At 38.1% G+C, this 135,392-nt stretch overlaps 3 protein-coding genes across 4 annotated transcripts; 2 read left to right on the top strand and 1 right to left on the bottom strand.

Annotated features, from left to right (window-relative positions):
• The first annotated feature begins 53,234 nt into the window (after nucleotides 1-53,234).
• LOC139726939 (pachytene checkpoint protein 2 homolog) lies at nucleotides 53,235-79,651 on the top strand. The gene is made up of 12 exons (XM_071637925.1): nucleotides 53,235-53,450; nucleotides 55,057-55,225; nucleotides 56,218-56,341; nucleotides 59,967-60,113; nucleotides 62,140-62,212; nucleotides 67,703-67,766; nucleotides 68,482-68,568; nucleotides 69,911-70,017; nucleotides 71,520-71,673; nucleotides 73,002-73,111; nucleotides 74,245-74,314; nucleotides 79,111-79,651. The coding sequence occupies exons 1-12, from the start codon at nucleotides 53,254-53,256 to the stop codon at nucleotides 79,213-79,215; spliced, it is 1,407 nt and encodes a 468-aa protein (XP_071494026.1). The 5' UTR covers nucleotides 53,235-53,253; the 3' UTR covers nucleotides 79,216-79,651.
• A 5,882-nt stretch (nucleotides 79,652-85,533) lies between these two features.
• On the bottom strand, nucleotides 85,534-95,773 carry LOC139726937 (ubiquitin-like protein NEDD8). The gene is made up of 5 exons (XM_071637924.1): nucleotides 95,661-95,773; nucleotides 91,527-91,544; nucleotides 90,946-90,975; nucleotides 89,083-89,165; nucleotides 85,534-85,773 (listed from the first exon to the last, which is right to left on the bottom strand). The coding sequence occupies exons 1-5, from the start codon at nucleotides 95,676-95,678 to the stop codon at nucleotides 85,686-85,688; spliced, it is 237 nt and encodes a 78-aa protein (XP_071494025.1). The 5' UTR covers nucleotides 95,679-95,773; the 3' UTR covers nucleotides 85,534-85,685.
• A 3,712-nt stretch (nucleotides 95,774-99,485) lies between these two features.
• Nucleotides 99,486-118,591, top strand: LOC139726936 (GMP reductase 1-like). Of its 2 annotated transcripts, none has more exons than XM_071637923.1 (9): nucleotides 99,486-99,705; nucleotides 106,239-106,358; nucleotides 106,991-107,074; nucleotides 108,733-108,906; nucleotides 110,661-110,742; nucleotides 113,572-113,678; nucleotides 114,422-114,464; nucleotides 116,718-116,877; nucleotides 118,074-118,591. In XM_071637923.1, exons 1-9 carry the CDS (start codon nucleotides 99,619-99,621, stop codon nucleotides 118,261-118,263), a joined length of 1,047 nt encoding a protein of 348 aa, XP_071494024.1. In that variant the 5' UTR covers nucleotides 99,486-99,618; the 3' UTR covers nucleotides 118,264-118,591. The 2 variants fall into 2 exon arrangements, with proteins under 2 accessions (XP_071494024.1, XP_071494023.1); XM_071637922.1 differs by having other exon boundaries at nucleotides 99,486-99,723.
• The last annotated feature ends 16,801 nt before the right edge of the window (nucleotides 118,592-135,392 follow it).

Below are 135,392 nucleotides of genomic sequence, written 5' to 3'. Positions count from 1 at the left end.
ACGCGAACGATTTGCGAAGGACGCGAATGACAAAATCCAACATTCGGAAAAGTTTTTCTCCGAATGTTTTCCGACAATGAAGCCGAAAACTATTCTTGCGCAATTTGTGCGAAGTTCCCACGACGTATGTGCGATTGTCGTGTGTATCATTGCTAAAGTACAGCATGTTACGTACACGAAGAACACGCGACGGAAATGCGAACAACGAAACATTTTCAATAATCATGGGAGAAAATGTAGCAAGGAGAGGTGGAAGCAAGAAAAAAATCAACTCAAAAAGCTTTCTTGAGTTGATTTTTTTTTCTTTCCTGTATTTCTCCTTTCTTTTTCTCTCATTTCTCTATCGTGTGTTTGCCTACATTTTTCCCCCCTAGGACGTATCTCCACTAGTAAAGCATTTGTTCCTTTTTTTTTGCAGTTCCTCCAACACATAATCTCTATAGTTCAAATGAAATTTACATACTTAAAGGGAAGGTAAACCCAAAGAACAATGTGGAGTGAGTGAAAGCAGCAACATTAGTAGAACACATCAGTGAAAGTTTGAGGAAAATCGGACAATCGATGCAAAAGTTATGAATTTTTAAAGTTTTGGTGTTGGAACCGCTGGATGAGGAGACTACTAGAGGATATGACGTATGAGTGGACAACAATACAAAGAAAATATAAAGGAAATTCAACAAAAATTCACTTTTCTAGAATTATGAAAGAGCAATGGACTAACCGCTTTCAGAAAGCAGGAAGAATAATTGCTACCCTTAACATATGTCAATATCAAGTTGATGGAATTTGTAATTTTCATGAAAAATGGATTTTTGCAGAATTTTCTTTATATTTTCTTGGTATTGTTGTCCACTCATACGTCATAACCTCTAGTAGTCTCCTCATCCAGCAGTTCCAACATCAAAACTTTAAAAATTCATAACTTTTGCATTGATTGTCCGATTTTCCTCAAACTTTCACTGATGTGTTCTACTAATGCTGCTGCTTTCACTCACTCCACATTGCTCTTGGGGTTTACCTTCCCTTTAAGATTGATTTTAAGTGTATTCTGCGATTTTTTTTTTTTGTATATCAAATATTATTTCTCTTTGCTAGTCTTTAATTTCTTTCGTTACTATAGTTGTTAATATTTAATTGTTTGATGTTTAGATGTATACTACGATTTTTATTTGTAGAAAACGTACAGGGCATACATCCCTCAAACGTGCGCTAAACGTTCGCGAGAATGTCTCAAAAGGTACGCGAACAGTTCGCGATTACGTCGTAAAATGATCGGAAAAACTTCGCAGATTTCGCGTAACATACGCGAGACATTCTCCGAAGTTTCGGAGTCTGTTTGGGGTTTCACGAACATTTTGCGAACATCGCGCGTGTCTTGCGAAGGTCTTGCGCATATGACGAAGCTTTAAAGACACTTTCGAGAACAATTCACGAGCAAATCCCGACTAAGTGTGCGGAAAAGGTTCGCAAAAAATTTCAAACTTTTTTGAAATTATCGCCGAAGTAAAAACGACATTCGCGAACAATTGACGACGCTTCCGAACCCTCACGTTTGTTTGGCGATCTTTTGCAGACTAAAATGCGAATGCTGGATTTTGCCATTCGCGTCATTCGCAAATCGTTCGCGTGCTCCGTGAAATCCCACCCTTAACAAGCAAGCTCAGGCGAGGGGCCGCTGCTAATCTAAAATGCTTTAAATTTACATCCAGCAAGAAAATTACATACTTTTCAAGCTCATCTTTCTCATAGATTATTTGGCTAATATTAATATTTTATACACCCCCGTTAAAAATTTGATTGTCTGTCAACCTAGTAGGTCAATAAGGGAAACTTTGCGCATGAGTGAACACATTCGTTTTTCTCTTCCAAGACACAAAAGTAAAAAATTGCACACATACAGAAAAAAAAATGGACAAGATTGTTCTTCAAGCTTATCTTCCATATACATGTCTATACAAAAGACAAATTCAACACAATAAGAAATGCAAATAAATCTGCAAAAATATACATATGATCTCTTCAATGTCTCTGTAACAATCCCGAAAGATAAAGGGGAAAAAAATGGAGGAAAACGAAGATTCTTCTGTCACATCCATATTCTACGGAAGCTTAAAAGTGCCAACCAGATGACGAGATAAGAAGACGAGAAGACAAGTTAAATACCGAGAAGCCGAGTTTCTGGGACTCGGCAAGTCGACTTATTTAGGTCAAGAAGACATGATAATGAGTTGTTGGAACTCGGCAAGTCGACTTATTCGGGACAAGAAGTCAAAATGACAAGTTCTTGAATCTCGGCAAATCGACTTGTTTAGAACAAGAAAACAAGATGCCGAGTTGTTGAAACTCGGCAAGTCAACTTATTTTGGACAAGAAGACAAGATATTGACTTTTAGGAACTTGGAAAGTTGACTTGTTTGGGACAAGAAGGCATGATGATGAGTTTTTGAAACTCGGCAAGCCGACTTGTTTGGGACAAGAAGTCAAGATGACAAGTTGTTAAAACTCGGCAAGTCGCTTTGTTTAGACCAAGAAAATGAGATGCCGAGTTGTTGAAACTCGGCAAGTCAACTTATTTTGGACAAGAAGACAAGATGTGGAGTTGCTGGAACTTGGCAAGTGGACTTGTTTTGGGATAAGAAGACATGATAATAAGTTGTTGAAACTGAGATAGTCAACTTGTTTGGGACGAGAAGTCAAGATGACAATTTGTTGTTGAAACTCGGCAAGTCGACTTGTTCAGAACAAGATGAAGAGTTGTTAGAACTCGATCAGAGAGTCGGCTTGTTTGGCTGGAAAGTTGACTTGTTTGGGACAAGAAGACAAAGATTTCGATTTCTTTGAACTCGGCAAGTGGTCTTGGTTGGTACGGAAGCTTTAAAGTGCCATTCGACTTGGAGACTTGGCGAGATAATTTATCTTGTTAAGTCAACATAATAGCTCTATCATGTCGACTTATCAACTTTATAAGTTGACATGATGGAGACCAAAATTATCATGTCAAGTCGATTTCTAAAAATTTAAATGTCGTCATGGCAACATAACATATCTTGCCAAGTCACATCTAAAAAGTTACATGTCGTCGTGGTGAGATAAGGTATCTTGCCAAGTCGACATCTAAAAAGTTACATGTCGTCATGGTGTGATAATGTATCTTGCCAAGTCGACATCTAAAAAGTTACATGTCATCATGGTGACATAATGTATCTTGCCAAGTCGACATCTAAAAAGTTACATGTCGTCATGGTGAGATAAGGTATCTTGCCAAGTCAACATCGAAAAAAGTTACTTGTCGTCATGGTGACATAATGTTATATCTTGCCAAGTCGACATCTAAAAAGTTACATGTCATCATGGTGACATAAGGTATCTTGCCAAGCCGACATCTGAAAAAGTTACATGTCGTCATGCCTACATAACGTATCTTGCCAAGTCGACATCTGAAAAGTTAGATGTCATCATGATGGTGACATAAGTTATCTATCCAAGCTGAATAATTTGCATGAATTAGCATAATTAATGAATTTCACTATTTCGTGTAGAAGTTTGGAAGCCCTCATCAAGCCCTATCAGATAAAACAATCAAAATCAAAATCGGCCATGAAATGACGGAGAAATAGCATTTTCTAACATTTGAGCACACACGGACAGACGCACGGACGCATGGACGAACACACACACACGCATTCACTTGTTATATTTGATGGCTTTGATTTAATTTTTTGGTAAAATATACACCATGGTATTAATTTTGATCATCTTCCTCCTCATCTTCTCTCACCCTTTTTATAGGTCCTGATCAAGCAAGAATCACAAGGATTGTGTGGGATATAATGCTGTGATAGAAAGAAAGACAGCTTTTTCATTCCATGTGGGCACACACTCTGCCTTCCATGCAGCACATTCTTTGAAGAGAATGAAGGAAGAGATTGCCCATTTTGCAAGCAGAAAATACAGTCTGTTCGCAGTTTGTATTATTAGCTACCTTAGACCCTTAGTTTGTGTCTGAAAGGGGTGCATTAATGCATAATGATCTCCCAATTCATGCCTATGTGGCAGTCCTCGATAAAAAGGGGAATTCCACCCAAGTCAGCCCAGTGTTTCTGCAGTGTGTTCCTAAAAAAGGGAAACCAAACCTCAAAGGTAAATTATATCACAAATGCATAGTTTGTTTGTTTGTTTTTTGTAATTTGTGTGCTGGATTAAAAAGTAGCTCATTAAGTTAAATTTGACACCTTGCTTGCGTCAACATTGCCATGGGTTTTGTTACAGATCGAGTAAGGTTTCTTTGAAGGAAAATGATACATCTACTTTTTTCCAAGTTTCAAAGAACCCTAACTCTCTAACTCATGTAAACGTTGACGCAAGCAAGGTGTCAAATTAAAGCTGGAGAGCTACTTTTTATTCCATTATACAAATTACAAGAAAAAAAAAACTATGTATTGTTCAGTTGACTTTTGAACTTGCCTTTCCTTTTTAGGAACACACTGTATGGAAGACGATGAATTAAAAAAAATAATTGATCCAATCATGAGTGAATAAGGAAACTACAATCATTAACATTATCTAGTACTTCATTGTCAGTTATGCAAAATGGCAATGCTGATGAAATCACAGAATTTTTAGGAGTAGTTCTCCATTCACATTTTACACAAAATTTCTCATTTTCCAGAGTATGTATTTTCACATCTTAAACTCTGAGTATATTTAGAACAGTTGTCACTCTTTGTCAAACAACTCCTTAGAGTATAGGGTAGAAAAAATGTAGCTTTCAAGAAAATTTAGAAAATGGGAAATTCTTATGTACAGAGAATGCAATGGAGACTTGACCCATGCACCATGACGACATGTAATTTTTTGTATGTCAACTTGGCAAGATACCTTATGTCACCATGACGACATGTAACTTTTTAGATGTCGACTTGGCAAGATACCTTATGTCATCATGACGACATGTAACTTTTTAGATATCAGCTTGGATAGATAACTTATGTCGCCATGATGACATGTAACTTTTCAGATGTCGACTTGGCAAGATACCTTATGCACCATGATGACATGTAACTTTTTAGATGTCGACTTGGCAAGATACATTATGTCACTATGACGACATGTAACTTTTTTCGATGTTGACCTGGTAAGATACCTTATCTCACCATGACGACATGTAACTTTTTAGATGTCGACTTGACATGATAATTTTTGTCTCCATGTCAACTTATAAAGTCGATAAGTCGACATGATAGAGCTATTATGTTGACTTGACAAGATAAATTATCTCGCCAAGTCTCCAAGTCGAATGGCACTTTAAAGCTTCCGTAGGTTGGAACAAGAAGTCAAGATGATGAGTTGTTGGAACGTGGCAAGTCGACTTGTTAAGTTCCAACAACTCATCATTTTGTCTTCTTGTCCCATACAAGTCGACTTGTCGAGTTCCAACAACTTGTTATCATGTCTTCTTGTCCCAAACAAGTCGACTTGCCGAGTTTCAACAACTCGTTATCATGTCTTCTTGTCCCAAACAAATCGACTTCCCGAGTTTCAACAACTCGTTATCATGTCTTTTTGTCCCAAACAAGTCGACTTCCTGAATTTCAACAACCTGTCATCTTGTCTTCTTGTCCCAAGCAAGTCGATATTCCGAGTTTCAACAACTCGATATCATGTCTTCTTGTCCCAAACAAGTCGACTTGCAGAGCTACAAGAAATCGGCTTCTTGTCTTCTTGTCCCAAACAAGTCGACTTACCGAGTTTCAACAACTCGTTATCATGTCTTCTTGTCCCAAACAAATCGACTTCCCGAGTTTCAACAACTCGTTATCATGTCTTTTTGTCCCAAACAAGTCGACTTCCTGAATTTCAACAACCTGTCATCTTGACTTTTTGTCCCAAGCAAGTCGATATTCCGAGTTTCAACAACACGTTATCATGTCTTCTTGTCCCAAACAAGTCGACTTTCCGAGCTCCAAGAACTCGTCATCTTGTATTTTTGTCCAAAGCAAGTCGACTTGCCGAGTTTCGGCAGCTCATCATCTCGTCTTCTCGTCCAAAACAAATCCACTCAACAACTCGGCTTCTTGTCTTCTTGACCTAAACAAGTCGACTTGCCGAGTTCCAATAACTCGGCTTCTCGGTATTTAGCCTGTCTTCTCATCTTCTTATCTCGTCATCTGGTTGGCACTTTTAAGCTTCCGTAATATTCAAAAGACATAAGGGAAGAAGAAATGGTAACAAAATGGGTAGAAATTTGAAATGTTATTCCAAATTAAGGAAACTTTGAATTATGTTTAGTTCTTGAATATATCTCATGAATTCTTAATTTCCTCATTCAAAATATGAGATAAAGAAATTCTGTCCATTTTATCACCTTTTCGGTTACTCCCCATCTTTTACAATTTGAGCAGACATAAAATTTTCATGTCCCCCTTCAGTTTCCCCACTATTTTGTTGTTTGAGAATATAAAGAGAAACCGTAGGGAACGAAAACTTATTTCTGCTATTTCATTCATGTCCCTCATTGCGCGTTAGGTCTTCAAGCTGTAATATCTTGGAGGGCATATGCAAATGAATTTCGATGACAATCTCTGCAATTTTTACTTTAGTTTTGTGCCTTGGAGGACAAAAATTAACGTGTTCCCTCATGCGTACAATTTCCTTTTGTATAAGTCTACTGCAGCTGATAGCCAATTAAATAACATTTAGTATTTAAATTTCAATTCTATTTCAATTCAATTCACTTTATTGATAATCATAAAAATAAAAATATATACAGAGTTCACAAAGAAAGCCAAAGGCTTAACCGAGACAAGTGATCCCCTTTGTAGAGTTGGATACAAGAATATACATGCAAATGCAGATTCAGTGTTATGCTATTACATTACACAAATAAAACAAACAGACAGAACAAAACTAACAAAGAAGGACTGATATACCAGATATTCAAAAGATATTTTTATACCTATATAAGACTTAAAAGCATTTTGAGTGGATACATTCTTAAAAATTGAATCTAAATCATTCCAGAACTTTAGCACATTTGTATAAAATAGAATATTTTGTTTTTTACTCAAACGACATAATGGCAACACAATATTATCCCTATTTCGAGTTTCAATGTTGTGTAATGTTATACGATTCAGTGTAACGATAAAACAACCATCAGAAACATCAGGTAAAATTGCATTCGAATATTTATACATAAAAATACCAAGTTTGACTGAGACAGTAGGCGTTTTCACATTAGCCCGATAAAAATCCAAGCTCGAGATATTTTTTAATTTCCCAAGTCAGAAAATAGCGCGCTATTTCGAAACATCGGGCTGATGTGAAAACGCCTAATGTCAGACAGTGTGAGAGTATTCATTTTTTTTTTTTATGAAGCGGTGTGGTCAAGAGGGTTGGCTTCTGAACAAATTCAAATTGCTTTTTTTCTGTAAAACAAATAAACGACGCAAATTAGTTAAGCTGGTTCCAGACCATAAAAGACTATAATCAATATTAGGCAAGATAAATTTAAGGCATTATATGACATAAAAAGAGTATATGTAACGGCAGTATTGAACGGAGCTTATGCATTATACCGATAGAGATACTAATCTTCCCATGAATACGATTCACATGTCTAGTCCAAGTCAATTAATCATCTATAATAACTCCGAGATAATTAATACTATCAACTTGATCAATAATTCTATTATAGATCTATCTTATTTCTGAATACGAAATGAATGAAACATCGTGTCGAAAACTTCTGTTGGGGCGAAATATCATATATTTTGTCTTATCAATATTCATTTGTATAGCTTATTGACTCGGAGCCAGTCAAAAACGTACATCTTCAGTGTTAACAGTAGAGTATTTATATCTCTATGTGAAAACATATTTGTGACACAATGATTTTACCAAAATCTTCTATGAAAATATGAACTGGAAAAAGTGTTTACTTTTTTTTTTTGCTGAGCGTATCTTATGACAGATAACTGCTGATAATCATTGCTGATAATCAAGAACTTTTAAATTTCCATTTCACACCGATATAATAATGCGACTTGAAGGTGGTTCCCGAGAACTGGTTACAAGAAGATAATTTACTCCCTAAATCCCGTGCATATCAGGTTGGTATAGGAACAAACACAGAAAGAAGATTTTCTCTGTGTGTTTCGACTACCAAAGGCTGTCCAACATAATCAATGACAATAAGGGTTATGAGTTCCGGGAGGAACTCACCTGCGATGTCCATATACTCTCCTCACACCATGTGCATGAATTAAAGACTCTTGTTTTTACATGGCATCTCTTATGGTTTAAGATTTTGTGATCCCATTTTGTTTCTTTTTTTTTCAAAGAACTTTGGAAGGAGGAGCTAACTAGGGCAGAGAGGTCATGAGGGGGAGAGTTAGGAAAACGAGGGAAGTACGCCTACTGTCAGGTCGAGCGAAGGGTACAATATAGGCCGGCAGGAAGGATCATAGATCGAGGGCGAAAAGGGCAGTTTGTCAAAGATTGTAAAAATGATACAAACTAGAGGTTTTTGCATCCCGATTAAACTTTTTTTTTAATTACTATTATTATCATTATTTGGTACTCAACAACCAGCTCACAAAAAACATAGTATATACACGTTTATATAAATCCATATAGCACCATAGGCCTAACAAAATAATATAGGCCTACAAATTTTTGAAAATGCATGTTGTCTATAAGTGTTATCATGCTTTTAATATATAGCAGGAATAACGAATTCATACTTCACTTTAAAAAGAAATAAGAGATCGAAAATTGGGCTTCTATTTTCTAAACTTACAGCGATGAATGTAAAAGTTGTTAAACAAAAGAAAAGCATTTACAAAGATATAGTTGTGATGGTCTTTGCTACAACCAAATAGTTGAAAAGATGACAAAAGTTATACTCCTCTCTTAAGTTTTGAGCTCAAGTATATAGGTCACCTATATACTTATCTAAACATTAACTCCGGCCATAAAGGGATAACGGCACACTCAACCAAAATAATGATGTTCAATGGAATCCGACATCTGATTGCATTTTATAAGCAATAGGTCATTGTCTGATCTCTTTATCTTGGACACACACACAGACACACAGACACACAGACACTTTTTTTTTTGTTTTTCAACGATGTTTATTCTGTTCCATTCAAAGTAATAGAAAAAAAAATAACAATTTTCATTTGCTACAATTGAAATGACGAAAATATACATTTGTGATCATAATAGCAAATTTGCTATTGCTGTACATAATGACATAACAAAAATTACATTTTCATGAACAATTATCAATTTACATACAGTCACTTCCCCTATGCTCTCAAAAAAAATTGCTTGTAACAGTGTTAATTCAATTCTTCTAGCATTAATCTTAATAATCATCCAAATGAATTATGCAGCAAAATTATACAGTAATAAATAATGGAACCATATTGTTCATCAACCAATACCCGCCCACCTACTAACTCATATCCCTTCCTGAGTCCCTATGACCACCCCCACCAGTTCCCTCCCTTCCTGTTTCCTCCCCCACCCCTATCTGTACACATGCAACACACAAACACACACAAACACACCCATACACACACATACACATGCACCTAATTTGGTTAACTGCTCTTGCCTACACATCACAATATAGTAAATATAGTTATATAATCAGCCCGCCAACAGGCTGACATGAACGCATGGGAAAGGAGGGGGAGAAAATACAAAACAACACAAGAGAAAAAGAAGAAGAAGAAGAGGAGGAGGAGGAGGAGGAATGAAGGAAAGGAAAAAATGAAGAAAAGAAAGAGTGGAATACTATGGAAACATTACTATTTTCATAAAAGTCACAGACGTTGCACGTAGCTTCAGACTGGTTTATTCAACGAAGTCTCAAAATATTCCCATTTTTGTAAATGTACATGTAGCTTCCCAGCCTTGGTCGCAAGGATTTTTTCCTCATTTATTAATTCAACAATAATCTTTTGCATCTTTTCTCCAGTGGGTAACTTATTTTCCGTTCTAGATTTAAAAATGATGTATTTTATTAAGATAATCAAAGTATTTACACATTTTGATCTATTTGAATAACCCGAAATTCCCCCAAATATATCTCTCCAATCCATATTCCTTAACTCATTTATATCAAAATAATTAATTATGAATTCCCATAACGGTTTCACTTTAACACAGTGTAAAAATAAGTGCAGATAAGTTTCAGGCTCATGTTGGCAGAAGGAACAAAGGCTGTCTGTTACAAAACCAAACTTCATTAAACGCTCCTCAGTGTAAACTACGCCATGTAACATCATAAATTGAAATTCTCTATATTTTCTTATCAATGTACACTTACTCGGTTTCATAAAAAGATCTTTTATTTCTTTATTTGTATAATCATAGCTACTGTGGTCATCTTTAATTTGTAAAACATAAGATGACTGTAAATCTTCCACCATAGCCTCATATATTTTTCTCGATTTTAAAACTTGCAAATTTACTCTCTGACCAAAAAAAAAAAAAAAAAAATCAATTTTAAGTCAAAGTTTGTGGAATCAACTTGCTGAAGTGTACCTGGTCTCATAGAGTCCTTCCATTTCTTGGGTATAGCATTAAATATATCATTCAGTTTAAGCAATTCTTCTACCTTAAAACCAAGACCCAAGCTTTGAAAATGTGACTGAGATCTCAAATGACCGTTATCTAATATATCTTGTATTGCAATTATTCCTGCATCAAATAAATCTCTATGAAAAAACATCCTACCTGCTATGCGTACACTCCTATTATTAAATATTATTGGATTTACAACCTCATTTTCCAATTGTCTATATTTATAGATATCGAGCCAAACCTTCAATATTTCCGAATAAAAAGGTGGTACATTATCTGTCATAATAGATGAATCAAAGTCACACATAAACAGGAATCTACCTCCTACTGTACTAAAACAGAAGTCAAAAAATAATTTCCACCCAACTTCTTTTTCTCCATATAGAAGGCGTTTTAGCCACATAATACGTTGTGCCTTAACAAATAACCGAAAGTTTGTCATTCTTAAACCCCCAAACTCATAATCTTGATACATAATATTTCTCTTTATACGGTCTTTGCCATGCCATAAGAAATCAAAGGTAATTTTTTCGACTTCTGAAAATACCCACTGAGGAACAACAATAAGTGATGCTACATAATTTAATTTTGACAAGGCGAATGTTTTCATAAGATGTATTTTTCCCATAAGTGTTAAATCTCTTTATTTCCACCATCCTAAAAGACTTTTTATCTTACTTAATATTTCTTTAAAATTTAAATTCTCTTTTGCCTTAACATCTAAGGAAAAATAAATTCCTAATATTTTGATTTCATGGAGAAAATTCCCAAACAAATGAATATTTGGCCTATCTTTTTCCTCCCCAAGCCATAAGAAATTAGTCTTCCCTTTATTTATTTTGAGACCACTTATTTTCCCAAATTCATCAAATAAAAATTGTAACCTTTTAATTGAACCCTCATCTTTGACAAACAGAGAAATATCATCCGCGTATAAAATTTGTTTTATTTCATTTTGACCAAATTTAATTCCATTAATATCCTTATCTTTTCTAATAGCTCCAGCTAAAGTTTCCATAGCTAATAAAAATATATATGGAGACAGAGGATCACCCTGCCTCACACCCCGTTTGATATTAAAGTACCCCGTTGAGTTTCCACCGTTCATAACACAGCTACTGATATCCGTGTACAAGTCTTTAACCCAAAATTGAAATGAATTCCCGAAACCAAATAATTGCAGAATTTTAAATAAAAAGATATGCGCTACCGAATCAAATGCTTTCTCAAAATCCACCGCAACTAGATAACCGCAAGGATGTTCCAATGCATGAAAAAGAATGTCATCTATTATTCTTACAGCTGCTCCGATATTTCTGTTTTTCATATAGCCTACTTGATCATGATGAATAATTTCCGGTAACACCTTTTGAATCCTTTTGGCTAATATTTTTGATAAAATCTTATAGTCAACATTTAACAAAGTAATAGGTCTATAATTTTGAACATACATACCATCTTTACCTTCCTTCTCTATAAGTGTAATTACTCCTTGCTTTTGAGATGTAGACAGTTCCCCCCTATTATATGCCTCATTTAGCGTTTCAACTAAAATATCTCCTAAAACTGGCCAAAAAGTATTATAGAACTCCACAGTAAATCCATCATTTCCCGGAGACTTATTAACTTTCATTTCCTTCAAAACTTCATAACATTCATTTTTAGTTACTTCACCTTCACATAAATTTCTACTTTCTTCATTTAATTTGGGAATACCAGATAGAAACATCAACTTTTCATCTTCACGAGTACCACAAGCAGAATACAATTTTTCATAAAATGTTCTAATAATTTTCAAAATCTCATTTTTATCTGACACTATTTCTTTCTTTTCATTGTATACTTCTTTGATAACACTTTTCCTTTTCTTAGATTTCAACAACTGTTCAAAATACTGTGTTTTCTGTTCTCCCTGTTCATACCACTCTGCTCTTGACCTGATTCTCAGACCTTGGCGAGAATAATCATACAAATTGTTTAGTGCTGTTTTTTTCTCTTCAATTTCATCCGTTATGAATTTTGCAGGTAAAGTCAATAATTGAGTTTGTAAATGACTTATTTCTGATTCTAACTTTTCTATATCCTTTCTCCTTTGTTTTGCCTTCTCCTTCGAATAATTGATTATAATATTTCTCATTTTCATCTTTAAAAAATCCCAAAAAAGTAATTTATCCTGGATTTCTGGAATCAATTGTTCCCTTAATTGATAAATTTTCTCATTCAACATATTAACAAACTCAAGATCTGCACATAAACTATTATTAAATTTCCAATAAGATTTACCAAATGAAAATTTATCTGCTAGATTCTTAAGTTGTAACAAAATACAAGAATGATCAGGTGTAATTGACGTAATGATATCGCACTTATTAACCAAATTAATTAAGTGCATTAGAGGAAAAAAACCAATAGTCTAAACGACTTTGAACGATTGGCCACTTTTGCCTAAAAGTAAATTCCCTTTTATCCGGGTTTCTTTTTCGCCACACATCTTCTAGCTCATACCTTCTCAAAAATTCTTCCAATTTCTCATTAAACTTAGTTTTTATGATATTCTTTTGCCCCATATAATCTAATTTTCCATTCATAAGTATATTGAAATCTCCCCCTAAAACTACGAGCTGAGAAGGATCATACAATTCCGCTATCTTAGTATTTAGCTTATCCAAAAATTCAAACTGTGTTTTTTTCTTTATCTCTAGTTGGGAAATATCAATTACCTACTAATATTTTCACGCTTCTCAGTTCTCCCTCCAGTAATATATAACGCCCATCTTTATCTAATAAAACATTCTCAAATTTAAACTTTAAATTTGGGGATAACAAAACTAAAGTTCCCCTACTATGGTTTGATCCATGGCTGAAAAACATTGAGCCATCCCACTCTGAGCTCCACCTTTCCTCTACATCAACAGTACTATAAATTTCTTGAAGAAAAACAATGTCACTTCCTTTGCTTTTACACCATGCAAAAATGTTATTCCTCTTAGCCCTATTCCTTATTCCCCGAACATTCAAAGAAATTAACGTAAGATGCTCATTTGTTTCCATTATATAACAAGATTCTCATTATGAATGATAAAGCGTGCATTGGCACAAGACATGAATAATACAAAGACCTCTCCCATGCGTTCCCGTTCAGGCCTCTTCAAGAATTTCCAACGAGTTGTGAGTACAAAGAGAGCACAGCTGATTTGTATAAACATGTAATTAGTTTGAGTGCGAGCAAATAGCAGAACCATCACAGAAAAGGAACCCATGTCTCCTTCCAACTGAACATGTGGTACAAACATTCCAAACACACAACATCTAACATACCTCAACCACGCCCTATCCATATCCCTAGATACCGATCCCTAACCCAGCCAATAAATTGAGGAAAAAAACAAAAGTGAAAAAAACTATATGTAGCTGGCGAGTGGCGATATATGCAGACTTGCATTGACATTCAGCCTAGACGCCCCAACAAAATTTTCATTTTTATGAGTATCTTGCCTATAGCCTAGATAGCTTATGACAGTTGCAAAACTAAACCTCATAAAATCTTAGATAATAGAAAGAAAGTCGAAACCCGCATAGTAGTGAAGGACATGGTAATGACATAGTTTATATACCGCAATGAAGTAAATCTCATTATGATATTCAAGTACGTCATCCCTTTCCAATAGCAAATATTTTTAAAAACAATACATGTATTTCAACCAGCAGAACAAAGGAGAAACTAATTATTTTATAATGTCCTTCCAATCGAAATAAATCGCAATAAATAAAATATGTGACCCTGCACCTCAAAACAAAAACAAAAAGTCGCGAACATGAATTTCCACATATAAAGACCCCACTCTGAAAGAGCAGACCCTAAGCCTTAAAGATGTACAACTCAAATCAAATGGACTTTGTTCTGTTATGTTAGATGTTAAATGAAAAAGGGATTCCAAAAACACACCCAATCACATCACTCTACCAAAAATGTTCGAGACAAACCGCTAAAAAACACACCCTCCTGCCCTTCCCACGATACCAAATTTTAGCATATCAATGCAAAAGAAGACCCGCTCCCTCATGAAAAAATCAAGTCCGGCCAAGCCGACCCACCCCACTCACTTTCAGTCCCCACGCAAAATCAGCGTGTGCGACCCCACGTTCACCCCGAGGTGCACGGTCACATATATACCAGATGCACTACAAATTCCGCCCAGTACCGCACTGAGTAAACGGGGGTATGAGTATTATACAGAAAGGGGCAAACAACTGCAGAGTCAACCATTGGGTGTGTGCCGCTTTGAAATGCAAAATGTAAAATTCATTAAATATCTGCCCTCTATAAAAAAGAAAACCAACATGCAATACAAAATCATAATTACACAAACACACTCTCATCGGTGAGGTACACCCAGTGAGCTTGTGTTTTATACATAACCTGGGTTATCAAGAATGACACCCAGCCGCACTGTCATTACCATTTTCTTTTTAAAATCTAAACAATAGCTACATTTTTATGGTTGCCCATTATACATCAGTTCAATATTAATGTATAATACACTTTCAGGCACAAGTTGGTTGAATACAAACAAAAAAAAAAAGAAGAAAAGAAAAAAAAAAAAAGGTAAAAAATTCACCCGCCATCCCTGTGCCAAGAATTACAGTTGCAATACCTTTGCACACATACACTGATGTAGTTCATGATGCATCAATCTTTTCATGCACATTTTCACCCAAAGGATGCACACTAATAAAAGGTTGACAGAGATATGTGCGTTTCCAGGGTCTCAAATTTACCAATTGAACCTTTCTAGTCGGGCTGGAGTCATTCGACCGACCCATCTCCCAAATACATTCAGGCATGCACCTGGGACCTACATTGTAACCAGCACGTATTAGTTGTACCTACTAAATAGGACCAAATCACTTTGCTCCTACACATATAACAACTTATAACTTTTGTTATGTTAAACATGATTTCATTTGAATATCAATTGTCCTGATGGGTAACCATTCCACTTCCAAGAATGTGCACTTACATAAACATGCAAAGTATATTATAGTCGCTTTCTTTGGCCAAACAGCTTCTGTCTATAGGTCCTTCAAATACATGCCACTATGGTCTAAAGTGCCAATTTGAATCAAAAGCATTATACAAAGTATCAGATTCTATACAATTTTGTCAAAAAAGCACATATTTTATCAAGGTCCTGGAAAAAAAATGATAAGGAACGTAGAGATTATGTCTCAGTATTCTAACGAAATTTGGTATTATAAACAGATATCTATAAAAGTGTTTCAGGACAAGCATTTAGAATGCAGTTAAAGTAAGGATGCAGATTGGAGCGCCAGAGCATGGCAACAATGCTTTCAACAATGCTATCAACATTCCAATGCAAAGTCCTGCATCGCTCGCATCCCAATATGGATCCCAAATGATCGACCTATTGAAATAAAGACCAGTCAAGTATGAGTCAAACCTGAATTTTCCCGAGGCGAAGTGTGAATCAAAGAAAAAAAAAAGAAGAAGAAAAAACCCAGAAAGGTTTTTTTTTTTCTTTTCTTTTGAAATAGACATATTGACACAGTCTAGCTACCAATATCATTATTTGGCCATTTTGGTGACAGTTCAGAGTATAATAAAGACCTCATGCAGGATGCATGTTATGCAGCCCAATTTAATACAGAAAAGTGATCATATAATTATCAACATATTTCTTCGCCTTCTCTCAAGAGGAAGAATAATCAGCATACGCACTTAGTTGCTTGCTATACACACAAATAAAATCAGTCGAAGATGGTTATGTCAAAAAGGTACTCCATGAAACTGTGTGTTTTCAAAGCTTCCACAAAGCAAAAACTATAATTCAATGACCTAATTTACTTTGGAGATCCATTTTTGTATTCATATATTCATGAACTCATTCAAAATAGCTCCTTGGGTACAAAAATTGGAGATTTACCAACAAAATATACTTAATAACGGTTATGCCCGCAAACCAACTGCTCGTCTATCAAAAAAAATATATCTCATTACATCCTATCAGAATATTTACGGTCTTGATCCTCGCTCAAATCCAGACTTCTCTATTCCACACCTTTTATAATAGTTATAGATTTAATTAAGGCATAACCAGGTTTGTAGAATAAGTCGGCCTAAATTACAGAACTCATTGTTGGTAGTAGAAATAAGGATACATACATGCAGACCAGGCGCGCCGGAAGCAGTTTTGGATTGGGGGGGGGGGGGGGCAAACATTGGAGGGGGCTCAGGATTAGACCATGCATATGTGACACAATATACACATACACACACACACACACACACACACGCACACACATCTATTATATATATATATATATATATATATATATATATATATATATATATGTAAAGCGGCGTACGGTGGGTCGAAACATGGGGGGAACCATAAAGTAATTTTGACGGTCTGTATGCTTGTGCGTGTGCGCGAGAGCAATAATGGGACTACAATACATTACGGAATGTGATACATTCAACAACGCAGTCATTGAGGAACATTGTAAGTTTTCCTTACATGGATTATGGAATGACGGTGTGAAACGATCGACAAATTATATACTGTCAGCAACATAAGGTAAATGGCATAACAATAAAATGCGAGCGAGTGAAACGAGCGAGCTTGAAAATTTTGATATTCTATAGTTCCAAAACTGGAGTTTTAATTGTAGCTATATATATTTCGCTTTGGAAATAAATGGGGGCGCATCGGGCGCAACTGCTGGCAATTATTGTCAGCAACATTAGGAGAATGGCATAATGATTCAATGCGAGCGAGCGAAGCGAGAGAGCTTGAAAATTTTTACATTCTAGAGTCCAACAACTGCCGTCGTAGCTATGTTTTTTCGCTTTAGAAATTAAGGGGAGGCGCACCGGGCTCAACTGCTGGATGCGAGCGAGCGAAGCGAGCGAGCTTGAAAATTTTGACATTTTACAGTCCAAAAGCTGCCGTTTGTAGCCATATTTTTCCCTTTTATTCATATATATACATATTTATTTTATTTTCTTTGTTTATTCATTTGTTCTTATTATTATTATCATTTTTTTTGGGGGGGGCTTTTTGGGGGGGGCAAAAATGCGTTTTGGCCCCCCCCCCCCCCCCCCCCCCCCCACTTTTTGGATTTGGGGGGGGGGGGCGGCCGCCCCCCCCCCCCCCCCCCCCCCCACTTCCGGCGCCTATGATGCAGACCACAGAACTCTTACACATAGAAGAATCACTCGCCACCCGTTTTGTCGCCGTCGCTCGACTCATTGTCACGTGACGTCCGCCATTTTGCTTAGCGGAACTTTTTTGCGTGCAAATCCCAGCAGACGCCATCCACATACAGTGACTGCATGTTGCACCGTGTTTTTCTGACGTTCCGAGACCCTGAGCGAGGCATTAAAATGCCGTGTTGTGCGGCTGTAAACTGCACAAATCACTTGACAAAAGGATTTGGAAACAGGTAAGTTTGACACCAAGCCATGATGAGAATAACAAGTAATTAATTTCCCAAGTAACGTTACAATTAGGCGGATCGGTCGTATGTTGGCTTTCTTGTGAGCGCAGTAGCAAAGGTAGTCCCAGACACTGGATTTTGTGTTTGCGGTCGACATATCTGTTTACCACCAACTACCAAAATATGCAAAATAAAAAAGATCAAGTAGGCCTATTTATGTAAATTTGAGCTTGGGTGTAAACTTTACACGTAGATTTATTCTTGTCTAGCTAGAGTCACAGTACTAGTGGTGGGTCAGTGTCAGTGACAACACTCTACAGTCGTTTAGATACTAGATTGTCTAGACTGACTGTGTACTCTAGTATTATCAGGAGCTTTCCATGGACCATGTCCATGCATGCAATCATCATCATGCTTGCCATAGTTGTATTGTAGGTACACATGTTTTATGATTATGAATATGAGGTCTATACAAATCTGATATGGTAATAATTTTCACATAAATAATGTATCATATGTTCTCTGTGTGTTAAAAATCCTAGATTTCCAAGAAGGGGTGTTGCTCTTCGCCAAAGATGGATTGTGAACATGAGAAGAGACCGCTTGATTCCCAAACCATACTCTACCTTGTGTTCTGACCACTTTGAAGAGAAGTACTTCGATCACACCGGCCAGATAACAAGGCTGCGGGCAGATGCTGTACCAACTTTATTCAACTTTCCACAACATCTCATGAGGGTACATGCAGAAGAACAAATTTTAATTTTGCATGTTAGGTGTTTGAAATTTGAGTTTTAGTCCGACCAGGAGCAGACATATACCCTTCTGTGTATGTCTGCTTCAGAAACGGATTTTAATCTACCATCACATGGCATCCTGGTCGCTGATGAAGAATTCGATGACTAACCTGTTTGGTGTCTTGTTTCTAAATAATGCGCTTTCCTTGCCAGGATAAAGCGTTTTGAGGTCTATTGCCATTTTAGGTTTTTATCACATTCACTTCTGTTCTTTCAAACTATATTGCAGGATTTCATTTTAAATGGTGCTTAACCTAACAAGAGCAAGTGCAATTTTGCACTACATGTGTATATGAATGTATTGCCTTTGTTATCATTGCCAAGAATGCCTTTCATATTCTTGCCAGACAGTGTCCATTATTCATGGATTTATTTTTATGTTGTTGCCACATTGCCAATTTAAAGGACAAGTTCACCTTCATAAACATAAGGATTGAGAAAATGCAACAATATTAGTAGAACACACCAGTGAAAGTTTGAGGAAAATTGGACAATCGATGCAGAAGTTATGAATTTTTTAAATTTTTGTGTTGGAACCGCTCAATGAGGAGACTACTACAGCTTGTGAGTCATATGCGTACAACAGTATAAAGAAAATATAAAAGAAAATTCAACATATTTTCACTTTTTTCGCATAATAAAAGAGCAATTGACTTGCCTCTTTCTAAAGGCAGGGGGAATAATATTACCCATAACATTTATCGGTAACGAGTCAGGGGAATGTGTACTTTTTTCAAAAGATGGAATTTTGTGAAATTCTCTTTATATTTTCCTTATATTGTTGTACGCATGTGACATCTAAGTTATTCATACACTGCAGTAGTCTTCTCATCCAGCGGGTACTGCACAAAAACTTCAAAAATTCATAACTTTTGAACGGATTGTCTGATTTTCCTCAAACTTTCAATGATGTGTTCTACTAATATTGCTACATTCTCTCAATCCTTATGTTTATGAAGGTGAACTTGTCCTTTAATGCATGTTCATGAAATATTGCTTTCGCAATATGCAATATTTTTCATACATGTATTTGCGAGACTTGTCTTGCCTACATATTGTTGTCACGTTAACATTTCGTACTATACCATAGTATGTTTTCACACTCATAAGGATTTCATTTTGAATTGCGCTTGAAGCGAACAAGTGCAAGTGAAATCATGGATTATACAGTATTGCCTATGATATTTTTTTTTATATTCTTGCCAGTGTCCATTATTCATGGTTTTATTTTGCTACCATATTGTATGCTAAGTGATTGTACATGCATTTGCTTTTATGATATACAAGATATGTAGTTGTCATATTTGTGACACTTGTTTTGCCTACATGTACATACTTTGAGATACAGTGTAGTATGTTTTCACACTCTTTAGATTTCACTTTGAATTTCGTTTGAAGCAAACGGGTGTGTGTGAAATCTTGCATTATGCAGATGTTCATGTATTGCCTTTAGTTGATATTGTTATGCCAAGAATGCATTTGATATTCTTGCCCGACAGTGTTCATTATTTATGGATTTTATGTTGTTGCTATATTGCATGATAGTTGATTATACAGGCATTTGCTTTCGTGATACATTTGTTGTATATATCTGTGATACTTGTTTTGCTGACATGTTGTTACCAAATTATATTTTCATACTATACAGTGTATGGGGTAGTTTTTGTTAAACTCATTACTAAGGATTTAATTTTGAATCATGCTGAGCTAACAAGTACAAGTGAAATCTTACATTTACAAATGTATTGCCTTTAATACTGTTACCGGGAATGCCTTTGGTGTTCTTTTCAGTGTCCACAATTCGTAGATTTATATTGCCATAGTGCATGCGGATCAACACAATATGTTTTCATACTATACCATAGTGCGTTTTTACACTCATTAGGATTTTCTTTTTGAATCACGCTTGAAGCTATCAAGGGCAAGTGAAATTTTGCACTATATTGATGTATTGCCTTAGATAATCTTGCCAGACAGTGTTCATTATTCATGAATTTTATGTTGTTGCCGTAGTGCATGTCCATTATAGATATATATATGCATTTGCTTTTGTGATTACAATAGTTGTCACAAATTTGGGACACTGGTGGTCTTGCCTATCATTTGCATAACATGTTCCTGACGCATGTACTGCCTATGATTATAGCCGCCGTATTAGGTATGATAATGGTACGTGTACTTCAAGCAAATGGTATATCACTGTACTGTGGTTGATTCTCAGCAATCAACTTTGACCTTGATAAATGTCAAATAAATTGTAAAAAATCAGGAAAATTAACTCTGTCCAACTTAACTTCCTGTTTGTTTGTTTTTCTTGAAAGGAGTTCATGTTTGTAATGTGTGTGTGTGTGTGAGTGTGTGAATACATATATATATATATATATGTATACATAGATAATTATATATATATATATATATATATACAAAGATAATTATATATATATATATATATATATATATATACATAGATAATTATATATATATATATATATATATATATATATATATATATATTGAGTACCGGGTAGTCTACATGTTGGTGCAGCAATATCATGATATCGAAAGTAAAACAGGAACCAAGTTCATGTTGATCACCAACAATTTATTTACAGCACACAAATATTTGAGCGATTCGCTCTTTCTCAAGTGTTGTTGCAAATCGCTCAAAAATTGGTGTGGTGAAATAAATCGTCGGTGATTAGCATGAACTCGATTTCTGTTTTATTTCATGTATACAGATATACAGTGTATATATGCCTATAGGCCTATTGCTTCCTATACCAATATGTGCAATAGTGATAACTACATTGTACTACACACTACTAATGATAATGATAACAGCAGGAATAGGTGATGTTGTCTTCCAAATTTCTAATATGTTGAACGAGTATATGTCAGATGGGGAAGATGTATTACATGATCATATCCACAAATCATTGATTTTTACAACTGGACTGACTGGAAATTTAATTTGACCTGTTTAATGGGAGAAAAATCAAAACACGAACACACATCTTCTTACAATATCATTGGAGGGGGGAAAATGCAAGACATAGGGTTGAGAGGGGTATCAGAAAAATGGCAGGACACAGACAAGGACAGGCGCGCGTCTTAGATTATTTTATACCAAAGCAGATCACGTCCCCGAAGTCAAATAGATCTATCCAAAAGGGGAAAAACCACCTGTTTATATACAGACAACTTTCAGGGAAGAGTGTGAAATAAATAAAATAAATGAGTACATGAATCTGTGGTCAACGCTGGATTGAGAAGTACCAGTTTGACAGTTTACAAGTTCAAGTAAATATCAAGGGCTATAGCGGCTGTCATACTGCCCGATCAGGGAGTTGACCGTACCATACTCGCGAGGAGCTGCGGAGGTTCCGCTAAGCAACATGGCGGCGTGTGCACTGAGGCGTCACATCCGGGGCGCGCGGTGGCGACACCGAGCTCAGCGGGTTGTGAATGGGTGTGATTCTTCTATGTGTAAGAGTTCTGTGATGCAGACTCTCAAAGTGAGTCTGTGGCAGTGGGGTTTACCAGTCTGGCGCTGTCATGACTCGGCAAATTGTAGTTAAACTTTGTGTCAAAATTAAATAAAATAAAGCAACACCATAATATATCTGAAAAAAAAAATGCAAATTTCGACAGGCACCTATTCAATAGTAGATGGTGACTCCCAACTTGGTTTCTATGTATAGTCTTTTTTTTTAATCTCTGCATATATCCACATCAAATTCACTGCCATTTTAATCCAATTAATAAAAATCAATTTTTAGTCATATTCATGATGAAATTTTCAGATCATACTAACTACTATTCATAGGGATTAAGCCTCACTTGCAATGCCTTATTCCTTCCAAGTGTAAAGTTTGCTTTCAAGTTTCAGTAATTCAGTTACAACGCAATAATATGAACTATGGAAAGCTGCATGAAAATGAATGTTCCAATTGGTGCTAAAGATGTTATCTACTCACACATTGATGTAATTAATCCGTAAAATCATACCATCTGGTTGTTCCTCTTTCCTTCCACTGCAGGATGACACTTACTCCCTTCACAAAAATCTTGGTTGCGAGGCCTTTTTCCTTACGGAGCTTGTACGCTTCTTTGGCGAGCATTGCGCGACGGGCTTTCATACTGGGCGGCAGGTCCGTCCGAACGGTGACCCGCGGTTGGGGGTTGGGGGCTGGGGGTTGGGGTTTAGCGGACGTTCCAGGCTGGGCGGTATCCCTCGTGCGCCTCCTCTGCTTGTCTTCAAAGGCCGCTAAGATTCGGTTTCTGTCGTGCATAAAAGCGAATCGGGCGATGATAGGAACGGGCGCCTGCCGGGCAGCTTGGGAACCATCCTCCCTCCTCGGCAGCCTATGGGCGTTGGCTAACGCTATTCCGGAAGCCGCTGAGGCATCAACTCCAAGGGCCACGAAAGCCTTTTGAAGCACGTCAAACACATTTTCTCCTTCCGTTTGTTCTAATCCATAAAATAGCAGGTTAGATTTCCTATTATGGATTTCCATTAAGATGATTTTCTCCTCTAATGACGCAATCTTTGTCTGAAGCGATTTTTCTAACTCCGGCAACTTTTTCTTCTCAATGTCTGAGATTTGGTTTGAGTTAAAATCCACAGTGGTTTTAAGTTCTTCAAACTTCTGATTGATGGCTACCACATCAGCCGAAATCTTGTCTAATTTCGTGGTAAGAAAGTTCTTGAAATCCACGATACTCTGATGCAGGTCTCTTACACACACAGACACACACACACACATACACACACACAAATCGTTCGTGGCTATATAGCCTTGTGAAAAGTCTTGAAATAAAAGGATTTTATCGTACACTTAAAATCATTCTTGTGGATAAGGGACCATTCTAAAATTTTCATTGTACAGTCCACATCTTTATAAGTTATTACAGGGTAAAAGAAATGTAATAAACACTGAATAGAAGAATATTGAAAGGTTATTAGAACGTAAGTCATATGGGTCTCTCTCATCGTTCGACCACAAATCCAGTCCAAATATAAGTTAGTCTGATAAGAAAGAGTATTACGAGTTCAAAGGTATAAATTTGATCGAAATCGGATCAAAAACAAGGAAGTTATGACATTTTGAAGTTTCGCTATTTTTTTTTGGGGGGGGGGGGAACAGTTCTTGGACAGTAAAATGAACACGCAAATGGCAAAGTGAGCATGTCATTCCCTCACAACTTACCATATAGTTTGTACATAAAATTCTGAAATTTCCTATTTTTCATTCAAACGCAATCATGCCCGAGGCTCGAATCCTCGTATATCTAACTGATCACTATTGTGAAGTTATTCAACCAGCAATAACGTCACGTTACAGACTTCAATGACAGAAACAATGAATTTTCGTCTTTTTTTTTTTTTGTGTACACGATCAATGCAAAATTGTGAGGGGTATCACATGGTTAGCTCACTCATTTGCATATTCATACCCACTGTACAAGAACTGTTTTGGAGAAATTATGGAAACTTCAAATTTTCATGACTTCCTTATTTTTCTTCCAATTTCAGTCAAATTTTTACCGTTGAACTCGTAAAATTATACTCTTTTTTATCAGACTAACTTACATTTGGACTGGATTTCCTCTTTAAGGATTGCCTTTATTAAAGAAGTGTAGGCCTACTTCTTATTAGGCTTATAGACAATCCTATGGAGGAACTTTTGTAAGTGAAAGATCTGTTGCACACTTTTTGATGAAAATTAAAAAAAAATATTAAGAACAATTTGCAGATGGTCCCAGTCGCGCGCGTCATATAGCATGTATACATGTCGGCCTATATTATTTCACGTTTTCAACATCTGAACCATGCCTTATGTCGATATTACTATTTTCGCGAGCAAATTATGTTTACATCCATATATATGTATCCTAAAAGATAGAATACTGTTAAGCTCTCTTTAGCTCTCTGAAGGCGGGCGTAAGAATAATAATAATAATAATGAAATTTTTATAGCGCCCTATGCGCTTTACAATCTCATCACAAAACATACATGTACTGCAAGTAACAATTTACTTTCAATACACACACACACATGTACAAAAAAATATCAATTCACAAATAAATAAGTCTTTAAAGAAGATTTGAATGAGACCAATGCAGACGACTGACGGATGTGGTATAATGAATTCCACAATCTTGGGGCAACAACTGAAAAAGACCTGTCACCATAAAACTTTTTATCAACTTTAGGAATGCGGAGAAGGGATTGATGTTGTGATCTACGACTACGTGTGGGGACAGGTGAGGTAATCAATTCCTTGAGATATTGTGGACTGATATTATTCTGAACTTTATAAACTAACAGGAAAATCTTAAATATGAGACGCTTTTCAATGGGGAGCCAGTGAAGTTGAGTAAAAGTATGAGAGATTTCACTTTACTTGGGGAGCTTTTCAATGATGCGGGCAGCAGTGTTCTGAATCCTTTGAAGATGATAACAATCCGATTGGAGAATATTAATCAACAGACTATTACAATTATCTCCCTAGTATACTAATAACAAAAGAGTGAACTAAAGTGTGAGTGATCTTCTTCGTGAGGTAGTGTCTTAGTTTGCCAAGACATCGAAGAGCAGCTGTAAATAGCAGACTTGCAGACCTGCCTGATGTGTTCCTTCATGGTGAGATGTCTGTCAAGAAGGACGCCAAGACTTCAAACACAGGACGTCATGCAATATGTCGAAATGAATATAAATAATCACATTTTCTGCTTCTTCAATTTTTTTTCTCCATATTTCAGGGGGATGACTGCACAGGCCTTCCCCTTACCATTTCTTGGGGGGGGGGATGCATCCCCCCGCATCCCCCCCCCCCCCGGATTTACGCCCATGTTGTGAGGGCATCATCATCTTCCCATTTGCATTTTTGTAGTTTTGCGAGATGAGATGGGATCAGTGGTATCCGTGGCATAGAAGGCTCAGCAGAGCCTCGAGAAGGCTCTGATCCGAGCAGGGAGGTGAGACAAAACACCTCCCCGGTCCTACTAATTGACGCAAACTAATGCAAACTAATGCAAACTGATGCAAACTAATGCAAACTGATGCAAACTGACGCAAACTAATGCAAACTCAATGTAATCTCCATGCAAACTCAATGCAAACTACTAATTAATGCAAACTAACGCAAATTACCAATTAATGCAAACTAATACAAACTGCTAGCGGTGAAAATTAGGGTGAATTACAACACCTGGACCTGGCTCTTCCCAGGCCACTCTAGCCCTCTCGAAACAGATATCGATCAAGTAAATCCATCCTATCGAAGAATGACTAACGTCACGTTTACTTCAGTATATCACACATCTCACCTCAACAGTCAACAAAAACTCGAAAAAAAGCCATTTTATTGAAAAATCATCAAATTCATATTTTTGACCAAACAGATGTCGATTAGATTTTAGTTTGCTTTCAAAATTCAGAAAATGTAAAACAGAATGAAGCGCAGAAATACGGACTGTAATGATCGATCATTGATGGCCGACCTACTAATTAATGCAAACTCAACGCAAACTCCAAGCAGGAAGGTCTCACCCATAGCTCCCTGCTAGGATGCTCCAAGACACAACGCTATCCTAGGGTCTATCCTATGTGAAAACCAAGTAATGTCGATTACAAAATGACATCCCGAAATACTGATTAATGCAAACTCGACGCAAACTGCAAGACACAGCGCTATCAGCTGGCTATCCTATGAGAAAACCGCATAAATCGATTATAAATTTCGGAAAATGACACCCCGAAATACTAGCGTAATTCAAACCCCAACACCCAACGTTATCTTCCCACCAACTGACCTAAATCGATTACAAATATCGGAAAATGACACCCTGAAATCTTAATTAGTGCAAACTCAAAGACAAAACGTTACCCTATGTAAAAACGACCTAATTTGATTACAAATACACATATCAGAAAATAACACCCAAAAATATAAAACAAATGTAGATTATTAACAACCTAGGTCTCACGGAAAGTTGGAACAATCAAGCATCAAAGCTCAATCTAGCAGAAGCAAATGTTTAGTTAGCGGCAGATTAAATTACATTTATAAGGAAGAGTGGCGCATAGATGTAGAAAAAATTTTAATCCCCTATGTTTGCACTATCGAATTTTCAACGGCCAGGAGCTTCATTTTAAGAAATACCTCAAGCACTTGAATGTTTCGCAAGGAAATTTTCATGCAAATTCCTGCGTGCTAATCACCAATCCCAACTGTTTCTTGAAGATACAATCAATTCACTTCAATTCAATTCATTTCATTTTAATCGTTCAATAATAATGATAAAAAAGAATTACAGTAAATTCAGCGATACGAAGCATAACAAATACAATATGTATATATATATATATATATATATATATATATATATATATATATATGTATATACAGAGAGAGAGAGAGAGAGAGAGAGAGAGAGAAACACGAAATAGTACATGATAAATAATAGATAATTGAACATGCATGCAAAGTCAAACTGAAAAGAACAATAATATAAAAACGTGGCATAAAACCGACTCAATTGGCATGATGTTCAAAACTCCAGAAACCTTCCCTGTTGCTATGTTCCCAGTCTCACCTCCCCCCCCCCCCATTTCAGCCCGTGATAAACTGAAACAACTCAAACCAACTCGCCCTAAAATACGACACAACAAGCAAATTAACACATACAAAAACAATAACAGTGATCGATTATATCATCATCTACATTTCTTTCTACATTCCACCATTTGTATTGCACATAATCACTTTACAATACTGAGATATACAAGATAACAAATATACTGTAATTGTACGTCAATTTGCCAGAAAAAAAAATATGAAGGGAGGAGTAACGGTAGAGAAAAGTAAGAAAAATAAGAATGGAAAAGGAAGCGGAGGTATAACAGCTCATTTAATAACATAATCTATATCAAACATCATCAGCTATTACATCATAAATCCAAAAACTGTAAAATCCCAAGATGGTGATCCCAGGTGATGATGATAATGACCCGTCTGTGGCAATGACTGTAAAAATGACAATGATTATGATGGTGAAGCTGATAATGAAGGTGGCGATAATGTTGTCGTTGAGATGATAATGATGGTGATTAAAAACAAGCAAACGTGGGATCTTCAGTGCAGTTTCACTGTTTTACAATACCGTCAAAACCCGACAACTTTCCAAACCATAAATCATCGCAAATTTGTCCCCTATCTATCACAATTCGTCCATTTGAAAGCCCAAGACTCCACTAAAACACCCGCTCATCACAGAAACAATTCCGACAAACTCCTGCTGACCCCTAACCTCCCTCAAATTACTCAATGACAGTAGTATTCCACGTGAAAACAGTGGAAACAAAATTATCAGATAACGGACAGGCAGGCCTCTGGTAGCCCATTAAAGGGGCAACCTCACGGGCGGCCTCGGGTAGTTCAGCTACTAATTAGTTAACGGGTACTATTAAAAAGTCTAATTGCAAATGGAATGAAAGAATTCAGATATCGGTTTGTCTTGCATTTTGCAGAATGCCGTCGTTTGCCAGATCTCAACCAACAAAAACATTGATGAAGGGGGTGTTAGGGTCCCTCAATACCGGGTGTCCCAAAAAAAGCGGAACGGTGGATTTTCAGTACCTTGCGTTCTAAAAGTGATATATTTTTTGACACCATAAGAAAGAGCATCTTCCGCAAAAGACCATGATACCAAAATCATTAAATTTGGTTCAGTACTTTTTATTCTACGCCAATTTCTGTAAATGCAGTCATTTTCAATTTTTTGCGACTTATGAGGTAATAATTTGGATGCGACACGCGTTCCATACGGCGAATTGTATAAGCTCGTTGATTCATGTCAACAAAAGATAACGCTTTCATATTGGGTGCGCGCACACACAGACACAGACACAGACACACACACACACACACACCGCTTTTTCCTGGTCAGTGCCCAATGTGAAAGCTGTATCTTTTGTTGACATGGATCACCGAGCTTACACAATATTCACCGTATGGATCGCGTGTCGCACTCAAATTATTATCTCATAAGTCGCAAAAATCCGGCGAAATTTGAAAATGACTGCATTTCAGAAATTAGCGTAGAATAAAAAGTACTGAACCAAATTTAACGATTTTGGTATCATTGTCTTCTGCGGAAGATGCTCTTTCTAATGATGTCAAAAAATATATCACTTTTAGAACGCAAAGTACTGAAAATTCACCGTTCCGCTTTTTTTGGGACACCCGGTATATTCACATACTTTCCTAAGAATTTTTCCTTTAATTTCTAGGAATCAAATTCCTATAGAAATTAAAGATTTTTTCCCATTGCGATGAGAATAAAAGTGGCGAATTTCAATACCTTTTCATTGCAGCCTCCTATAGTGAACATCGAAAGAAATACTGAATAAGATGTCACAGGAAATACCCGAAATGAAGGTGGATCAATTATTTATTGTGCAAAGAGGGTAGTCATTTCTAGTTAAACCAAGTTTTGTAGTTATATAATGACACATGTTTAGATGATTATTGTCCCTTTCTTAGTTACTGCATAAGCCTTTTCCAGGCCGTGACTTCTTTATCTGTAACGTGTCTTTTCACTCTCCCTCTCTGGCTCTTCATTTCTCCTCCTCTCGCTCTCATCTCCATTTTCCTTCATTCTTTGTTCACTTATCATATACATATTTCCGCACGTCTTTGTTTTTTTTTTTTAATTTTCGCGTTGTTTTTCTCAACTATAATATGTGACTCGTATTTCTTTCATTCTAAATTTGTACAGCTGTGCTCATGTCATCAGTTTTGGGTCCTTCTCACTATCCCCCTCCCTTATATTTCTCCCCCCCCCCCCCCCGTCATATTTTCCTCGTGTATTAATAGTTCTGCATTTTTTTATATTTCTGTACATTTTCTTTGTTCTTTTCATCAATCGTATTTCACTCTCATTTATTTATTATAGTTATTTTGTATAATTATTTTCAAAGTTACTTGCAACTCTGTTTGCATTATTGAATTGATAACGTGAAATATGACTTGACATTGGACTCCAATACCCAGAATATGGGCTGTTGAGTGAAGTAAAATTTCAACTTTCCACTAATCGCAGCACTGCAAACACGTGAAAGGAAGGTGTCGTTCGATTAACAGGTTCTGAAATGCAAACTCCTGAGCGCAGTTGGTCGTAAAATATGTCTCCCACAAAATAACTGACAATTGCTGTACCGAAACAATCAAAATCACATTAGCTATATTAATAGTTGCCTTTGTATATTAGTACTTCCATTAATGTTTCTTCATAACAGATAAAACTAAACAAATTTATATGCAACTTATTTGACACATCGACAGTCTATCATTTGATTTAAGAGACAATTTAGGAATAGAATATCACAACAATGACATGTTTGAAATGTTAAAGGACAAGTTCACCTTCATAAACATAAGGATTGAGAAAATGCAACAATATTAGTAGAACACATCAGTGAAAGTTTGAGGAAAATTGGACAATCGATGCAGAAGTTATGAATTTTTTAAATTTTTGTGTTGGAACCGCTGGATGAGGAGACTACTACAGCTTGTGAGTCATATGCGTACAACAGTATAAAGAAAATGTAAAAGAAAATTCAACATATTTTCACTTTTTTCGCATAATAAAAGAGCACTTGACTTGCCTCTTTCTAAAGGCAGGGGGAATAATATTACCCATAACATTTTGTCGGTAACGAGTCAGGGGAATGTGTACTTTTTTCAAAAGATGGAATTTTGTGAAATTCTCTTTATATTTTCCTTATATTGTTGTACGCATGTGACATCTAAGTTATTCACACACTGCAGTAGTCTTCTCATCCAGCGGGTACTGCACAAAAACTTCAAAAATTCATAACTTTTGAACGGATTGTCTGATTTTCCTCAAACTTTCAATTATGTGTTCTACTAATATTGCTACATTCTCTCAATCCTTATGTTTATGAAGGTGAACTTGTCCTTTAAATCCTTCTGTTCGATATCCGCTCCCCTCTTCATCTCTTCTTTTCCTTCTAATCTCAATTTGTGTCATTTATTCCTTCTCTTTCTTATGCTTCCATCACATTTTCTGTTATCAAGCGGGGCTTTAGTTTTAGTTGTTATTGCTATTGGCTTTTTAAAAATACCATTGTGGTATCAATACTTTGTTGTAGTTGTTATACACGTAATAGATATTCTTTTATTTCCATATATAATGTAGTAGATATAGTGTTTCTCAATATTCTTGATTTCAGTCAATTAAAGCAATGATCCCAGGGACATCGATCCGTTTCAATGATGAGTATTGTTCAGGACAATATAGAATATGGAATATGAATATGAAAATGATAGATGAGTTACGTAACATGAATATAGGATACATAAAAAAGAAATTACAAAAATGAATGACGAATGAAATAAAAAACAATGTAATAGGACGTATTGATGAGTGAAAGGGGTAATAAATGACGTCACTAATTTTGATATTCACAATGACGTCAGGAGCTTAACTCATTTCACATAAATGACGTCATAGGTTCCATTAATGTAATATCGGGGCGTGGCACACTCTAGCTCTGCACCCCACTCTATGGCCCGAATTCACGAAGGTGGTACAAATGAAACCATGGTTTAAACCATGTACAAAAACCATGGAACGCCAAGTGTCGCACGGAATATTTAATTACGAAATTGGTCATCTCGTCGACAAAAAGACCATTTCGTTAACAAAATCATTTTTACGTGAACGAAATGTTCATTTAGTTACAAAATGTTGTCATTTCGTTACAAAATAATCATTTCATTGACGAAATGATTGATTTCGTAACGAAATATTCCATGCGACACTTGGCGCTCCATGGTTTTTGTCCATGGTTTAAACCATGGTTTCATTTGTACCACCTTCGTGAATTCGGGCCTATGGGTCCTTCGCAAGTGCAAGAAAAAGTGCCCCAACCCCCCCCCCCCCCCCCCCAAAAAAAAAAAAAAAAAAATTGGAACCCCTGTGTGCTCTTGCTCTGAACCCCACCCCCTGGGTCTGTGTGCTCTTGCTCTGAACCCCACCCCCTGGGTCTGTGTGCTCTTGCTCTGAACCCCACCCCCTGGGTCTGTGTGCTCTTGCTCTGAACCCCACCCCCTGGGTCTGTGTGCTCTTGCTCTGAACCCCACCCCCTGGGTCTGTGTGCTCTTGCTCTGATGTGCAAAATGATATAGAAAATATTTAATTTCTTAAAAGAGACAAACACAGACCCCAGGGGGTGTGCTGTCACAGTGCTGACTGGATAGGCACTGTGACAACACACCCCCTGGGGTCTGTACACTCTGCACTTTTGACGTATTTGATCTTATATACTCTGCATACAAAATGAGATGGATGTCACATCTCAATCTGGGCACTCTGAAAATAAAGACAAACAGGTTCTGAAAATATTCTTTTAAATTTTCATTTCGTAACGTTATTTCATCTTTATTGCAATGAACTGTACAAGATATCTACAAGATGTCCATGAAGCAATCTGCATTTCCACTAAAGATATTTTGCTTGAGCAGGTCTTTGAGATTGAGCGATTTTCAAGTCTTAAGGTGAAGCTGTCGTTATTAGAGGGTAAGTCGTGTTATTCAGCCAAATGTCTCGAGGCAATGGTGAATACCGTTATAGGACATGCATCACAAAGCACGTCGCCAGCTATTTTGTTGGTTTCTTGGGAAGAGAATTAAAACCAAAAGAATAGGGTCTAAATTCGTTTATTGGAGAGCCTCCATTCAGTCTTATGGTTTAAGATATTAGTAGATTTATATCGTCTGTCAGGAAATGCCAAAATGGATTGTGGATCTGATCTAAATATCATCTAACCTTGCTCGATGTACAAATGGTTTTAACAGCAGTTCCACCCGAAAGTATATAAAATTACAATTAAAAGCGAAACTTATTCGCAGTCATTTGCCTTCTAAGATCATTCAGATTCTATCATAAAGGAATAAAGTTATCTGGGATGAAGCAAAGAAACAGCCAGTCCCCAAAAAGACAGCAAAGTCACTTACTAAAAACTTTAGATGCATTACCCGGGATCGTAAAAGTCGTCCCCACCGTGCTGACCAATGCGAAGTGGGAGGGGAGGCCCCGGCCGTCGAAGATGGCTCTATGGTCAGCTCTAGTGTAATGGGTTGTTTGAGCGTGGATTAGTCTCGTTGGTTGTATGCCCCACTAAGGCAATGGGATGCTCGGCATTCTGGGTCTAGACTGGACAAGTAACCTGTAGAAGTATTATTAACTAGAGACATAAAAACATGATATAAATCATAAACTTTTCCGCAATCTACATCTCACTACACTGATCAGAATCGGTATTACTTTTCACTTGTTTTTTTAGTTTTACTTTTTCAAATAAGAAAACCAAACGGAAGTCGAGGATATAGATGATACGGTGGCACATGGCATGTAGTAGCATAGCAATTTTCTATAATTTCTGTCCCAAATATGGAATTCAAAAACCAAAGGCAATGAGAGCTTACAACCAATACATTATCACCGCTTAAAACCGTATTCTGCTAAAATGATGTCCACTTGAGCTAACTGCTAGATTCTATAAATGGTTACGGAACCTGTACAAGAGATAAAAGAGATAAGTGGCATATTGGACACGCCCTATAACGTAACACAAGTGACACAATATATTGCAAGCATAGATTTAAAAGACACAGACTAAACTACTAATGGCCCATTCGTGGCGGGTACAGGTGGACTGGTGTTTGCTGCCGGGGATGGCTCCGCGGTCGGTCCAGCAGGTGTCCGAGCTTGGATTGGTCTCACTGGCTGCACGTCCCCCATAAAGGCTGTTGGGACACTCGGCATGGTGGGCTTGTCGACTAGCATTCACCTTTGATACGACAGGTATAAAAAGTATAAGTAACCAGTTAATACAGTTTCCACACAAACAATGTTACATAACATAACTTGTAAACATAAAAAAGCATTGGATGCACACATTGTGTGTAGTTTTTTCCTCACTAAGACCATAGATCTATATAGTCTACAGATATTTCGTGAAGCAAATAAATAGATAGATAAAGAAGAGTGTTAAATGTGTTTTACTTATATTCGATTTGAATGCCGGTACAAGGGAGCCAAAGTAGACAGCTGCCCGACTCCTGGGAGAGATGATGTCCACGTAACGGCCGTGTGGTCCTCCCCGCTCCTCACCGGTATGATGTCGGATGCCTTGCTGCAGGGAAAAATGACTCGTTCCTCAGCATGCACGACTCCTCCATGTAGCATAGACTCCTCCAGCGGTGATACAGGCTGGTCTCTATCCACGCTGTCCCCTTTAATACTTTTCACTGACTCTACCCCCTAGCCAATGACAGGAGTAAAAACTCTCTTCAACGCCTAAATGAGAAAATCCCTCGTTTTCATTGGTGCTCACAATATCAGCAGTTTCTCAATATATCCTGTCACGCGACCCAAAGTGGGTGCGGTTAACATTCCTAGTCAAGGGATTCCAATCATAAGTCTAATTTTATTCAAATGCATGCGAATTCCCGCCAACTGATGTTATGTGGGGCAGACTATACTAGAAACAATACAAAAGGGACAAAATGTCCATTGACAAAATACCGTGTCTTTATTGGTGCTACGAACAAAATCAGCTGTTTCTTAGGGTAGGCCTGGCCTATCACACGAACCAAACTGGGTGCGGTTAACATTCTTAGTCAAATGATTCCTTTCAAAAGCCGAAATATATTCGAATGCATGCGAATTCTCGCTAACTGATGCTGTGTGAGGCAAACTACTACGAGCATCACAAAATAGGCAACCTAACCACTCGATCGATGCCTTATCGAGAAAATGCCGTGCTTTCATTGGTGCCAACAAAGTCAGCAGTTTCTCAAAGTAGGCGTAGCCTATCACACGACCAAAACTTGGTACGGTTAACGTTCTTAGTCAGTTGATTCCTTTCAAAACCTGAATCGTATTCAAATGCCTGCAAACTCCCACCACCTGGTGCTATGTGAGGCAAGCTACTACTAACATTACAAAAGGGGCAACGTGACCACTCCCTGCCTCATTAACAAAATACCGTGTCTTCATTGGTGCTATCGAAATCACGCAGTTTCTAAAAAAAAAAAAAAAAAAAAAAAAAAGAGTCGCACAAGGATCCAAACTGAAGGAGGTTAACATTAATGTGCTTGCTTTCAAAACATGAATCGTATTCAAATACATGCAAACTCCCGCCACCTGATGCTATGTGAGGCAGGATCCTATCTACGGACGGTACGAAGGGGTAACCTGATCACTCGCTGCCCTAATGACAAAAAATACCGTGTCTTCATCAGTGCTATCGAAATCAGCACTTTCTCAATAGGCGTTTTCACATCAGCCCGATGTTTCGAAATAGCGCGCTATTTTCTGACTTAGGAAATTTTCCCGATAGCGAAATAGCGCGCTATTTGATAATGTGAACCCAAATTGGCGCGCTAATTGTATCGCTCTGATCGAGAATATTTCTCGACTCCAACTCGGGAAATTTCTGAAATAGCGGGATAGTAGCGCGCTATTTGATAATGTGAAAACGACTCGAGAAATTAGCGCGATGAATCAACTATGCCTAGAGCGTGTGTGACCCGATCGATCGAGGCAAACTGCACACAAATCATGAGGAATTTTTGAGAGGGCACACACATTACTGATGCTGTTTGCACATACTCAGCTGTCGAATTAGCTATATTAAAATTTTTAACTATTCGGGCTACCCCCTCTTCGGGCTGATGTGAATAAGAAATGAAATAGCGCTCTAATTCGCAATCGCGAAAAATTTCTCGAGCTTGGATTTTTATCGGGCTGATGTGAAAACGCCTAAAGTCACCCAAGTATCCAAACTGGGCGAGGTTATCATTTTTAGTCAAGTGTTTCCTTTCAAAATCGGAATCGTATTTAAATGCATGCAAACTCCCGCCACCTGATGCTATGTGAGGCAAGGCACTATGAACAATACAGAAGGAACAAGATGTCCTCTGGGTGCCCTATATGGACAATTCCCCGTGTCTTCATTGGTGCGATCGAAATCGGCCGTTCTTGAAAGATGCCTATCACGACGTCCGTCTGAGAGGTGTTATTTGAACAATCTATCCTTTCTTTTTTATGCCCCCAGATTGCTCCGTATCGTTCAGATGTTACACGCTCTATCGCATGTTTTATACTGAATTGCTTTGACCATGGACATTCATCACCCGTTAATTACAGTTTCTGTCAAAAGCGTTACAATGATATTTTAAACATGCTTTCCTACTTGGATCCCATCATAACCGCCGACAGCCTAACTGAAGGAAAACAGGGAGGCGTTATAGAGTGGCTTGGAACATGAAACACCAAAGCCAGAAAAATGCTACTTTTTCAATTGTCATCCTACACACATAGGGCCTACGCATAAATTTGCAAAATCGCGAAGAGATGTCACGTTCATCACTCTATCGTTCAAAACACTGCCCACCCATCATCCACTCATTTTAACAGCCTTCACTTTACTAGGTCACATAATGACACCACAAAATATACTCAATCCAATATTTTGGGATATGCTACTAGCACGAAGAGCTGGCCATTATTAAGAGATATATCTCTTATTGTTAAGAGCAACATAATGAAATTAATTGCATATATATAATATGTCTTGACATACTTCATATCGATGTGCATATCGATCTTCTGACACGGATCCCGATTTCTTTAGAAATCGATATAACAAGATATAACAGGACTAATTAGCGAAATAGCCCGGGGTGAAAAAACCAGAGATAAAACTTAATAAGCGCAAAACTCTGGAAAAACCCTATGGCTATGGCTGAGACCACAGTCGTAAGCATAAACATCAATTAGGTATGTTTCTAATGAATTTATAAATTCGAACGTGCTAGCAATGGAGTGCAAGGCTAGAATGCCTCTTCTTCCTCACCGCTCCCTACACAGGCATCTATCCTCTTTCATATTCAAATTTCCCTCCACTCGCATGACGGATACAATGCATTCCGTCATGCATGCCTGAAAACAATTCAGTGTTCACACTTTATATGCCGTCTAAACAATATTTGCCAGCTATACTGCGTAACGCAGGCAAATACATTTCTTTTCTAGTAACCACCTGCCTGCGCCACCAAACTGAGTGCAGATAACATTTTCTAGTTAAGTGAATGCTTTCAAAAGCTGAATTTTATTCAAATGCATGCAAACTCTGACTGCCTGTTGTTATGTGAGGCAAGCAACGGTGAGCATTACAAAGGAGGAAAACAAGCAAACAAGTCTCTTCCTTCAAGACAAATTCCTTGTCGTCTCCAGTGCTAACAATCAGAGATTCAGCAGATTTCATACACTATGTTACGCAATCAAAACAGCTTGTGCTTTACATGGGGCCTGTCATATGAATCCTGCAAACTGTGAGAAATTGAATTCTATGATTACTCAAGCAATTATCGGCGCCTGTTGCCTTTGAGACCAACTTCTGTAGACATAACCAAAGGAGCAAGATGTGTAGACCTACTCCCTGCCCTCATGACAAAATCCTTTTCTTCACCAATGCAAATTGAATCAGCAGTCCCCCCCCCCCCCAGCTCCTATTATATTTTTTTATGTAATTAGTCGTAATACTGGTCTTAGCAGCCATATTGGAATTCAAAATGGCGGGCAAACCGTTCGTCAGACAGATCACATTATTCCATTTCCTAACCAAGCGTGTTATGATACTAGGTGTTTCAAAAAACATTTCCCACTTTTGATCATTAATAGTTCAAAAACTATTCATCCGGTAAAACTGTCATTGATATAAATAATAGCTGAATAGTGTACAATTTTGGTTGGAGGTAATTTGAATGTGAAAGCATAAATCAGTTTCATTAAATTTAAGATTGATTTGAAGTAAGGTTTCAGATTTTGGTCAAATTTTAACCCTCTGTACAAAAATTGAACCTTGCACAGGAACCAATGATGTGTATGTGAGTGTGTGCTGACAATGGCCCTGAACAATGGACATGCCTGAACCACCTGTTCACTAGGCGTCAGTCTCGAGCTCCCAGGCACATGAATGCTTAATCAATAATTCATGTGGATTGCCCTGGGCACTGCTAGTCTGGATTCATGCACGGTACAGGATAAAATGCATGCACATGTAAAAAGGAAGCACATGTTGCCATGTGCTTGCAAACACCACATTCCATTCCAGCTGGCAATCATTTTCAATTTTTGCTTCATCACTAAATTTGGAATATAAATAAGCATAAATGATCTAAAGTTCCTCATTTCAATACAACTGTCTACTAATTAAATAGTCTGACAAATTTTTCGCTTTTTGATACAAAGAAATCATTTTTGGTATTGAGTTCAGCAGCATTTATCATTGGGGCGATATGTTTCACAGTAGATTTATTTAAGGCTCCATTTACACAAGTGTATACTCTAATTGATTTTCTTCGCTTCCTGTCACCATGTTTACGATAGAACAGAAGGTATTCCTTGTAATTTCGTATTTCAGAAGTAGGGAGAGCACTGTCGAGACCCAACGACAGTATCGGCAGGCGTTTGACTTTACACAGATACTGCCAGAGGCTGAATAAAGACTAGTTGTGATAGTGGAATTTCTCATGAATAAATAATGAAGCATTCAAACCATAACACATTGTTTAGGACCATTGTCATGGTGTTACCCACACACTCCCATACACACCCATTGACCCCTGTGCAAAGTGAAATTTTGTACAGAGGGTTGAAAATAGAGCAAAATCTGGAACCTAACCGTGAAATTAATCACGGATTTCATGAAACTGATTTATGCTTTCATATTCAAACCACCTTCAACCAAATTGTACACTATTCAGCTATTACTCATATTAATGACAGTGTTATCTAATATATAGTTTATGAATTATCAAGAATCAAAAGTGGGAAATGTTTTTTGAAACACCTAGTACTTATGTGCAACCAATTTCAGCGACATTCGTCATTTAGAACTTAAGATAGGGATTTTCAACTTTTTGGTCGAGGCGGCATACTGAAATTCAAAATGGCGGCCATTCGATATGTTTGTCAGACATTTCAAATCCATCCGTCACATGAATTTGAAGTTAGCATGTCCAAAAGCCCTTGTGTACGAAATATTAATGCCACAAGTCATTTAGAAGCCAAGACAAGAATCTTTAAGCCCTAATTGTTTCTTCATGGCGGCCATGATACTAGAATTCAGGATGGCGGCCGACCCAGTGGTCATGTCTCTTTGATCCTGCATTTTTTTTAAAATCAGCGCCCCCAAATACCTCTAGAAACAAAATGTACTCATTAAAGGGTATGTACAGTTCTGGTCGAGGTGAGAATTTTGCTTTTAACGTTTTGCGAGATATTCAGAAAGCACTCTATGAGATGTCAAAGATCATGCAATTCTAAGGGGTATCAAAAGTTTATTTGATGAAAATCGGTTTTGAAATGGCTTAGATATCCAAAAACAAGGTGAAACAAAGAGATCCTAATAAAGGTGGGGCATGTCGCCTTTTATCATTATCACTTTTTTGGATATCTCAGCCATGTGAACACCAATTTTCATCAAATAAACGTTGAATCCTTTTTAAAATTAAATGCTCTTTCATATTTCATGAGATGTTTCTCACTATCTCACCTAAGAATATTCAAAACATGAATCCCCACCTCAACCAGTACTGTACAGTCCCTTTAAGATGCACATAATCAGGTGTCGGCGACGATCATATACATCAAAGAAAGACTGCAGTGAACAGTCCATGCATATTAGGTCCATGGTAGGGCCAGCCTCCGGCAAGCTTTGCAACTTTTGTGAATCATAAGCATGCATGATATCTTAATACATTACCTGTCTATTCATATCAACAAAGAAATAAAAACAGCGAACACTTATGCAGGAGAGGAATATGAGCTTTTACGGATTCATCATCTCATCTGATTTGTCTATGGTTGTTCATTATGACTTTGCTGGAAATCATGAAAAAAAAAGCCATGATTTCCAAATTTTCCATAATTTAAAAAACATACATCGTTAACGTGTTTGGTTGATGTCATTATTTTACTTATCAAAGGTCATGTTGAACAAAGACTCGATTTTCCTGTAAATGAACTATAGGGCCTATAATGCAAATGCATGTGGACTTTGCGTTGATTCATGATACCCTCGACGGCATGTGCAATGACCAAATGAATGTCTAAATACATGTCATATGTTTCATAATAGTCTTCTATTATTTTTCTTATACGCCCATAAAAAAAAACCACTTCAAAACCAAGATCCTACCAGTGGCCTTAGTCAGTCAATTAGGTACTAATGATTAATGAAAGAAATTGGAATGCAGCTTTCCCTAGCCTAACTGTCATGCTTCCATGTTCAAAAGACATTGCAGTTGAACACCCAAGTTATGTCCACTATACTGTGAAGATGCATTCCAATGTCTTTTGTCAATAAAGTAGTTCCTGAATTTGGGAGCGTTGTGAATGTCAGGGGGGCTGAGAAAATAGAGGTACATTTATGTACTGTATACAACAGTTTCGTAATCAAAACGTCACTCTGTTATGGCGATCGTGTCTAAAATAACAGCTAATGCTCTCCACTACTATACCCCCCCCCCCCTCCAAAAAAAAAAAAAATATATAGTGTTGGAGAAGGAGTGGAGTCTCTTCGCAATTTGTGCGAATAACATATGGGTTCTATAGCAAGACAAACCCTAACGCTTACCCTAAAGGGGGTATCTCACTGAGCGGCGAACGTTTGCGAACGTAGCGAATTTGGGATTTCGCCAGGGTTCGTAAAGGGTTGCAAAAGGTTCGTTAACAGTCGCAAGAAAGTTCGCAAACGGTTTTTATTGTCGCAAACAGTAACTCTTGTCGCAAAGAAATTTTGAACATGTTCAAAATTTCTTTGCGAACCTTTGCGAATTTGTATTTTCGCTAACAGTTGCAAACATTCGCAAAACATTCGTAAGAATTCGCAAACGGTCGTAATACGGTGTCGCTAACATTTTTATTTGATTCGCCACTGCTAGCGAACAAGTAAGTATATGGTTCCTATAAAAAGCTTCCGAAACAGACAAGGTTCCACTCTAAGAAAGTTCTTGAAGCTCTTGACATCTTCATCATGTAATTGCTACAAAAGCTTTTCATATTGACCAAAGTCTGTCCTCTGCAACAATCACTCTCTGACCCAAACAGTCTTTCTTTTCTTCTTCCTTTCTTGTTTTTCTTTATCTTCCTTCTCTTATGCTGCACGATAGCTGTAGCAGCAGCCTGACAAAGCAGCTCTTCAAGGAATACAAGGATAGCAACACGTTGAGCCTCTTCTTGGCAGAAATTTATTTCCATATAATGGAAATCCACCTTGAACGGATGTCACAAGAGATCTGAATTCAGTGGAAGGTTGTACGTTCGTTTTATGGGTCTGACTATACATAATCGCCTGGTACTTTTCTAGGTCCCAGAACACTCGCAAATTGTCTCAAAGGATTTGCAAACAGTTGCTAATATTTGCAAAACTGTCGCTAACATTTGCAAAATTGTCGCTAACATTTGCTAACAGTTGCTAATAGTCGCCACCTGCAGTTAGGTGTTTCACAAACACTTTCGCAAACATTCGCTGAAGTGTTGCTAATTGTCGCTAAACATCGCTAAAAGTCGCTAACTGTCGCTAATGGCAGAAGCGAACCTTGATTTTTCGCAAACATTCGTCAGATAAGTTGGCGAATCTCAAATTCGCTACGTTCGCAAACGTTCGCCGCTCAGTGAGATACCAGCTTTAGCATTTCACTGGCTTTGATGTTCCATGCTCCACGCCGCTCTTCCATAGTGTTTGGATATGGAGACCAAAGAAGAGGTTCTTGATTTAAGGAATTTTTAACTGTATTTCAGAGGAAATTTTGAAATCTTGTATGCAACTTGGTGGTAATCGTGTATGGAATAATATTTTTTTTCTTCTTCAAATCTCCTTATTATAAATACCTCCGGACTGAATATTAATATCTCATAAAAAAGGTAATATTCAACAATCTTGCGTATATTTAGTGCATAATATTGTTTGCCGGGTTTAACACTCAATTATCAAATCTTTCGAATTTAGTATTTGGCAATTGCGTGTTTCTGCCTGTTTAGTCGCATTTTACAGTTAAAGAAGTCATGGGCGTCACCAGGGGGGGGGGGGTGCGTTGGGTGCGAACGCACCCCCCTTCAGATCCTTAAAAAAAAAAAAAAAAAAAAAAATATTAGTCAGTCTGCGAGCGACCTCAACGCCGGACGATAAATAATTATTCTTTTCTATCTTTTTTTTTTTTTGCACCAGGGACCAAAAATAATAATAATAATAATAATAAAATCGTGGGCAAAAACAATTCGCACCCCTGGTTCTGGCAGCACTAATTTTATACATATCTACTATAGTATTCTATACAGTGTTTACTATTTATCGACCGTACGAGGATCCGTACCGGAGCACGTACACGTTTGCATGTATACGTGTGCTACCTACAAGTATGTAGGATCTATGTATACTTCTGACCAATCCATATTGCCATTCCAAGAGCGAGCCTTAGCCTCATAAGAAAAAAAAAAATGGAGGGGCAAGCATATCATTTTGCCCATCCCCCCCCCCCCCCCTCCGTAATTCCAGAGACGAGAAGATTTCCTTACCTTTTTTTTTGTGACAGAAAAAAAAGTTGCCCCCATAAAAATATTGGAGGGGCAAGCATATGCCCCCTGCCCAATTATTTCACCCAAAAGCAGTGGCGTAACTACGGAGGGGTGGGGGGGGGGTGCCCCCCCCCCCCCCATCCGCTGGTAAAAAAAAAAAAAAAAAAAAAAAAAAAAACTTACCAAAATAGTAATTCAAGCGTTACTAAACTGCTTTTGAATGAAAGGGTGATCAAGAAATAAGATATTTTTCTATGATTTCTTTTATATCATAATCAAATAGGTATATAGTGTGAAACATTGTTCAAAAAGCCCAGACCCGACAAAAGATTGTGATTCAGCGTGATTCCTGGTTGGCATTCTGCATATAAGCAGGATGTGCGCAGTGTACTCAGAACATCCGAACGGCAAAAAGAGTTGCTACAATGTTGCGCAATGTGATGTAGAATGTACACCTTTGTACCTATACGGTTCGTTATATCAAATCTAGATCATTGATTTTGCATTGTTGCTTTACATACTAGTCTATATAAAAATGTCTTGCATTGCCAATAAAAAGACTTGACCTGGGCTAATTCCTAACTTCTCCATGTATAATACACACACACAAACAAACACGCACAAATAGGGGATGACTGTAAAATGTCTCAATTTTCAAGCTCGCTCGCATTTTTATTCTCCTGATATTGCTGCCAGTAATTGCCAGCAGTTGCGCCCGGTGTGCCCCCTTAATTTCGAAAGCAAAAAAGATATAGCTTCAAACGGCAGTTTTTTGACTGTAAAATGTCAAAATTTTCAAGCTCGCACTTAATCTTTATGCAATTCTTCTGATGTTACTGCCAGTAATTAGCATTTGCGCCCGGTGCGCCCCCCCCCCTTAATTTCCAAAGCGAAAAATATAGCTACAAACGTGGCAATTTTTTTTTACTGTAAAATGTCAATTTTTTCAAGCTCGCTCTCTTCGCTCGCTCGCATTGAATCGTTATGCACTTCACCTGATGTTGCTGCCAGTATTAAATTGCCAGCAGTTGCGCCCGCTGCGCCCCTCCCCCTTAATTTCCAAAGCGAAAAGATATTTTTGATTTCGATTTGATTTCGATTTATTTTCATATTTCTCGATTAAAAAAATACATCAAATATAACAAAATTAAATGAAGTACATGATATCAAGCTGGAGACATACATAAAATATTGCAAATATATAAAACATATAGTGGTCGATCTATGACGTTTTGAATCTGTGAATGGATGCTAAAGAAATATGAAGGAACCTACTTAAAAGCGAGCTTGTTGAGCGTAGGTCCCAGTTAAAATCGAGTTAAAGATTAAGATGGGGAGCACGGGTACAACATTGACCGAAACATAGAGAAAAAAAAATACATTTATACAGTTATATAGCAAATTCTTCTCTAATACAGATTTGGGGTCGGATAAGCCACATGCTGTAGGCGGATAAACCATTGTCGTTCTGGCGATTATAACAATATGACTCAATATATGATAACAATAATACGGTTAAAAAATATTAAAGATTTATACATTGCGTGTAGGAGGGAACACATGCACCTGCAAATCCCCCCCCCCCAGAAAAAAAGAAGACATTCAACAACCAGTTACAGTGCAGAAGGAATTAAAATACCAGCTGTTACCTCGCCCCAAATGTCTTAGAGAAGGAAGAAAATGCAATAGGTCATAGACACAGTGACAGAATTTGAGGGCACAAATAGCTCGTTTTAACATAACAATAACCCTGGAGTACTGTACAGCGGGATAGTCCTGTACAGCACAAAACAGATTTCAGTGAGCTGAATTAATGTAATTATTCAATAAATACTGTCTTAATTTGCATTTAAAGGATGATAGTGATAAACAGCCTGTGAGTTCGGAGGGGAGATCGTTCCAGTATTTCGGTCCCGCATACATAATTGTTTTCATCGCGAAAATTGTTCGAGTATGTGGAAGGTGATAAGCGTCCCGTTGGCGGGTGGGATAATATTGTGAACTGAGTAGTTTCTTTTGAACATGTGAAGAAAAACATCAGGAAGATCATTCGTGGAGTATTTATACATGAAAATACCTAGGTTGTAATCAAACAAGTCAGGCAATTTCAAAATTTTATTCTTGTGAAAAAATTCATTTGTATGAGATAGATATCCAGCGTTATTGATAATTCTGATGGCGCGTTTTTGGAGGAGGAAAAGCGAATCAAGCAAAAATCAGGACGAATTACCCCATGCAAGAATTCCATAGTTGAGGTAAGGGGAAATCATTGTTGAGTATATAATTATATAATATTGGATGGCCTTGAGATTAATACAAGGAAATATTGGACGAGCTATGCACAAATATTGGACGAGTCGAAGACGAGTCCAATATTTTGCTTAGCGAGTTCAATATTTCCTTGTATTAATCGAAAATAGGACATTCAATATCATCATTATTATCCTACAGAGGATTTTAGCGAAGAATGTTTTCACTTAGGCCTACCCTTTCTGTCTCCGACTCCGAGTGCTGTGTGGTCTCCTACTGTGTAGTGATCCTGACATGGGGTATGGTATGTTGATGTAGGCCTACACTCTTCAGTGCAAGTTAATCCACTTCAGTCTCTGATAAAACAGTGATCTATGTATCCAAGGTAGCCGTCATGTTACTGTTAGACCGAGATCTAGCTAATTTAGACCAGAATTAGATGTATTTGTATCCGAGATCTGAGAAACAATTCACGTCACATCTACCGTAGATCGTGAAAGATCGAATTAGGCTACTACAATTAGTAGTCCTACTGTATAGTGTATACGTACACGTCGCGGTACAGTATCGATTATGCATTATCGCGCATGCAAATGCAAGCGGCGGCCGGCTACATGTATTTGTATATCGCGCGCGGGCTATCTAGCAGTATAGCGCTGAGCATGCAGAGCTGCAGATCATTCGTCGCCTTGCGCCTGCATGCACAAAAAAAGGCAACTTATTTTCATCAAACCTAAATTTAACTTCCTGTTATGAAAGTGATATTTTGAAAAATTGTATAAAAACAATTTCAACTGATTGATATATGAAATTTGTTCGCATGAACACAGAATTTTAGAAGAAACGATATTCTAGTTAATTCGTGATTGACCAATCACAGACGTTTTTACTTCATATTTCAGGTTATCTCGTATATATCTCAACCAATCACGGTGCAGTTTATAAAAACTTTGGGGAATCCCCCTCTTGCCGTCCAATATTTTAAATATTGGTCGCCTCGGCAAAAAATATTGGTCGAGTTCAACAAACTTTTTAAGTGGGTTGGAGGTTATGAGGTGAGTCGATAAAATAACACTTGTATTTGGGCTCTAAAAATCCTCTGTATGGATAATAATTTGTAATATATGTATGGGGAAAAAATATTTCAGCTTATTCAAAATTCCTATGTTTCTGGACAAAATTTTACTTAAATAGTTAATATGGGTCTTCCAGGATAGATCACTATCAATGTAAAGTCTTAGAAACTTAATACTATCTACCTGGTTTAAATTGATGCCATTGATCTTAACATAATCAGAAACAGATTGCAGAGAATTGCTGAACAGCATGTAATGAGTCTTATCAATATTTAGTGACAACTTATTTGCGTGGATCCAGGACTGAACAAGTTTCAGTTCATTGTTTAACATATGTATAAGCGTGTTAGAGTTACGATGTGAAAGAAATAAATTTGTGTCATCAGCAAAGCATATGAAAGAAAGAATCTGAGACGAATTTTGGAGGTCGTTTATGTACAAAATAAATAATAATGGGCTAAGAATATGGCTAAGAACGGCAGTTTCTGGCCTGTAAAATGTAACATTTTCAAGCTCGCTCCGCTCGCTCGCATGTAATTGTTATGCCATTCTCCTGATATTGCTGCCCGTAGTTTGTCGTTTCACACTGTCATTCCGTAATCCATAATTATAGGAGGGACAGACACCTCCCACAACCTCACCCCGGTGCTCGTTCCGCTTGCTCGGGCTCGGTCGCGTTCATGACATCAGTGTAAGAACTAATAAAAGAAGTTTATTTAAATGATATCATTTATAGGCAAATTTTTCAATAACAATTTACTTCAAAATGTATTGATACCTTAAACAAGTCGGACTGTTTCAAGTCGATAAAACACGCAAAAAACTTGCATCAAATTGCACTATTTACAACATCGAAATGCAAAAAGTGCTCAACGTGGGAGGGGGACACTCCCTCCCACATGCTCCCCCTCGTTCACTCCTCTCGCTCTTGCTTGGCCGCGTTCATGATATTCAGTGTAAATATTAAAACAGGAAGTTTATTTGGATGATACTATTCTAAAGGTAAATTGTTCAATAATAATCTACATCAAAATATACTGCTACCTTAAACAAGTGGGACTGTCGATAAAACAAGCAAAACATGCATCAAATTGCACCATTTACAATATCAAAATGCAATTTCCGTTCTAACCGTGGGAGGGGGTTGGCCCCCTCCCACACCCTCCCCCCTCGCTCGCTCCGCTTGCTCGGGCTCATTCGCGTTCATGACATCAGTGTAAGAATCAATACAAGAAGTTTATTGAAATTATATAGTTTATAGGCACATTGTTAAACAACAATTTCCATTAAAATATACTGCTACCCTAAACAAGTGGGACTGTTTCAAGTCGATAAAAACAAGCAAAAAGACTGCATCAAATTGCACCATTTACAACATCAAAATGCAAAAAGTTCTCAAAGTGGGAGGAGGTGGGGGGGAACAACAGGCACTTCCACACCCCCCCCCCTTGCTCGCTCCCTCGCATACTAACACCCCCCCCCCCCCTCCCAAGATGAAATCCTAATAGCTACGCCGGTGCCCTTTTCCTACTTGGTTTCCCTAAAAACAAAAACAAAAACAGTAAAAGTCTAGGGATTGAGAGCTTCCTATATTCCAAATGTCTGTCCAAAAAATCTCGTTACATTTAGTGTCAAAGCGCACCCCCCGTGAAAAAAAAGCTGGTGACGCCCATGGAAGTACATATTTTACTACATTCCTTCGTGTGTCCTATATAGATTTATATTCTTTGCACATTGTACAATTGCTGCTGAAAATATTGGAGGGGCAGCGCATTGTAACTGGCTAGGATGTTGTATTTTAGGAATGATGCATACTTAAACAGAAGTGCTGTCTTCAAAGGTGAAAGCAATTTATCAACACCTGCGGTAGAGTGCATAACTTCTCGGCGGCACGGAGCATGGGCAAAAGAAAAGATTCTCGTTTCTTCTCCTCTGACACCCCCATAGCATGCTACTGTCAATGACGGGCCGTAATCCCGGCTCGTAAAGTAATGCGTAATTTGCCAAAGCGGGTAACGTTTCTTTATTCAAATGAAGCCTTTCGACCGTCGAATATCATGCAAATAATGCATGTAAAGCTCGGGGCTGTTGCTCTGCTGTACAGGGATTCGCAGAGATACGCCGGAGCTGACTTTTATTTTGAACATGTCAACAACAACAACAACAACAACAACAACAACAACAACAACAACAACAACAACAACAACAACAACAGCAGCAGCAACAACAACAACACCTGCTTCAGCTTATCTCTGCGAAACTAGCTACTGGAAATAAAGAACGTCAAACTTGGTTTATTGTTATGAACCATTCTTAAGCATTAGCAACGGATCCGAACGCATCTCCATTTTTTTAATTCGTTTGGGCATTCGTTATCTCGATATGCCTTTAGAGAAGGAGCGAAATCTCCTCGCACTTTGTGCAATTTTTTTCGTAGATTCATTGCATGACAACTCTTGAATGCTTACAGACATTCCACTGTCTTTGACTGTGCTCTAAGCCGCTCTTTTACAGAGTTTGAATATATCATGGAGACCTCCGTTCAAAAGAAATGTGGAAATCCTGTGTGGGACTTGGGGGTAATATGGCAGGGAACAAATCCCTTCAGTTTTTCTTCATAAAAAAATCGAGCAACTATACCTTGCGCACAAAACGGCTTCGTTTGGGAAGTTTAGAACTTGAATGTGAAATCTTTCTGATTATGAAATGTAATTGGCTAAAGCATGACCCGATTTATGCGTATACTTAAGTATCATGTTACAGTTAACAATCCGAAGTATGCCTAATTTTTTTTAACTGATTTTTGTTCACGTGTCCTGTTCTCTATCCACATTGCTGCCGAAGGTATTGAAAGGGGCTTCGAACTGCTGCTCGTTCGGTTTGCTGTGATTGAGGAACTATGCATATTGAAACAGGAACGCTGTGTTTCGTCGAACATCATCAACACCTGCGATAGATCTCATTAATTCTTCCCTGCACGGAGCGACATTCGTCAAATAGAACTTAAGATAGGGATTTTCAACTTTTCGTCGAGGCGGCATGCACACTGAAATTCAAAATGGCTGCCTTTCGATATGTTTGTCGGACATTCCAAATCCATCCGTCACATGAATGTGAAGTTAGCATGTCCAAAAGCCCTTGTGCATGAAATATTATTGCCACAAGTCATTTAGAAGCCAAGACAAAATTTTTTAAGCCCTAATTGTTTCTTCATAGCGGCCATGATATTGGAATTCAGGATGGGGCCGACCCAGTGGTCGTGTCTCTTGGATCCGGCAATTTTTTTTTTCTTTAAATCAGCGCCCCCAAAATACCTCTAGAAACAAAATTTCATACTCTCCGCCGATGCAAGCATCTCGACCAAACTTTACAGCTACATAATCTGCGCTACTACCAGTCTTATTATATACATACCAACAGCATGCATGAATTCCTGAATCTATAATGCCTAACAAACATGCTATGTTTGGTACTTTTCCAGACATAAAGAGTCTGCAATAAACATTTGAATCAAACACACCATTTCTAATTGTCCATTTTGCTACTCGTCCATTTATTTCCATTTGCTATTCGTCCATTTATACTACAGTGTATAAGGGTTTGGAATAAATCGTTCCACAGTATAAAGTGACTAATTTAAATTACTGTACTTGCTTCGTTCAAATAGCTAAAGAATCAGCGATTCCGTTAGATTTTCCATTACTCAGCATAAACTGCACGTATATGGTATAACCCCCTGTCAGAATAAACCCTTGCAATGTCGAATGTCATAAAAGATTCTATACGGAGAATAGATTCTTTGATATCATGCGAAATCAATGCTCACTATAATTCTCGGTTGCCAGTATGTGAGGCACTCGTATAGACCAATTCGGTTTGGGTACTGTTTTTCTGGTAATTTCTAACCGGGGGCTTCAAGTATGCCTGACAAAAGATAATAATGCACTGACATTGCAACGCACCTGACTCATCTCATAACCCATTGAAAAAGTGCTTTTGTTCTTCTTTGGAAGCCCCCAGTTACGGCTGCCATTTAAGCTACAGTGCTCTGAAGTCAGATTTATCTATACTATTACCATGTGAGGCGGCTTGCCCTCGGGAGTGCTAACATCGCTATAAACTATCTGTTACGAATAATGTGGTATTGTTAGGCAGAACAGTAAGGCCAAACAAGCAGATATTGGTAGAAGTTGAATCCAGAAATTAAAGAATGGAAAGCTTATGACTATCGAAGTTTATTGCATTTTCCAAAACTGCAATGGCCGTCTCAAGCACATGAGTAATATGTGACGAGGACATTGTCATTGCCTCACAGATATCTGACTTGTTTGTTCATAAAAAAAATATCTAATAAAAGTGTTGGGTTTTTTTTCAATATGGACAGGGAGGTATCACCTCCCTGTCCATATTCACAAACAACATTGTAAAGCCGAATGCCCCGTCCTACTAATTGACGCAGACTACTGGAAACTGAGGCAAACTGATGCAAACTAATGCAAACTCAATGCAAACTACTAGTTAATGCAAACTAACGCAAATTACTAATATTTTAATGCAAACTAATACAAACCGTTAGCGGTGAAAATTAGGGAGAATTACCGCACCTGGACCTGGCTCTTTGTAGGCCACTTAGTCGTCTCGAAACAGATATCGATCAAGTAAATCCATCCTATCAACGAATGACTAACGTCACGTTTACTTCAGTTCTTCAAGCATCTCATCTCAACAGTCAACTAAAACGCGGAAAATCATTTGTATTGAAATATTAAGATATTTTTTAACCAAATAGATGTCACGTAGATTCTATTTTGCTTTTAAAATGTGGAAAATGTAGAACAGAATTATTAATGATTACTTTGAAGGTCGAAATACTAATTAAAGCAAACTCAACACAAATTCCCAAGACACAACGCTATCCTATGTGAAAACCACGTAATATCAATTACAAATATCAAAAAATGACACCCCGAAATACTAATTAATGCAAACTCAACACAAACTCCAAGACACAACGCTATCCTACTGAAAACCACCTAAATCGATTCTAAATATCGCAAAATGACACCCCGAGGCCAAGAGACAACGTTATCCTATGTGAAACTGACCTAAATCGATTACAAATATCGGAAAATGACACCCCGAAATCCTAATTAATGCAAACTCCAAGACACAACGTTACCCTATGTAAAAACGACCTGATTCGATTACAAATATCGGAAAATAACACCCCAAAATATTTTAAAAATCTAGATATTTGACAACCTAGGTTTCACGGAAAGTTGGTGCAATCAAGCATCAAATCTCACTCTAGCAGAAGCAAAAATTTAGTTAGCGCCAGATTAAATGAAAATTATAAGGAAGAGTGGCGCAGTGATGTATAGAAGACATTTTAATCCCCAATGTTTGCACTATCGAATTTTCAAGCAGGAGCTTCATTTTAAGAAATACCTCCAGCACTGGAATAATTCACCCTGAGGGAAATTTTCATGCAAATTCCGTTGTGCTAATCACAAATTCCCAGCAGTTTCTGGAAGATATCCAAATACTTTAATGGTGCGATCTCGTGACTTTTTTTAACTTATTTTGAAAGACTAAAGGAAAATATACAGTTTGCACCTTCAAATGCAACTATCACTTTAATCCTTTGACCTGTGGTCCCGATGCGTGAGAAAAATGGGTGCCATGCGTGAGATCGTGACCCTAAATGCGTGTGTCTCACACGCAGAATGCGTGAGACTTGGTAGAGTAACACACGGTGTACGTCTACACCGTGTACTCGTACTCGCAAAGATCGTTGAGTGTACGTGTACGATCTTTGGTACGCGTGTACACTGTACAGTGTGCTGTGTGATGTGGCGGTAGATTTGATTTTGTTTTCGGTTCAGTCGGTCTACCAGCTCTGTGCTGCTGCAAGTTTGTAAATGTAAGTATGGACGTGCTTAAAGTCATGCCTCACATACTCTCTTAAACTCTTAAACGTTCTGAAAGGAGATGCATCGTCATGAACATATATCTACTGGAAAAAAAAAAAAAAAACTCGGAAATAAGACGAACGATCGATCCAACGACTGTGCCGTGTCTGGTGCGCCCTTGTTGAGTCTAGTCCCATTTGTGCATAATTGTGTTAGCATTAAATTAAAATTTACGCAACCCAATTTCAAGTGTAAATTTAGGTATGCCGGTAAACTTAAATCATGAATCGAGAGACATCACGACAGAGTGGAATTAATGTACAGTAGAACCTAATGGAAGGAAGTTGGTGATGATAACAACTAGGCTTGATTGTGTGGGCAGTCACCGCGCACCGGCGGGCGCGCAGATTCCTCTTGACCGGATTAAATTAAAAGTAAAACTCAGTCTTCAATTTTTACAGAAAGGGACTAGCTAGGGCCATAGGGCCTACTGGAGGAGCAAAACATTCCCAGGCCAGGCAAGTGTTATCAACAATTGAATTGGACTAAATCTGTAAGTATTCAAATTGAAGCAATTTTTAGTATGGTAGCCCTACATCGACCACCTTCTTTAAAACCGACCGCGTATAATTCGCGCACTGAACACTTTGTACGCACTTCTCTGTGCGCAAAGCACATAAAAATGGATTGGCTTTGAATGTTAGATGAGGATGGTGTGGGAAAACGCGATAATTCACTGTTCATTAATGGTTTTAATCAAGGACAAAATTTCGAATGAATATTTTCACCAAATCGTAATGACAGCACAATGTAATGTCTATGGAAGTTTCTAAAAGGCTTCTAAAAAGCTTCGTACTACATGGTGTTCAATACAACTCGGTTTGCATGCATTGTCAATGCAAAAACAGCGGTTGATCCTAATAACGCAATTTACCGCGGGGAGCTGAAACGAGGCCACGCAAGTTTGTTGGCGATATTTTTGCACTGAAACTTTGAATCGAAAAGGGAACAACGGCGTTTGATAGAGCTGGATTTTCTCAATCACGTAGTTCAAGTTTTTTACGTTAATTTCAGTGTTAAATATTCTTATCAAGCAAATAAACATTAGGCAGTCGATGAGTAGTAGGTCCAACCCTACTTAACGTTAAGTTGGAATTTACCCGCGATAAACCTACTACCCCTTGCTGCCGTGACTCAAATATCCTTCCCTACACAGCCGGCGTTTTCGCAGTTAATCTAGGTCTAGGGGCTCTATTCTTCTAGTAGGGCCTAAATTTATAATCATATTTTTTCCTTGAATTGAAATCAGGTCATCGATGCAACAGATTGTATTGTAACGATACCGTTTATTTACCATTTGACAATATAAATTTATTGTTCTTAGGTACTATTAAATCATTGAATCATTTGAAGTGATATCTTGTTTGATTTAAAAGTTACACTTACAGAACGCAGCTCATTGAGCCCAACAAGAGATGGCAATTGAAACCAAGCGCATCCCTCCGTACTGTGGAGATGGGGGTGCCCAAGTTAATGGTATGATGCACGAACCAGCCGGCAACCAGCCATCTACCATTGGGGCCTTGTACAATATTCAGGGTCTCGAGGAAGCACTGCCTAAGTGGGAACCTGGAATGACTGTCTATGTTGAAGTCACACAGCATTCTAACAGGTAAAGTGTTAAGTGTTGGGCTTCTACTGAAGAAATAAACATTAGGAAAGACTTTCTAGGCCTTTCACAGAAAGTTACAAAGCATTGTACCAATAGTAGGGTGTCCAACACATCGACACCCTAATGTTTTTTCTATTAATAGATCGTGCCTACTTAGAATATCTCACAATTTGCCTGAAATTTTACTCACACGTAAAGAAAATACTCTGAATTGACAGGCATGCATTAAAAATGCAATTTGTGGTACACGCTCCAAGATAACTGCTCCGAACGCGTGGTATGTTGTTTTGACGGCACACACTCATTTGCGCCGTGATTTTTAAACCAAAACCCTACCCTCCATTGACAATATGTGTGAAAGGCACGTAATGCTTTTCCTATGTGCATTCATAGTCTACTAGACCTCTATATCATTGTTTTGCTGTTGATCTTGTTTATTATCAGGTTTTTCAGTAATATTTCAACATCTTCAAATCCCCAGTGAAGAATGCAAAACCACTGTGTGTAGTCTCATGCGTGAAAGTTCGTTCTTTACGCACGATGCTATAAATAGAGGGGTGTCGGTTTTAATGTACAGTGTTGATGTGTTGGACACCTACTATACCATGGTATAGTGCCTAAAAATTGTACTCTTGTGCTACTGGAAGAGGCTAGGCTATACAGTCAACTTTCAGAATGCTACAGAATGTAGCAAAACAATACCTTTAAATACTAGTACTACTTTGTTGGAGGCAATTTTTAAAGAAAATTAGTGTTTTGCTCTCTATCTAGAACTTTAAGAAGAAGATGCAAAGACTCATTGCAAATGTTTCACTAGTTTTGTAAAGAAAGATTAAATACAACATGACAGAGTAACTGACTTTAATAGTCAGATTCTAATTGCTTCACGTCAACAGTTTAGAAAGGTCCGTAAAAATTTCATGTGCCCCCACTGGCACTGTACTGTCAAATAAGTTGCAGCATTATTATGCACATATGAATGTTGTGGTTATTTGTGTGGTATGTAGCCAAGACAATGTGCATGTCTAGTAAAGGCTTAGCACACAAATTAAATAATCCAACCAGTGTGTAAAATCTCACAATTTCCATGTTAATGAGAGGAAACAATAAAAGAAGCAAAATAAGCATTTGTTACAATAGAATCTAAGCATACGTTAGTACATCTCTACACAATTTATATAAGCCATAAATCGAGTTGAGTTGAATTGAAACATGCAAAATCTGTGTCCCAGTGAGAAATAATCTACTATTTTATAGTTTTCATGTACTTGTGTATTATCATACAGCAGAGCTTTTAGAACACGGTGTATGCCAACAAACAAAAAGGGGATGAAAAGAAGTAAGTTAAAGCTACAAGCTACAATGCAGTGAATTAGTAACTGTTTTAAGGACAAACACACTGATACAAGTTCATGATTTATTTTGATTTTCATGCCTTGATGAGTGGTGCTGCAGAAGGCCTACTGATATGTAAAAATATTCCCTTCTGCCTTTTTAGTTACCTTTACCATGCATATAAGCTGGCGTTGGAGGTTGTATGTCTGGAGCTATTGATAAACAACCATCAAACCCTGCTTGTTTTCGACTTGTTTATTTACTACTACAGCACAGCCCAAACAAAAACAATCTCTGAACATGTTTTGGTCCTGCTTCATCAGCATGGAACAGTGGTGGGCGACACAGTCTTGACAAAGTTTGATGACCCCTTCCTTGCCGAGCATGTGATATCAGTGGCAATGTGTGATACTGAGCTACAGAACAGCAATAGGAAAACTGTAAGTGTGTTTTGATGCATTATGATATCAACATCAATCCTGACTGCTCGGGAATATATGTTCCACCTCTAAATAAATGTAGCATAGTATGAAAGTATGAAGAGAGTAGGCCTACAGGTGTCACTCATTTTAACAAAGTCCTAATAGCTGTCAGTTTTCTTTCTTGTGAATATCAAATTTCCTTGTGAATATCAAATTTTATGATAAACAAAGGAAATTGAGCAGCATAGAATTAGTGATGACAATCCTGGACCTGAATATCTAATTTGTTGTAACAAAATATAATTATAACCATATTTGCTGCATGGGGAGGGACCTGTACTTAAAAAAGAAACCCACGAACAACAACTACATGGTATGCACACCCTTTGTAGTCTATTATATTACAGTCTGTATGAGTACCCCAGTGCATATATGTGGTGAATTGTTTCTAGCATGTTGCAGGTGTACAAACTATTTGATGAGGAAGAGAGGTTTGTGGTAACATGTGCATGTAGTCCTTTGCAAGGACCATTGTTTGGCGAAAGAAGAGCTTAGAAATGTAAGAGTAAAGGAGGGAAATGACATAGGGAGCAGGGGCGGATCCAGGAATTCTGTAAAGAGGGGCGCAACTAATATTTCTGGTGCCACTTCTTGGTTTCATTTCATTTTTTTCTTTTTATTTCTTTTGTTTTTAATGATAAATAAAGTTGAGGCATGCACCCTCTGGATCCGCCAATGGGGAGTGTATGACAAGGAGTGCATTAGAGGAAAACATATGACAGTCATAGGGCAGTGGCTAAGCTGTCAAGTCTTCATGATGTGAGATCCAGATTGCAGAATAGGATACAGGGACAACCATACAAATTTTAAAACAAAACAAAACAAAACTTATTAATATGTGACACTCTTCAATGTCTGCATCTATAAAAAATGCAATATCAGCTAGTTTTGCTCAAGTGATTCATATCAACTAGATATAGGCTTGTGAGTACACCTGCTTCACCCTTTAGGTCATTGACCTGAAGGAGTCAGTACTGAAGGTCAGTGTGTTCCAGCTGAATGAGGAAGGACCGGCCAGCGAGGAGCTGGATGATGAGGACCTGGCTGCAGCAAGTCACTGGCTCTTACCAGCAGGTGAGAACACACAGGTTGTGTATAAGTCACTGGCTCTTACCAGCAGGTGAGAACACACAGGTTGTGTATAAGTCACTGGCTCTTACCAGCAGGTGAGAACACACAGGTTGTGTATAAGTCACTGGCTCTTACCAGCAGGTGAGAACACACAGGTTGTGTATAAGTCACTGGCTCTTATTACCAGCAGGTGAGAACACGCAGGTTGTGTATAAGTCACTGGCTCTTATTACCAGCAGGTGAGAACACACAGGTTGCAAAACCTGGAATAAGCTGACTTACTTTAGACTATCAGTGTTCCGTATGGTAGAATGCAGCAAAAACATTGAAATCAAGGTGTCTTTGAAAAAAAGGAAAAGAAAAAGAAGTATTCTTTAGTACAGTGCACTCCCGTTATAACAAACACGGTTATAACGAAATTTCGTCAAATCGAAGTAAATCTTCTCGTCCCAAAATTATCACCATTAAAGTCTATGGTAAAAAATTCGCTTATAACGAACATGGTTATAGCGAAATTTCTTTTATAACGAAGTCTTTTCTGAGCGCCACAGATATAGAAAAACAAAAGAAATGTGCTCCGTTGTAATGAAATGCGAATTGCTTTTTAAAATACGTAGCGGAACAAGCATTTATAGCGTCTCTGCATGGGTGAAAGCTTCACACCACTCTGTGTTCGCTCTTTGTGTCACGCACAGTTTCTGAGGGGAACTTGCGTTTATTATTGTGATACAGTTATCCCATCACATTTCACATAGCTTTCCAGTGTATGATGAGTATTCAGCAAACAGAATATGATATATATAAGTGGTTTCCTTGTTTTCGTTGTATATTGTATTTGTTTGGTTATAACGAAATTTCGTTATAACGAAAGAAAACTGCCGGTCCCGAGCATTTCGTTATAACGGGAGTGCACTGTAGCTTTCTTTCCTAAGAAATACACATAAAGACATTTTTGTCCCCGCCGAACGAGTTCGAGCAGGGGACTATGAAACGGGCTCCGTACGTGTGTGTGTCCGTGTGTCCGTCCGTCCGTCTGTCCGTCCGTCTGTCTGTGCGTCCGTGTGTGATCAAAATGTTCAATTTGCTACTTCTCTGTCATTTATGAGCCAATTTTGATTCTGTTTGCTTTATATGATAGCACTACATGGGAGTTTGAAACTTCTACACAGAATTTCAGTTGTGACCTTTGACCTTGACCTTTGACCTATATTGTACATTTTGCTTCAAAATGCTACTCCTTCGCCATTTCTAACCCGATTTCGATTCCGTTTGCTTTATGTGATGGCACTAGGTGAGGGCTTCAAAACTTCTACACAGAATTTTGACCTTTGACTTCTTTGACCTTTGACCTTGATTTTTGACCTATGTTGTACATTGGCTACAAAATGCTACTCCTTCGCCATTTCTAACCCGATTTCGATTCCGTTTGCTTTATGTGATGGCACTAGGTGAGGGCTTCAAAACTTCTACACAGAATTTTGACCTTTGACTTCTTTGACCTTTGACCTTGATTTTTGACCTGCATTGTACATTTTGCTACAAAATGCTACTCCTTTGCCATTTCTAACCCAATTTCATTTCCGTTTGCTTTATGTGATGGCACCACAGTCTGTAGGTGAGGGCTTCAAAACTTCTACACAGAATTTTGACCCTTGACTTCTTTGACCTTTGACCTTGATTTTTGACCTATATTGTACATTGGCTACAAAATGCTCCTCCTTTGCCATTTCTAACCCGATTTCGATTCCGTTTTCTTTATGTGATGGCACTAGGTGAGGGCTTCAAAACTTCTACACAGAATTTTGACCTTTGACTTCTTTGACCTTTGACCTTGATTTTTGACCTATATTGTACATTGGCTACAAAATGCTACTCCTTCGCCACTTCTAACCCGATTTCGATTCCGTTTGCTTTTTGTGATGGCACTAGGTGAGGGCTTCAAAAATTCTACACAGAATTTTGACCTTTGACTTCTTTGACCTTTGACCTTGATTTTTGACCTATATTGTACATTGGTTACAAAATGCTACTCCTTTGCCATTTCTAACCCGATTTCGATTCCGTTTGCTTTTTGTGATGGCACTAGGTGAGGGCTTCAAAACTTCTACACAGAATTTTGACCTTTGACTTCTTTGACCTTTGACCTTGATTTTTTACCGATATTGTACATTTTGCTACTAAATGCTACTTCCGGCGGGGACATATTTTACGCACCGCGTAATTTCTACTTTTCCTTGTTCATCACTATTTTGAAGCAAGCTAGCGAGTTGAAAGTATCATCAGTTGTGTAAGAAATGAGTACCATCTGTAATATCATAGCAAGTGTTTTACTCATCTTTAGATTATCAGCAACTGGTTGGCTGATTGATAAGTTTACAAAACTGCATATATGGTGAAGAGGTGCATAATTGCCTCACTTTTCATGCTGTCACGTTATGTGTATCATGTCTATAGGTTTGTTTATTGTGTTGTGATGTGTTTTGTTTGTCTCTCTTTGTATGTGTGAACCTCAGTGTACTACTTACTCTGTGACAAAACGTGACAACCTGACCAATGGAGTCTATTTTTTTTTCTCTCTTAGCAAAGCATTGTGTGTCACAAAGTTGTTTCTAAGGATTTCACATGATAGAATAGTGTACTACATGCATGTATTTTGGCCCTAAGCCCTGTTGCATACAGATTGTTACTTAAATTAGTCCAAGTTTTTGAAATGTGTAGTAGAGCTGCTTAGTCTCCCTAATTCTGCATGAAGCTTCCTGAAAATGTCAATACTGTTCATGTCTAGATGAGAGAATATAGTAAATCTCACTGATTTAGAGCATACTAGTACTTATTGATTTTTGCCCGTTGAGATGCATGAGACACACAAGCATCTCTCTGCATGGTTGCTTCATGGAATATCTCCCTGACTTTTATATGTGAATGTTGGCAGCTCTGCATTTAGACTTGACTTGACAAATTACCCTGTTCTGCATTTCATCAATTTGTGGTGTTTATTTTTCCATTTTACATGTTATATGCTCCTGGTTACATTGTCACTGTAGCATATGAAGATGCTTCCATAGATAGATCAACTTCAACATGTACTCTTGCAGGCTGATGATTTTACAAGGAAGTATCGTGGAATAAGATTTGTGTTGACTTGTACTTGGACCACATGGACTTGATCAACAATACATTCTTAACAGACATGTTATCTGTACGTTTGTTGTGATTTATGATAAAGTAGTTCAATAGTTAGTTGAGTTAGATATTATTGATTCATTTATTCATGTATTTATTCATTCAATTGTTTGTTTATCTACTGTAAAAGGGGATATTTTCACGCATCTAATTTTTTGCGCTCAGCCAGGTCAGAAGACTTTCGCATGTTTTTAATTCTGCGGAATCAAGACATCAACTAGTGGAACATATGGCAAGCAAAAATATTCGCGTGCTTTTGTTTTCGCGCTAGTTTCTGGTTGCGCAAAATGCGCGAAAATTTCAACACCGCGAAAATGTCCACTTTTACTGTAGTTATCTATTTATCAATTCAATCTTTTTTTCATGGTGCTGCATGCATCAGATCAGTGATGAAAAAAAATTGTCTAAGTTTCCTCATTTTGACTGTGTGACAAATCCACTTCAGCTGATATCCATGGGTTGTGGGAGACTCTAATCTTCGACAGTGCCATCAAACTGCAGCTTCTAAACTATGCCTCCACAACGCTACTCTTCTCCGATGCTGGAATTGACCCTAATATCATCTCATGGAACAGAGTGGTGTTACTGCATGGTAAGATGTGTAGATGTTTGCAATAGCATTACTTCCTGGATGATGAGCCACAGTGACCAAGGCAACTTCTCCATGATGTACAAGTATCATGACATACTATTTCCTACATATTTCCCCAGTCAGTAGATGAATGTTATTCTTACACTGTAGAATAGAGCAGCCTTCTCTGACTGCTATTCCACAGGTGCTAAGACACACTGACTTTGTTGTTGCTATTGCTCAATTTCTCTGGGATGAAGAGTGGCAGTAACTTTCAGGACATCTCATACACATAGAAACATTCGCTAGCTATATGTATATATATATATAGCTTGGACTTTAACCCTAACTTACCTGGGCTATTTAGCAAGCTTGAATTCCTGGGGGGGGGTATTATGGCCCCCCCTTCAGATCTCGGCTGTTGATCGCGCGATCGCCGCAAAATTTTGCATGAACATAAAGCCGGATGTAATCTACCTGACTGTTCAATTAAATTTTCAAAAAAATTGCATTTTCTATTTTAAATTAATTATGCAAATATATACAAAAACCTCATTTTCGTCTGTAATTGGCTTATAAAAGCTTATGGAATGCTGATTTTTGGTGTAAATATTCCTAGTGACATTCCGAACATTTGTGCGTAAAAAAAAATCAGTATCAAAATTAATTTCTTATGTTTTTTATTGTTTTATCAATTTTTTATGTATTTCTTTGTTTTTTCAAACTTTTGTTTTTGTTGTTTTATTCAGCAGAATTTGTCATACACATCTTAAGAAGCATAGTTATACTAAAATAAATTGATTTCAGCCATTAAAATCAAAAATATGAATCTTTATATGAATTAAATGAAAAAACACAATTTGTATTGACTTTGTACACAAAATCACGTTTTTGAGCAATTTTGGGGTTGACGAAAATTTTTTGAAGGGGCGTGGCTTCGGAACGGTATGCCCGGGCGCAACAAATTTGGTCTCAAAAGTTGCGCGAGACTTGAAAGCAAAAAGTCAGCGAGCGGCGCGGTCAAAAAATTTTGCGCGGCGGAATGGTCGTGGAATTCGTCGAGGGGGGGGGGCCATTATGCCCCCCCCCCCCCCAGGTAAGTTAGGGTTAACCCATACTGTGCTTTCTTCCCCAATTGGCACTGCCATCAGGCAACTAATCATCAATCAATAGAGATTACTTAATTCCCCTAATCCTTCTTGTGTCACTGTGGTCATCTTGTTAGACTGAGGCACACTTTTATGATACCTGAGTGAGCTTGCTAACTTGCATGTGTAGTTTAAGCTGAGTGCCTTATGTTAACCCAAAGCTGGAGTGTCAAACCACTGAATGAGATATCCACTATGCTTTGTGTGGATACAGATTTGTTAATTTCTTATCTTGTACAAAAGGCCAAGGAAATTTTGATGTATATTTGGCAGACAGTTTTAGGTGCTGTCAATCATATCTACACATCATTGTTCTAACAAGGACCATACAAATATTGTAGTCTGTGACAGTGTGCCTTTCACAAAGCACCAGTATGCATCTCAGAATTGAATAACCTTGTTTGAGAGGATGTTTTCAATATTTGACCTCCTTCATATCAAGTTATTGGGAAAAACCACATTGATAAATATGAAAGATCAAACATACATATGATGTCGAGTGCCACTCCATTGTAGCCCCTCAATGTCATCGTTACTTGACATGAAACTCTTTTGTAGCATCTGTAGTACTCTTTTTTTTTGCAAAATGCCCATTTTCTTTCAAATAAAGATTATACAATGTACATAGAAAGCATCTGTGAATTTATCTTTTTGTTTTTGTTTTGTTTTTGTTTTTTACTTTTCAATGGAGAATCATTTCTTGTCACATCTAGACACCAAATATGATTTCCATCATTAGACAATAATAAATGAAGGTATTTCTTTGTCTAATGAATGGTGCTGATGACTTCATCAGTACTTTGAAGTTGAATTGGTATCATGTCAATTTCATAACTAGCGAGAGTTGTCAATATTCACTACAGTAAAGTTCTTGTCTGTATTAACTTCTCTGTTTACAGGGCCCCCAGGAACTGGCAAAACATCCTTGAGCAAAGCGCTGGCCCAGAAACTCTGCATCAGGCTATCAGACAGGTATTTAGACTTGAACCTTATTGACATGTGTATATGATTATACTTAATACAGTCAAACCTGCCTTTGCAGCCACCTGTCTATACCAGTCTCCAGCCATGCATGGCCACTGAAAAATCCCCCTAAGAAAAGCCATATTAAAGACCTTGTGTACATAGTGGCCACCTCTCTAACACAGCCAGCGGCCACAAATTTTGTCTCCCATGGTAGATTTTAACCTGTCTGTAGCAGCCACAGCTGAGCCGATAATCCAGTGTTTTTTCTGCTTTGCAGCCTTGCTGGTTATTCATGGCTAAAAGCTTGTTTGCTGTATGCATGCTACTGTGCAACAACTGGATCAATACCATCATAGTTTATTGCATAAGACACATGTGCATACGTATACACTTACATGTACGTGTAAGTACTTACAGATGGATACAACGATAATAACATGTAGGCAATGTACACAAAATGTCAGGGAACCTGTCCATAGCAGTCACCTGTCTATAATGGCCACTCTCTTCATCTCCCTTTGGTGGCTACTATTTACAGGTTTGACTGTATAGACATATATGCATATATACACACTTAATACGTACAGTCAAACCTGCTTATAGCCACCACCCAAGGGATACAAAAAGTGGATGTTATAGACAGGTGACCACTAAGGCAGTTTTGACAGTATCTACTGTAAAAGTGGATATTTTCGCGTGACTAATTTTTCACGTTCGGCAGGGTAAGAAGAGTTTCGCGTGTTTTTAATTCTGCGGAATCAAGACATCAAGTTCTGGAACATATGGCAAGCAAAAGTATTCGTGTGCTTTTATTGATGCTTTCTCGTGGGAAATGCGCAAAAATTTCAACACCGTGAAAATTTCCACTTTTACAGTACCTAATAATATACATTGTTGTTTGTTTGTTTGTTTGTTTGTTTTTTGAAGGGCTCGATGCCAGTAGCAATGGCATCAACAAGATGCTATAGAGATCTGTGTGTGTGTTTTTTTTTTATATAGCAGGTAGTACTTCTCCTATGATTATAAAATATGTAGGATTCCAACACAAGCATACTGGAATTGTGGACAATTTTGCATGATTTGTTTTTTCACTTGTTTATGATTATCCCAAGAAGGGAGTACAGTGCTCACTGCTTAATCGGGAGGGGTCGGGAGACAAGTTTTTCTCCCATTTAAGCGGTGCTCCCGCTTAAGCGGTGGCCAGTATTGGCCTGTACAAACCACACAACATGAAGCCCAGTATGAGGGCATTACACTAAACCATGCACAGTTATCAAACTCACCGATAACCTCAGCAACAAATACACGCGCGCTATGACATGCAGACATAAAACGCCAACAAGAAAAGACACAGCAGTCTCATAATTTTGGCAAATGCATCATCGGAATAAACCTTCATTCATTTGATCCCCTTCCCTCTTACATAGTCACGAGGGCTACCCTACTAATGCAGAGAAAGAGGCAGCTATGCTATCTTCCACATGCTGTAACTGTTATAACAACATGCACATTACGATAACACTGATTGCGACAATCGTACGAACGTATTTTCTCATATTCATGCCCCTTGTCATGCTGTCATACACAAACACACACACTGCATGCATGTATACTATGCACGAACAGAGAAAGTATGGGCCGCACGTGGGGAAGGTAATTCTCTGTATCGCACTGAAACGGTATACAGTGCAAGTTGTTGCATGAGTAGAAGCTGACAACGCACGATAAGATGACGCTCGATAAGACCGCCTCTGCGCTACGTCTCACTAACAGCAAATGTTTAGACTGCGGTCAGCATAATCTGTCGGGAACTGGTTAGAAAATAATCCTTCTGGTAAGGAAATGAAGTCCCTGCAATTATTTCAAGGATTTACTTATCATTTTTAGACATTAATACATGGACAATTGAAGTGTTTCCAGCAGATTTATCCCAATAAAGCTGTTCCTGGTTCCGATAAAGCAGTGGAAATAGCACATGAAAATTTGTTACATCGCCAGTAAATAAAAGAGAGAAGCCGTAGACGATTCGGATGAGGTTTGGATCTGATTTATTGCCGTGGCCGAGACAATCGACTACGGCATGCCAATTGTGTACAAGGGTCATTCCATGGGGTTGGGTCTTCTCCAGATTTTCATGTTGTGTAGGGAATAAAAGTCATATTCTGAAAAATTTATCAAATAATTGTCCGTGGTTTGCAGTTATTCTTGGAGAGAAATGTGTGAAGAATTATTTGATGAAAAAAAAAATAAGCCTGTGTACAAATGTATTTTGTCTATGACTGTTTCACTAATGATGTCCCATGGTTTTTTGTGGTTTATGTTGTGACATAAATATATGCCATTTTCATGGCAATGTAAAACAGGAATATACAACCTTTCAGCATTATGCCTATCATAATTAAGAGAGGCAAGGTGACTTCTACAAAGACTATAAGGCACATAAACATTTGTAACAAAATAAGAACACCAGAGCATCTTCAAGCAACCTCATACCTATGTTACAAACGATGTCCATGGCAATTTTTGTTGTAACATAGGTATAGCATGGTTTTACATACACTTCCAATCATAATATGATTAGAAACTTTATTTCTATAATGAGATTTATATTTCAGGAGTATTCTTATCCAAAAATTAGCATCAAAATCTTCCAAATAAACGAGAAAATACGGAACATATCACTGTACTTCAGTGCGATGTCCGGCCTCTTCGTGTAACGTAGGTAAGGAAAGACGCATCTCGCGATAAAAAGAAGAGCTACTAACTTCAGCAATTGTATTCATGTCACTGGCAGTCCTCCCCCAATGGCAGAAAAACTACTCACAGCCAATATACACCTACCTGGACAGCACAAGATCTGTTTTTCTGCCGTTGTCCATGTAACTGATGTCAATTGGTAAGCTTTTACGCTATTTTACGAAAATAATAACATTTGTCATATTCTGTAACTCTATTAGAGGAAAAAAACGACATCTAAACCTCTGAACTGGCCAAAAATACTGTGGACGATGATACTGTAGTCCCACATACTGAGATATTTGTTACAGGTTCATGTTCATAATTTTGATTGCCAAATTTTCCGTCCATGCCGGTCTCTGCAAAAGGAGCATATATTCCTCTCTTAGAAAACCATACAAAAGTATATCAGTGTATCATCACTGCAATATTAAATTGTTTTACCTCCCGATTATTGTGAATTTTTGGACCCTTTTGTCATTAGGTATCTACCAAGGTAGACGTGCTAGAGTTAGTATTAATCACTATATACTAGTTGGAAAACGTAGATGTCCAGACTGCATCTGAACTAGAGAAATAGAGTTTGCCTTATTTTGCTGGTGATATTGAGGGAACTAGGAGCTGTGAAATTCTTTCTCTTTAACAGATTTACTTCGAAAATGTCAATGTTTTCCTTCCAAGATTTCACTGACCTGTTAGATGCTCTGATGAAGTTGTTAACATTTCACAAGGATTCACCATTTCCATTCCATGTTCACCCACTGTGAAGTCTCAAAGCTAAAATGCCAGTGTCCTATTCAGTTTGGGTGGGTAGTGGGTAGGAAAGGCTTCAATAAAATTATGAACCCCAATCAAAATTGGACTATTATTGCTCTACACTATCATTCAAAAAGAGGGCGACAATTTCGATGGGGGGATGAATATAAAATAGGGCCTAGTATTATTTTGGGAGTCTATTAAGGACCATAACCGTAAACGTAACCCTGACCCTAGCCCTAACCTTAGCTAGGACACTGGGGGCAGCGACCTGCCCTTCCTACAGTGTAACTTGCATCTGAAAACAAGTTTTTAGCATAGAGTATGAAAATGATATTTTCCTATGTTTTACATGCTATATTATTAATATTTACATCATTCTAAGCATAACCCATTTTTTTTTTCAATTTTGGTGGGAGGTACACATGGAACTCTAGCTAATGGGTATGCCAAGAGGTAGAAATGTAAGCAAAATTGTTAAAATTATTTAATTTCATTCATAAACACACAGATACATCAACAGGAATATATAGTCAACCCCGACAAAAATTTTCTTTTAATTTTTTTATTCTATTTCTCTTTACACCTTTTGTTCAGTTTTTTGATGAATCTGCCATGGCTCCTCCTCTACCACCGCTACGTGTTAAACTACATGAAAGAGTGAAAAGGACACATCCACAGCACTCCACAAACAGAGAGGAAGCCGACAAAGCAACACCCAAGAAGAGCGAATGTAACAAACTAGACAAGAAGAAAACTGCACAGAGGGAAAATGGACAGAAGAAAAACAAAAATGGAGGGCTAAATGGACATTGGACAAAAGAGCAGAAATTAATTTCAAACAAAGAACATGGAAAAGACAAGAAGACTTGTCTGATTTCTCTTTATTAGTTTTCTTAGTTAGTTGCCAACTAGTTGATGATGTTGTTAGTGTATATTAGGTCAAATTGTGTAAAGCTTCACTTTCTTCTTCTTCTTCTGATTAAGTCTGCCTTCTTTCATATCAGAGTTACAAAGAATTGAAGTCTGTGTAACATAGGTATTGTTCCACAGGTGTGCAGTAGATATAATTCCAAAGAACTGTTACAATAGTGTTATTTGTGGGAACATACATAAAGTCTATATGTGTAGGTTTTAACATCTCACACCACAATAAAGGAAATCAGTTGATATGTCGTAGTGTACCTATGTTACAAAGACATACTGTCCGTGTAACATAGGTAGTACACCGTGGGCGAGGTTGTTGTCTGAAAACCCCTGATTATAACAATAAAATCATGTTTTCACTTGAATACCCATACAAATCACTTGCTTCAATTGTGGTGCTTTTAAGAATATTGTCATTGTATCACTCTTGATGAAAAAGTTAAACCTTTGATTAAAATTGTTGATGGTTTGTAGAAAAAAACATGTTAATAAAAGTGGCTTGCAGTTGACATCAGAACATACAATCTTACTAATAATGATCTCATGCGCCTGTTACATAACATGTTGATGTGCTATGGACGAAAAAAACGTGGATGTGTTCATTGTTATCATTTCAGAACACAAAATGATGAAGGATGTCAACAAATGAAGTCCGTGTAACATAGGTATTTTGCCATACCTGTTTACCCATGCTGACTGAAAGTGTGCGAAGTAATAAACAGATTTCTAGTGGAATATGTTGAAGAATGGGAGTAACAAATCAGGGGGGAAAAGGAAATTTCAATTTACCCAACTTGAATTTTCAACTTGTATGTCACAATTTCAGTCCCAACCCCATGGAATTGCCCACAAACGTAGATTACTACATACACTGTATATAACACAACCAATACTGGCGCATCAAGTTTTGTTGCACTTAAGCGGGGTTCCCTCTAAAGCAGTTCACGATTAACAGGTGAGCACTGTATGTATATATATTTAGAGACACTGCAAAGTATCTGCTATTAACAGTTTGAAAATACTAACATCAATCTGCTGTATTCTTTTCATTTATTTCATGCAATCTCCCTGCTTCAGGTACAAGTACGGACAACTCATTGAAATCAACAGCCACAGCTTGTTTTCAAGATGGTTCTCTGAGGTAAAGAAAATAAGATGCAAAATATAAGAAAAACAACAAACCCCCAAAATTGATATACTTTCACTTTCAATAGTTTATAGAATTAGCACCAAAATTTCATTGCAGTAGTTCAAATGACATTGTCAGCAGAGCTTTTCTAAAAAAAAAAGATTATTAGATTATTATGTATTTTTATGTTTGTGTTTTCAGTATAAGATTATAGAATGAATATTCTCGACCAAAGAAAGACAATGACCTTCAAAATATTGTTTATCTTTAATTTCTAACATTTCATGGAAACACATGTGTTTTGTAACTTTCTTTGGATAGTATTTAACTTTTACAAAAATTCTATACAGTATGAAAATTTACTGTTGCTTACAACAGAGCTTGTTTCCAGACAGTGTGTTGGGAAAATGTGCGCCTCAAGGTATTTTTTTTTTGGGGGGGGGGGGGCAGTGATGTGTTGACTTGAGTGAAAAGAAGCATCAGAAAGAAAGAAAAAAAACCTACGTAGTATTTTGGATAGAGCATGCAGTTAGAATATAGAATATTACCTGATGGAGAGAATTGCTATGTCCAAAAAAAGTCCTATTGAGAAAGACTTAATGTCAGAATGGCAGTGTTGATGACATACTTTTAAATAGAATAGAATACTGTAATTTAGTATTCTTCAGCTCATTTCTTGCGCCCATGGTCATACACGTTTTGTACACTCATTGGTCTCTTCCGACAGAGTGGGAAGCTTGTGATGAAGATGTTCCAGAAGATCCAGGAGCTGGTGTCTGATCGGGATTCCCTTGTTTGCATCCTGATTGATGAGGTGAGAAATGTGACGGAACTTGAATGTAGCCTGCCTGATTCTGCAGGTCAGTCTGCCAGAAATAAAGTCAAGATATCCATCTCTCTCATTTTTGTCTCGCCCACCGGAGGTAAAGGCGAGACTAAGGGATCCAAATGGCGTCTGTCCGTCGTCCGTCCGTCGTCCGTCACAAATGTTAAAGTCTACCTGCAAGACTCTCTTATGATGCATAACTTGGCAACTGTTACAGCAATGGCAGCCACACTTGGGTGATAGAAGCACTAGGGGTATCTTCATGTTATGGTGTTGTCGGAGGTCATGTGATGATGTCAAAGGTCATATAAGAGGTCATATATTAAAGAGTATGTGCAAGACTCTCTTTTGACAAAATTAATAACTTCACATAAGTTGTTTGGATTACAACCTAACTTGGGTCATAGATGCACTGGGGGTACCTTCATGTTATGGTGCCGTTGGAGGTCACAGGATAAGGTCAAAGGTCATTTGAGGTCATACGTTAAAGTTTACTTGCAAGACTCTCTTATCACACGTAACTCGACACATGTTGCTACAATGGCAATCAAACTTGGGTGATGGATGCACTGGGGTACCTTCATGTTATGGTGCCGTAAGAGGTCACATGATAAGGTCAAAGGTCATTTGAGGTCATACGTTAAAGTTTACTTGCAAGACTGTCACAGACAGGGGTCAACAAACTTAGGGCCTAATGTTAAGTTTTTATGGCACGTTTTGATTATGGCTCAGAACTTTTGATCCCTTTGTCTGTTTGTGACCAAACTTGGATGGTAGATGTCCCTTGGGGAGGTGAAGGTCATCACAAGGTCAAAGGTCACATACAGGGGTCAACGAACTTTTAGGGCCCAATGTTAAGTTTTTATGGCGCGTTTTGATTATGGCTCATGACTTTTGATCCCTTTGTCTGTTTGTGACCAAACTTGGATGGTAAATGTCCCTTGGGGAGTTGAAGGTCACCACAAGGTCAAAGGTCATAGGCGGGTCAATGAACCTCTGGGAGTTAGAAAAATATTAATTTCTTGTACGCGAATGGGCGAGACACAATTTGGCACTTGCCTTGTTAAAGAACATAAAGACATCCCCTCCACCTTTTTTATTTTGTTTTATTTTAAGTTATGCTATACCGTATCTTGTATCTGCTTTAACTGACTTTAATCTGTGAAGATGTGATTGCTTTGTTTTTGTTTATGCATGTGATTTTGAACACAGGTATAGTCAATTATAGCAAACTTTCAGGGGATAAAGAAATTCAGATGTTAAAGTTATGTCGTCTTTACAAACTGTTGATTGTTTGTTTTCGTGTTTGCTTGTTTGTTTCAATGCCCAGGTTGAGAGCCTCACATCAGCCAGGAAAAGCGCCCTCGCTGGTACAGAACCATCAGATGCCATCAGGGTAGTCAATGCTCTGCTCACACAGATAGACCTTATAAAAAGGTTAGCCTAAAGGACAATTTTCATTGCTGCAAGAATTTACACTTCCTTACCATTGTATTCATACCTGAAAAAAAAAACCACCAAAAATGAAAAAATTAAACAAAACAAACAGCCCATTCTCTATTTGCCTTTCATGTTGTAGGGTTGCACACTTTCATACTAATGTTTACTGTGAGTGCCTTGTTTTCAAGATAAAGACAATGAAATTTGCTGACATCCGCAGCTTTTTTTTTTCCAGAGGAAAGCTACTGAAACTGACTTAATAAGCACCCAGTTTAATTAGTAAATGATAGCATGCTCGACTCCAGTGGAGCTTAAGATTTCTTGGCTCAGCCTTCATCACATAATAAATATGGTATTAAATGTTTTGGGCAATTTTAAAGAATGAATAGAGAAGTGAAGTTGAATTCAAGATTCTATTCAACATTTGTTATTATAAATGTGCACTGTCACTGCTGATCTTTTACAGGATTAAGAATGGATTGTGGAGTGATAACTTACCATTGATTTATGATAGTTTTATGAGATTGCACTAGTTCATTTTCAATTTGGCTGTGAGAATATCAGTTTCCTTGCATGAAGGGGAATTTGACTCAAATATATGTATGTGGGTACAGTGAATGCAGAAATATTTGTAATCTATGAGAAATTTAATCAGTATAATTTGCTTATAATGACTTGACACTTTAAACTTTTTCTTGCTCTCTCTTGTCAATGTCCGACAGGACAAATAGGCACCACACATGCATTTCTTCTTTCCCCCTCATGTTCCCATGCTCTCTTTGTAAGTACCCCCCCCCCCCCCCCCACTCCTATCAAGTATCATTTAAATGATTTGCAAGCATATAGATTGTGTGCACGGGGGTTGCAACGATTTTCAAGCTTTAAGCTTATGTTGCAATTCCTTTGCGTGTTCGTTACCTTGAATAATGTAGCTCTCTTAGTGGAGTTGTATACTATCCTGTAACTGCTTCTTATCAATGTATACTTATTGTATATATTCTGTCTTGCCTATGTGAGATGTACTTGCATACATTTATATGCATTCCTATTTTGTGAACACGCATGAAATCTTTAATAAATAAATAAAGAATACACATGTGCCGTCACAGATAAAACGGCTACAACAATTTGTAATGTCACAGTAGGAACAATGACAAAGAAAAATTCCACATTTTTAAAAAAAATAAAAAGTACACATTCTTCTACTTGTTTCTGATATATGTTAAGGGTAATGCCTTCTGAAGAAGGTGATTCAAGTCCTCTTTCACTACACAAGAAAGATTAAAATATGCTGAAAATTGTTGATGAATTCAACCGAAACTTTAAAGATTTGTAACTTTTTTATTTTCTTCAAATTTCACTGATGTTTACTACTAATATTTCTGCATTCACTGAATCCACATATCAAACTTAAGTCTAAATTCTTTAAATAGTGATCTCTGATAGCCTTAAGCTTCTGTGTTAAGATTATTGTTTACCCTGTGTTACTCATACATTAGAAATCCAAATGTATTGATACTTGCCACATCAAACATCACTGAGGCCATCGATCTCGCCTTCATTGACCGGGCTGACATCAAGCAGTACATCGGGCCCCCTTCTCCCGAGGCTATCTTCATGATCTTCCGTTCGTGTCTCACAGAACTCATGAAGGTTAAACTTGTTTAATTGACTTGTGTTAGATTTGTTCTTTTTTCTCTTGCCTGTTCATGTCTACATTTCAACAATTAAAGACCAAATTCAGACATTGTACAAAAATGTTTGTGCCTGGTATCATAGTACAAAAAAAAAAAATAATAATAATAATAATGAATACAGGTGAAAGAATTTTAAAAATAGAGTGAAAGTTGTCCGTAGAATACTCCGTGATAACTCTGATGGTATTTAGTGGCCCTCTGCTACCTATCCCCCAATACTTATAAACTTATTGTTAAAACTGAAATTTTGTCAGAATAGCAAATTCAAAATTTAGTGTCAGTGTGAGAAAGGCTTAAGAAGAGAAAAGGTCTTTGTGATACATGAATAGCATTGAGTTCTGTTTTCATTGAATCCTTACAGCATCTGCCAGTTGCAGTAAATGAGGGGAGTTTTGATAATGGCATGGCATGCCACATAATAGTGGCATACATTGACTGCAGTGACTCAACATCCCATGGCAGTCCATAGCAGGCCTGTTTTCTTGCTGCACAAATGATGACTCACACTTCTTTCTTATAATGCACCCAGGAAAAGAAGAATGGGATACAAACATGCTATCGTCAGCTGATAACCAGAAGGGTGCTAAATATTACGTTCTCAGATATGAGTGTAAATAAAAAAAAAACACAATCAATTTTCATGCCAGAACAAGTTCATTTAATCAAAAGTGGGTAGATTTATATGCATTGCTCGAAATATAGGGTACAATAGTGCCCTTGCAGTTTTAACTTTTAACGTTTAAAAAAGAACTGAAAATAATTCAAAATTGGCACGATAATGAAGAGGGGATCGAGCTCTACAACATGACACCACTAACTCAGTACTCCTAAAAATTGCAATGAAGCCCTTTTAGTTCTCAGCCGATGCCATTTCATATGAAAAAGATCCATAAACCAACACTGTTGTGATTGATATTAAGGGGTCTAATTACCTCTGCTCTGTTAACTCCAAATATTTTAACTCCATTGATTTGCCACGAAGCACATAGAAACCTTTCTTGGATGAAAGTCTTCCTGGAAAGGGCTCACTCACCCTTTTCAGGAACACACTAGTCCAAGTAAGAATCTACATGGTGCTCTGCAGACCGATGAAGCTAGAGCCTCTCAGAAAATGCCAAACTCCCAACTGTTTGCAACAAACCCTCGCTTTATTCCAAGATGTTGTGCAAATCTATTTTTGTAAGGGCCAGAATTTAATTCATTTTTCTTTTCTGTGTTTTGCTTTGTTACATGTCTTTCCCAACTGTCTGATAATTCCTTTCTGTTGATATTGGTCATCTGCAGAAAAACATCATCAATTCACAGCAGATCCTGGATCTGAATGCCTTGGAGGTGATCAAGTACAAGGAGAACGCTGCTACAAGACCAAGTCTCTTCCTTCTCAAGATCTCAAAGTGAGCACTAGTCTTATGATTGCTATGACTCGTATTGTTTTCATACCTCCTGCATTGTAGAAAAGGTTACTATGATACTGTATACGCAACAATATTATTTCACAAGTAAAGCTATTTGTGAGTTGGGACTTGTAAGACCATGTCATTACTGGTTGAGTTCGCAATTGAGATTCACAGTAGGAGATCTTTTAAGTTAGTGAAATCCCACCTTAAAGACACTATTCATTGGCCCGAATTCACGAAGGTGGTGCAAATGAAACCATGGTTTAAACCATGGAGCGGCAAGTGTCGCATGGAATATTTCGTTTCAAAATCAGGCATTTCGTTGATATAATGATTATTTTGTAACGAAATGACAACATTTTGTAACTATATGAACATTGTCCACGAAATGATAATTTCGTTAACGAAACTGTCACTTTGTCGACCAAATGACCAATTTCGTAACGAAATATTCCTTGCAACACTTGGCGCTCCATAGTTTTTGTCCATGGTTTAAACCATGGTTTCATTTGTACCACCTTTGTAAATTCGGGCCAATGTGTTTGTAATACAGGAAGTAGCATTTTTATGAGTTGTTAATTTCACAAGTAGCACTTGACTCACGAAATTCACAAAAATAAAAACACTGCAAAATATACCACATATCAAGTAGCTAGTAGGCTCACTAGGACATAATTTGACTGAAATATAAGGGGGATATCAGAAATGGTTTTCTCATGTTAGCATAGATGACACATTTCTACCTATGTGAAATACCTACCTCCCATCCTCTTGACAGCATGTATTTTTGAAGAAAGACAATACCTTGCATATACAACTCAACGCAAGTCCAATCACAACTCCTGCAAAATATTACCTGGATGGAGTACAGATAGGTATTAGAAAAGAATTTTTGGATGAAAACATCTTTTTGAAGGTTGTGAGAGTTCTATACTGCCTTCTGTGAGAAAGAACTGAAGAAGATAATACACTGCAGATGTTCACAGATTTGAAGTGGTTAGCCGTATGTCTTTTTTTTTGGGGGGGGGGGGGATTGGGAGGACTTTCACAATTACACTCTGTTATATGTTGTGCCATGTGTGTGGGAGATCTGGAATGAATTCATATCAATCTTGTTTCCTCAAATGCAGAGAAAGCTACGGTCTCAGTGGTAGGACTCTCAGGAAACTACCCTTCCTTGCCCACTCAACATATCTGCAGGTAAGCCCAGAGACTTCAGACTTTAGAGAAGAGAGAGATGATATAACAAGAAAATTGTCATCCAGTCTTTCATTATGAATGCTGCTCACTTCAGTGATTATGTCTGGAATGCAAACACAGAACTAGTGGGCCAGAGACAGTTAGTGGCTCTTATTCAACAAGGCTTCCCAGTTTTATCCAAAGTTTATCCGAAAATGACATGATTTGTGTCAGATGTCATCGTATAGCTCATAATACATTTCTGAACAAGAAATAGAAACATTGATTCATTTAGTTTGTTTTCTTAAAATATTTCTATCTTTGAAAACACATTGATAAATGACAAGGAAAAAAAGAGTAACTAGAAAAGCATTCGGACAGTGCAGACCTCCGTCAAGTAGCTTATTTCCACCCATACACACACGCTGAAAATCACCCAATTTCCCAGTATAGAACTCTTTTGTTTACGTCATCAGCTTCCAGCTACACCACGCCTTGCCTAAGCAGAGCATGTGATCAGAGTGTGCACACAAACCTCAAATAGGTGCAGCTTACACTCCCAACTTCATTGATCCAATCTGCCAAAAGATAAAAATCCTTCAAAAATCCATCCAGATTCTCAGATCACTACCAAAATTCAATTATCTGTTCCTTGTGTCATCATCAAGTTTTCCTGCAAATTTCATTCAGATCTATTCACAACTTTTCGAGTCATTTTGCAAACAGACGAACAAACAAAGGCTGATGAAAACATAACCTCCTTCCTTGATGGAGGTGATGACAATACAGGGGTTTGTTTAACAAGGACCATTATGAGGAGTTGTTTTTATCTTTGGTAATCCTTAAATATTCTCCAATGTATATACAGTCAAACTCGGATACCTCGACGTCGGATAAGCGGAATATCACTTACCTCGGGGGCAAAATGAAAGTCCCGATTGTTCCTATGGAGTTTCCGTGTATTAAAATTCGCGTAGCTCGAAAAAGATAACTCGAAGTTCGGTTACCTCGAAGGGAAATCTAATGTCCCGATCTTAATTAACTTATTGTTTTTCCCAGCATGTTGCTCGAATCGAAATTGTAAACATCACTCAGCATCTCCGATTAAGCGCGCGTGGACAGCAAAGACATGTCACAAATGTTTTCACACTCGATTGTAAATATTCTGAGACCAGAACAATCGCGCGCCCAAGAAGAAATACCCGATACACAGCTGACAAGGAAAATCCCCAACACCTACCAACACACGTACATGGTATGCACATAGCACCCGTGCCAATGGAGTGCTTTACGATAGCACTACGCGCTGCCCCATCATTTGCTTTTCTTTAACCACTGTGTTTTGCTTTTTGATCGAGACAGTCATACCGTGCGCGTAGATTTCTCAACCGTCGGGGTGCACCTGCTTACGTTGACAGTTGTATCTTTAATTGCCATTAATCACGCTCCACTGTCAAAACATCAATCTCCCTCGTAGTGCCTTTTTTAAAACTATTCTTTTTTTGCCTTTCACGAAGTTTACTTCCCCGAGAACGCAAGCACTGAAACTTTTTTTTTCCAGCAATGCGATTATGAAAATCTGGAAGTATAGGCCGATCACAATGAAGAATAGAATACACAGGGCTCCGCACTAAGTTTTATCGGGCCACCAATATCATTGAATTTTGTTTTGTGGTGGTCGAAAGTAAATTCTGGTGACAAAAAAAAAAAAAAATCAGGAAAAACATTAGAAAAACTAAATCGGTCCTACTAAACATAGACAAATTAATATTAAGCATTATTGAAGTGATACAGATGTCCATGTCTAAAACAAATGAATAGAAAATTCAGTCATCTTACTCTGTGTTTAAAGATTTGACAAATAGGCGTAGATATTATTATAAAAGTTGATGCCCATATATTGAGGAGGTCAAAACTTACGTTTGAAATGAGAAAATGGGAGCATTTGCTGACATTTGTTAGCATCCGACATTTGTTTTTACATTGTAAAAAGCCGAAAGTTACCGTAATTCATTTTTAAATGTAAAAGCAAACAACCGACATTCATTTTAGAATCTTACGGAGCTGAATAGTATCCTAATCCATTTCCAAACGTGAAAGCAAACATCCGCTATTTGTTTTAGCATCTAACTGAGCGGATTAATACCATTAATCATTTCCAAATGTTAAAGCAACAATCTGTTATTTATTTTTGCATCGTACGGAGCAGAATATTACCGTTATTCATTTCAAACATCCGACATTTATTTCATTATCGAACGGAGCCGAATGTTACTGCTGTCCACTTCCGAAAGTGAAATGAATCATCAGACAATTATTTTATCATCGCACGGAGCCGAATGTTACTGTTTTTCATTTTTGAACGTCAAGGCAGACATCAGACATTTTGGACCATGAAACGTATAGCTGAATGTTACTGATATTTATTTTGAAATGTACCGTAGCAAATATCCAATATTTTTTATCATCGTATGGGGCAGAATGTTACTGCTGTTCTCTTCCAAACATGCCAACGTAAAAGCAATCATTCGACATGTATTTTAGCATCTTCCGGAGCTGAATGCTATTGACATTTACTTTCGAACGTAAAAGCACACATCCGGCATTTATTTTATCAGCGTACGGAGTTGAATATTATTGTTATTCACTTCAGAACATCAAAGCAAACATTCGACATTTATTTTAGCATCTTCCGCAGCTAAATGTTATTGCAATTTACTTTCGAACACAAAAGCAAACATCCAGCATTTATTTCATCATTGTCAGGAGTTGAATATTATTGTTACTCTTTTCCGAACGTCAAAGCAAACATCAAACATTGATTTTACCATTAAACACAGCTGAATGTTACTGTTATTCATTTCGAAATTTAAAAGCAAACATCAGACAGTTATTTTAGCATCATATGGACATGATGGAGCAGAATATTACTGCTATTTTCTTCCGAACATAAAAACGATCATCTGACATCTATTCTAGCATCTTCCGGAGCCGAATGCTATTGCTATTTACTTTCGAAAGTATAAGGAAACATCCGACATTTATTTAACCATCGTACGGAGTTGAATGTTATTGTTTTTCATTTCCGAACGTCATAGCAAAAATTCGACATTTATTTCAGCGTCTTCCGGAGCCGAATGTTATCCTTATTCATTTCCGAACGCAAAATCAAATGTCTAACATTAGTTTTAGCACCATACGGAGCTGAGTCTTATCGTTATTCATTTCCAAAAGTATGAGCAAACATCCGACATTTATTTTAGTATCATACCGAGTCGAATATTACCGTCATTCATTTCCACAATTAACCGCAAAACTCTGACATTTATTTTAGCATCTTACGTAGCCGATAGTTACCGCTGTTCATTTTCAAAAGTAAAGGCAAACATCCGACTTTTTTTTTTTTTTTTGGTGGCGCGATCGGGCCACCAAAATCTTTATTTCTGAAATTTTGATTTGATTTCCGATTTTCACTCAATTCATTCATATAAAAGTTGATTCAATTCAAATTGACAAGCATGCAAACAATCAGTAGGCACTATAACAGACACCATGTTGAACATCGATAAACGTCAAACATCGATGAACATCGGATAAGTCGAAGAAAACTCGACGTACGCGTACGTCGAACCATTTTCTTCAGTCCCGACGAATTCGAGGTATCCGAGTTTGACTGTATCATGCTCAGCCTATTACCACGTCATACTGTTTGCACACAACATGGCAGTTTGTGTCTGAATCCTGTAAATCCTGTGGTAGTTCTTAAATACCAACATCTGAAATAAGCTTGCTCATGTTCATATAAAATAATTGTGCAGACAACCCTAATACTCCACAACAAGCTAATCACAAGGGAATGAAACTGATATATCTACCCTCCCATGTCCTAACAACACCTCAATATTTCCTGTAGTTTCTGTAGCCAAACTATTCTTTGTCAAGATGGCATGTCAAGTTTTGTTGTCAATTTGTTGTAGTGCATTTTTCATAAAGATTATGCCAACTTTTATCCTTATGTCAGTATATCACATGTGCACATTTCTAATTATCAGCATATTCATCCTTATGTGCTTTTCAAGCACCATCTTTGTCAGAATAAAAGTGAATCTTACATTCTGTACAAGATTGTTCTGTTGTGTATTTGTGAAAGCATGTTTAACACCTTTTTGTGATATAATATTCTTCCAATTACAGACACCTTCTCTAGTAAAACACTGATACACTAAACCTATGAAGTGGTCCACCCAAAACATATACAGGAAAATGCATCAGAGCAGTCAATGAGTATGAGTACAATAATACGTCCTGATGGTTGACTTTACAGGCAGCTCCTGTTATAACAAAGTTCTTGGGACTTGCAGTTTTCTTTCATTATATCAAAATTCTCTTATACCTGAACAATAGAGTACAGAAAGATATATATATGATAATTTTAAGACCTGAATTTTCACTTTGTTGCAATGAGAATTTTGCTGGAGCTGTGTTTGTTATGACAGGAGTGCACTGTACTCCAATCATCATCAGAAGAAACAGGGATTGACAAATTGCCCTTCAGCAATGTTACTAAGCACCGATTAGTCAGTTCTTTAGTAGTAGCCATGAAAAAAAGAAATCAAGGACATTCATACTCGGGTTTTATGCCAATGATGTTCTATTGGACGCATGCCCTTGATTTTTCATTGTGACAACTACTAAGACACTGAATAATCGGTGCTATAAATAAGTGAAAATAACTCGACGCAAGAATTTATTACATACCCGCACAAGTAATTTGAAGAAAGAATGACTTATCTTCATGTGTCTCATTCTATTACCAGTGCTCACACGGATCACAGCTTTCTCTCGACGACTTTCTGCTCGCCCTGCACAAGGTGGTCCAGAAACAGTTTGAGGAGAGGAGAAACCTCTCCACGGATACGTAGCTCAATGGTTCTCTGGGACTTTTCTCTAGCATCACCTTGATTGGAGAACTATCCTTATCAGAGGAGTGAATTTGGTGATGCACAAATTTCCCTCTTGATTTGTCTGGCTTTGGAGCCTTTATTCCAAGGACATACCTCAAACTCTGATGCAAGCACTACTTCTCATGTTTTGTATGTCTGTTGTGGAACATCACTTTTGCATGTGCGATATAACATCATAACACATAAGCAAATTTGATAGTGATACTTCATCTTACCCTACTGGAAACTCCATAGTAAAAGAAGGTGTATAGAAAAAAAGAAGACAAAATATATAGAGATATATATGTATGTCAAGGCCTCAAAGGCATTCTAACACTTTGCTAACCTGAATCTTGATACATTTAAGTTAACATATTAGTCTTCACATTTTGATTTGCAATTGTTCCTTTTAACACAAGAGCCTTCTAAATATAACATAGTTATTACTCTCTAAACTTTACTTAAATTAGTCACATCACATTAATGGTGTAGAAAGACAGCATATGCCATAATGCGTCATGCTCTGTTATGCTCATGACTTTTGTGTGTTGGTGTAGTAGTGTGGGACAAGTCACAGGTGTGTAATGGCCAATGTGCAACAGTTGTGTGTATTGTAAATTGGTTTTGACTTATTCGGTAAAACTGAGAAAAATACTTATATTTAATAAATCTTTTGGATTAATGTCATTATTTCTCGGGGGGGGGGGGGGGGGGGAGGGGGATAAAATTGTTTGAGTCACTCAGGCAGTAAAATTGAAATATTGGAATTGATAGGATAACTCAATATCAGATACATGTACATGTATGTGGATTTGTTCTTTATTTGAATCCTCTGTGCCTCTATGATGTAAACTTGAGCTGATGAGCATAAGGGTCTTCTCATGCATAGTCTTTTCACTTTTCTCTCATTCACACTGCATTCTTGTGACCACTCCAGTATGCTCTCTTGTAGCAAAAGACCTAATAAGCGGAATGACATGAAAACTCTTGCCATCTTGTTTGAAGTGAAGCCTTGTTGCATACCTTTTCCTAACTAGAACAATTCTCTGTAACCGATGTGGATATTTGTTACTTTGTCTTTTTACCTTATTCACCAGCCATGCAACTCTTGACACTTCATTTGTAGTCAGTGCCCTTTTAGAGTGGCAAAAACGTTGTAGAGCTTATTTTGTTGAGTTGTTTTCAAATGTATTTTATACTAATTGAGTTACTGTGGCAAGTCACAAGCAAACTTGAATCATAGTACAGGGAAACACCATTATAACAAGCTTACAACAAGGTACAAGTGTACTGCTCTTAACATGGTAAATTTGGCGGCCTCAATTTGCCATTACTAGTCTTCTTTTTTTTTTTTGGTACCCTTACAAAAGCAAAAACAGTGGTCCTTGCAACCTTGTTATCAGGATTTTCAAGTACCTGAAAGACCTGGAAGCATGGGTGGCCTGATTCATTTGCTGCCTACTGAATGGTGTACATAATGTACTGTGGTCAGCGAATATGTGCATAGAAGCGTCTGCTAACTGGTGACCGTCAACTCCACAGAAATGCCAGCCAATATGATTTTACAGTATTAAGTACGATATCGCCTCTTGAAAGTATGACTTTTCACCTCTTGAATACCCCCCCCCCCTGAAGTCAATTTAAACTGGAGAAAACTGCTTCATCACACAGAAAGGTGTACTACTAAATTACTGCAACCCCTATAAAAATGTTAATTGAGTGGGAAATATGCAGATTTTTTTCTCATCAGTGATGATGAAGTAGCAACATTTTACCTGCCCGTTCTTACCAGAGAAAAATTTCTTCTGACATTTCGCTGGCCCAGAGCTAACAGGCTAGTGGTGATCTCAAAAATCTGATTTTTTTTGGAGGATATTCCATCTGTTGTTTTTCTTTTTTAATGTCAAGAAGTTGGCATCTCTGACTCCAGTTGAGATTCCTCTGCTGTGTGTACTAATATAGAGATTAGTCATAAAGCTGTACATAATTTGTTTCGGCAACTCTTGAATACAGATGACTCCCTTCATAATGAAGGCCTTGGGACAGGCAATTTTCTTTCATTACCGGTATATCGAAATTTCTTTACAGCTGAACAGTAAAGTATATGACGATGTGTAGATGATTATTTTTGGAGCTGAATTTGTACTTTGTTGTAGGTTTTGTTTTGTTTTTGTTTTTTTAACCATGTTCATTATAGCAAGAATGCACTTTATATCTGAGCTAGATTAGCGTTCCCACTCCGTGGTAGCCCCCCATGCCTATCGGGTCTCTAAAACATGCTTTATGTCACATTCAGCCAATCACGGTCCAGCAGTGCCTTTGTTCAGTTCTGGGTGTGCATTTACAACCTGAACAGTTTGACCTTTAAAGTACACTTGAGAAGGGAGAGTTTGGGTTGATCTTTTATCACTTCCACTAACAAGTCACACACTCTCTGGATACATGTACATGTATATGGTGTGTATATATTCAATAGATATACCCTCCATGCTTACATGGTATGTGTGTGAGCTTGATACAGGCCACTGAGTTAGTGACAAAGTTGTATACAGTTGGCTAGGAGACATACATGTACATTGTATTTCATTTTCTGAAAAAAATTAACTATTATAGTTAGAAATGTGTCTCTGAAAAATGATGGTTAAAGACATATTTTGCAGTCTTGGAGCACACTACTGCATCACATTAGCTGGATTTCTGCGCAAGTCCAGGAAAACCTTAGACCGAGATACGAGAAGTCAAAATTAATTAACCTGTCCAAACGGCTATACCTTATTCAAATTTCAGTCAACTTTGCTAATCAATCCAACATGTTCATTCCCACCACAACGCAAAATGCACTGATATTATGAATGGAAAGAAAAAATTGTGTCTATATTCTTAATTTAGGTTATTTTATGCCCATTGTATACAAGATTAAGTGTATGTGATGATAGAAGTGTTTATTTGCATTTCTTTCTTGAAGACAATAACTAGATTGTTTTTGGAAATGTACATAGAAGCTTTTCTTATTTCTATTAAATATCTAGAAAGCATGACGATAGAGGTGGTGTTGTATGGTACAGTGTCTTCTTGTGTGTGTGTGTGTGTGTGTGTGTGTGTGTGTGTGTGTGTGTGTGTGTGTGTGTTTGTTTTTACCACAGTGTAAAAGATGCTTTTGCATGTACCCACTTTAAAATACATCCACAGTCTCACTCGTTACTTGAATTCACAAGCACCCATCAGCCATCCCGGGACACCCTCCGCTCCTCACAAGGTATCACACTTGCTCATGAAGAAAATGATACAGTTACTTTTGTGAATAATTAAGCAGCTGCACCTCTCCCTGGACAAAGACCTCATTACTTCTTCATTAAAACTCCAGAATTTGGATGTAACTTGAATAAAATATTTAGATACAAAGGAAACGAAGTGAAGAGCTATGTGCAACCTACAAGACCTGTGAAGCTATGGTATCATCACCTATGATATTTACATGTACATGTGCAAGGGTGTGTGATTGTGATCCATATTGCTGGTTCGTGAAGACAGTGCAACTCAAAAACTCTAGAATCTTACTACTTGCCATACTTAAAACTTTCATGCTCCTGTATTCACTATTCAAACATCGAGTGAAATTTCTCCAAAGAGAGTAAGTGCACAGTCACCCGTAACCCTAGTGAATTGTTCCCATGTTTATAAATTGGATGTTGTTCTATGCTCAAGACACAAAGGAAACTGGAGATCATGTTCATTTTGTTACATATATACACATTCCAATCATTTAATGTGAGTGTAACCTCTAGGTTGGACAAAAGGTACTCACAAGCACTATGCAATCCACATCTTTTTAGTTTAAATTGCAATGCGTATATCATGCCTCGCATCTGCTACAGTAAATATTTGCCATCACTATGGAAAAGTGATTCAATCACAAACATACAGATTGTGTAGAAACTGAAAGTGATGCCTAACAACAAAATGAGAGTGTGGGATACAACATCAGGAAGGTGAAATAGATAAAGAAGAAACCAATTGCTCTCCTTTGAAGTCAGGCACAACATCGCCAGGAAGTTATGCGCTTAATGACAGTATTAGCCAGGTGCTTTGACAGAAGAGTGCATCAGTCTAGTCAGCAATCAGGACTAGCACTCTCATAGCAGATAAGATCTCCCTTGCAGCAGTTTGCTCTCTCTTTCAATGTGCTGGCAACAACGAATGTGTGCGCTTAAATTCAAATTGGAGCAGCAAATCAAAATCCAGTGTAAGAATTACACTTTTAACAGCAAAAAGTAGAGAAACGTGCTGCAACATACTTAAGCAGAGTACTGAGTACCAGCACCTATTTGAAAGATCAAATATGCCATATTACAGGGTAGGAAACTAACATGCACATATTTGTGCATTGTGGAAAAATATTTTTTGGACCTAATTTTCCTTTCATTTTGATTTGCACATCACCAGGAGAACCAACATACATGCATATGCATGTAATGTACTGTGTAACTGAATTCTTTCCAAAACTGTTCTGAACAGATTCTAGCATTTTCAATCAAAATTTCATGTTGAAATATAGCTTGTAATTTAATGCCATGTGAAATTTCTTTCTTTTCTTTTTTTTAAATTTCATCCTACAGATAAGGCGGTGCTGAGCATGGCTTCAAAGCATAGAGGAATGTTGAAGACATTCCATTGTAATGCTTTAGAACCCAAACCTGTGGTTGCATGGATTACAAAGGGTTGTCACTCCTTGTACAACATCTTCCTGGTACACGTACATTGTAATATGATGGTCAGTACATCTTGTGATTCCATGTCTCTGACATGCTGAGCCCATCAAGGCCAATCATGCAAGTTATAAAAATACATTTGGGGTTGGCCTCCAACCTCCACAAAGTACCATATTGCAGGAAAAAAATGACAGAATGGTGCAATAAAATAAAAAAGGATATCTTGATCTACAATATTAAGCAACTTAAGATGACCACCTGTTCTATAAATCAATGACTGACATTTATCATGCTAACAGTATTGCTAAGGATGGCTAAAGTCATTATGATACGAATATTCTCAACTTTCTTGGTAATAGCATGTATAACATGGGAAAATGAATGTAAGAAACTCTAATTTCCCATCAAATCTATGTGAGTTTTGCTTGTACACATGACAGCTACTTGCCTTCTGAAGAAAGCGGCTCTCATGCAAGGATGTTTTCATAAACATGCCAACACACAAATACATGTAGCTGTTATAATGGTAAAGCTTTTGTCTAATCCTAGAGCTATGAGAAGAGTTACTAATAGGATGCAACAAACTGAAAATAGCAATTACATATCCATGTTGCTTGTGCAAATAACTTCTACCTCGTCCAGTCAGGAATAAACAATGATCATGCCAAATAACTTAATTTTCCTGTATATCTACAGACCTCTTCTGCGGATGACAAAAGCCATCCAGTATTCATTTGCAAATTGAGGAAAGATATCAAAATACACCTTGTCTCACAAGGGACACACTATTTTGCCTGTTAAGTTTCTATGAAACTGCTCAAAGAGCATGGGATAAACAAAAGGAAGAAAAGAATAAAAACAAAACATATACAACTAATGCAGACAAGAACACTGCTATGAAATATTCTGTCCATTGAAGATACTGGTTAATAGCTGGGTTTACATGTTTTTTTCATGCGATTCACACTACAATATGGTATTAGTCTGATGTTCCCATGGAAGTAACATTCATTCAAACCAATCACACAAAGTGCATTAAAATCTCCTTGTTTGCACATGTAGATATGTATGTGCCCTGATATTAATGCCAATTGTTTAATATAATGCTGGACGTGTCCTTAATATATAATTAATATAGGACATACTTTACATTTCCCCTGCATTGTAAGACTCAAATCTTTATATTCTCTTTTTCATGTATGTAATCTTATCTGAAGTAAATATGAGAACCAAAAGTGAACCTGTAATTCCTTTTTGCTTTCAGAGCAGGATAAACTGCTTGCATAAGAAAGAAAAAAGGTCACAACAGAGAACATAGAAACATATGAATTGAGATGAGCATGAGCAAAAATGGACTTTGGAAGGCTTGTAAAAGCAGGCCTTTAATGTGGCTAATGTTAAATTTATTTGAACAATATTGACACATTAAGCATGCTTATAACAGCAATACATTTTCCACTGCTTCAGGCTTCTGGCTTCCAGCTTCCAGTTGCACTACACATAATGTATTTCCTCTTCTCCTTATTGCCCCCCCCCCCCTTCCCTCCCCTTCCCTCCCCTCCCCTCCCCTTCTGTTCTCAATCCCTTCCTTACCCTTGTATCTACAGGGGCTAATAATGAGTTATGCTTGAATCTCCATCCTTGCATTTCGTTGACAAGTAGCCAACAGAGAATAGACATCAGTTGTATGGCTTTACAACTGTTGATCATGTGATGTTACTTGCACATGTCACCAGCCCATCATCGATGACCACCCCTCAGCGCCAACACGAGATGTAGGACGGAGCCGCCCTGAACCTTGTAGTCTGATGCTGTCTTCTCATCATTCCTTCAAGAAATGTGCACAGAGGGAATTTTGTGTAAAGTCAAGAATGCCATCATTTAGTTTATCTATACTACTAGTTTGAAGCAATTCCAAGCACCACAACCACTGGAGTTTTGAGCAAATAAACACACTACATCTATACCTTAAAAATGCTCGAGTGACATCTTCATGAAAGCTACTACTGTAACAGTGGATATTTTCACGCGAGTAATTTTCGTGCTCAGCGGGTAAGATGAGTTTCGCATGTTTTTAATTCCGCAAAATCAAGACATTAACTTCTAGAACATATAGTAAACAAAAATATTCGCATGCTTTTTATTTTTGTGCTAGTTTCTAGTTGCGCAAAATGCGTGTAAATTTCAACACTGAAAATTTCCACTTTTAAAGTATGATTTTGCCACTGTGAACATTTCTTACATAGTCTCCAATTTATTGCGCTTTATTTGTGACTCCTGTGGCCTCAGGCAATGACAGCATTCATGCAATCACAGTGGATCCCTTCTCAATGAAAGGGTTAGATAATCACAACTCGCTGCATAATGATAACAAGAGACTTGCGGGTCTAGCGTTCGCCCGAGTATCGCAAGTTCACCTTTCACGCAGTCACTACTCTAAATTATTCACAGCTCTACCAAAGCTCTACCAGGCATTCTTAAGTAGAAGATGAAAATGTACAATAATTGCCCAAATTCTTTAAGATTCCTTAACTTTGAGGGGATTGGGGGCCCCCTTGGGACCTCTGGGTTGGGCATGGTGCCCATTTTGATAAATTGAGATCCTAACCCCCTAGGGATACTACCTGCCAAGTTTGCTGAAAATCCATCATGAGGTTTTCAGGAAGAAGATGAAAATATACAATTTAGGCCCCCATTTGGACCTCCCCACCACCTCCCCCTGCCCCCAAGAGGGGCACCCCTGGATCTGCTATGAACAAACTTGAAACTACAGTCATTAATGTACTAACTCATAGTATTAATTTAGCTCTATCACTTCTGATTCTAGAGAAGATTTTTAAAGATGCCTTCATTTTTGGAGGTTTGGGCCCCTTGGGGCCCTCCAGGTGGGATATGGTGCCCATTTGAACAGATTGATATCGTCTGCCCCTAGGGATACTACCTGCCAAGTTTGGTGAAAATCGGTCATGGGGTTCTCAAGAAGATGAAAACGTACAATTTAGGCCCCATTAGGACCCCTCCCCTGGGTCCCAAGGGGGGCACCCCTGATTCCGCCATGAACAAATTTGAAACTACAGTCATTAATGTACTAACTCATAGTATTAATTTAGCTCTATCACTTCTGATTCTAGAGAAGATTTTTAAAGATGCCTTCATTTTTTGGAGGTTTGGGCCCCTTGGGGCCCTCCAGGTGGGATATGGTGCCCATTTGAACAGATTGATATCGTCTGCCCCTAGGGATACTACCTGCCAAGTTTGGTGAAAATCGGTCATGGGGTTCTCAAGAAGATGGAAACGTACAATTTAGGCCCCATTAGGACCCCTCCCCTGGGTCCCAGGGGGGCACCCCTGATTCCGCCATGAACAAACTTGAAACTACAGTCATCAATGTACTAACTCATAGCATTAACTTAGCTCTATCACTTCTGGTTCTGAAGAAGAAGATTTTTAAAGATTCCATAATCTTGGGAGGTTTGGGCCCCCTGGGGGCCCCCTGGGTGGGGGCATGGTGCCCATTTTAACAAATTGAGTTCCTAACCCCCTAGGGATGCTACCTGCCAAGTTTGGTGATAATCGGTCATGGGGTTCTCAAGAAGAAGATGAAAATGTACAATTCAGGCCCCATTAGGACCCCCCCCACCCCCACCCCCCCCCCCCCCAGGGTCCCAAGGGGGGCACCCCTTATTCCGCCATGAACAAACTTGAAACTACACTCATCAATGTACTAACTCATAGTACTAACTTAGCTCTATCACTCCTGGTTCTAGAGAAGAAGATTTTTAAAGATTCCTTAATTTTGGGGGGTTTGGGCCCCCCTGGGGCCCCCTGAGTGGGGCATGGTGCCCATTTTTAAAAATTGAGTTTCTAACCCCCTAGGGATGCTACCTGCCAAGTTTGGTGAAAATCAGTCTTGGGGTTTTCAAGAAGAAGATGAAAATGTAAAAAGTTTACGCATGACGCACGACACACGATGCACGACGCACGCCGGAATCCGGACGAAGAATGATCGCAATAGCTCACTTGAGCCTTTGGCTCAGGTGAGCTACTAGTAATAAGCTATTGTAATGAAAATGGTTCCATGACATATGCTTCGGTAATAATTGCATTGAACACTGCAACAAATGCTCCGAGATATTTACTCGGCCGACACCTGCTATGCTGACGATTGCCAATGGAGCGAGTGTTGGCAGAGCAATTGTGACCCGCTACAACAAAAGGATCCTAAAGTCGCTGACAGCTAAGCCGAGAAAATCGAGTTTGAAGTCACATCATCAAAATTGGTCAAAACAATCAGATTTTTGTATTTTGCAAAATTTTGTAGTCTTATGTTTTGTCTATCATCTGCCGAAATTTCGAAGCTAAATGATCAATGGAAAGGCAAGATATCAGCGTTTTTCTGGGCCATGATTTCCCGAATTTCAACGTAACAGAAACCGGTCCGAAGATTTGGATTTAGCGCGGAGTCTAGCCCTAGCAACAAAGGGGTGATCTTATTGGTCAGTGCGTGACATCCTGATTACTGATTGGTCGTGCGTAGACCGCCGGCGCTAAGCTTGAGTGAACATCGCGGAGGTCGCAAGGAGCATGCCTTCTATTGTCAAGCTGTGAAAACTGTCTCGACTCCCCTTGATCATGATAATGTCGGAAGAAAAACTTTGAAAGCGTTTTTCTCGAAACTCTGATTTCCTCAACCACTTGACATGCGCTAATAAAATCATCGATATCTCCACAACCGAGTACTTTTATGAGTTGTGCTATATATGAAATTAAAGTAGAAGAGTAAGGGAATAATGTCATGCCATTTTCAGAAAATTATCCTCCCCCGACTTTCGGATCCTTTTGTTGTAGCGGGTCACAATTGTCTGCGGAGTAAATGTTGGCAGAGCAATTGTCTCTGAGCATTTGTCATGAAGCATATGTCCGCAAAGCATGCGTTTTGTTACCCATGGAAACAAGGAATGCAACAATACAAACTTGCAAAATATCAGTTTTAGACTACTATAGCTGAAGAAAGAATAAATCAACTCTACATAATCAAACTGATCCACACAAAGTGAAACTGATCTTATGACTGTCACTTTAACTACACATTATGTCATAAACGTTTCTTGGACAAGACACGTCCCCTTCCACTCACATTTGTTTCCCGCTGAAAATCAGCCGTTGCTGTGGTGGCGGGATACCCTCCTTCTCCTCCACTCTCTCCTTTATCCTCTCCACCTGAAAATGATACATCACAACAAAGTCCTGTCAAGAACAGAATGATGTTGGCAGGGTTCTAGGGCAATTACCCTTGGACAATTACCACAGACTCTTCCCCTTCCCCTAACCCTACACCTGATACTAACCCTAACCCAAACTCTAACCCTAAACCTAACCTTAACCCTAATCTTTACTCTAACCTTATCACTAACCAGCATTTAGCAGGGGGGGGGGGGGGGGGGGGGGTAACTGCCCTGATACTGCCGGCATATCACAGACTTCTCGTTTTGTCCATATATTTCCCCTTTTCCATTCCTCGATGATCTGAGATGGTGAATGGCTGTTCCAGCATTGTGCTGTAATTTGTGTTGTAATTTTTGCTTGTGTGTTTCATTTCGGTTGAAGCTTTGTGTCAACTCCATGCTCACATCTCTCAGGATGGTTTCCTTGGGTACCTCTATCTCTCAATCTTGAAGGGTTGATGCTAGCTCGTATCGAGGATATCTTCTCTGAAGACTTCATGAATGACTTTAAACTTTTTGCACAGATCAAGCTTACGGTCGAACAGAGCAATCTCCAAGATACCCAAGAAATCAATACAGATGGAAATAATGCATGAGCTAGTCACTTTTGTGCAGCATCACAAGGATCTTAAAGTGAAAACAAAGTTCTGGTAAGGGCTTGAGAACCCGTCTGGCACCATTTCATATTTGCCTGCAATTTATCGAAAGAGTCTACAAAGAAACTTACCTGGCTGACGCGGTTTGCCGGAATGATGAGTCATTTTGGAGTATTTTGAGAAAAATAATAAAAGTCGGAAAACCGACTTTTATTTCAGAAGGCTCGAGACTAACTCGGTCTCAGGGAAAACTCGACCCTATTTCAGACAATTTACACGCAGTTCCTGATCGCCATATTCTACTGTATAATACCAAACGAGGCCTTACTAAACAGAAAGGGCTAATCCTGTACAAAACAAATTGACAGCGCGCGATCCTCAAGCCTATACGCACATCACCTCAGTTGCTGAGACGCGCGGTCTTTGAAGTTTTTGTTATTGTTTATCAAGCGTCTTTGATTGTTTTTAGAGGTGCTTGATAGGCGCACACTAATTTTGCACGCGCGCTAAAGAGGTTTTTGATGCGCACGTTGTAACAACTCGGACCATTTCTGCGAGTAGCCAGAACGTGAAGCGCTACAATGTAGTTTATACAGGCCGCTCCCATAGTACAACACTGTACAATCCAGAGGGACAACTAATACAACTCATCCCGCCGTCAAAGCGAGGCCGAGTTATCCCGAGTCCGAGTTTAGCCTGACCCCATTGGGATAAGTTCTGAGACTGAACCTTTTTAGTTAATATTTCGCATTTTCGGCGTTACCCATCGAATATCTTGTTATTACAGCGTTATTACGCACTATTTCCTAGGCATACGTTCACATTTGAGAGCGAAATTTGACAACTTTTGCAGGCGTACCAGAACTTTCTTTGGGCTTTAAGAGTTTGACATGATAGGATATGTTTTAAAATTTCATTAGACCTCCAAGACACTTCAGGCCATTAAGATCATTCCTTTCCATTTCTTTTTTTTTCTCTTGTTCTTCATATATTAGAAATGGTGAATAAAGAAAAACAAATAAGAGGAAAAACATACTCCAGGGAAAATACATGAACAATAACAATGAAATATGGAGATTGCCATGGAAAAGATTCAGATACACTAAGTGTTTTACTTTTTACTTGAAATACAGATCTAATCTTTAATAGTGTAATAGATTGTGGAATATCTGCACTCACCTTGTCTGTTGGCTCTATATCAATCTCAATCTGCAGTGATAAATAAACAACAACAGTAAAATAAGTGCATGTACGTCAAAAACACAGCATACCGCATCTGGAGGATAATTCTAGAATGTTATAAATTATGAAGTCTTTCTAGAACAACAATTTCCACATAACAGTTTGACAAAGCTATGCATCAGAACACATCAAATCAATAGCATCACTCAAGTTACTTGAAGTAAATGACCTTTAGAATCTGATTTATTATGTTATTTCTTTTGAGGTGAATTTTAGTACCCCTTCATAGAACATTATCAGTTCATATATACTGGTTCTCATGATTTGTCATTGACGGGTTGATGCATCACAATAACAGCCATGACTGCCAAAATACAAATTAAGGAAATATCATCATACAGTAGGTACGCAGGAAAGTTTCTTAATTATTTGTGTACAAGAAAACATTTTGCGATTCACACTAGCTGCTATCTAGCATTCACAGTGATGGCCTTAGTAACCTTGTCTCAGAGTGCTCATTGATTTCATTTTTGTTAGCCAGTTTCCCTTTCACAGCCAGTGCCTCAGAATACACTTACCTCTTTCCCTGTGAGTGTCTGGTATGGTGCGAACGATGCCATTGGTGTTTGGAAGCAAACAGGTATTCCAGAATTCAAAAGGGTGCCATGGAGGAAAGACACAAAAATATTAATGAATATTTTGCACATAATATTGTCCTAATCTATTTGAACATTCATTCAACTGTTGAAATCATCATCTTTCATGATATACATTTTGTATCTACAAACAAAATGAGCAAAGCAAATGTATTAAAAAAAAAGTGGAATCTGCCATGAACAGCACTATAAAGCCCAAATGTACATGTCTGAGGTTTACAACATATACACTGTACAGTAGATCAGTCAACATATTTGTTTTTTGGTATCCTGAGGTACCAAATAGAAATCCATCATTTTGTTGAAATCTTTAAGTGAAAAACTGAGCAAAAAAAAAATGGGATTTCATCACGATGGAATCCCATTTTCTTTGCTCATTTTTTTCACTTTGATACTATAGATCTAGATCATATACATTTCTGGTTAGTTTCCATCTGTTTGCTCTTTATTTTGTTGAAATATATTTCTTCTTCATTATACAGCTGACAAAGGTGAGCATGTCAGTCTCTGTATGAGTTACATCTTCACTGAGCGAGGGCCAAACTAATTCTTCACCTGCTTAACCCATTGCAGAGTGCACATGTCCACCGTCCATGGCAAAATTATTCTGTGAAATAATGACAAAAAAATGTCCACAAAAAAACTTATTCCGATCGGTCTGTTACCGTCTACACAGTTACCGATTTGAATCATGTGCATGCAAACACACATGCCTTGCCTGCAAGCAGGGGTGCACGGTGGTTTGTGCCAACTGTGATGGGGCGTCGGATGGATCATAAAGGGGTATAACATATCTACATATGATTGTTGTGGCTAGCTACAAAATGTAGGACGTTAAAAAATGGGAGGCTGTTGTATCGCAGTTTTCTTCACGGTTTGTTTGCACCATCTCACAATTTTCTGCGACGCTCTGGCAATGTCCTACTTCTGGCCTACTGTCCAAGCTTTTCTGAACTGCCTGCATTCTATATTATGATTAATGTGGACAATGAAACTGACCTGGGGGTGTTTCACAAAGCTGTTCTTCAAGTTACGAAGGACTTATAAGAATGACTGGTGATCAGTTCTAATATGTGCTATACTTATCAGAATCTCAATAATTCAGCACAAGAACTGATCACCAGTCGTTCTAAGTCCTTCGTAACTTTAAGAACAGCTTGTGAAATACCCCTGAATGGAAGTCACTCCAAGAAAGACGAGAAGCACATTGTCTGACTTGCTTTCACAAAATGTTAAATAATAGATTTGATATTGATTATTTATCACACACTAAACCCAAGCTCATCAGAAGTAGACACGGGTATGCGGACATTCTCACCAGTTTGAAGTACCATCCTCCAGACTAAAAGTCCACAGGAACTCATTCTTTCCCCGCACAATTAAAGTATGGAATGAACTTCCTTCTTCCGTAATCATACAAACTGATTCAGCTAAATCTAAAGAGATGTTACTAATGGAATAATTGTTTAAACGTCCACCCTCCGGCACCTCCAGTTAAAACTCCAGTTGGAGTATTCAGGAGGATCTCAACCAAAGTATCACAGAGATAGTAGTGTTACTGCCATGCTCAATAAACTACAGTGGAACACTCTTCAAGAAAGGAGAGCACAGCAAAAAGTCTACATGATGTATAGCATTCTTAATGGTCTGGTAGATCTTCCAGTCACCTACTTCATACCAGTTGCAGGACCGTCAACACGCGGAAACCCACATAAGCTTAAGTTCCATTTCCCCATTTGCCAGAACTCACTTGTTTCAATCCACGTTCTATCCAGATACTATTCAGCTGTGGAACTCCCTACCACCTTCCACCATTAATAGCTGCACCTCCTTGGAGATCTTCAAGAAGGAGGTGCAACTTGTATTAAAAGCTCCGATGAGCTCTCATCTCGTTTTTTAGCCGCACATAGAAATTTTTGTAGAACACAATAGGATTTTTTACCTGCACACTGTCACTGTACACCCAGCACTTGAAAAGAACAAGGTACGATAATATGCCAGAGGCGGACTGTACCAGACTGGAAGAAGAAGTACCTTGGTACTGTACCAAGACCAAGTACCCCCCTGTGTGCATGGCATGGTGTGAGGTAGCCCCGGAGACCGCGCCGCTATGCGGCGGGTCCTGGCGGCTACCTCGCAGTTTCGCTAAAGTGAGAATCACGAACAACTCCCTATTGCCACATACGGCGACTTCATGAATAAATCATGGGTAAATTTCTATCATAAACACAGTGACAATAAAAAATGAAATATACATTACCCCATCCCATTGCCTTGGTTCTTTTCACCAATTTATCTGGAAACTGCAAAATTTTCCACATTCTTAAGGAGTAAGCGGCCTGCCCTAGTGGGAGAGCCGTGCTGCCATTTTGAACGTGTATATCCATTAGTACGCATCTACGCATGTAGCGAGTAATACGTAGCCTTTTGTCAAGGCCCTCTCACTGTATGGTGTAGAGAGCCCAGCCGAGTAAGGTAGCGCGACTCGCTTCGCTTGTCCGTTCGCTCGTCCGTTACAGCGAGAGGGCCTTGACAAAAGGCTAGCATGCAATGTTAGTGAGCATCGGTGAGCTGAAGATAATTTGCCTTATAAGACAACATTTTCTGCATCATAAGCAACAAAATGCATCAAACAGTCGCCGATTGGAATCATTTAGGTTTAATCAACCCATGTACGTATTCCTAGTATGGTTGGGTGTTCATAATACCGGACACCTAACGTTTTTCTATCAATAGAAACGTGAAAAATCTCACAATTTGCCTTAAATTTTTACTCACGTGTGGAGAAAATACCCCGGATTCACAAGCGCGCACTGAAAATGCGATCTGAGGTACGCGCTCTTAGATGGTGGCTTCGAACGCGTGGCGTGTTATTTTTCCGCACTCAGTTGCCCTGCTCATTTCTACAGACCACCCTGACAATACGTATAAAGGGCACTTAAATGCGTTTTTTCGACAGGGCGCTGTTTTTTTCTAGCCGTCATTTTTTCCCCAATAATATTTGAATATATTTTGATTCCTTCGATATTACTTTTGAAGGACTGTTTGATGAATTTGACTTGATTTTCATTAGGAAACTTTTCATCGTAATTGAAATAAATTAGATGAGTCGGTTTGTTTTTTTTTCACATTCATTTCTCGTTTCTGCATCAACTCGTACGGTCGTAGCGGGTGACAAAATGTTTGTCATGTGTATGTGTAACGTGTGTGCACGATCGCACAAGCGGCGGTGACAATTTTGTGGTCAAAATCGTCAAATTTATTACAGAAGGATACTCTACATCGAACAACGAGTCAGCAAAGGTAGGCCTAGTTATATGTAGTTACACGATAAACCTTATTCGATTTTGCTATAGAGGGAATACTTAGTTGTTTTCGCCACATTTTACTCGGTAGCGTAGCCCAGTGAAGAATCGAACACCGTTGCGCGTAGTCCCATGCGTACATTTTCTGTCTGTACGTGCAATGCCATTATAATGCGCGGTCGGTCGTTATGGACCCGGTCGGTGGGTTGAACACCTACCATACTAGTAGTTTTTGTTGAAAAATTAAGGAAATATAGCGCCAGAACGGCACCCGTTTTGTACAACATTAAGATCTGGATGCGAAAACGGCGCAGCCCCAACGCTGCACGTTGGGGCTGGTCGCAGTTAGGTGTGAGGTGACCTACAACTTACAAGACTACAAGTCAAAATGCGAGACTACTGACACTGTTCTGAGAGAGGTGGTGACAAAAATGCTTTCATGGGCTGTTCTAGCCCGTCCTCTTATTGCCTGACCTGAGACTACAGAGAGGGCATATGAATGTTGAATATGAATGATGACGCCCCAAGAATAAATGGCAAAAAGGATTCCACCCGTTCCCATCCCTTCCATGGCCATGCAATAAAGTTCTAGGAGGTCTAAAAAATGAAATGTCGAGTCTGCCCTGGCAAAGGCGGATGATTCATTCATTGACATTGTATTGTTCAACGCTGAAGTTATTGCGACAATTACCACCAATTTTGGGCTATTCTGGATTTCCGAATTTGTGCTAGACACGTTATACTAACTGACCTTTACTTTAATCAACATCTTGAAAAAATCGAACGCAGTAGAGTAGCTTGATTCTGGAACCTGGAACGCAATTAACTCGAGAGTCTGAGCTGACTGATCCTGTGCTGTGGTTGAGATGGTCGCAAATGTTCAATACATGTCCGTGCCGGGTGGTGCTGTTCTGTGTTGCTGTTTCTGCTGCTGCAAAACATACGATCCGTACGAGCGAGCATGCAAAAGGTACAGTAACCTCTTCTTTTGGGCAAGAGCTCCCTCTCGCGGCGCAGTACGATAACGGTAGGCTATGTTCTCGAAGGAAGAGATGCATTATGTTTCCGGGGTGCGTGTTTTTTTTAGACGGCACAGATTGGGGAAACTAAAAATCTATCGGGGACCCTATCCCTAAACCTAACCCTAATCCTAATCCTAACCCTAACCATCAAACCCTAACCCTAACCCTAACCCTAACCCTAACCCTAACCCTAACCCTAACCCCAACCCTAACCCTAACCATAACCATAACCATAACCAAAAACCCTAACCCAACGTTTTTTTTCCCATAAGGTTTAACACGCGCCATGCCCCAATCTGTGCCGTCTTAAAAAAAAAAAAAAAAAAACGCTTCCGGGGTCCCGTTGCATAAAACTTTTTTAGCAACCTTAGAAAATTCTGGTTGGGATTTGCCCAACCTGATTTTTTTACGGTTGCTAATCTAAGAATGTAGAATCCGTTGCATAAAAACTCTGGTTGGGAGCTTCCAACCGGAATTTTGTGATTTCAACCGGAAAAAAATCCGGTTGGAGTTTTATGCAACGGGCCCCAGGAGGTGACCTCTCTGCCTGTTTCAAGCAAATTTAATTATTATGTGGATTCCTCGGTAACAGCAGGGAGGTTTTAATATTCTCACCTCCCTGGTAACAGAAATTGCATAATTTTATTCGGGACTGTGTTCCTCGGAGAATTAAGAACTGTAGGCCTACTATTTTTGCCAGTTCCCATTTCATAGTTTCAATTAGAGCCTGCTTGTCAGTAATCTAATGGGCACTCAATGATGAGGTGGAAACTATTTTAATTCTTTAGTTTAACCCTGGAAGTCATAGAATTTTACAGTTTTACAGCAACACTGTGTAACGCTGAATTCATATAAAACCTTTCGCATTTATTTTCTTATTTTATTGAGAGTTGATTTAAAATTGTTTTTTGTTTACAAAATTTCTGGTGGAAAAAGAGGAAAGTAGAAGAAGTGAAATTATTTTTTTGATGTTAAAAAACTGATGAATTAATATATTTTTGAAGAAAAGTATTTCTACAGTGTACTATCAATGCAGAAGGAAATACAAAGTAAATATGTGAATTTCGAATGGGATTACATTGTTTGGAAATTGAGAAAATAATAGAAACTTTTTGAAAATATATCATATACTTGGAGAAACATAGTAAAAAGAGATGATTGTAATAGAGATCTTGAGTTGAGTACAGTGTAAAGATAATAATAATTATATCAATACTAATATTGATAATAATAATAATAATAAAAAAATTTAGTAATAATAATAATAATAATTATAAAATTCAATGATAATAATAATGATAATAAAAGATGTGGATATTTTGCACTGCAGAGCAAAAAAAAAAAAAAAAAGCAATACGTACCCATATATAACATTTTCTTTAAAGAAGTTGGCCGTTAAACCGAAAGCTAATTTGAATGGCAGTTTCAGAGAATTTCAGTTTAAAATGATGTAGAACCTTGTGTATACAAAAGAGCATTGTTATTTTTTTATTCAACATCCAGGAAATAATTTTATACACATTTTGTGGTAAAGAGGAGGAGACATCGTGAACCATTTTTTTTTTTATGTGAATAGCTAAGATTGATATATAGGCCCTATTGAGTGGTGGGATAGCCTATACATTTCAGTCCGTAAACATTAAAAATATGGAATGGGAGGGAGTTTATGTTGGAGCAAAAAGACTAAACCAGCAGTGAAAAACAATTGTTGAATCATTAATAATAGGCCCTAATTCATAAAGTATAATGATATCTGTCAATAGAGCTAACCACCTTGCAGTGATACAGGATCAAGAGGAAGGCTAACAAAAAAAGAATAAAGTAAAATGGCTGAACAGAGAGAAAATCAACCTACCACTTTAGGAAGAGTATTGTTCATAGATGATGCAGAGGTAGGTTCTACGGATGGACGTGGGCAAACTCGCTGCTAGTTTAGGACCCTCAGAGAAAAAGAAAACAGAGTGGGGGGGGGGGGTGCAAGATTAAAACAAAAGTGTGTGGCAATACAAATTATTATCATTATTCCTTTTCTTTTAAAATTTTGATCGTTTAATCGCTTTTTGGTTCACGTACATTATCATGCATGAATCATTCATTTTGTTGTATAGGACCTATTATTCGTCTCTATGTATGATTTGTGATATATATATATTTTTTTTCATAATTTCTATCAATGAAATCATTACTTGGTTCACTTAGAGTACTGTATAAGTTACTTCATTGTGCTGTATAATTTGCTTGCATGTTCTCACCGAAGAGCTTTATAGGCCTGTAGGCACTAGCGGAAAAAAAAAATCCTTTGGTTTTCACTTATTTGAAAATAAAAATAAGCTTTTAAAAAACAACAAAACAACAAAGTGTATAGGCTATATCACAAATCGGTAAATCGCGTCCACTGCACGCGGGACAGTCATAATCGTGTACCGGGGTATAAACAATAATAAACAACGCTTGAAGAATATTTCTAGGTCTTACTGTATACATGTACGTGAAAACGTTTTGTAATTTTATTCTAAAAGATGTGTTTTGAGAATATGGAAAATATATATCACGCACTATTTCGTGTCTCGAGTGTCATTTCTGTCACACAACGATGCGACTCTCAGTGCACATGGTAGGTTCCTACCAAAGAGATTACACATAATATTTACTGTGAATACAGGATCGGATAATCGAATGTTGATTTGAGACTATGGTGTCCAATGTCCAATGACAGAGCATTTTGTTTTCAGACAATCTAAGTCGCATTTGTGAGTCGGTGTACTATAGATTTAAAAAACGAGCCGCAAAAGTTTTGTGTAGTATGGCGAGCTTGAATTAGAGATTGGCTAGAGAGTCTAGAGAGCGCTGGTTTGAAGCCGCGGGAAAACTGTGGCGCGGGAATACAAGGTACGATCTTTGGTACAAGTTGTACTATGATTATTATGCAAGGAATGCATGATTCGTGAAACACCGCGCGCGCGCTGCTCCGATCATCGCACACTCATGAATGCGGTATGCCGATGTGTACACTCCGCTCTCCCTAGCCCTCCGTGTGTAGTGTACGTGTGTACTATGATTTACCATACAATCGGCGAGGGTCGTATCACGGTTTCTCTTTACTACTTTGGTTGGTAGCATCTATAATCTTGGTTGGGAGGTGATTTGACTGTTTATGATCGGACCAACTGAGGCCACATTGAGGATTTCGATTTCGATGTCATGACGACGGAGAAGAAACCGCGTTGAATCTCTAATCTAACGTTAGGGGCTCTATACTCTCACATCGTACTTGTACCACCAGCGCCAGAGCAGCAGCGCGGCCTCTGTGTACCGTCTACCAGCAGTGTCTCCACACCAGCTCCGGCCGTCCGGCGCTAATTGCAGACGGCAGTAACTTGTTGAGGATCCGATCCCAAGCTCCTGCAGCTACAAACCTTGCTTTATATCTTACGAAGTCGTGACAGTCGTCAACAGCGACCAGAATAAACTGTTAGCATCTCGTCAAAAGCCGAGTCTCAATCTGTAACAGTTAAAGGTGCCTAGACTGTGTTCTTGCCTAGCTAGAACCCAACCTAACGTGAGATAGAATTCTTGAACCCTTTCATAGTTTTATTAGTTTCGAGCCGTGCTGGGGCCCTGGCCGGGGTGCCTTCCCAAGAGGAAATCGCCTGGACCTGTTGACAACACTGTACTGGGAGCGCAGTCATGCCGAGGATTGACAGCGACATCAAACTGGACTTCAAAGATGTCCTTGTGCGGCCAAAGAGGAGCACATTGAAGAGCCGATCGGAGGTGGAACTTCAGCAGAAAGTGAAACATCACATGCCATGGCTACTTCTGTGTGCTGTTCTTGCTGTTTTGTTTTATAATCGCTTTTGAGTCTTGTTTTTTTTTAAATTTCATTCTTTGTTTGGGTTTGTTTTTGTTTTTGTTTCGCTAGGGCAAGTTACATTTTATGGGCTACATGACTTGTATAAACTAGATCTAGAGAGTGTTCTATATCGTTAGATGTAATTCATTGACTCTTCACTAAGATTATGTTATGAATATTTTACTCATCTCCCTTCTAGCTATGCCAAAAAGTTATTAAAAAATTGCCAAAAATAGTGTTTGCTGGTTCCATGTAATTTGGCAAAACTGGAGTGGTACGTCTTCACTTTGCTGAATCAATAATTGTAGGGCCTATAATAGACACTCTAACATATTTTCTGACCAGCAAAAACTCTATGATATGCTTTAAATTTATGTCACTTTATGACATTGCACATCACTTTATGTTAGGCTGAGAAATAGAATTGAATTTAAAGATTTGATACAGAAACTATTCTATAGTAAGTAAAACCTGTGTTATTACAAATGCAACAAACAAGTACAATATTTTGATGTTTTGAAATGAGTCCAGATTGAGGCAAAGTTTGATTTGTATTTCTTTTATAGTGTTAGCCATTCCGGTAAGATCGTTGTTTATTGTTATTTATTTTTTTCATCAATTAATTAATTTTTTTTTTACTTGTTGATTTATTTAGTTCTTTTATGACAGCTTCACTGAGCACATATTTTCCAATTCCATAAAATTTGCAGTATCAGCACAGAGTCAGCCATGGTTGTGATGTTATGAGTATACTGTGTCCTGCCGCTGTTAACTACAAAAAGCCACTGGTTTCTAGCTATGTCAGAAATCAAGACCTTATTTCCAAAATGATTGAGAAAAAAAGGAATTCGTCGGGTGCCCGTGCATTGGCCGCTAACGCAATACAAATTGTATTGCGTTAGCGGCCAATACACGGGCACCCGACGAATTGATATGTTCTTGCTTTACCTACTGTACCTTCTCTTGCTTTGTGTAAATGTGCAACCCATACAATATCAGTACAAGTATGTAAAACGATTATTTTATAAGAAGGAAAGCACAAAGTGGCAGTGAAGTTCACCTCATTATGGTGAGAGCTTATCAGTGGCAGGTCACAATATACTTGTACATGTTTATGTTGAATTCATCTGGTTGTTAAATCCTTTTCGCCGTTTGCAGTGTATAGAGTTGAAACATTCATGTTTGGGGACACTTTTTACAGATCCATTTTTAACCATGCTCCATGTTTGGTGTGGCTGCATCCAATGTTACGGTCAGTTTGTATACATGTGTATTTAGAGCGTAATTATTATAATTCTCGCTGAAAAACTCCTTGTATGCTGGAAATTTAGATAACAGGAATGACAGTTAAACACTGCCAAGAACTTGTAACCCTACATTTTCCACATTGTCTCTTAGAAAAACAGATCTTATAAATGTAAATGCAGTGTTTCAGACAATATTCAAACAATATCTGAATGAGGAAGAGAGGTTTGCAATAACACTATATGTAGTCCTTAAAAGAACTGTTGTTTGGCGTAAGGTGATAGATGGTCAAAGGACAGGAGTGATTTGAGCTGGAAGTAAATGTTGCACTGAGGGAGTCGGGGGGAAAATAGGAGATGGGGACAATTATAAAGAAGAATATGGTGCATATCGGGTAATAGGTTAGATGAACCGAACAGAAGGGAGGAGAGCAGAAGGGGAAGGTTTGAAAATCTAGGAGATATGAGAAAGAGAGAGGTGCTGAAAATGTGAATTTTCAAATGTTGTTTAGAAAACAAAGTGAGAAAAAGAAGCCAGTAAATGCGAGTGAACACAAACTATGAAATGCGGATTCAAATATTACTGAAAGTGAAGAAAAGGGGGGGGGGGGTAGTCTTAAGAAGGAATCCCGTGGAAAAGAGCTGTTGGAGAGGGGGAAAATTATAAGTGTAGTCCTGGAAAGGATTCCTTTGGAAGAAGGAATGTGGGAGAGGTAGCAATATTTTAATGTGTTGTCCTGAATGGGAGGGAAGAACTGAGATTTTAGTCCCGAAAGATGGTAAACCACGGCAAAGTGGTGATATAGTCCTATAAAGGTCTGTCAGCTGTGACGAAAGTTGGAAGTAGAGAGAAGACAGAATGAGAGGAGTCAAAAGAGAAGTTAGTTATAGGATAAGGGGAAAAGTAAGTAAGAAGAACAAAATAATTATACATCTTAATGCCAACAAACAAGGCTCAGCCTGATCTCTCTTAAAGTTGAGGGTAGCACCAGGCGAGGTCTTTGTTTATTGCTTTATGACAGATTTATCGCTCATAAACCTGAAATATATACGTCACAACTGCAGTAAGCTTCTCATTTCTAAGCTAACTTGGCATAAGTCGACAAATTGCGCAAGATAAAGCAACAAAATGATTACAGTGTGTTTCCTTTTCTCTTGTTATTTTGTTGGCTTCTTGTAGGTTGACATTCGCATAAGCTGACTGAAATTCTCAGGGTCCATGCATGTCAGCTTATATGTGAGGTCTACTGTATTTTAATCCCAAAAATTCCTGTAGACTCCACAAAAGGACAACATTTCTTCTATCTCTTGCTGGTTGAACATCCTTTCATGGTACATCAGTATGCAATCACCGTTACGTAGAACAATCTATCGCTGACCCTTGCATGCATATAATGCAACTCTCGCAGGTGTATACATTGTACAATGTAAGTGTACAAAATTGTACCTGGTACATGATAACAAACAGTGCAGCTAGTCCATGCCTACTTTACATTTACTAACTGATACAGTGGGCCTGGTAATTGAAAAGCAATAAGCATTGAACATGCAATGATGCATTTCATTAATCTTACAAACAGACAAAAGTGACTCATGGAATTCATGGTGATATGTATTCAATTAATTTTGTAAAAGCCATTGATTATGTCATTGATATAAAATTTCTCTTAACAGAAATCATGGACTTGTAGATATTTCATTGGCATGTGTTTTTCAAAACAAAAGCTGAAAGGTTAAAGTCTTCCGTAGTCTGGCAGTCCACTTTCACCCCACTTATTTCTAGCCTTTTGCCTTTAGGCTTTTTTCTTTTTCTTTTTCTTTTTTTTTAGATTGGCATTTTGTAATTCTATTTTATGACCTTCCTCTTCCGCTAGAGGCCTGTGTTTCACCAAAATGCTTGATCTTTAACAGTGTGTGTTCATATTTTTGTAATACCCTGGTATATTAAATTTTTGCATTTCATTCTTCTTCTTTTTTATTGCCTATGGTATTTTGATAGAACATACATGTATGTGTTTCAAATGTTTTTTTTTTTGAACTCATATACCTCATGAACTTGGTAGAAATATGTGGCAAATAGACCTTTGACACATCATGTAATTATTAAATCAATAACAACAACAAGAAGAACAACAACAGTAACCAAACACCCCCTCTCATAGATTATCTGTGTAGTATTAAAGTGCAGCTGAATCTACCATGTAAGTGTCCTATTGCCATCACACATCTAGGAATCTCAAGCTGAAATCTGATGCTGTAACTATGTGAATCAAAATGCCATTTTAGAAGAAAAAGAGGAGGGCCCTGTGGCATAAATGTTGAGATAAAACGTGATAAGCCAGGAAATTGAGCATTTTGCAAGTCTCTGAATGCAACTTTCATTTTAGTACGAAATTCTGACTTGCAAGTACAAGTGTACCTGTTAACATTTGATTTGTGACATATAAATAAATATTACTATTGCATCTTTTTATATGACAGATCAGAGGAGAGGGGTGTTTCACAAATAATTTAAGTCAATCACCAGTCTTCAATGTATTCTGAGTATCTTATGAAAGTTAAAACTTTGGAGACTTTTTCATGCAGCCATTGATACACAAAATGAAATAAGTGACAAAGGAATTTTTCTGTAAATTTTTGTAACAAATTGAAGTGGATTTTGAAAGGTTGATAAAATTAAACATAGAAACCAATGACATACCAGCATGCCTACAACAGCTACTCTTTTCATCTTCCTTTGCTGGCCGCTGTCGACAGGTTTGACTGCACCCTGAATCAGATGTCTTCTGTGCTTCGTCCCCAAAATATGCCTCCTATCCCTACGCATATTGATATGTGGCATGTGACATCAGATTTCAGTTTCAAACCTGCCATCGTTTGGAGAGTAATGACTTTTGTGTTTACTGGATCTGTACACTTGTAGTCACTTAATATAGGCCTGCTCGTATACTTTTACAGGTGTATATTGTAGGGTACATACATTATGCACACACACTGTAGCAAGAACGATTTTGATTTTAATTGACATTCCAGGCATGTATGCTATTCATGTGCACAGTTGAAATTGTAGAAAGAGACTAAGTTTGCCATATATTTTGCTACATCAATATCTTGCCAACAGGATAACACACAGACTGTAGCCACATGGATGTCCATGTGTTATTTTGTTACATGTAATTCCATACGAGACAGTACCATTGTCCAACATTCTGTAGGTCTATATCAGCTGTACTACACTATGGTGTTTGTAAGCCCTCTGCCCACGTCCTAGTGATTGTAATGGGTTCTTTAATCAGTCCCTTTGACAAGAAGGCTGTCGTGTGACCTCTACCCTTTTCTAGGCAGATTGATTGTGCCTCCTTCATTTGCAGCGGGGGACGAGAGTATAATGGGATTTGTCGCTCGTGTAGTGCAGTTTCCAATTGGCACTGATTGCAGAAAGCCCTTCATAAACATGCTTCATGCCCAATTTTGGCCTGATTGGATGTGATCAGAGCTTTTTAGAGGACCACCAGATTGATGGAAGCCACTCTCCACTAATCAAGGCCTTACACTGTGTGAAGCAACAGCAGCACTCACTGAAATGCAGTGAGATTTTCAATCCACTTGCAATGCGAAGTTATATTCACAATATAAATAAAAGGGAATGCTGTGATACTTTCTATATACAGCCTGTACGTCAAAAACATTTCAGACATTGACTCGGAACTACTGGTATGATTACCTTTGTGTGTGTCCATCGTACCAAATATTCTAATCTTTTATTTCATTCTATTCATGAGTACTGGTAAACAATGCCAATATTCTACATTGAACTGAGTTGCCTGTTGTGAGGGCAGTAAAGGAGATAGGGGGATGATGATTCAGAAAGATGGATACCTCTAACTAAGCAACATTGAAAGTATTACATTTATTTTTATGAGGAGTAAATTAAAAAAATGTAAAGGAAATTGAATGTCAGACAGTGTATACAATAAATGAAAAAGAATAGGAGGGAAGAGGATTTTTTTCCTCTGAAATTGCCGGATATATTGTACAACATGGCATTGCTTCTTTGTAATTTATGCCATTTGATGTTAAGGTCAATCTCTACATGTATAATTCACATCTCAAACTGGCATTTACTGTAAACATCCAAAGGTGCAGGAGAGCGGGAAGCAAAGTAAACATCAAATAGATGGATCCACATCAAACTCTAGATGAATTGTTAACCCGTTGAAGACGAATCCTGAGTATCCACAGGCATGTTTCTGGTTTTTGGTTAATGTTGTTGATTTAAGGATTATATCATGAGTCAGTGGATCATTTGCCACATATTTTACCAAGTGTCCCGAAAGAAATGCGTGTTGTAGCAGAATCAGCCCGTCCTCAACAAGGTAAAGGCCATTTGAGATAAGTTGCTCAGCTGTTTTACTTAGCTTGTCTACTGATAGAATATCAATTAGATACAAATCATGTTCAAGATTCGTCGCATCATTATACATACTGAAGATGTTGGGTTTGAAATCCACATGAATTAAAAAAAAAAAAAACCTCTTGAGTCGGCTAGACAGAACAATGTGATCAGCAATCTCTATGCATGTAGCAGCTGTCAAAAATGATCCAGTAAGGTTGAAAGTGCTGCTAATAGGCAAGAATACAGTGATAGCTTTTACGTGCATACTAAGTGAGGGAAAGTGAAAGTGTGTGTATGTGTGTGTTTTTATGTGTACATTGTATGTGCATGTTTGTGTGCAGTGCAGTCACATCAGCCATTTCAGTAACTAATGCATCCCTTTTTAGCTTAAAAAATAATTAATGAGATTGTAAAGTGAAGAACAACAAAGAAACTGAAAGATACCGTACATTTTACGGATATACAGTCAAACCTGCCTTAATAGCGTTCACTTGTCTATAGTAGCCACCTACTTTGTGTGGTCACTAAAAAATCCATATGAGACAAATCCAGGTCAAAGATACATAGTACTCTGCATAGTTACCACCTGTCTATAATAGCCACCAATTTTGTATCCCATGGTAGAGTTTTTAGCTGTATACCTGCAGCCACACTGACACAGTGCTTCAGCCCCTAGATGGTTGAAGCACGATGGAGCGTTATTTACCAGTATGATACAGACATTAAATTCATTTTCATTACCATGTACTTTATTCATTCCTTATAACATCAGCTCTTTGTTTTCTTCTGCCCCTGTGTTCTGTAATTGATGTAGGTGAATCTGGAAAGGTCTTACATCTTCAGAAATTCCAAGAAGACCTATGATGGCGTACCAATCATGGCTGCCAATATGGACACGGTGGGAAACTTTGAAATGGCCAAGGCACTTGCTAGTGTAAGTTCATATTTCATAATAACCCTTCAAAGCTTTTGTTACTCTGTATTTCATTCAAATAACCTACTGCGTTCATTCATCCTCCTCCCCCCCCCCCCCCCCATGTCAAATGTCCAGTATGTGTCGTGCTTTATCCGCTGTCCATCATTCGTATTAAAGCTTTTCATACTTTCAGCTTCTTCCAGAAACCCCATTAGGGATTTTCACCAAACTTTAAAGCAGGTAGCATCCCTAGGGGGAAGGAATCTTGCATTTGCTCAAATGGGCACTACGCCCCTTTTCCCCTTGGGACCCCAGGGAACTCCAGAACCCCCAAATCAGAGAATGTTTAAACAAAACACAAAAAAAAAAAAAAAAGAAAAGGGGGGGGGGGGGAATCCTTCTATAAAACCAGAAATACTCTGAGAAAATACATTTAGTAAGTTTACTTTCAGGTTTGTTTTTTTATGGCAGATCCAGGAATGGCCCCTTTGAAGCCAGGACCGCATTGGCACCATTCTTCACATTTTGATCTTTTTGAAAATGCATGACTACCTTTTCTGCAAACCTCGTAGGAAGGTATTATTGCCAGTATGATAGATATACAAATTGAAATCATGTCGTGTGTATTTTTCTTCCTTGTTCTTTCATAGCATGGCCTTTTCTCGTGCATCCACAAACACTACACGGTACAGGAATGGGTAGACTTTGCAAACAACAATCCTGAAACTCTCAAGGTAAGGAGTCTTGTTTTAGTTGTCTGTTTTCCCAGTACTTTTTAAAAATATGTAGTAAATTCATGGGGCAGTACCCCTTGGAGTATGGTACTTACCACACACTTGTTCAATGTATGGGAAGTTACAGTGTACCTATGCCTCGTGTTAACCCATTGAGGACAGTCTGATTTTGCTACAACACGCATTTCCCATAGACACCTTCCTGAGTATACCCGGGACTTGTCTTCAATGAGTTAACAGCTCTGTCGATGTCACAGACTATGTTTTGTTTGTCTGTTAGAATTAATTTCAATCCAGGCTGACATGATTTAGATGTTTACTGGGGGTAGTGTAATGGGGTTAGTGTATTGCCACATTCAATTCATGGCTGTAGTTCAACCAAATCCTTAGTTCAGCAGTTTAGTGATGAAGTAGGCTGTTCGTCTAAATGTCTTGCTCGCAATGTTTACTTGCACTTTTGGTGCAATCACAAGTACAATAGTACTCTCTTCTGTTGTATTGTTGACTTGAGCTTCCTTATCTGTTGTTGATAGTAAACAAGATGATTCTAAAGACAGATTTGATTGACTTGGCTTGGGCTAAACTAACATGTTTCATGCACTGCTCTGCTCCAACAAAGCACCATACTCTGATAACATTTGTTTTTATGCCTCCACCTGAATGGTGCTAGAGCCATTATTACATGTACGCCACTGGAAAACTCATGTTTAAAATTTGCCCTTATCTCAAATTACTCTGACTATAATATTATGATGTAACAGACAATTACTTTCGCTGTCAGCACACACAGAATGTTGGAACCTTGGGGCTTGAAATGCTATTTTCTAGAGATTCTAAGTCACTGGACTTTGGGTGTATTTGATTACTGTCTTAGGCCATTCTGTACTGTACCTGTGCAAGTTATGCCAGAGGAGCACTCGAACACTCCCAATGTATACTGTAATGCACCAAACCATGCCAAACATAGACCACTTCCCAATTTGCTCCACAAAGCTTACCATACCGTACCATGCCAGAGGATGCTTGAATGCAAACTGGTCCAAAAGCATACCATACCAGAATTTGTTGACATGAGAAGAGTGTGCGTACCATGTCATAATATTAAGGATGTAATTTTGTTTTTTGGGGACATATGTAGCCTAAGTGAATGAGGTGATCCCTCTGATGCGAATCCAAAAATAACTCATGAGGTATGCTATCTCCACAGAGTACTCAGACGTTTCCAGTCTATTTTGGTATGGTACAGTTTGGTTCACTTATGAGCACTTGACAGCTCTCAGTCCATCATGGTATGATATGGTTTGGTTCACTTTTGAGCACTTGAATACAGCCTTTGTCTTAAGACTTATGAAACCTCTCCATGGCATTTTAAACCCTGTGTATGGATCATTCTACTGTGTGAAAAGAAGGGGAAATTCCATTCTGAATATTGTATTATCAGATATTTTTGCAGTGTTTTTTATTTGCTTGAATTTTGTGAGTTGACTGATTTCACCAACTTAACATCGTGCCCAAATATCTCCTCATGTTGCTGTTGCTGGATTGCAAATTCAGCTGCTTCTGAAATTGTCTGCAAGAGCAGATTCACAAAATGTTATGTGAGCAGTGTGGTGATTACAGTATGATGTAGACCTTTCTCCATTGCATCTCCATGGCAGCACTGTGCGGTGAGTTCAGGGACCTCTAAGAAAGATGCTGACAAAGTGGAAGAAATTATTGCAGCCATTCCATCCATCCAGTACATCTGTCTGGACGTTGCCAACGGCTATTCGGAGGTGTTTGTCCAGTGTGTGAAGGACTTCCGGCAAAAGTTCCCAGAACACACTATCATGGTATGTACTGTAAAACCAGAAATGTTTACGTGCATTTTAATTTCACAAATTTGTGAGAACCAAGATGAACAAAACTAAAATGCGCACGAAAGTTCTTGTTGACACATACATTTAAGGTCAGTGCAGTTCACGAAATTTTACGGCACAAAGAAAGCCGTTGTGAATATATCTTGCTTTACAGTATACTGCAATGAAAAAAAAAAAGGCACAGTAAAACACTAAATGCACAAAAGTCACCCCTCCACGAACAAAAAAACAAAAACAAAACAAAACAAAAATTTTCCAAGTTGAGACAGAAATATTAGCATAGATCTTCTAAGATTTGTTGTCAGTTTAAGCATCAGTTATATATTTAGCTGTTTTAGAAGTTGTTTTTATTATGTTTTCGGGTTGTCCGTCCGTCCGTCCGTCCTTCCGTCCGTCCGTCCGTCCGTCCGTCCGTCCGTCTTTCCGTCCGTCCGTAATGCATTTTGTGGACAAGGTAACTATCAAAAGCTGTTGAGGTATCCTAATGAAACTTGGCATGTATGTGTATTAGGGGGTGAAGTTGTGCCTATCAACTTTTGGGTGCACGTGCTCAAGGTCAAAGGTCAAAAGGTCAAATACATAAAATTTCACTATTTCCACCATATCTATGCAATGCCTGAAGATATTTTCTTGAAACTTAGTGTATGCATGTATTACCCAATTTAGATTCTCTGGTGAAAGTTTGGGTCATGAGGTCAAAGGTCAAAGGTCAAAAGGTCGAGTAAAAGTATTAAAACTTCTTTTTTTCTCTGTAAATTGGAAAATTGTTCAAGGTATCTTCATGGAACATGGTATATACATGTACTGACTGGCAGTGATTATCTAGAGAATGTAGGGTTCATGGGGTCAAAGGTCAGGGGTCAAAGGTCAAGTGCAACACTTCAAAATTTTACTATTTCCCTCATGTTCATGCAATGCCAGCAGGATTAGTATTTTTTTTTTTTTACACTTGGTGTATGCGTGTGTAACCTAATAGAAATTCTCTGGAGAGTTTTTTTTCTTTTTCTTTTTTATTGCCTCAAAGGTCAAAAGGTCAAAGATCAAGTGAAAGTGCTGAACTAACTTTTTCCTCCATATCTCGGAAGTGGCTCAATTTATTGTGAAACTTACTGCATATCTATGCATGTTCTACCTGAAAGTGATTATCTTATGAATTTTAGGGTCAAAGGCCAGATGAGCATGGTAACAATTCACTATTCAGTACAGAAATTGCACTTTTTCTCCATACCAGTACCATGAAAATTACTCAATGCATAAATGTATGAATGGGTCAAAGTCAAGTTAAAGTCCTTAAATCCCCAAATACATGCTCTCCTATTCATCCAATTAAACCAAGGTCAAGGAAGGTGTTTTATTACTCTGAAGTCTGCAACCATACTAAACAATGGTTTATGACCAAAGTAAGGCTCAGTAAAAGAGAGATGATTATTCTTTCAAAAACACAAAATTAATTTTAAAAAATGTTAGATAAAGATATGCAGCTACAAACCACAGAAACATATTTTTTTGAACTCGCTGGGTTAAATTCTTCACATCCAGCGAAGGGCTGCCATGTATACCTTGAAATAAATGCAAACTGGCATGTTAATCATGTGAATTACCTGTGTACCAGTGTAAGTGTGGTACTGGCACATACACTGTGTAGCAAATACAAGTTTTTATCAATGTAACAGTGTCGTGGTGTTGATGTGTAAAATATTATGTGTTGATTATGTTTCTCTCTGAAGGCTGGGAATGTTGTGACTGGTGAGATGGTGGAAGAGTTGATTCTTGCTGGGGCAGATATCATCAAAGTTGGCATTGGACCAGGTAAGCATGTTATAAAACAAACAAACAAGAAACCATAGGATCCTGAATAGCTTGCAAGAAGTGCATTTGCTTCAGAAGAGTTGTTTTCAATCTTTGCATAAATTGTGTTTAGCATACTGAGTAACTATTAAATTTCAAGAAACGTATATGTGGGGTTGTGTCCGTCCGTCCGTCCGTCCGTCCGTACGTCCGTACGTCCGTCCGTACGTCTGTCCGTACGTCCGTCCGTCCCGTTTTGTCGATATCTCAAGAACCATGTGGTGGTTTTACATCAAACTTGGTATGAGGGTATATCCTTAGGGGATAATACTTTGTGTGGATTTTAGGGTCACAGCATGTTTTTCTCCATATCTTACAAATGGTTCAAGGTATCTTCATGGAACTTAGTATATATGCTTGTACCGATGGGCAATGATTATCTAGGGAAGTTGGGGGTCATGGGTCAAAGGTCAGGGGGTCAAAGGTCAAGGTCAGCTCCTCAAAATATCACCACTTTCCTTAAAATGCAATATGCCTGAAGGTTTTTTTTTTTTTTTTTAAATTGATGTATGGCATGTATTACCCAATATATATTTTGGGGGAAGTTTCTTGCCAAAAGGTCAAAGGTCAAAAGGTAAAAGGTCAAGTGGAAGTGCTAAATTGCACTTTTTCCTCCATATCTTGAAAGTAACTCAAGGTATCATCATGAAACTTACATATTTATGCATGTTCAACCTAACAGTGATTCTCTTTGGAACTGTGAGGTCAAAGGTCAAAGGCCAGGTTTAGATAATGCTATTTTCCCATTTGATACTGAAATTATACTTTTTCTCAATACCTTCAAAATTACTCAATGCATAGACTTATAAAAGGGTCAAAAGTCAAGTAAAAATCATCAGTTCCCCAAATACCTGCACTCTGACATTTTAATCATTCATCCAATTGAACCTAGTTCTAGGAAAGTGAACATTCAGCACATTTGTGTCAAACCTGTCATTTTAATATTTTGCCAATTGTGTGAAACTGTCATCACACATTGTCAAGACATTGTACTATAGACCTATTAGGAGAACCATGCATTATGGCGGAGGCATATCAGTAGCCGTAGCGATATATCTAGTTTCAGAATGTAGAGGAATGAATAGGAAGACCCCTGAAATTGAAGCATTTTTATAGAATTTTCTGTACAGGTATAATATGTTCAAGAGTTTGCTGCCTATTAGTTAGCATTTCTGTAAAACTCTAATCTGAGCATGTAACTGAGACAAATTGTTCATCGTACATGCATGTCATGACTGGTGTTCAGTGTCAAAAGATCTAAACAGTTATTTTCTTAATTGTACCACCTTAACATTCAGATGCAAAAACTGTGAAATGACTGTCAGAGATGGGAATTATGCATGTGTGTAACTGTTATTCTTACAAGTGTTGCTTTTGTGTGATGTGTACTTTTTTTTATGCCTCCGCCACGAAGTGGTGCCGGAGGCATTATGTTTTCGGGTTGTCCGTCCGTACGTCCGTACGTCCATACGTCTGTACGTACGTCCGTACGTACGTCCGGCCGCTTTCGTTTACGCGATAACTTGAGTAATATTTACTGGAATTTTACCAAACTTGGTCCAAGTATGAAGTATGATGGGGCAATGATTCAATTAGATTTTGGGTGCAATCGGCTAAAGGTCAAAGGTCAAAGGTCAAGGTCAAATCATGAAATTGTATTCGTTTACGCGATAACTCAAGACTGGATGGAGCAAATTTCACCAAACTTTGTTGGAGGATGATGTATGATGGGACAATTACTTGATTAGTTTTTCAGTGAAATCGGACAGAGGTCAAAGGTCAAAGATTAAGGTCAAATCCTAAAATTTATCTGTTTACGTGATAACTCAAAACTGGATGAAGCAGCTTTCACCAAACTTGGTCCAAGGATGATGTATGATGGGACAATTAGTTGAGTAGATTTTAGTGACATTGACAAGAGGTCAAAGGTCAAAAGGTCAAGGTCAAATGCTAAAAATGTTGCTATTTCCCCCATATCTACGCAATGCCTGCAGTTATTTTCTTGAAACTTAGTGTAGACATGTACTACTGCATAAAGATTCTCCAGAGAGAGTTTCATGTCATAAGGTCAAAGGTCAAAAGGTCAAAGGGTAGGTGAAAATATTGCAATATCACTTTTCTCGCAAATGGTTCAATGTATCTTTATGGAACTTGGTACATATGCATGTACTGACTGGCAGGGATTATCTAGGGAATTTAGGGGTCATGGGTCAATAGTCAGGGGGTCAAAGGTCAAGGTCAACTCCTCAAAATGTTACTATTTCCCTCATATACTAGTACATGCAATGATTGCATCATTAGTTTTAAGATTTAATATATGTACATGTATTACTTAATGGAGATTCTCTTGGAAATTTCCAGCCAGAAGGTCAAAGGTCAAAGGTTAAGAGTCAAAGGTCAGGTTTAAATGAAAAAAATATATATATATTTTGTACTGTAATTACACTCTTTCTTCATGCCTTGAAGATTATACTCAATGCATAAACTTATAATAAGGTCGGTCAGAAGTCCAGTAAAAATTTTCAATTCCCCAAATATGTGTACCTGCACTCTTTAATAGACAATTATAGCAAACCCAGTTCGTGGAAAGTGATCATTCAAGATATTTCTGACAAATCTGTTAATTCGATATTTTGCCAGTTATGTGAAACTGTCATCACACATTGTGAAGACATTGTACTATACATCTATTGGGAGAATCATGCATTATGGCGGAGGCATCAGTCGCCATAGCGACATTTCTAGTTTTTTAATAACAGGCATTTTTTTCACTTTGGCCATGCCACACAGGTTCTGTATGCACCACCAGGAAAAAAGCAGGTGTCGGCTACCCTCAGCTAAGTGCAGTCATTGAGTGTGCTGATGCTGCGCATGGTCTAGGAGGACACATCATATCGGTAATAACTCATTTAGGTAAAAGTGTGTAGTGTTGAGTGTGTAAGGAGGGCTTATTGAGAGTCAATTGAAGCAAGCACATCAATTTTGAGGGCAAGCTTAAATTAGCATTTCTCATCAGTAGTGAGGTGATGATAGTGATGGATGTAGATGACATTTTTAGCTCACTTAAAGGGATCGTATACTTTTGGTTGAGACCTAATTTCAGGTTTCTAACATTATTTGGTGAGATAATGAGAAACCTCTTATGAAATATGAAAGAGCATGTAATTCTATGAGGAATTCAATGTTTATTTGATGAAAATTGGTTTTAAAATGGCTGATGAGATATCAAAAAAAGAGCGATTCTAATAAAGTGTGGGACCCACACTTTATTACGATTGCTTTGTTTTACACTGTTTTTGGATGTTTCAGTCATTCCAAACCCGATTTTCATCAAATTAACTTTGAATTCCTCATAGAATTGGTATGCTCTGTACTATATCATAAGTGTTTTCTTGGTATCTCGCAAAAAGTTAAAAGCCCAATTCTCACCTCCACCAATACTGTACCATCCCTTTAAGGCCACAACATTGAACTTACAAATTTGTATTTGACATGTCATGATTGTTAGTCCATGTTTTTCAATTATAGAGTTTTACATATTCATTGCCCCCCGTGTAAGAAAGAAAGTATGATCTCTTACATTTGTCACTTCATTAACAATCAATTAATTTGGGTACATATCTTCTTTCCACCTGTTCAGGATGGTGGCTGCACATGCCCTGGAGATGTTGTAAAGGCATTTGGTAAGTTAACAACTTTCTCATGGGATGAAGTTGTGCCATTTGTCTGCCACAGGGCTGCACTTAAGTTTATAATTTCTTGATAGTTTGATTTTTTTTTTTTTTTTTTTTTTAAACCCACGCAAGTGAAAGGCAAAAGTGACCTATGGCAATCCTTCCCTGGCTAGTATCTTGTGTTTGTCAACTTCTTGTGTCGTTTGTGACCCATTAGTGGGATATGGTTCTGAGACATTTGCTCCTGTGACAACCGCTCCTATGAAGAATCTGCATGCTATAAAGCCAAACATAAATTCTACCCATAAACATGACACTGACCCTAATCCTAATCTTCACATCAAAGTAAACCTAAAACCCTATCACAGCCCCGACCCTAACCCCAAGTCCTGGGAGAAAATAAGACTGGAGCAATTGTTGCAGGAGTAAATGTTGTGTCACTTTGCTGGTCACTAATACCCACACTCCAGGATTTATTATGTGGACACAAATCTAATCAGTTTGTAGAAGCTGTAGTTTTTCTTCTGGTTTTTTTTCTGTCTGCAGAAAATGTTTTACAAAAAGGATTGTGGTGCACTATTTCTCCTTTCTAATGATACACCTTCCTGAAATATGTGTTCATGCTTTGTCATGTTGACATTTGCATTTATACTCACAGCTGTGAACCTTTCAGTTCCTGCAATGTATGGGTTTTTCTTCTGCAAACATAATATAAGTGGTGGAACATTGAACATGTATTTTTAGCCTTTCTGAGAGCTGTGTTTTAGCTTTAATATATTTTTGAGGAAAACACATCTGCTAAGCACTTAAAGGACAAGTTCACCTTCATAGACATGTGGGTTGAGTGAATGCAGCAATATTAGTAGAACACATCAGTGAGAGTTTGAGCAAAATCAGACCATCCGTTAAAAAGTTATGAATTTTTGAAGTTTCTGCTCAGTCACAGCTGGATGAAAAGACTGCTATAGCTTGTGATGTCACATGAGTACAACGATATAAAGAAAGAATAAAGAAAATTCAACATATTTCTATTTTTCTCGACTCGACTTCTCTCTTTCTGAAGGCAGGAGGAATAATATTACCCTTAACATACGTCAGTAGCAAGTCGAAGAAATGTGCACTTTATTCAAAAAGTAAAGTTTTGTGAAATTCTCTTTTTATTTTCCTTATATAGTTGTACGCATGTGACATCATTCACTGTAGTAGTCTTCTCTTCCAGCATTGACTGCGCAGATACTTAAAATATTCGTAACTTTTGAATGGATTGTCCAATTTTCCTCAAACTTTCACTGATGTGTTCTACTAATAATGCTGCATTTTTTTTACATCCTTATGTATATGAAGGTGGACTTGTCCTTTAAGTGAATGTCAAGTCCTAGTACAACTCTTTAGTGCCACCAAACATATGTAACATCAGGGAGGTGCTAGAGAAGGAGAGACAACTACTGCTCTCCTTTGAAGTCATGCGCGGCACCGCCGAGAAGTTATGCGCTTAACTACAGGTGGAAACCAGGTGCTTTGACAAAAGAGAGCGTCAATAATCGGGACTAGGGCTCTCACACCAGGAAAGACTTCCCCCTACTGCAGTTCGCTCTCTCTTTCAATGTGATGGCAACAATGAATTTGTGTACCTTGAATTGGAGCAGCGAATCAAAATGCAGTGTAAAACTGACAATTTTAACAGCAAATAGTTTAAAAGCACGCTGGAACACGCTTTAGCGGAGTACTTTATTTGAAAGAGCAAAATATCCCAGATTAAAAAGATAGAAAACTAACATGCGGAACTGTGCGCATTATAGAAAAATATCAGGTTTTAAAGAGGGCCTAATTTTCATTTCATTTCGATTTGCGCATTACGAAGAAACTAGAAATACGTGTTTATAGTATTGAATTCTTTCCTAAACTATTCTAAATCAATTCGAATATGTCATTTAAAATTTTACGGTGAAATAAAGCTTGTAATTCAACAAAAGGTGAAATGCGTTCTTTGTCTCGGAACTTTGTCTTGCAACTAGAGCGGTGCCGAGCATGACTTCAAAGCGTAGTGGAATGCTAGACATCCTATTGTAACGCCTTGAACCCAAACATGTGTTTGCATGAATTACCAAGAGTTGCCACTTCATCTCTGTAACACCTCCCTGGTAACATGGTAGGTTATCAGTAGAGAAACAAACCATGGGTTGTCATGGGAGTGATAAAGCATAGACACTGGGTGCATTTATCCTTGAATTGGAATTTATGTTCTGTTGCCATAAAACACAGGTGCTGGTGCTGACTTTGTGATGCTTGGTGGAATGTTCTCCGGTCACGACCAGACAGAAGGGGAGGTGATTGAGCGAAACGGAAAACGAATGAAGCTGTTTTACGGCATGAGTTCAGCAACGGCCATGAACAAGCATGCAGGCGGTGTTGCAGATTACAGGTATGTAGTGGCAGACAGGCATATATTCTCAGTTCAGATGTTACTGTGATCGAAGCCATTTGGTAATTGCCTGCTTAAAACCACAATGTAGTGGACTCAATACGTAAGGATCACATAATCTTGTTGGGAAAGGGTTAAATGTGTGCAATTTGTTTTATGAGCACTACTGGAGTGCTTTGTTTTGTTTTGGTCTTGTTATTCACTTTGAAATATCTACAGATGTTGATTTCTGCACTCACAGCAGTGAGAGTATAAATGTTTTATTACTTTCAATAAATGTATAATGCTAGCATGGTATGGAGACATTTCCTCAAATCCTCAAAACCCAACACTTAGATGTATTATATAGGCGTAAAACACACACATTGTTTAAAGGAAATTCAGGAAAGATGTGTGTAGATCAGTGGGAGACTTGTGAGGGTGTGACATCATCATCTCATCTTACTTGCATGTTTGGTTGCTTTATCCTTATTTCATGAACATGTTTGAAACTCTTAACATTCAATAACTTTCATATGGTATATATGTAATATTCATGAAACCTCCACCTTTCTGTGCATTTGATTTACTCTGTTGCATCCATTTTGAACATGGTATGGAATTATTGGATAAGTTTGTCTATCAGGGTATTCTGTCTCTTCGGCACCTCTTGCAAAGTTGTGCAAACCTCAGCCATAAAAATCACTAAAATAGCTATCACATCATCAATTGTCACGCATCATATGGAGTCAGCTGGGGAGTCCACCTGCATACTGATCTGATGATGTCACAACTTGTAGAATTGGTCTCTTATCAGAGATATTAGATTAACCCTTACTGTGCTTTTGTTCACCATTAAGATTGGCACATGTGCTGTAGTGCTTTCTTTGTCAATTGGCACAGATGTCGGTAATCTATTATTGTCAATAAATAGAGATTACCTGAGACCCCTAATCCCTATTGTGTCACCATGGCCTTCTTTTTGGACCGAGGCACATTGCTACACCTGAGTGGTCTCGATGATCTATGATTAGGTCATGTTTGGATGGATTATTGAATGCTGATGAAAAAAGCTTGCCTAGTTAAGTGCCAGGGAACACGAAGGTTGAAAAAGAGACAGATATGTACGTTGACAGTTTGTCATGGATGGTTGCTGTATTCTCACAAGAGTGAAGAGTGATTTTATAAGAAGTCATGAATCTCCATCTTGATTGCAGAGCAAGTGAAGGCAAGACAGTGGAGGTACCGTACAAGGGAGACGTCAATACCACCATCCTAGATATACTGGGTGGGCTGCGCTCGGCCTGTACTTACGTAGGAGCCAGCAAGCTGAAGGAGCTAAGCAGGCGCACCACTTTTATCCGTGTCACACAACAAACAAACAACATATTTGGAAACTCTACATAAAATATCTCCTATAAATCAGTAACTATCCTTATTCTTGATCATTGTTGTCTCTTTTTTTGCTTTACACATGCTTTTAATCTTCATTCATCCTTGCCGAGTTTTGAGTGTTTCATCTCACTGGTAGTCATGTGTTTCTATCAGTGAAATCTCATCTGTGTGTATTGTGAAATACTGGGTCTAGCAGCGTTGAAATCATGCTGTGGCTTTTGTGCAGTGCAAGGAATCTTAGTAGAGGAAATAGTTGTGTTTTAGAGAGTCATTCAGGGCTACTAATGGGTAATGCCTTGTGTGGAAGATTTGAACATTTGCCATTTTTAAATAAGTCATTTTTATCCAAGGTGTTTTAATTTAGTTTGGCCATGACTGCATAGCATGTCTGGTGTTTTGATCAACATAGATATCAAGCAAACATCCATGTTTTCTTTTTGTCAGTGGTAATTTATGTGATCTTCACAAATTTATATTTCATGACTCTGGTAATGTTGCCCTGTGATGTTACACAGCAGTGTATTCAATATGACAACATACAGTTGTGAGTGTGCTGTTTGAAAGTTTGTAAAGTATGCCATATACCGACAGTTGTGAAGTATACCATGCACTGTATGTGTTACCAAAGATGATGATAGTTCAGCTTCATACATGTTTTGTGCATTTTTTTTTTCAGTACTCCGCCTGTTTGCTGTTTCTTTGCCTCAGTGTGCCATACTTCTCAATCCACCTACTTGTGCCATACACCCAGAACACATTTTTATGATGAATGCTTCCAGCTGTTGTGAGTCACATAACGTGCCATGCCTGTGGGCTGTATGGCATTCAAAAAAGAAAGAAAGAAAGAAAATCATCAAAAAAAAATTTGAAAGCAATGCTTCCAGTGGCTGTGAGTTGTAAAAATTATGTTTAGATAATGATCCTCAACCTTGAGGATAAGCCAACTTCGAAGATAAGCTCTATGGAGCGCCAAGTGTCATACGGGTAATTTCGTAACAAAATCACTGATGTCATTGACGTAATGACTGATTTCGTGACAAAATGGCCATTTTGTCCTACAAAATGACTGATTTTGACAAAATGCTTGATTTCGTAATGAGATCGACCATGTGACACTCTGCATCCCATCGACATTATCCTCGAAGCTGGCTTATCCTTGAGGTGTCAAGGATCACCATCTGAACATACACTGTATTAAAGTAATGATTGTAGTGATAGTAACACATGTCATAGTGTCGGCTTACACTTCTCGCTCTTGAGTAGCCATTGTTCTTTTGCAGCGGGACATATAATCATGCTCAATTGTGATCAGTCTTACAAGGCCCTGGCTAATGATCACTGAAGGATTACTCGTGTATGGTATGTTTATTTATATAAACTTTTTATTTTCCTGCAAGTAAATTCTTAGTGGATCTGTGATGCATAGGTTTTGAGGGGCTATACAGCAAATGTTTTCAGCATGTATGATAAAAACTTGCCCTTGTGATCTAGTGAGCTCAATTCAGTTATCATGCACTATTGGTTGTGACAAATATATGTGGCAAGCTACTTTGTCCACTGGATTTTGTCAATGCTGATCTAAAATGCAAATGCATAACTACCGAAGTAGGAGGGTGTACCTTGTACACCTTGTACAGATTGGTCATAATTTTGCTCATGGACCCATAAGACAGTATACAGGCATTCTGATCCAGTGGTCACATGTGTAGGAATAAGGGGGGAAATCTTCACTCATAATCATATATTTTGTGGGGGATAATATTCATGTAGAAATTTGTTGACTAGACAATTTGGAGTACAAGCGTTTTCATTTAAAACTTGATGTTCCCTTTAGAAGCAATTTGAAAGCATGAGCATGACAGAAATATCATTCATTGCTGCTTAAAGTAGGGTTCTCAGAATTTTCTGCAGCCATCGCATGTAATCATGCTCTCACAAGATCTTTGTCTCGAGTTCTGTGGATTTGGTTGAAGATGAATGCAATGAAAGGCTGCTGTTTCTATGAGCGTTGGTGCAAGTACAACTGTATGATTATTCATTTTTTGTATGTGTGTGTTTGTTATGTTCAAAATGTGAAATATTCATGAATACCTCTGTAATGAGGCTGCATACATCCTATAATGATGTAGTTTATTCAGTTTCTTTGCTTTATTTTGTGTTGCTGTGAATCTGGATTTATGTCGTGCACATTTTTAACAACTGTCCTTTAGTGTACTTTTTATGCATTGGTTTTAATTGAGGGTAGTTCCACTTTTGCATTTTAGTCCCAAGAAGTTGTTGCCCCTTTGTCAAAGGTAAAGCAATGTAAATGCACAGTCAGCACATGGCCAACTTAGGGGAACTGCAAGCAGCATTATGCCATGTTTTGACTATTTTACATAAAAAACAGACACTTGTAGTGGATTTCACTTATTACTTAATTAAGGGAAGTCTGAAGTCCCTGTAGCTGCCTAAGGCACATGTAGTGCAGGACTAGTACACATATCTGATAACTGCACAAAGTAGAAGCAGGGCTGAATGCAAACATTGGGCATATTTATACTTACATCATTAAAAGTTACAAACAGTTACTGGTACTTGAATTAATAGCTTATTTGAGTAAAAACTTAAAGTACATGTATCCAACTGTTGTACAGAGTTTAACCATTATTATTTCATACCAAATGATTGGTATAATCATAAGGGCTTGATAACAGGTAAATAACATCAGGAGAAAGTGGTGTCATTCTTTTGTACTTAACATGCTAACCATATTTTTAGCAAACAGTAAAAAAGATTAGTGATCTAATTATGTAGTTTTAATTTTGACAAACATATACCTCTGTATGACTTTTTTTTTTTCATTCCATAATTTTTGAAATGGGTGAGTGATTTTTCAAGGATATGGTCATTCAAGAGCAGTGTGTGGCAGCAAAGAGCCTGCACTCAGTGCAGGCTCTTTGCTGTACATTTGTGTATACTTTGCTGTACATTTGTGTATACTTCTCAAACTAAACTAAGTACATTATATCTGAATGTTTTTTCTGGCTTACTCTGTTTCTCTCTGTCTCTCTTTCTCTCTCCCACGTCTTGTTCTCAGTCCTCTGTGCTTGAATACAGTCTACATGCAGTCCATGGGCTTTTGAGCAAATATTTTAGTCTCAGGATAAATGAAACATGCAAAGAATATTTTATGGTGGATTCAGTAGATATTAATATTATGAGCACTGCAGCAACATCAGTGATATCCTTACAGTGTTAGGAATTTGTGTTATGCTGTCACATATGTATAGGCTATCTGTATTTTATAATGAATGTGATAGAGGATACAGTACCATTATCTCAAGTTTATCATAATTTCAACCCACATGGATTTAACCCCTTATAATCAAGAGATTTTTCCTTTTCCTGTGATGACAAAATATTACGTCTGTGATATGTTCAGACTGTATCAGAGGCACATGAAATCGAGATTATAACTGTATTGCAGGTAGTTGAAGACAAGCTTTTGTGTTCAGTGTGTTTTGCTGTGTGTGTTGCTGTGTATGTGCATATGTGCGTATGTGTGTGTGAATGTATGTTTATGTGTATGCTGCATCTCCTCTAGGAGAATACCTAACTGTTTCTACACCTGTGGCTTTCAGTGTGTGAAATTGTGTGGCTGTTTGTGTATATATAATCTATATGTATATGTAGTGTTCTGTTAAGATACACTTGCTAAGCATCCTTCACTCTCACTGTAATGTACCACTCTAAACTTCCACTAGAATGTTTCTGGGCCCTTTGGCTGCTTTCATGTGTGTAGTGTCAATGCACAAGTGCTTGTTTCACCTTTGTATGATCGCTGTGTAATTTTGTTCTGCTTTTTTTTTTCTGTGTGTCATATTTGCTGCACAGGACACTTGCATCTTAACAAATTCAGTCTAAAAGAGACACAAAATATGTTGGTAAAGTATTTTGGACCTAATATGTAGGCCTATTCTAACCCCCTCGGGCTCAACACGTAAAAGTTTCATTGACATTTATTATCCTGCTTGCCACTGGTGATGATGCAGTTAAAGAAGCTTTGTGTACTACTAACTCTTTCATGTATTCATTACCTTCATTTACGTAAATCTCATTTGGTTTCAAGTCATAGAGTGGTGGGTAAGGTACATTGCTAATTGGATCAAAATCCGCTCACTTGCTGAATATCTGATGGACCTGGACATGGGATATCACTTCCCAAATGAAACGAGCAGGGTGCCAGAATTTCATCTCACTTTTGCATGATGCCAGGTACATTTAGTGCATCAGCAGCAACAGGAGGTAATAGAGCATTGGTGTTACGAGACTAACATGATCCGTAATGTCAGCCTAGCATCCATGCTTGTAGGTTGCCCCTTGCTTACTATGCATGGATGCATGTCACAAACCCTGCTCCAATTTTTAGATGCATATATATGCAAACTCATGTTATGAGATTAGTATCATAGATAATGAAATGGATATCATAGTCCTACAATGTGAGTTGAAGAATTTAAGACATAAAAATATCAAGGTCGCAGAGATCCAAATTATATTTGAAGAAGTTTTTATTTTGTCATTCAGAATAGGGAGGTGTTCAGAAGCAGTGAAAGGGAAATTTCATCCTGACATTAAGATGCTTTGTACAAAAACAGAAAAATCAGGGAGTAGGTCAGAGAAAATTTGGAGAAAAATCAGACTAAAAAAGTTCTGAAGTATCGGTGAAGTTTATAGAGTATTTTTTTTTTTATTTATAGTCGTAGTTTTAAGATAAATCCTATTGGAGTAATATTTGAGATTTATATCAATATTTTGAGAAGATTAGTCAAGTGTTCAACCCAGTGCTCATGGGAATCTAATGGGTTCGATATATAAATGAAAAATCTAAGATGTGGAATTTTAGAATCTCACAGGGATATTGGTTATTGTTGTTTTGTGAGCAGATTGAAAGCTGACTTGTACCAGTTTCTTTTTTCAATAAGACCCAATGTTAATTCTGTTGGCTTGAAGGTGCATTATAAGTTTGTGTACATTTGAAAATCATTATTTAGTCTCATTTGTATGATATCAGTCAAAAGAGTGAACATATACCATGACATTGCTAAGATACCATTAATATAATGGGATATAGGTTATTGTTACTTTGTGAATAGAATGAAAACTGGTTCTGTATAACTTTACTAGTTTCTTTTTTCAATAAGACATAATGTTGAACCTATTGGCTTGAAGGTGCTGTTTACCCTTGTGGACATGTGGAAATCATGTGTTTGTTCTTTGTATCAGTTCCAGGGAGTAAACATACCATTTCCTCATTGCATGAGGCGTTGGATGTTGATATGGGTTAGGGTTGTTTAGAAAATAGAATAAAAGCTGGCTCTTCATGGACATGTATCAGCTTCTTTTTAAATGAGACTTAATGTTGAACCCGTGGCTTGAAAGTGCCATTAACCATTGTGGACATTTTGAAATCATACTTATGTATATTTTTGTGGTACAGGCCAGTCCAGGGAGTGGAAATACTGTGTCATCATTGTGGAGACATAGGACATTGATATGAATGACCTTGGTTATGCGCTGTTTTGAGGAAAACATGTTTTTTTGAGTGCCAAAAAAAGTGGGTGTGTCTGTGCTGTTTCACCTGAGCAATGAGCAATGTCAAATACATCATTATCATCTTCCTGCAACTTTCAGTGGCATGTTGTTGCATTTTAATTCTGGTCATTGGGTCTGTCCTATGTATGTTCTGTATGCATTGTTGATGATGTTGTTTGTGGTTGAAATATCCAAGAAATATTGTTGATTTCTTTTTTTCTTTTCTTTTTTCTCCTTCTATTGATACATTTATCTACTTGCATTTGCCTATGAACGAAGGGTGCCTGACAAATACAAAGCTATTTGCCAATCAGTCTACTATACAGTGTACTTCTGAGTTACTGCAGCATATCACGAAATATCAGTCAGAGTACTATGAAACTTCCCACCCATGTTTGCCGAGGTTTGAATGAGGGGCATATGTATTTGTGTGTGTGTGTGTGTGTGTGTGTGTGTGTGTGTATGTGAGTGTGTGTGTGTTCTTGGGATGCTGTTGTGATATAACACTTTCCATCATAACAACAGTGCTTAAAAATTTTCAACAACATGTAATCAATGCAATGTATCTTGGCGTCTGAAAATAATCCCACATCGTGAGTGCACTCAGTCTACATCTCACCTAAACTGTCAAGATGTAACAGCTCTGTCACATTGAAGCACATTTGAGTGAAATCAATGTAATTCATGGCAAGGATCATTAGTGACTCACTGTACTTTCAAAAAAGTCACAACCACAATCAATCCTCAAAAAAAGGAACTTGGTCAAGTGTATAAAAATCCATTTGGAGTTTATTTCACAAAATGTATTTTTCTCAATGTTTTCAATGAAGTATGAACCCAGAGTCTCGATAACAAGCCCACAAATTTGAAGATCATATACAAATGATCGATAATATTAATTAATGAATTTGGCATTGGTGTCCATTATCATCTCCAGGGTATTATTGCTTGGAGCGATTTGTGCAGTAGATGAAACCAATGGCATAACAAAATGGCACATTTCAGTTTATGTGGACTTGTCTCCTCCCGTTTCTTTCTCCTATTCACAAATCCTCGTCACTGTCATCGCTGCTCTCACTGCCCACGCTGCCGCCATTCCTGAGGCAAGTGACTTCGGCGATGTAGTCCTTCAGTGATGGCCTCTTCTCCCTGGGGCACTGGTAAATGTACATTCCAAAGTCCTCCAGGTCCTTCAGTCCCATTCGCTGCCCGACGAAGGCAGTCAATCTGCCCAGGGCGTATACGTCGCTGGAAACCGAGCATGGTTTCCCGTCTAGGGCACATTCCGGGGCAATTTGACTGTAGAGCTGCTCGTCTTTGTAACTTTGCTTCTGTGATGCAGTGAACCGAAGTCTGAGAGGCCTGTTGATACTGCTGGACCAACCAAAATCAACGATCTTCACGCCCCATTCTTCTTCCGACTCTACCACTAGCACATTGTCCTCTTTGAGATCGTTGCATAGGAAACCCCTCCTGTGCATCACGGTCAATCCGTCAGCCACATCCTGCATGACTCCCATCCAGTCATCCCTGCTGAGATGGGGTCCATTTCTTTCCAAACAATCGGCGATGGAGTAGCTCTTCCCCTTGGATTCATCTCCGCAGAACTCCATGGCAATACCAACCGTATCTGGTCCGACTTTGATGCAGCCGTAGAACTCGGGAAACCAGTCTTTGTTGCCGAGGGCAGTCAGAATCTGAACTTCTTGCTTCAATTTTCTGATCACTTGTCGCCTGTCCTCTCTGCAGAAATCTTTTGGCGGAACTGACATGACTTTGAGCGCAACAGGGCGGTGGCTAATTGCATGAGCATAGAGGTAAACTGTGCCGGTAGTACCACTACCAAGTTCAACCTCGTCTCCAGACGCGCCCCAGGGAAGAAGATCAGAAGTACTCCTTACCATGAGACCTCTGGCAGATAGGTTCTTTGGAATGAATCTCTGAGAGTTTGTGCTTGCCGCGTCAAAGCTGGGGTTGTCATTATTTAAAGTAAGGATGACAGCTTGGAGAGAGTCGACAACCTCTAGGGAGGCCTTGGATGGCTTGGCTGCCGATTTTTTCCTGAGTGGAAGTACACAAAAAAGTTGAAAAGAGGTTTAAACAAAAAGAACTAGAGAGAAAATAGAAAGACAACAACAACAGCAAACAATTTTTTATAAACAAACAAATAAATGAATAAACCAAAAAGAAAACCCAAGCCAATATACCACTGTATTTGTACACTGAAATGTGTTATGCGTTTGATTTTTTTGTAATATATATAACTCTGCTGCAAAGAGCATTGATGTTTTCAATCCAAATATTGTAACAACACTCCTTGAAGATTTGCTATCGCAGAAGTTTGGTCTCTTTCGTGTACTCGCTTGGAGGTGCCTGTAACACTGTCATCTACACTTCTGCATGTCCTTTTCCTGATATCTCCTCAGATGTTCTGCCACTCCTAACTCTTGCCGCCTGATGCCTGTTTAGATTTTAAACTTAACGGCCGTTCCTTCTGTCAACTCTGGTACCCTATATAGTATCACTGAAGTAGAACCACTTCCATGCCGAAGAGATGAGTATAGCTATTGTGCATTAAACTAAACTTCCTTGTTCTCATCTTACTTCTTTGGTTTGGTTTCTTTCTTTCTTTCTTTCTTTCTTTCTTTCTTTTTATATATAGTAATCGATAGATTGACATTTACATGCTACTGATACCAATAATGACGACGGTATCTTTCTCCTTACGTCACACGCCGTTATATACGCTCTAATGCTAAATCCTAAACACGAGCATAGGACTAATAATCAATGGCACAATTGATCGACAACGTACTCTGTACCACTCCCGAAGGAAAACGAAATCTGGCATGGAAGTGCGGAGAGGGCGTCGTAGAATGCTTCCTCGGGGCTACAAGGCGATGAGTGGATAGCAAGACGTGCCGGAGAAGCTGCCATTTCATTGGACGAAAGTAGAGTGACGTCACCCTCGCAGGCATTTTCGATGGCCATAGTAACATTTGACAGGTTACCGCCCAGTGCGGTATTGGTGCCAGCGTCCCCATTTGATCTGAGGAAGATATTATTTTCAATCGTTGTATTTCTCTGTTTGACAATGTTACATTGCATAGAAAACGGTAATGCGTTGTTGTTGTTTTTTATTACTTGCACAATGAAATATGATCAATTTCATCAAAATATTGCAGATTATGTCAAGTATGCTCTCCTCCCTTCAGTCAATTTCAAATTCTCTTGAAGTATGTCTCTTGCTCGTACTCATGAGGAACATCAAAGGATATCCTTCCTAACAACCCAGACAGAATTTAAAAAATAATTTGCGTCTTTCTCTCGTGAAAAACCGACAAAAACACTGCTACCTACTTGTCGAAGGGCACCAAATCAGTGAAAGTAGTCTGAGCTCCCCGAGAATAGACTACAGGTCCAGGGATTGGTGAGGTTTGGACGGCAAGCGTGCACTTTTGAACCTATAGACGAAGAAGAAGAAGAAGAAGAAGAAGACGAAAAAGAAGAGGACGCAGACATGAGTGTCGTCGTGCAGTGTTTAGTGTGTGTGTAATTCCAAGCAATAAAATGCAAAATTTGAAATTAATTTTGCCGTATCTTCACATTCAACGCACACCTTATTATATTCCCGAACGAAAACTACTTCTTTGCAAAGGGCGTGTGTATATCTAGCTTACCATCGAAGAGAGCAAAAATGCCGATTTTTTTTTTCTTACATTTAGTCATATGATATGAACTTATGAATGCGACAGGCGGTATCTTTATATGGAATCAATTGATTGGAAAGTTCATAGGCAAACCCTTGTTTTGAGGTGTTTTTCTTTTCTTTTCTTTTCTTTCTTTCTTTCTTTCTTTCTTTCTTTCTTTCTTTCTGTTTCCGCGCAGGCTCAATTGACTCGTGTGAATGAGAATATTGACTTCCGTCATTCATACCTGAAGACACTGAGTAGCTCGCTTGGCCTTGTCGCTTTCTGCAAGCAAGGCCTGCTCAAGGCTTGCGACTCGTTTCTGTCAAATAAAGAGGAAAAACAAGCAATAATCATCACATTATCAATCAGGAAATCTAAAAGGTTATATCTTCAGGCATCTCCTGCATTATCATCCCAGAAAACTCTTTTTTCTCTAATCTTGACATCAATGGAGAATACAGATTATTCCTAAGACGACATGATAGTATTATGGTATGTTTTTCTTATAGTCTCTTGCGTGTATGTTCTCTTTCTTATTTAAATTCTAAGAACAACATCGACTCGAAAGTTTTAACGGGTAGTAAAACTGCACTGTGGCTAATCTGGTTATCTGTCTAATCACAACACAGCACCCATAACCCGCATTTAATAATGAAGCATGGATATCTACTTACCAACAGTGCATCCTTGGAAAGTTGACACACTTTTTCTTTCTCGATCTCAAGTTTGTTCTCGAGATCTTGAATCTTGCTCTGACTCAGCGACCACTTCTCTGCCATCTTAACGAGCAAAGACTCCTCGCAGCGTTGTGATTCGACGCCCATTGTCTTTGCGACGTCCTTGTAACAGAGACAGACATTTCGGTTATGATTAATTGTCGTGCAGGTGCCTATCTAGCTAGAACCTTTGTCTGTACACGACAAGAAAGGAACTCGATTTCTGTTAATTTCTTGCATCATTGACTTTGTTTAAATAAAAACGTCACAAATAAGTTTCCATAATTACTATCCAACGATCATTGACAATCGTTAGAGGTGTTCGAAAATATTTCTCGAACACATTTCTATAATCATATCAACACAACATTACTCCAATACCAGTTTCTTGGGAGTCACATAAAACTGATGGACATTTTCTGCTGAACCTGAGGAAGTTTTTTGTGTGCTCACTGAACAAAAACCACCGTCATGGAAAGAAATTATTTGCTTGAGATTTAAAACCCGAAATAAAGCACGAACTTATTTGATGTAGCAAAGAAAGACAGTATTAAATTGAGACATATTTCCCTACCCTAACTGTCGCGCGCAGCGTCTCCAGCCGGGAGTGTGATCCGCGGAGTTCTCGGCGACTCAACATCCACGCACGAGGGATTCTCTTGAGTACACCACCATTCAGCTTGATGGCAATATCATCCAATCTCATAGTACACACAAGTGTCTGTGGGGGAAAAAAGTATGTTATTATCATCGCTGTGACAAAAATTGATTATATGCGATCGTGTCGTATCTATGTTGCACATTACTGGCTGAAATCTGTTGTCTTTACAGCAGAGCAAACGTCGTTGTCAACACAAAGATAATGAGTCCATTTTTCCATGTATATAAGGAGTTCGTTTTCTCTTTCAGCATTCATCTTTTGTCGTTCGTGTTCTTTTACCGAATAAAGATAACAAATGTATTTTCTAAGTAGGCCCTATTAGATTTCTCGTGTTCTTTCACTATGTGAAAAAATTATGCTCATTCAATTAAAATAGTACATTTACGAGCAAATTGTACCTACCCTGAGATAGGATTGGTAAAACTGGTTCTTCTCCCTTGATCTTTCAGTCATCAGGTGGAGACGCTGCACATTGAAAAACATAGATGTCAATAAAATTCAGACACGGAGTAGTTTTCATAACGTCAACACATCACGACAGACCGCCTAAAAGTTCATCTTCACGACTGACAAATAAACTGCTATATTAAAGCGACGTGATTTGTTCGAATATGTGGCTATTTGCGCCGACATGCTGTCTGTGAAAGAATCATCCGCGAAATATGAAAACATACCGGTTTATATTTTATTTTCTCGAAATCATTGTATAGTCTATAGGGAAATTGGGGGTTTTATTGGACATTTTTTTTCTTTTAAAAGATATCAAATTGCATGAACTATACACAAACCGATACGAAGACGCCATTCTGAGAATATTTTTTTTCTTCAGTCAGTCATTGATACAGCAGTCTACAGCATGAGCCAGAAACACAAAATAATGGCCAATTGACGTTGATTTCATTAAATTCAGCAAGCTGTCTCCTTTTCTTTACTCTACACGAAAATACCAATTATACCATTTCAATTAACTGACCTTGATAGTCTCTTCCTTCCTATCCAACACACAAAGACTTCTAAGAAGCAGCGAGCCACAAGGGAACTTGTCCGATGGTGGCCGGGTGTTGGTCTCCGTCAAGGGTGTGTGCAGAAAAAAGCCAGATAATCTCTGCAGTGAAATAGAGAAAGAAATAAACAAAGAGACGACGATGACAGCCTGATTTCATTTATTGCGGTATAGACGACTTGGATACAAGGCGAGCAAACAATGCCCAGGGATTCGAAGATAATGGTATCAATTCCTAGCTCTCAGTGTTCGAGCTGACTTTCATGTAAGCATGTATAGCAAAAATCAGAAACACAGGATGGTGCGTGTCCTACAAAAATCAAACATGAAATGAAAAACTGAAAGGGTATTGAAGTGACACATCCTTCCATAAAAATAGGCAACTAAGTCCCAAAATAGATGTCACGACTGTGACATCACCTCACATACAATGTGACAAAGTCCTATTGACTTGAATACAGAAAGTCACTAATTTTCTTCGAATGAGTCAGATGATATTTGTAATACATCAAATTGTTGTTGTGCTATGATACTATACCAGTGATTATTTCCAGATGGAAATGGTTGAATTGATGAATTATAGACAAAACATAAAATTTTATATGTGTTCAATCTAATTGAGAGCTGTGATATGATGAAATCATCACTCTGATCATCTAATGTGTGGTTGCAGCAATTATCTCTGGTCTTTCAAACCAAGTGAAACTTAAAAATTTCACAGCTTTAATATTTGATGTCCAATTTTGATGAAGCTATTATAATTATGATATTTTTTAATTTAGTTTTACTTCATTTCATAAAGTTAACGTGAATCGAGAGTGGTACCGTACTGCACTTAAAAGAATCATCAGTCTTTGCAATCATTCACAATCTGACAGCCTAGCATGGTGAAAGCGACCACACACCCTGTATCCGTCATTCTCCGGTGTGTACCTCGAATCACAGTCCATCAATACAAAGGAAACAAGCAGACAGTCATCTATTTATTGAATATCAAGTAATGATGTGCAAATAGACTCGCCTAAAAGAGAAAAATAACAACCTAAGAGTAAGGTATCTGGCTTCAAAACAGTACAGAGGATTCATTTTCAAGCGAGTAGATATTTATATTAGGCCTAATGCATGTTTCAAACAGAAGTCAACAGAATATTTCCCAAACATTATTTCGCGTATATATCATATACAAAAGAAAGGACAAGAAGAGACCCAATCAATGTTAGACTGGACGTGTCATATAATTATATACCTGAGCTTTAGTTCTGGCATCTTTGATGATATCTTGGCATAGGAGAGACGTGAAGATGGAAGACGTCTCATTCGCCATCCAAGAACCAAGATAACCAAGAAAGTATGGCATCCTACAATGATAAGGAACAAACAAACACAAAGCAAAGTGCATTGCATATTGTTCAATTCAATTTTGCTGCAATACATCATTCTGTTCATCTACTTAGGGGACATGGTATTTGTATGCTACATATAGCTTCCCCACACAAGTACACGATATATCAAACATCACGGTGAACATATAACTAGAAAGGGTTCTAGGAACAGAGTTAGGTGTTAGGACTTGACTAGAAGTTCGGTATTTCTATAAAATCATTTTTTTTCCATAATCCTATCTCAATTGACAAATGAACAAGGTTTATTGTGGTAGATGCCATTGAAATTATGCTGTACAGGTATAATTGCATTAACCACACTTGAATGGGTAGATAGAAAGGTTATGATAATAGTCTGCATTTATAGGGCATTTGCAGACTCTCTATGCAATTTGCAGAACTCCATAGACCTAAATTAAAGATAAGTATGTTAGATTTTGCCATTTGCTCAGTGCCTATCTCAACCCTAGAATCGGTGCCGCAACAGCGAAAGAACGATCTCCATGATATTTATGTTACTATGAAAAAATGGGACAAGCTGGTACAGAAAGTAAATACTTGTCAGAAAAGCAGGAATTTCTTGTACGCATTTTTGTGGGATATGATTACCTAGTAGTAACCTAAAGTAACCTAAAGTAACAAAGACATACTTGTAAGGACATGTCTACAGAAGTATTGTAAACAAGAGAAATCATGTGAAAGTCTGTTTTACCTGATTCTTTCGCAAAATTGAATGCAAAAGGAATAGAAAGCTTTCCAATGCTCCGAAGTGCAGTCAAAAGCTAAATCAGTCAAAGGACTAATGACAACATTTCCTATCGACATCTGTTACCAAAACAAGACAGAGAGAGTGTGCGCGTGCGTAACCTTCAAACGTCATCAAAGACTTTTGGTCACGCATATTTGCATAATACGCTCAGCCAATGAAAGAACGCGAGGCCAGGGCACGCAGTGACGCACTGCTTCTCAATGAACTTTCGACGAATAGCAATGACGATACCGCGTTCCGTCTGACAGATCCTAATGAAAGTGCAAGTGTAAGGATATGAATAAGGGAGTAATACGTGCCAATGATGAAACGTGTATAGAATTCGTGTCAGAGTGATAACTGCATTTCGAGAACAGGTAAAGGAGACGAACAGATAGAGAGAGAGGGAGAGGTGGGAAAAATGCAAGCCCCTGGGAGCCGGGGGTGCTGGGGGTGCTGCAGCACCCCTGACTTTTTGAGCAGGGGGGCATAGCACCCCTGTGAAAAATAAAAGTTGGGGGTGCTTCTGCACCCCCAACTTATATCTTTTTACAGGGAAATTTGCTTCTTTTTTTTAAATAGAAAATTGTCCAAATATCCCACCCAAAGTGTGCATCAGATTGCTGAATTTCACTTCTGAAAATGCGAAATCCCCATAGCGTGGGAGGGGTATCCCCCTCCCACGCAGAACAAGCTTAAAGTGCAGACAGCACTATTAAAGCATTTCCATTGTCCCTGGATATTTTGCTTTTCCTACTTTTCTATTGATTTTTTTAAAAATATGCTATACCTGAAGGGCTCACTAGATTGCTGAATTTCAAATCTAAAAATGCAGAAGTTCCCTCATTAGGGGGAGGGTACCCCCTTCAGGAGAGCATCGATGGAGGGGGCAGCATATCATGTTGACCCCCCCCCCAGTAATTTCCAAGATGTGGATTTTTTTTTTATTCGACACTGTCCCAATCTTCATACAACGTGTGCACCTGTCAATTCTGAAATGCGAAATCTCCCTTGTATTGGAGGGAAATACCCCCTCTCACGATATTTTCCTTTCTATTCTAGAGTAATGCAAAAGCTCCCTCGTATGCAAGGGTGCGGGGTAGTTGCCATGATATTACCCCCCTCCAATAATGATTTTCGGGATGTCGGAGATTTTCTTGTTTTTTGTGATGGAAAACTGTCCAAATATTTTACCGAAACTGTGCACGGCATTGTTGCAGTTCAATTCTAAAAAATGGGTTTATACCCCCTTCCCCATCCTCCCCCTTTGGTCCTTTCCCATAAGATTGGCATATCTCCGAATGATTTCTTTCATCAAAAGATCTCTCATTTCTGTTCAAAAAATGCAAGATAAATTTTCTCGTGTGGGAATATAATATCCTCCTTTCATTTAGGCCCTAACCACTTCCCCGCTTAGTTCCCCTCCATACGTTCCATAGACGTAGTAGTAGTACACTTCTTGGATTGATTATTTCCCTACTTCCACCAAAAAAATGTGTTTGCGAGACAATGTCAATTGGATTCTAAAAATAACACAGTTTCCTCATACCAAATAGCATTAATCCTGGAATAAAAATATTGGGTGGGAGCTATGCAAAGCTTTGCCCCCACCCTCCCAATCCCCCCCCCCTCCCCCCCCCCAAAAAAAAAAAAAAAAAATTCCCACGATGTGGAATTTTTAATTTTTTAAAAAAATAGAAACTGTTCAGATATTTCACCAAAAGTGCACAAGATCGTTTAATTTCAATTCTGAAAATGGAAAATGACCCTGGGAGGGATACCCCCTCCCCCCCCCCTTATAGGCCAACTTCCATCCACTTAGTAGACTTTTGAGATCGACACTTTTTGAATATTTCATCAAAAAGTGCCCCCCAGATCTGTCACTTCAATTTAAACAAATCCAAAAGTTCCAAAATGTGGGAAGGGGATATTCTCTTTCAGTTTACCCTTATTCCCCTGCTACATTTAGTGGGCTTATGCTTCTTTGTTTGACAGTTTTTCAAATACTCCATCATAAATGACTGTTGTGTAGAGACAAAATATTTTCATTTCAATCCTTAAAATACAAAGGCTCTCTCGAATGGGAGGGGTTAGGGGATGGGGGACGACCCCTTCTAAAATCCTCCACCTTGCTGTATTAGCCTCCACCCCTTGCATTGATTATAGCTACATTACATTACATATTAAATCAAAAATATGCGCCAGAAATTCCACATCTTTGAATCACAGTCAAAAAGATGCAAAAGCTCTCTCTTGTAGGAAGGGGATACATCCTCCCACATCCTTCCCCCGCTTGGTCTCCCTCCATAGATGTCTTAATACACTTGTCTAATACAAACTCCAGGATATTCCACCAAGATTTTGCATCAGATCATTAAACATTGTACAATGTATATTCCAATTCTAAAAATGCAAAAGCTCCGTCGTTTGGGAGGGGGCTACCCCCTCCCAACCCCGCCTTCTCAACTTCCTTACATTTATCACACAGTGATGATGCATACCTAGAACAAGAGCTGATTATACCCCGATTTAATGGTCATTCACATTTCTGTGAATATTTATCTTTCATACTTTTTTTTTTAATTTCAAAAGTGTGCACCAAATCACTGAATTTCAGGTCTAAATATCAAAAATCTCCCTTGTGTGGGAGGGGGATACCCCCTCCCACACCCTCCCCCTTATGTCCCCTTCCATAGACTTATACAAAGCAAAGACCAACAAACGATTCTCTGATACATATATGGGGATAGTCCATACCATGATTGTGCATCATATCGTTGTAATTAAATTCTACAAATGCAAAAGCTCCGTCGCATGGTAGCCACCTCCCATCCCCGCCTCATCAACTTCCATACAGTTATTTCACAGTGATGACGCACACATGGAACAAGAGTTGATTGTAACCCAATTTATTGGTCATTCACATTTCTGTGAATATTTTATTTTCATACTTTTTAAAAATATTCACCAAAAGTGTGCGTCAGATTGATGACGCGCACACGGAACAAGAGTTGATTGTAACCCGATTTAATGGTCATTCACATTTCTGTGAATATTTTTTTAAATACTTTTAAGAAATTTCACCAAAAGTGTGCACCAGATCGCTGAATTTCAGGAATGAAAATTCAAAATCTCTCCAGTGTGGGAGGGGGATACCCCCTCCCACACCCTCCCCCGTAGGTCCCCTTCCATGGACTTATACAAAGTGAAGACACACACAAGAATCAAGAGGTGGGGCGTTCAGCAATTCATCCATGAACATAGTCCACGAGTATTCACTTTTTTTTTTCTTTGATTGAAGAATGTCAAAATTGACCACATAAAGTGTGTTCAATTTCAATAAGAGTGCAAAAGTTTCCTTG

The sequence above is a fragment of the Diadema antillarum genome, unplaced genomic scaffold, assembly GCF_040938485.1.
Source record: "Diadema antillarum isolate AM-2024a unplaced genomic scaffold, OU_Dant_1.0 seq00000105_RagTag, whole genome shotgun sequence".
Classification (NCBI taxonomy): domain Eukaryota; kingdom Metazoa; phylum Echinodermata; class Echinoidea; order Diadematoida; family Diadematidae; genus Diadema; species Diadema antillarum.
Note: the sequence above shows the minus strand (reverse complement) of the source record. Positions and strands in the feature narration are given on the sequence as shown.

Bases quoted from the DNA above. Each gene is read 5' to 3' on its own strand.
- LOC139726939 (XM_071637925.1), top strand. From the start codon at position 53,254: ATGGCAATTGAAACCAAGCGCATCCCTCCGTACTGTGGAGATGGGGGT. The intron at 56,342-59,966 runs GTGAGAACACAC...AATCCACTTCAG, and splicing joins TCACTGGCTCTTACCAGCAG to CTGATATCCATGGGTTGTGG. The intron at 74,315-79,110 runs GTAAGCCCAGAG...TTCTATTACCAG, and splicing joins CCCACTCAACATATCTGCAG to TGCTCACACGGATCACAGCT.
- LOC139726936 (XM_071637922.1), top strand. From the start codon at position 99,619: ATGCCGAGGATTGACAGCGACATCAAACTGGACTTCAAAGATGTCCTT. The intron at 106,359-106,990 runs GTAAGTTCATAT...GTTCTTTCATAG, and splicing joins TGGCCAAGGCACTTGCTAGT to CATGGCCTTTTCTCGTGCAT. The intron at 107,075-108,732 runs GTAAGGAGTCTT...TCTCCATGGCAG, and splicing joins ACAATCCTGAAACTCTCAAG to CACTGTGCGGTGAGTTCAGG.
- LOC139726937 (XM_071637924.1), bottom strand. The intron at 89,166-90,945 runs GTGAGTGCAGAT...TATCATTTTCAG, and splicing joins ATATAGAGCCAACAGACAAG to GTGGAGAGGATAAAGGAGAG. The intron at 85,774-89,082 runs GTGAGTGGAAGG...CATTTCTTGAAG, and splicing joins ATTTTCAGCGGGAAACAAAT to GAATGATGAGAAGACAGCAT.